The sequence below is a fragment of the Rutilus rutilus genome, assembly GCF_951802725.1.
Source record: "Rutilus rutilus genome assembly, chromosome: 15".
NCBI lineage: Eukaryota > Metazoa > Chordata > Actinopteri > Cypriniformes > Leuciscidae > Rutilus > Rutilus rutilus.
In genome coordinates this window covers 32,558,516-32,680,411 of record NC_140220.1, presented here as the reverse complement: position 1 = coordinate 32,680,411, position 121,896 = coordinate 32,558,516, and the positions used below count along the sequence as shown (strand labels likewise).

The following is a 121,896-nucleotide window of genomic DNA, read 5'->3' as shown; positions in this document are numbered from 1 at the left end:
AACATCTCCCTTTGCAGATGTTGTTTATGCTCAAACAGCAATATTACACATTAACTGAAGTTACAAAAGTGAAATCATAATCAAGGACCCTTTTAAAAGATTCTAGCAATAATCTATTTTGCTCTATTAAAAAAAAATAAAAAAATAAAATAAAATAAAAGATATATTTGTATAACATGTTTTGCTCAATCTCTCAAGAATCAGTGAATGGGTATTTTGCAACACACCGTATGAGTATGTTAACAATGCACATGAATAGACAGGCATCAGAAAAGAACCAGGCAGTTCATACAGAGGAACACAAGTTTAATCAAAGATACGCTTCAGGACACTCATCCTCGAATGCATACAGTTCAGATCACACTAGCAGAACCGATACAAAAACACTTCTTCATGCCTTTATGGTCAGAAAATCCCTGGAGGTTCCACTTTAAATATGAAGACAATCTTTTATATCAATAACCCTATTGCTCGTGGTCTTTTTCCCCAAAAGCAGTACTTTGAATACCATGCCCAAATGTTACATTTCACTATACAAAGGCCTGAAGTCAGCATTAAAAAAGTGAAAAAGAAAAATACAAGGAAAGGATAAACACAGGAACTATTGTAACCGATCTACTGTACACGTGACAATGTAGTCTTTGGACAGCTTTAGCATGACGTTACCAACGAACACCGAATCATCACAGCTCTTCACACTCGAACACACTGCGCCTCCTTTATTCATCGTGTGAAAACAGTGTAACAGCATCTGTATCTGTATGTTTGATCACAGTTGGACAGCAGTGATCTGCATTACACAGGCATCTTTGACATACAATCATGAAAGCGAAAACATTTCACTCGCCAATGCAGTCAGTCACGAACTCAGAGTGGCTAGAGCAGATATCTGAAGCAAAAAAAAAAAAAGTCTCAGCAACTTCACTGTGATAATCTTCAATGCACTGAACAGTCGAATAAATAACAGTAAATGTTAATCAGCAATGCTGCTTTTGATGGTTAGTCTCATCAGCTATACAAACACTTCATTATTATTAGAAAGGACAGTGAGAGATGCTTGTTACTTTCTGTTATAGAGAACAAAGTATAAGTGTGACACGTAGAAATTTAAATCAACATACATTAAGTTTTAAGTTCTGACATAGCTGTCTGTAACTACATGCATAAAACAAAAATGACCAAACTGAAAGGCAAGAATATTTTGAACTACTAGTAGCTGTGCCACATTAAAAGAACACTGATAAATCTCACAAATGATGATAAAGAGGGAAAAATACAAAAGAAAGAACACAATAAATCTGGGGCTCTGTGGAAGCAAAGAAGCGAATGATGGAGAGAGATGATAAATGTTAGAGAACGTACAGACACATACATGACCCTACTCTACCACAGAGATTAATAAATATTCAATGTTTTAGACACAATCCATCCGGTTTAGAAAATGCTGCAAAATCTTCTTTCGTAAAGGCCTTCAGATCCATCTTTGCATCGTTAGGAAAGTCCTGTCCGTTCGTTTTATCTCGCACTCGGGTCCTGTGTGCTGATAGGGGGAGAAACACGAGTATAGACACGCGTTACCGCTTGATTTACTCAGTGTTGACCTAAATAAGGAAGTTCTCCAAGAGAAAGGCGTTCGCTCCATTGTTTATTACCTAAACATGACGTTTGTAGGCCGTTTTAATTAGGATACACACATTTTATCCTGCACCTCTTTGGATGAAATTAGAAGACAGAGGCTGAAATTAGTCACATTGGGTATAGAGGACAGTGACATCAAGCACAGATTCCTAGAGTATATCTTTAAGAGTGCAAAACAGAGGAGCCATGTACATGGCCCATTCTTCCTGGACTCAAACAGCATGACGGACACACTCATGAAGTTTGCATACACATCGAAACACGCACACACACACACTCAATATTAAATCTCTTTGTCCCTCTCCCAGTAGTAGACATTTCCTTGTTTTGATCGATCTTCCTTTCCAACTAACGCACATGTTCCTGTCCCACAGTCTTGACTCCAGGCTTATCTGGTGTAGTATACTCTGTAGTAGACGGTTTTAGACCTCCAGAGCGAGTAGGAGTTGTCGAACTTGAGCAAGTATATACCACGGCCGGGATACTGGTGACTCCCAGCGTACACCTCCTCGTGACAGTCCCGCCGGTACACCGGCACTATCTCATCCACCTGTGGTTTCCCAGCCTCCTTCTTGGCTTTCTCTTCCTCAGACTGCCCTTCACCTGAGAGAAAGAGAGCAGGACTTCATTTACAGAAAATGGGTAACACTTTATTTTACAGTCCTGTTCCGCATGTATATACTCTGCACTTATTATAGCAATTACAATAACTATTTAGTACAAGGTACTAAACGTGAGCCTACACCTAAAACTAACCTTAACCCATGTAGTTACCTTATATTAACCAGTACTTTCTTAGGTTAGTACACTGTAATTACACGTACTGTAAAATAAAGTGCAACCAGAAAATGTAACAACAGAATCACAAAACAAACAATCTAGGCCTTCATATCAAAAGGAGCCTTTTGATTTCAAAATGCACCAATATTAAAATTATGGCTGATAAGCTGATATAAAAATTCTATACAATTTTGCCAAAAGAAATAAGATTCTACAAACTAAAATACCTAATAGGGACGTCACAATACCAAAATTCCAGTAGTCGGTACCGATACCATTAACAGTTTACGTTTCTCAGTACCAATTTCGGTACCACAGCAAAATCTGTTGGAACTATTTTTCTATTTTATTAACTATTTGAAAAAAATTTATGAAGGTCATCAGAAGTAAATAATACATAAGCATTAAAGGCTACATGCTGTTTAAACGTAAATATTGGTAAAAAAAAACAAAAAAAACGCTCGTGTGTGTGAGGTAAATGAAACCACGCGTCTGCGCCATTCATTCACACAGAGACAAGCAGAACATGCAGGGTTAATATTTAAATAGTCTTTTCGCAGTTTAATATACACAGACACTATATATATCGTGGTATATATCGGCTACAGACAGTGCTCCAAGTAAAAAAAGTTAGTCTGGAGGCCCGCGCTTAGATAAAAACATGGAAGCGACTTAAAGCAGCTGCCTATTAGTGGGAACCTAATATACCCGGTACTACAGAAATGCTGGGATCGTCACATTTTCAGTACCGACTTGGTACCGAAGTACCGGTACTTTGACAACACTAATACCTAAATAGCAATATACAGGGGGGTTGGACAAAATAATATGAACACCCATTATAGGGGTTAATTTGACTTAATTTCTTCACTTGCAAAGGTTAGAGCTTTGAGCTTTTATTTTGGCAGAAAACTGCAAATAAAAAAAATGAGCGCAATTAAATATCGGCCGATGACTGCATTATTATTATGCTGCAGACGTATGCGTAGGTTCCTCACCTTCTTCATCCTCATCTTCGTCACTAGACTCGCTGACGTGCACGCTGACCGACGCGTTAGTAGAGTCAGTCCATTCAAAGAAGACTCCAAAGCCAACGTCGTAGTAGTCGGTGGCAAACTCCCAGAAGAGATAGGAGCCCTCCTCATGGGTGGGGACCCGGACGGTCACCACTTCCCCCCGGCCCACCGTGATCACAGAGTCCACGTCCTGACGGATCTTCTCTTTAAAGTCTTTTATCTGTGGCCGGGTCCACATTGAAGGGGCTGCTATTACAGGGGGAGAGTCTGAGAACCAGGAATATGGGATATGGGTAAATAATGGATGGTTTTACTTGTATTTTAAATTAGGACTGGGTCTTGACACAGATGACGTGCCAGTGTGTCAACTTCATGATTTGATTTCAATTCACAATCTTGATTCAATTTAATATTGATTCATTTGGATATATCAGGTACAGTTAAGATAAACAATAAAATGAACTTATTGTTACAATTTTCAACCCAGCCCTATTTTAAATTGAAATGCATCAAATTATGAAACAGCATGAAAAGTGAATTTCAGACACAAGTTCACAAATTCCTCATAATTAACCATAATTCTTAACAGCATTTGAAACTCATTTGCTTCCATAACCGGACATTCACAAGTAAAACTGGATATTCAGCATGACAAAAATGTTAGGCATGACTTGATTTTATCTATTGGTAATTGACTGCTTCGTAATTAGTACATAGATTTTTTTCTAAAATGATGCAAATTGATGAATGATTCACAATACACATATTAACAGCGATTTGAACATTTTGGCCGATACCGATAATTCTTTACATTTGAAAGCAGATGACCGATATATTGGCCGATAAATCTAAATCCAAATTTTTATATCATATTTGAGATCCTGATTAAAAAACAAAAGTCCATGTCCCAAGCACACAATTATAATGATGTTCTCATTATAATTTTATGTAGCCTATATGCACATGTTGCACTTAACTGTATTTTTCTTTTTAAAGTGATTCCAATCATATTTCAAGCAATTCAAAACCATCATGGTGAACAAGCTGAAGGAAATAATCCATTATTTACCTGCTTTAATATATCGGCCAAATAACGATAACATTAAAAATGAACATAATACCAATATGGAGGCCGATATATCGTGCATCTCAAACAAAGTTCAACTTTCAACAACTCACCGGTGGGTCCATTCTCAGTGACCTCGTCTGCAGGCTCCAGGTCTGGCTCTCGCTCTAAGCTGTCAGCAGTGGACTCTGCCTGTCCGTTCAGTGTGGGAACGTCCTCTCCAGCAAAAGGCACTGACACCTCACTGGCCTCTAATGTAGACAGCACTATAGCATCCTCCTGTTGTTTCTGCAAAGCAGCCTGAAGAAAACAGCACAATATGACATTGGTACGAGACAACAGAATCCAAAATAAATTGCATCAGTGAGTCAAAGTCCATCACATGACAATAAAACCCGTTAAGCTTGCAGTGACAGGTGCGTAAAACACATTAAACAGTATACCATGATAACTGTACACCTGCAAAACAAATGCTACCACTGCAATTTTGTACTTTATACCAGTCGTTCTTAACTGGTGGATTGCAGGTCTGTTGTTCTGAATGTGAATAAAATGCAACTAATTACATAGTAGTGCACAGTGGCGTAACTTTGTTTTAAAAAGTGGGTGGGACAGGTTGCTAATACAAAGCTAAATCAGATATATGTAGGCTACAATAACATTACGATGTCCAGCAATCGATTTAAATAGTAGGCTACATGGGGTTTAATGAGATGTAGGCTAATATATGTTGTCAGTGCCGAGAATTTTCGTGTGAATAAATACATAGATCTGCTTATTTGACCAATGTGTATCTCAGTGGTCCAGTGGTAGAACTTTCGCCAAACGTGTCAGAGGTTTTGGGTTCTAATTAGGGATGTCCCGATACCACTTTTTCACTTCCGATACCGATACCGATGCCGCAGCTTTGGCTATTTGCCGATACCGATATCAATCCGATATTTTTATTTTATTCTTGAACTAATACTAATAATAATAAAATATAATGGAAGCACTTTGCTCAAATAGCCACATAAAAACATCTCACTCAAATGGAGAACAAATACTTCTCCAGTATATAGTCCACAACAACAGTTGATAATGAAAGACTGCCACCCTTTATTCAAAAGACCTTGAGATATGTTTGGTAACCTGAATGAATTTAAAATTAATTTGCTATATTTCAGATCAATATATTTGTTTCCTTAAAATTTTAATTAACTTTAACTTTATTCTTATCTGAATTATAAATAATTTATTTCTGTATAAAATAATACTAGCCTACTTTTAAAAACACATTTGATTTTCTTTTTTATTCAATGTAGAATGTGTAACTTAAAAATAAACAGATTAGTGCCCTGTTTTAGGACAAGAAATGAAAACCAATGCAATGATGAATGTCCAAAAGATGAGATCATTTTTGCTTTTAAACAGCGTGTGTGTGTGTGATGGGTGACAGTTACAGTTTGACAAGAGTTTACAGTTTGACAAAAGCACAATGTTGTGTTTTACACAAATATAAGTAGGCTAAACACTTTTTGCAGTTTTAATGATGTCCTGTATGAAAATGACGGAGTATGTTTTTATGTTTCCACTGTTTGATCGCGCCCGTGCCTCTCTCTCTCTGACACACACACACACACACACTCCAGCATGAGCATTGCAATCTTGACATCGCAGCCTGTTCATTTTGCTGCGTTCACACCAAACACGAATAGAGCATCAAATTTGCGTCTATCGCGTCTAGTTCGATGCTTGAACAGTTTGAATCCATTCGCGCGTCCAAAGCGAATAGGACGCGCCGCGCGCATATAATGATAAAGTGAGCGTTTGAAGCGATATAGACGCGCGTTCAGAGCTAAGGCGGGCTACAGATTAGGTGTCCCTAAAGATCCCGCATATGCGCGTATCTAACAGTAACGTTAGTTCCGTATTACATTAATTAATGTGCACGCGAGATTTATTTATTTTTATACCGTGTATTCTCTGTGTAAATCCATGCACCGAACGTACGTTCAGTACGAATACGTACCGTTCCACCCCTAATGGGTATCGGATCATAGGTATCGGATAATTTTTTTTCTCCCCTCCGATATCCGATCTAGCATTTTTGGCCAGTATCGGCACGATACCGATGCCGTGGATCGGATCGGGACATCCCTAGTTCTAATCCGCACTCGTATAGTGTTTTTTTCCTCATCAAAACCGATTATGTTCATCAGTGGTTGTATATTAAGCAGGGACACGTTTGTGTGCATTGTGTTTTGTGATTTCACCAGAACGAATAGAGAGTATCCGCAACGGATTGAAGTGCGCGTCCGAGTGAAGACTGTGCGCGAGCCACACGAGAAAACACTATCTGCGCCACTGATCGCAGCAGCAACAAGCACTTTTGATTTAAAAAACACATTTCAGCGCTAGATCATCTCTTATTTAAAAAACGAATGAAATGAAAGCTCTGCCAGTTAACTGGAGATGTTTTATTTATTTGTAGAATTGGTACATTCGTGCAGCGAGATGCTTTAAAAAGTGGTGGGGACAATATCGACCCTGGCAAAAAGTGATGGGGACACGTCCCACGTCCCACGCCTATGGTAGTGCACAGCAAAATAAACAGGCTTATCGATTTTTAAAACTTTTCATATTGAATGAAAATCAGCACATACACACTACCACTCAAAAGTTTGGGATCAGTAAGAAGTCAATGCTCACTAAGGATGCATTCATTTGATTAAAAAAAATACAGTAAAATCAGTAATACTGTGAAATAGTATTACAATTTAAACCAATTGTTTTCTATTTGAATATATATTTTAAAATGTACTTTATTCCCGTGGCAAAAAAGATTTTCAGCAGTCATTACTTCAGCCATCAGTCACATGATCCTTCAGAAATCACTCTCAAATGTTTGAGAAACATTTCTTGTTATTACATGTTGAAAACAGTTGTGCTAATTAATATTTTTGTGGAAAACATGATAATTTAGTAATTTTTTTTTTTTTTTACGAACCACAAACTTTTGAACGGTAGTGTGGATTTTCAAAACGTAATCATGGATCACAAAAGCAGTGTGATGTCTGGGACTGGGAGAATGAGTGCTGGGCCGTCACCTGCTGCTGAGCGAGCTGCACCTGATACAGCTGCTGCATGTACTGCTGATAGTGCTGCTCCTGCAGCTGCCGGATGAGGATGAGCTGCTGTTCGGGACTGTCGGGGTACTGCTGCGCTGCATACTGCTGGAACTGCACCGCTGTCTGCGCATTGAGCGCAGCCATGATCTGCTGCCTAACACACCAGAGAAAGTGAGAAAAAAAAATGCGCACAATAAAGTATGTGGCACCTCACTAGGGTCACATAGCACAGCGGTACTAAAAAAGTCCCACAAACGTTTTTCACCCCATTTAATTTTATTTGTATTTTAAATCATGTAAATGTCAGTTGAAATCAAGACCCATTACTTCAGATGGTTGAAAGATTGTGGTGGTGATCCTACCAAGAAGGTGGTGCTAAAGACTTTCTCGCCTATTCATCGGTCATGAGTTAGCGGATTCTATTAAAAATGGTGTTGTCAGACTACACCTACAACTAAATGCCATAGGGATGCCATGCTCCCTCATAGACTATTGGCATTAGGAATGTACATATTTACCATTAAGAGCACATCAAAATATCATCATCATCTGAAATAAATTAATAAATAAATCTGGTTTTGTATGAACGAGATTGGTGGCCAGATTTTCACTCTTTTCAGTAATGCCCTTCCTAAACATGATGCCCAAGACCATTTATTTGTTGCCTATGGTCTCGATTTAGTATCAAAGAGAAAATACCAATGGCAAAACTGGGCTTTACTCTAAAGGCTGGAATAAACGACATGACTACAAACACTAGGCATCACACACTTGCCGACTTTGTAAATGGTTACTGAGAAAAACTGGGCATCATACACTAAACAACTGAGGATCACACACTACCAGACTTTCAAATCATTCCAAACACAACAAACTCATGCAGAATCACACGCCTCGCTACTAAGAGACGCATGAGAAATGAAAACAATATTCCAAAATCGATACCGTTTGATATTCTCAGACTGAATGGAATCATAGTTGAAGTGGGCTTGCTGCGATAGTCGGTGTTAGTGATGTTCAGCCGCACGCCGATCACATGACTTGCCCACCGCAACTCCTCCAGACTGCGAATCGGGGGGAAAACTCTTGGCAAAAGTGGGGTAGTGTACTGAACTATGGCGTTTTAGTTCAGTTCTGGAATAATTAAACTGGTGTGACTCACTTCTGCTGCTCTACACGGAGTCGTTCTTCCTCAACTTGTCTTCTTTCCTCTTCTTCTCTCCTCAGCCTCTCTTCTTCCTCACGCCTGCGCCTCTCCTCCTCTTGCCGCAGTCGCTCACGCTCTTCTTCCTCTCTGCGCCGCTGCTCCTCTTCCTCCTGCCTTCTCGGCAAAAACAAGACAACATGCACACTGTGAGAGACATCCGTGAGGTTACAGAGTGTTCAGGTTTTAAACATGTTGTTTAGGGTGATCAGTTCTTTATTGGAGACCAATTACTTTTTGTGGACACGGTGGATCTCTCTGAGAGAAGCCTATATCTCAAGAGACCCACCTGGTTAAAGTGTAAAACTGTAAACAAGTCCAAAATAAAAGTGTGTGACAGCAGAAAGAAAATCAATTATCTTTATCTGCAAGTCTGACCTCTTTCTCTCTTGCTCCTCCTTTTCAATCTTGTGTGATGCGACGAAAGGTGCAAATAAATTGCAACATTTATTCAGCAGCTTCACAAACTCAAGCATGGCCTCGTCCTTCTCCATGTTGCCCAGAGATGCCCATTCTCTTCTGAAAAATTGATTTAAAATAAAGCACGTTCATTAAAAATGCTAATGCGACTAACAGCAGGGAGGCACATTAAGGTCAAAGTTCAAAATCACCACTCTTACCTGCGGTCATTTCCCAGCACGTCGAAGAAGCCCACCTCAGGGGAAGCATCTGGGTTGTAAGGGCCCTGCAACACCTGCTTGTGGAGGGCCACCAGACGAAGCTTATCCTCATAGGTCGGGTGGAAGGCTTTCCCATCTTTCTCTGAGGAAAAAAACATTAAAATATGTGGCTTTAAAAGTGCAAATGGTTCTCATTACATCAGAACAGGGATTTCCAAACTTTTTTGACAGCCTTGGATAAAAAAAATATTTACTTTGGAAGTACTCATTTGCATGTTCACTGTTCTCTGACGTCGGTTGTCGGTCACACGATTTGCTAAAAAAAATAATATATTTTATGTTTACCTGCGAGTGTTTCATTTCGATTGCTTTTACACTAAATGATTCAATTCAGTTTTAAATTTTTTACGATCTAATTAATTATTAGCTATACACGAAGCCCAGTTTAGAATGTCAGCTAATGCACATTTAATACCGATCATGTCAAAATCATGAAAAGATTATCATGATTTTTCTGTAAACTGTGTAAAAGACTTTTTAGTCAAGTGCAAGATACATTAGTGGCATTAGTCCTCAGCTGGAAACTGCAACATCTTGATTGGGAACATCAGTTGTGCATTAATGTGCATAATTAGAGAGCTGCAGCACTTAAGAGACTTATACAGCTGATGGACACATCCATACTTCATTCATCATCAGCCCACAGACAAGAAATGGGTGTAGAACTGCAAAACGTTTTAATGGACAAAACCTAAAAGTGCTGAACAAACACACCTCGCTGACAAAGAGATCCACCAAGTTCAGCACTTGTAGTTCACTTGTCTATTTCTTTCATAGTCTTTATGAGTTTGAGCCATCAGTCAGGCACATGACACAGACACACAGTGGTGCTGTCACCGGTTAGGGCAGTTCCTCCAGAGGACCTCAACCTTTGAACACTGCGATAGAAGTGAACTACAAGACCTGTGTAAGCAGAACTTTCTTTTCTTTTTTTCAAACCAAATACTAAGAATGAAAAGGACCCTAATAAGAAAACCACGACCTCACTAGATCTAAACAAATGAGCGAATTCAATCTGTAGCACAGAGATGACCGTGCTAACGAATGTTTGTGTTCAATCAATGTCCATGTTAGTGTATATTATAGTGACATAGAATACCTTTAAAGAACCTGAGCGCCAGCCCGTAGAGCTCGACTAAATCAAAGCCCCATTTCTTCTCGATGGGAGGTTCGCCCTCCTCTCCATCGACACTCACAGGGTTGTCAGCGCTCTGGTCCGCCGAGCGGGCGGCGGGCGTCTCGGCCTGTTCCTGCTCGCCCTCGGAATCCGGGCTTAGAGTCAAACCGTCGATAGAAACTTCGAGCCGGCTTGAATTTGCACTGTTGAGGTCGCCGCTCTGAACCTCTGTCGCCATCGTGCAGAATGTCAGCTGAAGCAGCCACGTACCTACTTCCGCCCTGCTCCGCCGGAACTTCCGGCAGCATGACGTAGAAATGTTCGACTACAAGAGCTTCAAAACCTTAACAAATTATTCTGCATTTATTAATATTAAGAATTACATAAAATAAAAAGGTTGTTTCGCTTTATACGGGACTTAACAATATTGTAGTGTTTTGCATAAAAGTAAATGGAAAAGAGCTATTCGAGAACGTAATGTATAGGCCTACCACATATTTATATGTAACAGTTAGGCTATTTAATCAGTTAAAGTGTATGGAATTGTATATTATGAATATACACTTTGTTTTGTCAATATACATATGTTAATGGGAAAAGAACCACATCATTATAATACGAGGAAGTAAATAAATAAACATTAAACAAACAAAAACAAATAAATAAATAAACATTGGTTAATAATGTTGAACCATTTAAGATGTAGCCTACTTGTAATTTAATATTTGACTGTCTGAGGCACTAAAGAGACGACAAAATACACTTAAAATTAATTAAATAATTAAATAAATAAAAATAAAAATAAATAAAATGATAAATGATTTAGAAGAACATCATGTAACATACTACTAGTAACTGTCATGACAATGGAGGCCTGAGGTACATTATATATTTATGAAGGGATGTGTGGTATTTTGGTAGGATATGAGGTATTATGGTTATTTTGATAAGAATAGGTTCAAAAAAGTATGTGAATGAACAATGTTTTTGTTTGTTTGGTAGGCCTTTTTTTTTATTTTTTTATTATGTTTATTTTTATTTTTTTTATTTTTTTATTGGGGAGGGGGATAGGTGCGCAATTTGTCTGGGGAATTTGGCTAATAACATTTAACATTTAAATTATATTCTGCTGAAATTAACGAAATTACTTAACGAGATTAAAAGATCCCATTCAGTAAGATGATCCGAACTTCCCATTACTATGGCTGAAAACATTTACCTGAAAACGTTTAATGGGTATAAAGAATGTCTAACGTTAAACTATAACTTCACCGCCGTGAAGTAGCGAATGCTAACGCCTAGTTAAAGTAGCTTATTTGTATAACTATCTCTGTCTGGACTTTGGACTAAAGAACAAGAAGGATTCATAATTAATTTACGCTAACTGTTTGAGTTGATGAGTCGACGCTTTATTCATCTGCAGTTTTAAGTGGATTAATTAGCTTACATGTAAGAATAGCTTATTTTTCTTTCGCATATGTAATTTTTTTGCGCTTTTAATAATGTTTATAATGTAAATGTAAACAAATTTACCGTGTAAATGTAATTATAATGCACCATTACCGGGTATAAAATATCACAGAGATATCAACGTTGCTCAGCGGTAAGCATCAGTCCTTTAAGGACAATAACCATTATCTTTACGACAAGCGTTGTAATACTCTATAAATATCTTCATGCATTGTTTTGAACTTAGTTTTGCAAGCCAACTAAAATGGGCTGTAAAATCCCATACTGAGAATAAAGATGTTGATTAATGATCATTTTCACATATCAACAGCTATCTATCTCGGTCACGATAGGATTTTTTTATTTTTATTTTAATAAAATAGCAGCTTCCTTGAAATTTTGGTTATGTTTGTCTCTGTTATGTCTAGTTTTGAGCGGCAATTATATTGGAGCTCTCTGTGCTCTTATGTTCAACATCAATAGGGGGCAACAGAGGATGCTTTTACTCAGCACTCAAATGAAGTTAGACTAGAAAACACACCAGTCTCCCCAGTCTCTCATTTTAACAAGGACAGTGTTACACAGAAAACATTTTGATGATCACAGGATCCTAACTAAGTTTTTAGGATGGTTCACCTAAAAAAAAAAAAAAAAAAGAAATAATTCAGTCATCATTTACTTACCCTCATGCATCGCCAAAGCTTCTTTTTCTGTGAAGGACAGTAAGAGCTGTGTGAGTTCTGTCTATAAATCACACAGACACAAATTAGGACTAAATGGTGGAAAGGTGTTATTCATGCACTTCTAGAAATATAGATTGTAGAAGTGAGCTTTGGGACACGACAAAACAAATAAAAGTACTTCTGTGTTCTTTGCGTAATGGAGAAGTTCATTCTGAAGCAAAGCAGTTAACCTGTAACCCTAAGCTTGGGTAAAAGAGGCAAAAACGTGAAGACACGCAAAGAAAGCATCAACCTGCAATTTTGAGCTTAAGCGAAATAGAGAATCAACACTATCTGTAACTTAAAAATTGGAGAAAAGAGGGGAAAACAATGTGGAAATACATTAAGAAAATATTAACCTGTAACCGGCGTGGGACACATTTTTGTAGAGGACAGTAATGCAAATGAGTATGCAAAGGTGTATCCAGGTAAAAAACAAGGTACCATCTCAAAAGTCATGGCATAATGTGCAAGTCTTTTGTGTGCTGGACTTCTAGTAGAAACAATAACACCCAAACCAATGTGAGTATCAAAAAATGTAAAATGTTAACCAGATCAGAAATAATATTCATGCATTATTGCAGCAGAGACAAACTGAAAAGAAATGGGCTTGGTGAATTATAAAAGCAGCACTTGTTCTCATTTAAGAATGTCACCCTTCAATATATTTGTATTTTAATTCTTTGCCTAATTTATTTAGATAAAAGTGTTTATATCTCAGGTACAAAGATAATGTGTACAACAGGTAAATAGTACAGTACAAATAGAAAAATAAAAATATTCTGCATTAGTACTACATATAGTGCACTTCAACTGAAAAATACAGAGGACTTTACACTTTTACATAGAAGGAACGACCACACTGATCTCATCTGGAAATGGCTTGTATGTGGATGTCACTTTTCCCTCTTTTGCATGTAATTGTAATTTCTCAAAATCAAAAATATCAAAGGAAAAATACATTCCTTGAAAAATGCGGTCATCATTTCCTACTCACCATCATGTTCCAGTCAAACATGAACACAAAAGACAAAATCATACAGGTTTGGAACAACATGGTGATCATTTTTGACTGATGCTAATCAGTCTGTCAGTTAACGATGCTGGGTATACGCCACCCTTAATCAGCACCCAATCACATGGTGAACGAAGTGCCATTGTCATTGGTCGAGCCGTCCATAGAGCGGCGCGTGGAAAGGTACATTTCGGTGGTGACGCGTGAGGACCGTCTCGCTGACATGTAGTTCTTCCCCAAGCACCAGATGTCCCGTAGGATCTTACGGAAGTGGTTTCTGAAATTCACTCCAATGAAGGCGTACAGCAGGGGGTTGAGACAAGAGTGCAGGTACGCCAGGCTTCTCGTGATGGACATGGTCAATGAGACGGCCTCCTCGTGGCTGCATTCCTGCTGTTCAAACATGTTGATGGTGTAATACAACAGCGCTATATTGTAAGGCATATGGCAGACCACAAACACAAAGACCACGGTGAGGACCACACGCACTGCCTTGTGTCTCTGAAAGTTCTTGGCCCGAAGGAGAGTGACGATGACGCTGGAGTAACAGAATCCCATGATCAGCAGCGGCAAGAAGAAACCCACCGCCACCTGAGAGCTGGGCACCACGGTTTTCATCGCACGCGCCGTCTCGTTCGACTTAAACCAGAAGAAGCACACGTACTGCATGTCGTCGCTGTCTGTTCTGTTCTCAATGCTGGTTTCGCTTGGGCCAGGTAGGTAACGCTCATAAAACACAAAGGTGGGAAGGGAGAGGAGCAAGGCCAGGATCCAGACGGCTGCACAGACCAGGTGGCTGTAAAGGAGAGTGCTTGAACGCAGCCGGTAAGAGCGGCGGGCTTGCACGATGGCAAGGTAGCGGTCTCCGCTGATGCAAGCCAGGAGCAGTATGCCGCTGTACAGGTTCACGCTGTAGATGCCACGCAGCAGCTTGCAGGACAAGTTCCCCATGGTCCACCCGTACTGCTCGCTGTAGATAATCAAAGGCAGGGCCACCACAAACAGGATGTCAGCGATGGCCACGTTCAGCAGGTACACGTCAGTCATGGACTTGGTTCGCTTGTAGAAGGCATACGTCAAGATCACGAGGGTGTTGCCGATGAAACCGGCGAAACAAATGATGGGGTGAATAAACAACTGGAGGAAGTTGTCAAGGTAGACACTGCGCTCTGTCGTACACGGCTCCACGATCCCATCATACATGCCTGGATAATCAGTGTCGTTGGCGCCTTCAAAGTCGTAAAAATAATCCATTTCTATCTTTTGAGACTGTGAGGAAAGAAAAGAATAAGAACATCAGTCGAAATTGAGCTCATGTGTCAAGATAAAACCACTTGACTGAAATCTAAAGTGGAACTAAGTTTAAAGATGGCATATTCAACCAGATTTTTGCATATAACTGAATAAGATGCTTGTTTAATAGCTTAATAAAAATATTGGACGTCCAAGCTGATGGCAGCGATCAGACATGTAGCGCATGGGTATATGGGTATATTTATCAATCCTGTCCCCCTCGCTCTCTCACTTCACTTACTGTCAGGTCTCTATACTATCCTATCTCAAAAAAAAAAAAAAGGCAAATAATAAACAATAATATTAGACTAGAATATGAGTGATATGATATTAAAAAAAATAAAATAGTTTTGTTCTTAAATTGTTTTTCTAAGAATGCAGAGGCAGAAGTTTGTCATCGGTTTGTCGCTGTCATATACATTTTTAATATGCGAGTGTGAATTATATGACAGATTATGTTAAATCCAACAATTCCCTCTAGACCACGAAAAAGCTCATGTGCAAACACGGCTTTGTAGTTTGACATTTTATCTTTGCAGAAAGAGGATATCTGCATAAAAATCAGGTCACGTACACAGCAAGAGACTCAATGCATACGACCTATTTAGTGGCCATTAGTCCTGGAGAGGATGTTCGTCTAGAAAAAGCGTAGCACCAAATTACTACTTTCCACGCATTCATAAGTTTTACAGCAAGCATCAAACACGGAAAGCCGGACATCTGATACCCGTCATGTCACGCAGGTTCCAGGAAACATAAAAAGCTAAAAGAAATTGAAAAAACCCTGCGCTTATAGATCCAAACAATAAGCATAAAAGCGTCTTTTTATGTTTGCATGTCATAGTTGTTTAACAGGGGCAATGTTATTTCAAGAACACATACAGAGAAAGCTTTGTGCACATTAGAGGAACTACGGCATACAAATATTTTAAATCTTTACAGGGTTGCTGTTTTTTTTTTAGAATGTTGTTTAAGTAGTTACTGGCATACAGAATTATGCAGATCTATTCATTGCGTGGAAAAAAGTATTTCAAAAGACAAATTTAAAAAAAAAAATCAATTTATATATATATTTTCAGACAAAAGCCTTTCAAAAGTCTTTCCCCTAATGGGCCAATAAAGTTAAGTGTCTCACTTGAATACACATACTGCACACTAAAACCTTCCAATTTAAATATAAATTGATTCTAATTTGTTGCCCGCAACTCAAGACTAACATAAATCTCCAGTCTGCATAATTAAATATGTAGGTAAATAAAACAAAAAAGGCACTGACTTGCATTTCCAAATAAAAATTTAGCATGTGACTGAAACAAACTAAAAAAAGAAACGACTTACCCGCATCTACGCCAAGTCTAAAGGAATGCAGAACGAGTTTTCAGACTTCTGTTCCTTCTGGTTTCTGATGAGGAAAGACAACTTGGGCAGGGCCACGCTACATAATAAGAATGACAATTATCTGACCTGTAAGCAGGAGGCGGCGCTTCACTGCTGCTTTACAGGAACATGTTGGTGTAGGTGTGAATGTCAGACCATCAAAGCTACCTGACACTTGTGTAGTACTAAAGATCATGCTTTCAAAAAAGAGCCATCCAACAGACATTTGCTTTCAATGTTTTATGCACAGTTCAAAGTCTTATTTCAGTGCCGATTCTACGGCGCTCTCAGACTTTAAAACAGTTACACAACTTAATGATCAGGGGCCGGTTTCACAAAGATAGACTTTGACTATGGCTTAGATATAGTAGATAGTCAGACTTCAGCTGTTGTTGTTGTTTTTTAAATGAGAACTACATTTTCTATCCTTTCATTTCTGTCCTTCCATAGTTTTTTTTTGTAATGGCAAAAAAACCACAAAAAAAAAAAAAAACAGGAAGAGGCAACAGTCAGACGGTAATTAATCATTTATTGTCAACTAAATACATAAATACATAAAGTACAAAATAAGGAACTGATTAGTTAGATGTCAAGCAACATCTTCCATGTAGTCTGCACCCAAACTTATCTGTGAAACGCTCACATCCTGAGTGGTTTCGTCAAGCTACAAGAAAAAAAAAGTGAGAGAAACCAAATCAATAAGATGCTCAATCACAGTCAAGGTCAAACTGTTCCAAAGTCACTTCCTCATTGGGCCTCTTTAACCACCCGTCTTTTCCATTTACAAAACATCCCACTCTCACTTCTTGCCTTTTACACAATGCACGCTTATCAATAAGGCCACTGTTAACATTTGTCCAGAATTGTGAAGTGTGACCATAATTAAATGACATTCTTTATTAATGGAATAGTTTACCTCAAAAACAATCAAGATCCATAGTCATTTAAAATCCTTTTGAAACAAGGTTTAAGATGCAGTGTCAACACAAATATTGAGGACGGAGACAACGATACCTTATCACTGATGTCAGGCCCCTCTATCGAGACCTCCTCTATTTCCTCATCGATGCTCACTTCACTCTTAGAGTTTTCAGAACGATGACTGAAGAGAAACGAGAGAGATCAGAACACGGAGCAAAATAACATGTGACCAGTAAAACACCTCACGGGCACAGTCTTTACCTGTTGAAGTCATCGTCATAGTCAAGATCTTCATCTGCAAAGCACGGTTTTTCAAAAAGAAACGAGATGTGACATTTAGACGGTGTTGTTTGATGTTTAAGTCATTGAAAAAGAGATATAATGATATTTCCTACCCTGCAAAAGGGATCTGGTTTTCTCATTCGGTGTGGGAAAGTCTTTGATGCCCTTATCTTTAGAACTAGATGTACCTAAGACAACAATCAAAGAGAAAAGATATTACTGTCAAAATAGTTTCAGTCAGGGGAATCTTTATGCACTTTTTGTGAGTTGATTCAATGTCAATTCAGAGAGTTTCTGACTCAGATGATTCATGAATTTTGGACGGGGTAAATTCTGTGTAAAGATTAAATGGCATTCTAAAATATGTCAGCTCCGCCCACAAATAGAAATGGTGGGTTTAACAATCAGAAGCAGCTCTGCAGCTTTCATTTTGTGTAATGGAAACGGTTCAGACTGACCTAATTTCTGTGCAAATACGTTCATTCCCTTTACATATTTAGTTCAAGACTGAACTTTTCATCCTTTCTTTTCATATTGTTTTTTTTTAAGATGTAAAATAAAGCATATTGCCACAGTATTTATATGCACGGTGGATGTTGCTGCAGAGCACAACTTCGTTTGCACTTTTAAAATAATCATATTTAGAAGGAGAAGGAATCGTGATCGATTTCATCACTGGCTTGCTACCATTCTTGTCAGATGAATGATCTTTTTGGCTGCTCTCGGCAGAGATGGATCCTCCCACGCTCTTTAGCTGCGCGTCTGTGGTGAAAGCTTTTCCTAAACTGCTGCCCGAGCCCTCTCTCCTGAAAAAAACAGACAGGATGAGACTGCATGCACTTTGTAAAAGCGAGCTGACATCCATATGAGAAGTGGACGAAGAGGGAAGTTATATGGCAGGAGACAGACAGGAATTATCCCAGCTCACCTGGGTTTAAAGTCAGGTCTCGGCCTGTTATCACAGTCAGAGAGCATGTCCTCTCCATCTCCCTCTTTATCACTGCCTATAGCAGACAGGCTGAGGCCAGACAGAGCAACATTGTATGTTCATCCACACATACACATACACATGACAGCCAGAAGAACAAGGTCAGGGATATTAAGAGAGAGAGATACATAGGAAACATGCAGAACAAATGCAGACAAGGAAAGAAACGAAAAGGATAAAAGGTTTTTAAAAAAACAATTATGACGCCATTAAGTTTGGTACCAGTTATTGGAGTTTCTTTTTGACAGTATCGGGTAATGGCGTTGTGGTATGAACTATATCACAAAATTGTGATAGCCGCAAACAACACTTCAAAAAGAAATCAAAAGGTGGCAATTTTATAATATTGGAAAGTCTTATCACAGTTAACATGATGTTATTTAATAAACGAGACATTAATTAGTAAAACATATTTTAGAGCTGGCGGTTCAGTTATTGAATGCAATTGTTACTCTGTGTGTAAGCTTATTTAGCTCTCTAAAACTGTATTCTGCTGCTTTAAGATCAAACTTAACAGACACACAACCCCAGTGGGGGTAAACAGCCTGATTTTGCACCCATGGGTTAAGATGGATGCAGTGGGCTTGAATGGCAGTGTGATCACACCATGCACACTCACTCATTGAGGCTAGTGCCCCTCCTCATTTGGGATAAGGATCGCCCTGACAGGCTTCCTTCCCTCTGCCAGGGCTGACTTCTCAGGAGGGGGAAAACACAGACACGGTTACAGAAAGAGGGCGAGAGAAAGAGCGACAGGAACAAAAAGCAAAAGAGGGAAAAGGTGCAACATACAACAAAGCTCCAAGATCTACCCGTTACGTGTCAGTCAAAATCATAGTAAAAATGCAAATACACTCAGAAAACAGGAAGTACTTACTCTTTTTGACTATAGCTTTTTTCAGAATGTCTCTGTCCCGAATAAGGCTTATCTGCCGAAGATAAACCACTGTTTTCACGGTCAGGATTAAGAGGCAAGAGTGAAAAGGAGAAGATACAGGTCAGAAAAACAAAAACAGTTCTCTGTATCTTATCTGCGAGCAGTTATTTGAGGTCTTTGTTTATAATTGTAACTGATGGGTGAGGGCCCCATCATATTTAAGCAGTAAAACATGAACTACAGTTATGTGCTTCAAAAACAAAAAGAACCCAGATGAATGTTTCTGAAATTACAATCAAAGGTGTCAGTGGTTTAGATCATTTCAATTTTATTTGCTTTTTCAGTCAAAGTAGAACATGTGGGCACTGAAACAGTCCTTGTTCAAAGCTCTGAGTGGAAACCTGCTCCCACAATGACACTCAAACCAGGATTAAATGGCTTGAGGATGCTGTACTGTTGGTTGCTAGTAGGCATTTCTACCTACACGCAGTATTCAAATGTCTTACACTGAACGCGAGTGGCTATAGCAGACAAAAGCAAACAGATCCATTATAATAAGTGATGCGGTCTACACTAGATTCAATGCGACACGACAAATTCCCAACAGTTAACTGATGCCCCGCTCTATTTCTGACGTACTTCAAGTGCTCGTGCCACTTCTGACATAAAGCACAATTGGATTTGCAAATGAAGTTTCCAACATGTAGAGGATTAGTAGGGTAATTAATGTATTTGTTAAATAAAAAATAAAAAAATAAATCAGTTTTCAAACTGACAATTAAATATGTATTTGAAACGGTTAATTTAATTAATGTTTTTTTTTAAATGCAGTTGTATGTAACAATAAACATATAAACATATTAATTTAAATTTTATATATAGTATTTACAAATTGCTCTTCTTTATGCCTTTGCCAAATGCTTTTCTTTCTGCCATCTGAACAAAATAACTGGACATTTTACACTTGGGAACTTGGGAATATTTCTCTTTTACATTTATTTTATTGTTACATTTAACTAACATTTTAACTATGACTTAAATAAACAGTTTGTTTATTATTTGTCAATTTGAACAGAGATTTATATATTTACATTTACATTGACATTTCTGAATTAAACAATTTATGTCTTCATTTTATTTTAAGTTGCAGTCAATGCCAACAGTTGAATGAATGACTTCTTGATACTTTGTCAGTGTGAATGGTCTACATGAGAAGCCATGATTGTTGATTTCTCCTAGTGAAGGTATCCTTACCAGCCATAGGTCTTCTGAGGTTTAGGAAGAGGATCATCGAAGAATGAGTCTCCTTCCTCATCATCATCCTCCAGTCCAAATTCCATTGCTCTCCTCAGTGGGGTGGGAAGGTTTTTCCCATTCCCTAACTCCTCCTCCGACCCTTCAAACACTTGAACAGACCCTCTGTTCTTCTGAGACCCCAGTGTTTCACCAGGTCTTCTTTCTCCAGCCTATGGCAAAGACGCAATATAATCAACATACTGTAATAATAACTTCATCAAAAAGCCACAAGCTACAGATTTCATCTGATCAACATGAACGATGAGCATCATCTGCTATGCTCATGTAAAGTAACTACAGGTTTGGAACCAACGGTATCCCATAATTAATTTGAGTGTTATTTTTACAAGTGGTGTATTATGAGCAAAAAAATAAAAAAAATAAATCAAAGAAGAAAAAGTCCCCATTCACCCGCGTAGTTTTAAAACATGACATTCTCAAGTAAAATTGCCTGGAACTTCCTGTTAATAGAAGATTAAAAGATTAAAATGAAAGAATATTTGACTTAAGTTACAAGAATTGTGGGTTGTCAAAATGCCCATTCTGAAACTGGCCCACATCAATGCTAACCTTCAACTTATGCTGAAAAAAATGCAGCGTCATTCAACCCACTCACAAATTGATCAATTAGTTTGTATAGGACAACTTCAAAAGAGGGTTTTTACTTGAGATGAAATGTTTCAGAATTAGTGTACATTATCCAAAAGTAAGTGATTAGACGAGTCGACGACACATGCAGATAATCTGGTAAATAATCTGTGTTAGTAAGTGTTAAAATATTTTCACACTAGTACTGGGTGACTAGCAGAAGCCTGGTCAGTACCTTTGCCCTTAAGTTTTTTTTTTTAAAGACTGATCTTGTTTTTATTGTGCATGAGCTTAAATCTGCTCTGCAATAGCCAGTTTACTATATCAAGTGCTAAGATGGTTTCAATTCAACCATGGGCTATACGTTTAGCACCATTACACATTATAAGCGCTTTCTGCATCTCCATCTTGACTACTAAGCAGTAATTGTGTCTTGGGACGTGAATTTCACTTGAACATGTGATAACAATAATGGAAAGAGGCACAAATCTACCTGGTTACTTCTACCAAGTAACAGCTAAATGTGTGCAGACACCATCCATTTATGAATCATTTATGTGACCTAAAGAAAGCCACATGGTTGAGCTGATCAAAAAGCTCCTGGTATCGGAGTTGACGCGCGTGTGCTTTACCTTTGGGCCAGCATTTTCTTCCTGCGCTGAACTGTGTTTAACAAATCCTTTATACCTGGGTATCTGAGCACCAGAATACAACCGTCAGCTTCCCTTATACAACAATGACATGCTAGCCTCACTAAATCATACACAGATGTGGAAGGAGACGAGTTAAAAAACAAAACAAAAAAAACAGGATGACCTGCTACAGAATTACAAATGCACAGAAAACTGAACATGCACAGATGACTGCACAGCAACAAACAAATGCAGGCAAAAGTTGATCACACAAGACCTATATCTATTCACAGAACTTCCACTGACATGAAATTTGGGAAGAAGTAATTCATTTCTAACAAAAGGCTTTTTTGTATTTGTTTTCATTTTCTTTCATTTAGGGCCAAAATAAACACAATTTGAATTATAAAAACAAAACAAAAAAAACCTATACAGACACACAGTACCTGTCAAAATTTTGGGAAAAAAAATTAAAAAAATAATGTTTTTGAAAGAAGTCTCTTATGCACATCAAGCCTGCATTTATTCAATCAAAAATACAGATATATTTTTTTCTATTTTAATATACTTTAAAACATAATTTATTTCTGTGATGCAAAGCTGAATTTTCATCAGCCATCACTCCAGTCTTCAATGTCACATGATCCTTCAGAAATCATTCTAATATGCTGAATTATTATTAATGTTGGAAACAGTTGTGCTGCTTAATATATATATATATTTTTTTTTTATAACCTCTGATACTTTTTTCAGGATTCTTTGATGAATTTAAAGTTAAAAAAGAAAAGCGATTATTTAAAATATCTTTTGTAAGAATATACACTACTGCTCAAAAGTTTGGGGTCTGTACTTTATTTTTATTTATTTATTTTTTAGCAAGGAAAAAAGTGATAGTAACGATTTATTTTGTTAGAAAAGATTTATATTTTAAATAAATGCTGTTCTTTTTAACTTTTTATTTATCAATGAATCCTGAAAAAAGCATCACAGCTTCCAAAAAAATATTAAGCCGCACAACTGTTCCCAACATTGATAATAAATCAGCATATTAGCATGATTTCGGAAGAGAAGGATCACGTGACACTGAAGACTGGAGTGATGGCTGATGAAAATTCAGCTTTGCATCACAGAAATAAATGATATTTTAAAGTATATTAAAATAGAAAACCATTATTTTAAATTGTAATAATATTTCACACTATTACTGTTTTTTTTTACTGTATTTTTGATCAAATAAATGCTTCCCCGGCACTGTATACGCAGATATATATTTTTTGATTATGGTCCAAAAAGAATAAAAATAAATAAATCTAGCGAGGGCATATGTGTGTATAAATCTTAATTTGAAACAATCACCTTGTTGTGTGAGACTACATTCTGTGCAGGTCACAAGTGCTTGCCTGCGCTGTGGTAAAACCCCTTTCCCCTTTGTGAGTCAAAATACAATCACTGCATGAAATTACTATTGTCCATCACCCACCATCTAGATGAACGATATAAAATATGCTGATGAATCACACACAGGAAACACTGCTACCTATCACTACACGCATCTTCTATTCATAAAACAAATGATGTTTTAGGGTTAAGCTTAATGGGCTGGATGAAATGAAAATGAAAAAGAGATGAAAATTGTGCATGCTATAAAACAGAAATGTTTGATAACACATTGCGGGGACAGCAGCCTACCAAAAGCGATATCAGACGCGACAAAAAGCAACTCGTATTTAATATTCAACAAAGATCAGAGATTATAACCTAGTCAGAAGGTGAGAAGAAAGTGTGTGAGAGAAAGATAAGCAGAGACAGGAAAACAAACACAGAAGGACAGGAAGTCAGTTTACCTTGCTGGCAGAAGATGAAGTGATTCTGTCTTCAGCAGTTTTACTTGAGGAGTGAAGTGCATCGCTACTGTCACTGGTAACCTATAAAGGACATTACTGACCTCATTATATTGGTACACAACAGACATCACAAAAAAAGAATGCATTTAAGGTTGCTTACCACACTTCGACATTGTATGAAGAAGCATTTGTACATTCCTAGGAAGTCCTGAAAGTCTATAGCTATGTAAAGTTAGAGAAAACAGAAAGAAGTGGAAGACAAAACTCCATTAGCAACTATTACAATGATTGACAAAATTTGCAACCCTAAAATGGTGGACAAATAAACACGATCATAAAAACTTACTATCGTTTGTGTCCTTGCCTTTGGCTCGGAGTTCCTCAGTGACGTAACTGTCCAGCATGTTTCTTTTTATATGCAAATGTGAAAAGAATCAAATTAGTGAAATAAGTGGCAATTTATAGCAATCGCAACAGAAATGCACTAGGCTAAAACTACAGAACAAAAAATACTATCAATTGATCTTTTATAATGCCTTCACATTAAAGGAATAGTCCACTTAAAAATTAAAAAATTTTACCCTCAAGTTGTTTCAAACCTGTATGAATTTCTTTCTTCTGTTGAACACAAAAGAAGATATTTTGAAGAATGTCGGTAACCGGACAGCAGATGGACCTCCATAGTATTTTTTTTTCCTACTGTGGAAGTCAATGGGGTGCATCAACTGTCCGGTTACGACATTCTTCAAAATATCTTCTTTTGTGTTCAGCAGAAGAAAGAAATTTACACGAGTAAATGATGAACTTTCATTTTTGATAATAGGAAATTAAAGTGACAGAGATTGTTTTGGCTTTACAACAGCTCTAGAATAAAGTTATTGTACAGCTAAAGTTAGTCACTTCCGTTGCAAAGATCATTGGTTATTAACTTAGGGGCCGCTAACACGACACCGTTCTAACAGGAAACCCTTAACGGAGTTCTGAAATACACTCTGTTCCAAAGTCATGAGAAAGGCCATGACCACAATGACAAGAACCTCAGTCAGACATGATTACAGAAGAGCAAACCAACAATGTGGGAAGATGTCAACACTCTCAGTCGTTATATAAATGATGGTTTCAGTACCAGTAAGTTCAGATATTTCCTAGAGTTCGTGGCATTCAGAGTCCACAATGCTGAAACAAACCTGCCGAATTGTGGGAAAAGATCAGCGAAAATGCCAATAACTGCATCTCTGTTGATCTCCCCACTTCTGTTCTGTAAAATCAAATCAAAAGATTAAAAATAAAATCACTATTTATTTAATCCTATGGTGATTAATTACCAAATTATAATTATAATTATTATTACTATATAAATTATAATGCTTTCTTATTACCAAATGAATAATAAAAATAACTAAAAAGTAATGAATACTTATTATTTTATAAATAAATAATAATTATATACTATAAGGGTACATTGTATTAATTATAAAGTAATAAAAAATTTTTTTTTTACCTTGTCATGACTGTCAAATTTCTTGCGGGCATCAGCAATTTGACGTGGCAATAATTCCTAAACACCATCCACAAACATTAATACAATCATTGCAGATTGCACTCTAAAGAATATGTAGATTATCTATTAAACATTATTTCAAATTTATATATAAATATATAAAATTGTATATTTGTTATTTTCATACACATTTTTCGCATAAATCACATGTTTGGGGTAATCACATTGAGCACCTAAAAACAAGACACAATATCATAATGTATAATCATGAGACTATAGTATCTGAAGTCTCGTCTGACATGACAGAAGTCACGCAGCGCAAGTGGCATGATTAAACAAACGCACGTAAAGCGCCCGCAAAACAAGACAAAAAGTCTAGAAGTAGGACAAGCTTGTTTTGCACAAGTATCTTAACAGGAAAACCTTTTCTTGCAGCACCACCTAAAGATGTTCATTTACATCATGCTTCCCTTGTGTGACCTGAATAAATCGCCTGGGGTTTGTGATGTGGGGGTAAACCGGTGATATGAATCAACCCAAGATGTGCTTCTCCAACCACAAGTGAAATAAGTGGGTTAGCACTATTACTAGTCTGAGACTGGAGTCTTCTCCTGCGAGTGCATCAACCCTACCTGTGCTTACTGTACGTGTGGGTGCAAAAACAGGTTACAAAGAGATCGAGAGAGATAGCGTATGGACTGGACCAGATAGCGGTGGTAAAGTACCTTGGGAAAAGTTCTCTCAGTCACCCGATCTCCCTGAGTAAAGAAGACGGGAGGGAAAGTGAGAGAGTCACTCAATCTGAAAGGCATGGATTGATCAGACCGGCTGAAATGAAGAGCATCAAAAAATCACCTCTGTGAAAATGGAGGTCTTGTCCTTGTGCCGACCCCTCTTCACCAACTCTAGCAGGAGAGGGGTGTTTTTATTCACCTCCGATTCGGAGATGCCAAGCTCTTTAGACAGAGTTTCACGACTGTCGAGCCCATTCAGCTAAACAACACATAATAGGGTACGTTAGTTTTAGATGAAAGAGATGTGGGATCACAGAGGATACAGTATATCACATTCAAATCAATCATAACACATGCATGCATGAATTTCTGAAAGACAACTCAAACCTTGCCGCGTATATATGACAGTGCTGCGTATTATGTGACACTGACGTACCGTGCTGATTTCAGGTTGAAACACAGCGAGAGTGAAGTCTAAATTGAAGACTTGCAGGAAGTCAGTGATAAGACCTGCTACCAAGCGCCCTGCAAGAAGAGTAAGACAAGCTGAAAATGCAGAATTTGCAAATAAAAGATAATGTTAAATATTGTTAAAAGATATTGTTAAATATGGTTAAAATCGTGTAATGCCTTGCCTACAGTTTAGACAAGCACTAGATTATTTATTCATTTTTCTGCTTATTTTTCTGAATTTATTCTGTTTTCTCATCATTTTATAAACACAGTTCATCCCGGGCCTTTAATTGTCTGGCAATCAAACACCATAAGATAAGTAGATACATTTAAGTAGAAAAAAAATTTGTTGGACACTGACTTTACAGTATATACTGTAAAGAAGTCTCTTCTGCCCACCAAGGCTGCATTTATTTGACCCAAAATACAGCATCTGAAATAGAAAACTTTTGTGACATTATAAATGTCTTTACTGTCACTTTTGATCAATTTAATGCATCCTTGTAGAAGTATTAATTTCTTTAAAAACAAAATAGAAATCTTACTGATTCAAAACTTTTGAACGGTAGTGTATAATGTTACAAAAGACTTCTATTTCAGATAAATGCTGTTCTTTTGAACTTTATATTCATCAAAAGTTTTGACTATTTTTTACACAACTGTTTTCAACATCGAGGATAATAATAAACGTTTCTTGAGCATAAAATCAACATATGAGAATGATTTCTGAAGGGTCATGTGACACTGGAGACTGGAGTAATGATGCTGAAAAGTCAACTTTGCCAATACAGGAATAAATTACATTTTAAAATATATTTAAAGAGAAAACAGTTATTTTAAATTGTAAAAATATTTCACAATAATTTTTTTTTTTATCAAATAAATGCAGTCTTGGTGAGCAGAAACATTAACATTTAAAAACATTTAAAAAAATCTTACCAATCTAAAACTTTAGAATGGTAGTATATATATATATATATATATATATATATATATATATGTGTGTATAATAGCAAGTCTATAATATATATATATATATATGCAAGTCTAAAAAACTCCACACCAGACTCCTTTTCTTTCAGTTTCATACTATGATTCCATCCAGTTAGAGGATATCAAACATGTTTGACATCGTTTTCATTTGTCATGCGTCTCATAACAATGAGGTGCTGTGCATGTTTCTGCGTGAGTTGAGAAAAACTCTAGTAGTGTGTGATCCTCAGTCGTTTAGAGTTTGATTGATGCCCAATTTTTCTCTCTAACGATTTACAAAGTCGGCAAGTGTATGATGCAGAGTGTTTCCTGTTCAGATCCTAAAAGTATGAAGGTAAAAGAGTAGCAAAACTCAAGAGCATGTCGTAGATGTGAATTTGAGAACTTGTACAATTAATATTCATACTTTTACATGAACACTTAAACTCACAGCTCCAATGTGAAAACCTGTAAAATTAAAATCTGAAGTTGAATGTTGAAATTTGCACTCGCAGACAACAGTTACAACCCTGTATTCTGAATTTGAAGCTGAAGACAAGTAGTCACAAATGTGTAAAATGCCATTCACAGACACAAACTTGTAATATATATTTGCATTTATTCTTACATTCACATTCGCAGACCAACCTCAATTAGGCACTTGCAACTTCTCAAATCTGTCACTGCAATTTCAAATTTCACACCTTGACTTTTGCTACTCTTTTCGCAATATATCAGGTGCAAAACTAACTTATTCTTATTATATCTTATTCATATTCTGTGCTCAATTGCTTTTCTGTAATATGCATTATTAGTATGGTGTTTACTGAGATTGATAATATCATTTATTTCTTTTAATATCAGTCTAATGCATTGAGCCATTTTAGCGTTTCAGAGCGTCCCAGAGGACGCTGATTTCGTGACATCATCGCGTACAATAGAAGTCCCATTTCATTGGCTAGGCGCCAACCAATAAAACAGCTCCTTTGAACACCCCCGCTCCCGCCCCCCTTTCTCTCTCGCCGTCACTGAGTTTCAAGTGCACAAGTTAGTGTTGCACCTGATATATTGTGAAAAGAGTAGCAAAAGTCAAGGCGCGAAACTTGAAATTGCAGTGACAGATTTGAGAAGTTGCAAGTGCCTAATTAAGGTTGTTCTGCGAATGTGAATGTAAGAATAAATGCAAATATATATTACAAGTTCGTGTCTGTCATTGTATTTCTGTGAATGGCATTTTACACATTTGTGACTACTTGTCTGCAGCTTCAAATTCAGAATACAGGGTTGTGACTGTTGTCTGCGAGTGCAAATTTCAACATTCAACTTCAGATTTTTATTTTACAGGTTTTCACATTGGAGCTGTGAGAGTAAATGTTCACGTACAAGTACGAATATTTATTGTACAAGTTCTCAAAGTCACATCTACGACGTGCTCTCGAGTTTTGCTACTCTTTTATCTTCATATATAAGTTGTATAACGTATGTATTCCACCTGTAAGTAATCTCATCAAAAGAAAAACTTTTTGGAATCCAAACTTACCATCCTTCGTGTTGAGGGACTTTTTCAGGTTTTCATTCACAAGAGGGGTTTTATTCTATTTAAAAGAGTTGACATCTAAATGACACATTGAATCTTGCAGATCACTCATGCAAAAAAAATTTTCAATGAATGAAACAGCATTTAATCAGCAAGATAATCTACTTATAATTACCTCAACTTTGTCCTGCTCCTCCAAGGCAAGAAAAACAGCTGCACGCAGCTCAGCCTGTAAACCAGAGAGACCTATCATCAGTCCATATGTCCTTTAGTCAGACATATAAAAGTACAGCACCAAACAGACCCGGGATCAGTACAGCTCAAACTGCAGAGATGTTACTGTAGCTGCAGAGTCAATAAAGAAACACTATCATGTACAAATACGGTATAATTACAAGATCTAAAAAGGTGGTTTTATCCATAGCGGGGTAAAGGAATTATAATACAGGTTAAACAAGATTATTTATTTCAGATGACTTCCTCACCTTGGCCAAATAAGATAAATCAAGAGACTTTAGCAGACTTGCCGGTTACATAAGAATCATGATTAACTTTAACAGCCAAGAAAAACAATGACACTGTAGGTCTCATCTTTAGTGATATGAGGGGAAATTAAACAAGGGCGCACTGCCATAACTCAATGTTATCAAAACAGTGGCTGTTGTCCATTTGATCCCATAACAACTTTAGCATCCCTATGCTATGCTGCTAACAAACATTGTGCTTAGAAAACGAAATATGTCCCGTATGAGACCGGGATTGTTCCGGCCTCATAAAGACTTTAAGCATGTTTCGAAATAGACAGAAAAAGTACCTTGATTTTATTCAAAACACCACTGTTTTCCAAGTTTTGGATCAGTAGATCTCTGAGTTCCGTGTCCTCTTCCGTCGCAGACATCTTTAGTTTGCGTCATGTGACAGACTGGCTCATGCTGGAAACCTGCGCACCCTGGCGGCTGTCGACGGTATTGCAAATGGGTTCATAGTGGACATGTGTGCAGTCAAAGTGCTGCTGTGTATGTTCCAACCAGGTTTTCAAGGATTGTTTTAGAGTCAGCAGTTCTATACATCAGCTGCCATTGAAATGGGATGGATGGAATCATAGCTCTCTGCAGATATAAATATGACCTCATTGGCTGGGACTCGCCGTAGCTCATGAATATTAACAAGGTGCTTGAGCTGGTAAGTCCCGCCCATCCGTAAAACCCCAAGTGGACCTCTAGGTTGAAAAATCGTCAATGCAAGTGAATGTGAGAAAATAATTATTTTCTGGTCCCGTTTGAATTGTGCCATGAATGTGAACATATGTTGTCTGTGAATTTTGTATATAATTTTTCATGTTACGAGTTTGACAGTATATTGTATGATTCTTTGGCTAGCAGTTGTGGAAAAGACATAACGAGAAAGACTACATGTCGCCTATGTGACGTCACCCCATAACACATTTTCCCTCCACTTGTCAAATCACGGTGCTAATGCTGCGATAATCTATGGAGACAGATCGAGATGCCTGTGTGTTTTGTACCCAAATGTCACCATTCAAACAAAATGGCCTGTTCTTTCTTCAGATTCCTGTCTGATGTAATCGAAAGCAGCGAAGAGTTGTAGTCCACAAAGTGCTCTCACACAAAGTCTAACCGTATCAAACTGGTCCGCTAAATTGTAGCATTCTTCACACGAAAAATTATATAAAAAATTCACAGACAACATATGTTCACATTCATGGCAAAATTCAAACGGGACCAGAAAATAATTATTTTCTCACATTCACTTGGATTGACGATTTTTCAACCTAGAGGTCCAGTGGGGTTAGCGGAAGGGAAACAAGGAGAAACAAGGGCGCCGCCATCTTTAGAATATTGTCTTTTAACTTCCGTTTTTGCGGTCGCTCTATCTATTTCTATGGCATTGCTGTCCAGGAGTAATTAGCTTTTGAAGTTGATTTACTTAAAGTAAAGTTACCGAAAGTTATCATGAGGATTGTGATGTTTAAATCAGATGTCTTACCAAATGTCAGTAGACCGGGAAGATTTTAAAACGAGACTTTCATTCATAAATACGCTATGAAAATACAGACCGGAAGTCAAAAGACAACGAGCACAGCGCTGAAAAGGGGCGGGGCTACATAAGGTTAGCCTTATGAATCCTTATGTTAGCCTTATGATACGTTCTCCAATTAATATTCAAACCCGCAACAAGTATGGCAAGCCGTTTTAACATTTAATTAATCCTTAAAACCTACTAGTATCTATTTTCATGCTACTAGTACTTATTTTTTAGATACTAGTATCTTTTCCATTAAGTAGCCTACTAGTACTTATTCATTAGCTACTAGTGCTTATTCTTTAGGTACTAGTGCCTATTTGTTAGATAGGCTACTAGTGCTTAGGTACTAGTGCCTATTTGTTAGATACTAGTGCTTATTCTTTAGGCATGAAAATAGAGACTAGTAGGTTTTAAGGATTAAATGTTAAAACGGCTTGCCATACAACATGGTTGTAATTCACCTCCAGGTTCTTCCAACTGCTAGTTTTATATAATTACTTGTGTCAAGCGTATTCAGACTGCTTGTGCAGTCACACTTTGTGCTGTGTATGCTCCAACCAGGAGTTTAAGGATTGTTTTAGAGGCAGCAGTTCTATATACATCAGCAGCTGCCATAGAAATGGAAGTGAAATTGCTGACTTTTTTTGTCATGACAAAAATCGGAAGTTACTGAACACGTTTGACACACTAGTATTTACCATTACACAACAAATTAGGGATGTATGGGTTATTCCTTTTATTTCCTGCATGGGTCATTCTCATAGGTCTCTCTGTAACTGAAAACGAATATTACAATGTTGTCATTTATGTATAAATAAATATTTATAAATAAAAAAAGGTATAAAAGTTATGCTAGAAATACGTTTTGCTTAAGCTCTGGCACGGTGACTATTAATGATATAGCTTATTTACACAATGGTAATAAGTAAGCCTACTTTTGGGGGATCGAGATGAATGCTAACGGATTGTTTACTCTATATATTATAGAGCTCCTTGACGCAAACTAAGTAATGATTTAAATAACATAATTCAAAAAAGTCATTACAAACTTATGTTGAATAAAAGGGACATGTAATGTGGCAACACAATTTTTATTGAGTAAGAGATGTCAACACCAGCATGATAAAAATTGTACAAAGTTCACAATTTCAAAATGAAATATCACTGCAACTTGTGATCTTAAACACTTAGAGCAAAAAAAGTATCATACCAACAGAAATCATGCCATGTGGTTGAAAATTAAAATAAGAGAGAAAAAGATAGCTAAAGAGCTGGATAGAGGAAGAGAGCAAGAGACATTAAGAAAGCTATGCTTCTTTATTTTTTAATAGAAAAATCCTGGTTTAAAATGGTTAATTAAAATCCATTTGAAATGGAAACTTGTAACCTGATGATTTCACAATTATTAATAAGAAAAGTATTCTGCATTCAAGCATGTGACACCATAGATAGTTTCTATTTAAATAGTCACAGAGATAACCTTTTGAAGTAGATAGTACAATATGTGCCAACTGAAAATGAGCAGCGGAATTGTGCTTAAAATCCCTTTTCCTGTCAAATCAGTTATGATAGTGGATGAGAGGATATTGTATTTTGCTATCAGTGTGTTAAAAGCGTTACTATCTTGGAAATTAGCTGCATACACAAAGCTTTCGGAGAGAGAAATGTGCTGTTGTTGGGGGGAGGAGATGTCTGGATATTACAGAATGATAAATAAGAAAGACTAGCACCTTTTGCATGAGCTCTCGGAAAACACAATGCTAGTCTTACTAATAGAAAATAATAGATTTTCCAGCATCAACCAGAGTCATTTCACACTAAAAATCACTGTGACAGCTTTGACTCATGCTCGATAAATACAAATAACTTTAAAATCCACCACTGAAAATCATCTCTATTTCTGGCTTTGCTTGATGCTTTCGATGGGCTTTGACTAAATGAAGACGAACGTGGGGTTCCCAGACTATAACTGTACATGTCCTTAAGATATGACGGAGTAATATGAACCGGTCGTGTCAGTAAACGAGTAAACGACCCTCACACGCTACTGTTATCTAGACACGTGCCACGTCGCCTCATAGTTTAGTTATCAAAAATGAAAAGCATCCTGCTTCAATTTCCTTGATTCGTAGAGCTTAAAGTGCCGCTGATTTCTCATGAACGTAAAAAAAAAAGACAAAAAAGAAGAAGAAGAATCAATGAAAGTGAATCGCAGGTAACCACAGAAGGCAAGCTGACCTCTCTTAATACTGTGTACAACTGATTGGAGTTCATTAATTGTTTGCATTGCTGATATAGTTGTATTTGTTGTGCACTGGTGACCAGATGAATCTCTACATGATTGCTTGGACAAAATCTACAAGACGAGTGCTCCATTACTATGACACAATGACGTATGGATGGTGACATTAACCCTGTATATCCAGCACACTGGTAAACTAACATTCACACACAGATTTACTTTCTCCAAAGAAAAAACGAAACAAAACCAAAAAACTTCCCACAATTCAAACGTCTGGGCACCTCCTTGGTCTCCTGAAACAAATAAAAACACCAAAACATGGAAACAAAGGTGTCCCTGTGCAAAATCGAACATGAGAAATGTTAAATCATAATGCATTCATCCTTTTGGACTTGATCACCCATGTTTAAACCCTAAAACATGACTGTATTAAAAGATTTATATAAAACTTAATACTTTACATTTAGTAAAAAGATTCATCAGCTTTCTACTATGGTAAGAATAAGAAATTGCATATACCCAAACTTTTGCATCCCATATCTAAATAAATGATTGATTCGTTGTCATATATTGCTGATATTCTATCGTACTACCACTAACATTTTACGCTCATTAAATTAATAATTAATGTTGGATTGTCTCCTTGAAATTTTCTGTAGTTATTGGCCTCAAGCAGCCCGGGCGTTACATTTAGAGAGCAGACTTTGAAAATATTTGAGAAGTTATGAAATATTTCTTGGGATTTACACCAGTGAGTTTCCGTGTCATGATGTTTGCTTTCACAAGTTTTTTTTCTTCTTTTTTTTCCCTATTTTTCCATCTATTTTGGGAATAAAAATAAATAAATAAAAAAAAGAAGCAAAAAATTAAACAATACACATACTGCATTAGAGTGCCCACACTGACCACTATAAATATGATTCCGAAACCAAAAGACGTTTCTCAAGATTGTTACAAAATGTACCCAAAATCGAACCACAAAAATGTACCACTGTACACCCATTGAACAGCCTGCACAGCACATTAGTTCCCATTAGTTCCATAAAGAGAAGCTCAGATCGAAGCTGATTGCCCTTACATTCCCTCAGTGTATCCCCTCTGCACCTCTTTAGATTTAAAATAATGGATGGTTTTTGTTTACAATTAATAAATACATATACACTATAAAATGTGCATACATTAGCAGCTATAAACAGTACATCACATTATGTCAGGTCATATGAAAAATGTACAAAACATGAATGTTCCTCAAAACATTTGCCATTGGTAGTCGTCATCTTAAAGCAAGGCAACAAATAAGTTATGTATTTTTTTTTTTTTTGTCAAAAGCATAACAGAATCATAAATAATGCCAAATAATACAATAAATTACAGCAGCAAAAAAATCATACTAGTTATCCATACTTTTTTACATAATGGGTTTCTTTTGTTTCTTATCGATTCTTAACGCTCTTATCACATGACCCCATGACTCGGCCGATAGCCAATCGCAAAGCTACACTTGGATGCCTTGAACCGCTTGCTTTATGTTCTCCAAAAGGGCCTTGTTCTCCGGACTCTGGTACTGGTCCTGGTGAGTATACATATCTGTCAAAGTGCTCACATAAGTGTCAAAGTTTTGCTCGTTCATCGGCTCCTGCGGAACAGATCGGGATCATTGGAGGTTGAAGACAAAATCAATCATAAAATGTTCAATCAAACACACAATTAAGACAGAAAGGGAAGGGAAAAGAGGATATTTTAGGGAGGAATGAACCCACAACTCCTCGTTTAAAACTAAAAATCAGCTAGGGTTTTATAGAAAATACATCTCTGGAAATGCAGGGCTTGACCAGTCACATTAAAACGGTCACTGTTTGTTGGTCAAAATCAAACGTAGAACTACTGCAATGTCTCTAAAGAAATATATATCTGATGGATAACAAAAGAATTAATGCACATACATTATGTATGCATGCACTGGTGTGAGATTCATGCTCATGAGTATGTAAGTAATAGTGATATCAAACAGATCGCCATGAGTAGCAGACAGATATCGATGAGCATCACTGTGCCTGATAAAAATAATGTGTTTTACATGAGTTTACTACCAAAAAATAAATATGGCTCATATTGCAACCCCAGCTTTCTTATCGCTATACCCTGAAGTGTGTGTGGCACTGATACACTCTGGTAATATGCATGGACCTTCATGATGCATACACGTCGTAGTGTGTGCTACAAAAGGGGGAGGACTAGGGGGAGGAAAATGATAGTGAGGAGAAGGATAAAGTTAGACTATGGAAAATGAATCTCTTACTCTGTGGGGCATCTGTAAACAGCAGTAATTTTTAACAGGGGCCTCTTTCAGTGGCATCGGTTTCTACAGAAGGGAGAGGTGTAGAGAAAAGACTATTAGCCTGGCTGAAAGCCAGAGGTCAGTGGTCTCAATAAAACTGACATACTCGACTTTACATGTGGAAGTACAGAACACCGCACCGCAAAACATTTGCTATTCCTCAGCTTTTTTTTGTCTTGTTTTCCAGCACAAATATCTAAAAATACATTTACTTAAGAAGCTAAATGTTTTCAAAAAAAAAAAAAAAATCTAAATGAAGTGAATTTAAGCATAAAATAAGACAAATGTCTGCCAATGGGGTGAGAAAAGCAAACTTAGTTCATAGTTCACCCAAAAATAAATATTGTCTGTCATCATTTACTCACCCATATGTTGTTCCAAACACGCGAGACTTTCATGCATCGTCAAAACACAAATGAAGATCTGAGAGATTTCTGTCCGTCCACTGAAAGTCCATGAAACTACCACTTATATGCTTTTAAAAATTATATAAAGAGATCGTAAAAGTAACCATATGAATTGAGCGGTTAAGTCCAAATTTTCTTACATATAAACGTTCATCCACGCACACATCAGTTATGATAAACAGAAGCTCAAGCATGTTCGCTTGACTTCCAAGAACCAACGAGGTTCATTCTCCTGTTACGCAGCACACTTGAGCTTCTATAAGAGGTTTGTTCCAGTGCGTTATGCACGTACGGTTGAGCTTCTGTTCATGTTCGCTGATCAATGTTTATTATAGCCGTGGCTTTCACACAGCGCGATGATCCCGGGAAACTGCCAGAACGCCTTCTGTGTGAACGCAAACACGACTCGGGATTGATGCCGGCATCGATGCCGGGTTGGGGACCTAGTAACATTGCCGTGTTCAGTCCCGGAACGCGCGCTGTGTGAACAAAAGCCTTGTCGTAGTGATGACGCTGAAGCCGGGATCGCCTAAAAAGCCTAAAAGCCTAGCATGTCTCTTTTCAGAAAATTTTAACAAAATTCATATGATTTAGTTTTACGATCTCTTTATGAACTTTTAGAAGCGACAAAGTGGTAGTTGTGTAGCTGTCAATGGAGGGACAGAAATCTCTCAGATTTCATTTAAAAGATCATTTGTGTTTCGAAGTCTTACGGGTTTGGAATGACATGAGTAACTCATGACAATTTTTATTTTTATTTTGGGTGAACGAACCCTTTAATTCAAAGGGGAAACGAGATTGTTTTTTATTACTCTTTTGGCGTAAAAACTACTGTCAGGATTTACTAAAGACACGCAGTAAAAAATGAGCGCTGAAAAGGCGTGGACAGGGTTATTTTTGCGGATGACCTTATTACATATACATTTATAGGATTTCCTTTTCAGATGCAAAATTTATGGGAGGAGAGTATTTAAATGAATCATGCAAGGTGATTTAATAAGGTTTGCGCTAGTCAATTTACTGGTATTTGAGCCATTATTTACCGCCCAAAAACCAGATGCTAATTTGGGCTGCTCTTGGTATTGCGTTGGTCATTATGGAAATGATCAGGTTGCGTCTGAGGTCTTTAATTTGCGTGTCATCAGTAGATCATGCGCAGAACTTTCCACTCCCATCGGCACTCTTTTGGAATTGCGCTCTCACGCTAACTTGCCCCGTTTCGTAAATCTGTCCCTTAATACCTTAATTTTGCAAGGTATCACTTCAATTAAGTCATTTTGCTTCTCAAGTAAATGTAGCTTGATTTAAGAAAGTTTAGATATTTGTGCAAGAAAAGACAAAAATGCTTGGGAAGAACATTATTTTTTGCAGTGCAAGTGGTGCAAGCGGCATGACACATGAATAGGCAACAGTCGTCTGATGTTTGTGCAGCTTGAGGACCCCTCGTGCGCACTCTAAATAGCATCCATCAACAGTGGGGGTGGAGAATTCAGGAGCCATATTCAAGAAGACACGTTTCAGTTGTTTACTAACATGGCTGCCACATTTGAACAAGGCTTTTCCAATCGCGCCCCGTCTCAATGCGTATATGAAGGCTCTATCATGCTGGACCACCTGATCCACAGCGGCCATGTTGTTACTCAACTGAAAAGCAGTCGCTGGAGTGGAGGTTGTTTTTCTACAATGGTCAGTAAAGGGGAGTGACCTCAGCACAGAAGCATATGGAACTGCGAGGAACTCAACAACAGACATAAAGAAGCAGATGGGAGAAACAATAGAAACCGGAATTTCATCCCTACTGGTAGCGTCTGAAATGCAGACTCAGGCCCTGGCTTTCAACAAGAGGCATGATCTAAAAGACTATTCTATGCAGATATAACATTTATTGTAGGTCATACATGAACAAACTTTAATAACTCATTTGAATTTATTCAGATTCACAGGACTTCCTTCCTGTGAATAATTATCAAACATTTGAATCCTGACTTTGTAGTCCCTTGATCACTGATAGTTTCTTACCCCTAGTTGAGGACACATGTCCGTTGGCTCTTACCATATGAGGGAGCTGGATGTTAGCGAGACTGTTGATGAGGGACTGGCTGAGGTTGGCGAGCTCATGCAACAGTGAGTCATTCTGCTGCTCTATAACCTTGTTTTCCTCCTCGATGGACTTCAGGTTAGTCTCCATGGTGGTGATCTGGCGGGAGAGAGAGAGAGAGAGAGAGAGAGAGAGAGAGAGAGAGAGAGAGAGAGAGACAAAGGCATCTCTGTGACTGAACACATGGCCAATGCCCGTTTTGAGAGATGGCAAATGTTCTTACTTGAGTTCTTAATTTGATCATGTCTGACTCTACTTGATTGTTTGATTCGTTCAGGTCTTTGATTTCCTCATCCAGTTGTTTTATCTCTTCATCATTTTCTATGCCTGGAAGGGAACATGGAGACATTCACTGTGAAAAATGCCACTGATGGCGTGTAAAATTAATTTAATTCCATTGTTAATTATATAATAAAAGAAAAACGATGTACCTTTACTTGCTCTCTGCTTGATTGTGAGCATTTCAACCCCTGTCATCCTAGCTTTCTTCATAGCAGATGTGGCACGAGGACAGCCAGACAGACTACAGACGTTAAACAAAGATTAAACACTATGATGAACAAATGTTACATTATTTTCCAAGGCTAAGAAAACCATTAACTGATTCACATACATTTACTGCCACATCTTTGTCTTGTCTTTATCTAAACATCCTTAAAACGAGATAAATTTACTTATACAAATTATTGTATGATAATATGAAATTGATATGTTTTTAGTGAATATATCTTAAATGAACAGCATTTTTCTTAAACCACTGGCAATTTTTGTTCTTGTTTTAAGCATAAACATGCAAAATCCCTTAAACTTAAAAAACTTTTTTTATTATTTATAATAAAAATAAGAAAAAAGAATGTCAATGTGGTATTAGAAAAACAAACATTAATTGTCTTAATATCCATGGTTATTTGAGTACTATTTATATACTATTATAGTAATATTTTTAATTAGCTTTTATTTTTAAGGTTTCAAATTAAAATGTTTATTTTTATTTTTTATTAGTTAAAAAATCTATTAAGTTTTAATAAATTTAAGTTTTAAATTGACTAATTTTAGCACTTCAACTTTATCTTATTTATTTTAGTTAGTTGCGAAACCAACATTTCTAATGTTTTTTAAGTTAATCTAATATTTATATTTTACTTTATTTCAGTTATCGAAAGCAATTTGAATAGTTAACGAAGTTAAGGAAGTTTAGATATTTTTATTGAAAAACAATGCAAAAATACTGATTAAGGAAAAGATTTCTTGCAATATGATGGCCTTGTTGAGAAACAGTCCCACACTGGTGTACCTCCGGTGGGTGAGGAAGCTGCCACTGACGTGGCCAGAGCCATCGCAGCCTGGGGTGGGGCAGGTCATGCCGTCTGTCTTGCCAGACTTCCAGGAGAAAGGCGCTCCGTTCACATAACCGTCTTTCTGACGCTTGGCAGCCAGCGGGCAGCCGGATGCACTGCGGTGGGATGCATACTTCCCAGTCACATGACCCTGGCCATCACAGCCTGGCACAGGACACCTACAGACATTGGGCACAGCAGGGACGAGTTCACACACACACAAGCAAGAGCGAGTAGCCATGCACACACAGACACACATAGTGAAGTTCCAACTGCTTTACAACTGTAAATTACCGCAAGTAACATTCAACTTCACGTTACTTTGGACAGATGAGGGAATTTAAAGAAAATGCACCTGATTGGCTCCTGGTCATCCTTGTCCTCCTTACTGTGCATTATTTTAATACCACTCTTCTTTGCCCGGGGACAACCTGACAGACTTCAGAGCAAGAAAAACTGTTTTTAATCAACTGGTGGTCAAATAAATTTTTAATGTGCATATATGCGAGTCTTCACCTTCTATGTGAGGCATAGTTGCCTGTGATATGCCCAGAGCCATCACAGCCAGGAGTAGGACACCTGCAAGCAATGAAAACATGAAAAAGATTAGTGGAACCTCAGATAGACCTCATTTTTGAAGGTCAGCTGAGGTGGCGTGTAAACATGAGAGCGTGAGGGCTTACTTCAGATCCTGGGAGTTAGATGTCATCATACCACGCATGCCCTTGTCAGCCAGTTGGCAGCTTGATAGCCTTGAGAGAGGATTTGGTATGAGACATGGTATACTTGCACAGCTGCTACTAACGTGCACTCAGGGTCATATTTATCATCAAAAAGATTTACATTCAAATAAATAAAAATATGTAAAAAAAAAATTCAATTTTTAGTAGTAGTTTTATTGTACATGAATGCTGAGGTCACATGACCAGTTGAACACTACTAACTTGATCTTGAATAAATTATCATCACTGACTGCGAATAGTATATATATATCATGTATATTAGTCATGATGGCACCAGTTGTTTTAGGTTGTAGACACTATAGTTTAAAAGTCTGGAGTCTGTAAGATTTTTTTATATATATATTTTTTAAGAAGCCTTTTATGCTCATCAAAGCTGCATTTATTTGATAAAAAATACAGTAAAATTGTGAAGTTTTGTTTTTAAATATGTTTTTAAATGTAATGTAATGTAATGTGTGTCACATGATCCTTCAGAAATCCTTCTAATATGCTTATTTGGTGCTTTAAGAAACATTTTGTATTATTATCAATGCTGTAAACAGTTGTGCTGCTGAATATTTTTGTGGAGAAAGTTTTTCAGCATTTATTTAAAATCGAAATCTTTAGTTTAGTTTTCACACATTTATTTCATCCTAGCTGATTAAAAGTATAAAATTCTTTAAAAACCATTGGTAGTGCACACTAAATGTTATATTAAAAAAAATCATGCTACAGCATCGCACGTAAACAACAGGGAATAGTCCTTATCCAGTGCAGATGTTATGCTTACGTGAGGAGCTCCTTCTTGCTTTCCTTGCAGGGAGCAAATTTGTGTTTGGGGCTGGGGAGGGACACGTCTCCTGAATACTGCTGCTCTTCTAATAGATCCTGAAAGGGGTCCAGGTCATCCTGAAAATGAGGAAGAGAGATTTCAATGCTTGTGATGATGCAGAATAAGAAGGAAGAATAATACAGTGGCCTGATAGTAATTTCACAATATACGATACAGTTTACATGTATAAAAAACACTGCACAAAAAAAAAAAGATTACACTCTCATACAGCCAAATTCAAATTCCCCAACAATTTAGCAAAAACATCAAATCCCTTTTGAAATAATAATAATTCCAATTCCTATTTCAAGGCATGCAGTACCAGTACTGTACACTAGATGTCCTTACAGTCCTACCGTCCTTCAAATCACTACAATAGGAGGAAATACAGCATTCTTAAAGGACTAGTTCAACCAAAAATGAAAATTATCCCATAATTTGCTCACCCTCAAGCCATCCTAGGTGTATATGACTTTCTTCTTTCAGCAGAACACAATCAGAGTTATATTAAACAATATCCAGGCTCTTCCCAGCTTTGTAATGCCATTGAATCGTGCCCGAATTTTTGATGGTGAAAAGTACATCCATCCATCATAAAAATAATCCATACGACTCCAGTGGGTTAATAAATGCCTTCCGGAGCAACACAAAGGGTTTTTGTAAGAAAATATTTTTGAAAATATTATTACTTTTAACATATTTAAAACTTTATAAACTATAATCACTGGCTCCCGTCAACGTGCGTATGCGCATTCATTCACGAGAGAGGAATTCCAGTGGAAGGGTGACCTCTGACCCGACGCATGACGTAGGCGTAGCGTAAGCCGAAGAACGCGGAAACACGGAGGATAGAGCAAAACAAAACACAGGTCACGAATTAGAATTAAAAAATGAGAAATTTAAAAGAAAAATATCAGAGGATTTTAATAAAAGAGGAGCTAAGTCCTACATCATACGTCGGGTCAGAGGTCACTCTTCCGCCGGAACTTGACTCTCTCGTGATCGTGAGCACGGACATTCACGGAAGCCAGTGATTATAGCTTATAAAGTTTTAGATATGGATATTTTTCTTAATACAAAAACCCATTGCGTCGCTCCAGAAGGCATTTATGAACCCCCTGGGGTCGTATGGATTACTGTTATGATGGATGGATGCACTTTTTGGAGCTTCAAAAACTCGGGCACAATTCAGCGCCATTATAAAGCAGGGAAAAGCCTGGATATTACTGAATTTAATATAACTCCGATTGTGTTCGGCTGAAAGAAGAAAGTCATATACACCTAGGATGGCTTAAGGGTGAGTAAATTATGGGATAATTTAAATTTTTGGGTGAAAAATCCCAAAAATCCCATACCAAGCAAGTTAGTTGCTAACAAAAAGCAAATGCCTGGTGAAAAAAGATGTGAACAACCAAAGAGAAGTCTCCTCTTAAGAATTTTAAGTCATAGTTTTATAGTAATTGTAATATTAGTTGTTGCAACAATATTGTATTAAACTTTCAAATGTGACTGACATTTAGAAAGTTTCTTTTTTAAATGTGAAGTGTGTAATTTCTTACTTTTGCTACTAACAGAACTTCACAAATAATGATTGCTTTCAAACAGGTTTCCTGAACACTCTTCCTCATCAGCTATTGGTTAGAGAAACAGAGACTGTAGCTCCACCCTAAGCTTACGCCATTGGTTAAGACAACGTTGCTGTGTCGGGATGCGCAAACACACAATAATGTTTAGTTAGTTCCATAGTATTTACACTATGTTACACAATCAACCATCAACCAAATTGCAGGAACTTGCCAAAAATTGCGAAAAGAAAAAAGTGATTCCCCCAACACCCTGTTCTCACTAGGCTATACCTTAAAGGAGCTGTATGTAAGAAATGTATTTCAATTAATCATAAAATGGCCCTGATATGTCACTAGACATTAAGAAATCATGTTCATTTCAAATACTTATATCACTGACAACAGTAGTCCGGCCAGGATATTGTCATTTAAAAAGTGAAGTTGCAGCCCTCAACTGATGTTGATGTTGTTATCTTGTGTTTTGGCCTGAAGCTCCACCCTACACCTATCTACTAATCACAATGTCAGTAGTGTTTCGGCATCCGGGTTGCCAGCTCTTCTCTAGTTACCACAGCTACGTAGCAGCCTACGTTCCTGCTGGATCTGGCAACCTCGAGTCAGGGGGGAGGGGGAGGGGATACACCGCTCTACAGTAATTTGAAAGTGATTGCAGTACCAGTTTTGGCCACAATCTTACATACAGCTCCTTTAATGTAAAGAGTAATTTCTTATTACTTCCTATGATAAGCAAGCATACTACATTACAGAGAGTGCTGGGAATATTTAAGTCCTCATCTTGTTCAAACAAGTTCTGTAGCTTTACAAAAGGAATATGCTACAACTTCTGTAAAAATTAATAAATAAAAAAAAAATATAAAAAAAATGTACAAAGTACAATCTCTTACTGTAACGTAAATTTACATACTATTAATATACTTACAAATGTAATAACGTCACTTCATAACGTTCCCATGGCAACAGGGGAAAATGGCTGCTCTTGTGTGAAGTAAACGCAACATTTTTCAACTTTCTGCTAAGATATATGTGACTTTTTTGCAACGAAAATGCGAGAATTAAGAAAATGTGCAAGCCCTGCATATTTCGCGATCGGAAATCGGCAATTTATGCGGCGAAAGTGCGGCGTATTTGAAAAAATGCGGCCTCCGCATAAATATGCGGACTTTGGCTGATTAACTTATGCGTTGAATTATGCGATCGCATAATCGCGTTTTTCTGGAAGGACTGATAAAAATAACTTCTAGTTATTTATTCACATTTGGATGATCTTCTATTTAATAATACAAATTGGTAATTGATATTGCCAAACTCTCATATATTGATCTATTTAAATACTGATCACATTCTACAGTGCAACAAAGACAGTGGGCAACAAAGTTCTGCCAGAGAATGTCTAATACGGGGAGAACTTCCACTCTCAGTACACTTCCGGCTTCTGAACTGGTTGCAGTTCCACTCTGGTTCCATATGAGGGCGCTCACAGGACGAGTGCAGAATGAATGGAGGTCTATGGAGCTATACCCCTCAAAATCCACTTTTCTCAGGATATAATTTTTTGTCTAGTAATTTGAATGTTGTATTCGAAAGGAGATGCAAAGAAATTACACATTGCTGGGTGTTAGATTTGTTAGAGTCACTTATTTGCTTTAAAAAGTCTTTTAAAATGTCAATGACATCATATGACCAGAGATACTGCTTTACGGCAATCCTTCAGTCACTTTGGTGCTTTCGCGCTCTGCACTTTCTTTTCTCTCGAGGCATCGACAACACAGCTGACACACGTGCTAGAAGAGTTTTTGTTTTGTTTGTTTCTGGTCCCGCTTCGGATGCCACGATGCCATCAAGCGGTATCTCTGGTCGTAATCAGTCCTTCACTGACCGATCAGCGTTCATTAGCAGAATGCTAGCGTGTTATGGGCAACAACAACTCAACCTGTAAGAAATCGAAAGGACATAAGTACTCGTTCATTCAACTTTCGACCTATAACCCATGTTGAACTTGCAAAACCTACAATCAAATCTGAGATTTCTCAACGGCAATCGGGTGAAAGAGACAAATTTAGCCGTCTAGCACCATAGACTCCCATTCATTTTGCACTCAGGGGAGATCGCCCCCCAGTGGAACTCTGGTGGAACTACAACCAAAATTTCGGTACAATAGGACTAAATAGGGAGTGGCCAGGCTCTCCGTAGACGGGCTCTGGTTCTGCTGACAATGATCTAAATTCACTATGTAAAGCGAGTGCTGCGGTCCGTCTCCAGCCAGACTCGAGGGCTGTCGGGGGGGGGGCAGTACCTCCTTGTGGTCCTCGTCCAGGCGTTTGATCTTGGTGTAGTCCACAGGCAGGTCCCAGCACTCTGCTGTGCTCATCTGGTAGCAGTGGCTGTTGAGCAAGGCCTGCCGCTGGGGCGACATGGGCTGCAGGGGGGTCAGCACTGTACCCCCACTGCCCTCCCCCATCCCTCCAGCCCGGCTAAGATCCAGGGTTCCGTTCTCATCCCCATCTCTGTCATCAGGGCTCTGCCATGGAAAAGAGAAGAAGGAGGAGGAGGATTGATAAGAGAATAAAGAGTAAAGGGAATAATTAAGAGGTAAAAGGATGAGAAAGAAGCAGAGTAAGATATGGAAGGGAAGAATGACAGATGAGGATGGGTACATGGTTTATACGCGCTGTTAAATCGATTATTTCATCAAGTAAAAAATGCATTCTTTTATTTATTATTAATATTTTAAGTACTATTTGTAAAAAATAAACATTATTTGTAAATTGTATTTTTTTTAAATTGTTTTTAGTCTACTTATGAAATCATAAAAATCATAGAAATTATTTATTAGTAAACATCGTTTTTCTCGTTCGAGAAGTCATTTCACTCAGATATACATCACAATAGGGAAGAAAAGACGAGATGTTTTATGCCGACTTTAAACAGTTGTTAAACAACTTACAGGAACACAAGCAAAGGATCTCGAAGGTGATTTTCTGTTATAATATACTTAGTTGAACCGACAAATGTAGCTTTTATTGTGTGTTTAAATATGCACAAGTTTCTCGCTTCTTTCCCCTTCCCTGCATTGGGGATGAATAATTAATATGGTTGCATTGTTTGACCATTTGCCAGTTTTATTTACACTGTTGTAACGGATTTTGTGTTGATGTCAAGCTGTGTTTGTACCTCTCCTTAAAATGATTAGTTAGTTGTTAGCTACCCTTGTCATGTATAATGTCTGTATGTGGCATATTCTGGACAACAAACACTTTGTTCGGTATGTACACTAAATTAATACTTGTATTCAGCAAGGATACATTAAATTGATCAAAAGTGACAAAGATATTTATCATGTTACAAAAAAATATATATTTAAAATAAACTATGTATGCATCATATGCATCAAAGAATCCTGAAAAAAACAACAATATTAAGAAGCACAACTGGTTTCAACATAGATGATCTTTTTTTTTTTTCTTGAACAGCAAATCATCATATTAGAATGACTTTTGAAGGCTAATGTGACACTGGAGACTGAAAATTCAGCTTTTCCATTAAAGGCTATTAATAAAAATATTAAACTAATTAAAAAAAAAACTATTTTAAATTGTAATGATATTTCTCAAAATTACTGTCATTTAAATGAGTAGAGTATTAGAGACTTCTTTTAAAAACATTGATAAGTCTCACCGACCTCAAACTATTATATGGTATTGTATAGTCCATTACTCATTCATGAAGAATGTAGATGAATAAAAAAAAATAAAAAAAATAAAAAACCTTGAAACAGTAGCCTTCATTTTTCTTCATTTTTTATAAATTCTACAACCACCATTTTTTACAGTGTGGGAAAGGATTGGAGGAAAGAAGAGAGTGCGAGCATCTTCTTTGCGCTGCCCTACATCTCCATGTACAGCTGCTTATTAGTGAATATATAGAGCCCAGCAGCTCACTACCTCTGTCCCTCTTTCTCTTTCTCTCCCTCTCTCTCTCTCTCCCTCTCTCTCTTTCATTTTCAGCCTGCTGCCTCACTGTCCTTAAAGAGAGGTCATTGTCTTTCCTATGTACCCAGAGGGATGCTGGGAGAGCTGGCTTGGACCACAGCTGAAATCGACATTACTTCTACTTGCCTCTGTGAGAAAGGGTATGGGCACCACCACTCCAGCGTTCCTGCAGCTGCCAGCTTCCTCTGGTCCTCTCCATCCCCTTGCTCTCTTTATCCCCATACAGATTATGTCTGAAATCGATGCGTCACTAAAGCAATCATGGCTCGCTCAGACCATTAGGCTCATATGATGACCCTGACTGTAGCAGAGAGGACCCGCAGGAGCTTACAGAGGTGCTGCTTGTCATTCAATGCATTAAATCACACCCTGTGCAAATGAGCTCGGTCGCTCGGACGAGAGGACCAGGGGGTTTGCCCAGAATGACTCTAAATGGGCATGCCCTCATTTCGCCGCACTACCTGGCTTTACCGGCACAAAGCACAGTCATACAGGAAGGCAGTGCAGAGAAACTAAGAAATCCCCAGTGAGAGAAAGAAAAATATATTAGCAGTACAAGTGGGTGAGCATGAGAGAGAGGAACTGGCAGGAAAAAGTTGTCGACCCTCACCTGTGCCAGGAGCTCCGGGCCTTTCCCAGTGAGGCTCTGGGGCATCTCTCTGCAGCGCGTGGACAGGTTGAGGATGGCGGTGGCAGCCATGTGGGCGGCTTCCATGTCGTGTGTGTAGTCGAAGCTGCTCTTGCTGCAGGTGCTGCTGGCGCTGCTTCCTCCTCCCCCTCCTCCTCCTCCTCCTCCCCCTCCTCCACAGCTCAGACTGCTGCTGCTGCTGGGAGCGTAGCTGCTCGTGGTGCTGCTGGCCGGGCTGGAGGTCTTACAGTAGCGCTTGGCTGCACACACACACACAAATATACCAGGTCAGACGGGCTGCTTGCACTTGGATGGATTGATGGATGGATGGATGGAGCAATAGACAGATAGACAGACAGAGAGAGAGAGAGAGAGAGAGAGAGAGATGGAATACTAGAATGAGATAGATAGATAGATAGATAGGATAGATAGACAGACAAAACGATGTCAGAAAGACATGACACACACACACAGGCTTATTAGATGAGCTGATGTTTCATGATGAATGCTGTGAGAAATTGAGTGCGAGTGAGTGAGTGTGAGAGAGAGAGAGAGAGAGAGAGAGAGAGGAGAGGAGGAGAAATGGTTTGACAGTGTATCTAGGTTTCATGCAGAGGGCTACACATTGTTAACATGAAATCTAAGACCTGCACGGAAAGCATTTAAACAGCATTTCTTTTTTTTTTATATAAATCCACATTCATAGACAAACTCTGGTCTGCATCCAGACAAAATATATGTGAGAAAAAAAAATCAGTTACTGATTAAGAAACTGAGTATCCTCAAATACTGGAAGCGGACAAATCAGCTGCTAAAATGCAGTTATAATCACTCCACTCTCCCATTTGATCTTATTCTTCATCTCATTTTGCATTGAGACAAATAGCAATGCTGCCATTACAACTAAACTGGGTGTAACTAATTGATGTTGCCAACTGAGTCTAAATGAAGTGCCGTTAATTCCTAACATTAATTGAACGTTATTCTCATTATTCTTTTTTCCCAAGGTTTAATTTTCTTCATTTGTCTCATTTATCAAAAACAGAATTTCTACGATAAAGCACGCAGGCAAGAAACATCACTTGCAAGAATGCTCTTTAATTTCCGAGATGTGGTATGTGTTCTGATTTCAATAACATTGTCTATATTATCACTGCAGGGCATGCTGTAATGCTCCTTATGGGCAATCAAGACTGTCCTGATGTAATAACCATGAGTTATAATGAAAATGAGTTATTTTAAGCACAGCTAATGAAACCGTACCAAAATATCCAGCCGAATTCTGTTGACAGGAAATCTCTACGATTTCTGGCTTGGGCGTGAAATCAACTGCTACCATTTTGAACAAAATCGTTCCAGTTAATTTGATTCCTTCACAAATGTAAGTGCACTCATTTATCAAGACCAGGGCTGCAGTTGAGAGCTATGGCGCTGAACGTTACCAAACAAACCCCCACCCCCCCCCCAAAAAAAATTAAAGCTTGAACTAAAGACAGAGAAACAAAATGTTTGAGGAAACTGAAAAACATACACCCAGACATTAGGCATCATGCAAACTGCCTTCAATATCAATATGCATTAATACAGTATGCATAATATAGAATATCATGAAAAATGATCAACTATATTAACATATCGATGCATTTTTTACATTCTTCACAGACATGCATTTGGTGATCAAAAATATCCATCCAGCCATAATTCTATTAATAAAGGATCTGCATGCAAATTGGAAATCTCCTCACTGGGTTTGTGTACCTAGGTTATTAATCATTTCAGAAGCCAATAAGTAAAGTAGGATTTCCAATAAAGGAGCCCTGAACTCGACGAATGCATGTAAAAAATCCAAACTAATGCGTTTATTAAGAGAAGGCCTTTACTTCAAAATAGAATACAGAAAGTAATCTTTTTAATGGAAAATACCACAAGGATGTAAGGATGTTCAATCTGATCCCCTAAAGAAAAGGCCAGTTTATCAATTCTGACTCTTGCTACCTTGCCAACTTCAATGACAGAGGAAAGAATAAAGACAGGCTTGCCATCATATCCTTTGGGTGAAGTGTCCCGCCCATGGCTCTTTGGGGTGAGGGACCTCTTGCCGTATGCATGAGGTTGGTTGTCATAACTGCTGCTGTAGTCGAAGCTGGCCTTGGAGTACTTCTCCAGCTCCTTGGCCAGGTTGGATCGTGGAGTGCTGGTTGGGACGTTATTTTTGAACCCATACTGTGGGATCTCCAGCTGTTTCACGAAGCACATGGGCCTGAAACAAGTAAAAAGACAGGGAATCGACATATTGTACTTAAAGTTTGCTTGCAACCTGTTTTGTATTAATTGTATTAACATTGTATTGACAGATTCGTCTTAAATGGATTGTTCCCCCCATTTGGTTTTCCCAAATTTTTTATTTTTAATTCTTCAAATTACTTTTAGGATTTAAAAATGATAAGAAAGATAGATAGATAGATAGATAGTTAGATAGTTAGATAGATAGATAGATAGATAGATAGATAGATAGATAGATAGATAGATAGATAGATAGATAGATAGATAGATAGATAGATTTTCAATCATTTTCAAAGGAAGAGGATAAGAATAAATAAATAAATAAATAATATTGTTTTTAAAGCTGCACTGGAACAACTTTGCTCTACTACAAATACAGTTAAATGTGAATTGATTTATAACAGACTTATTGCATTATATCTTTATTAAACATATGTCACGGAGGGTCACCCAGTACCTCAAGACTCGGTCTGATGCCTGGTTGGACTTGGAGCTGTCGCAGGGGAGATGTTTCTCCTGAACCTTTGCCATCTTCTCGGCGGCGGCTATGGGACATCCCGAGAGACTGCAACAGCAGCAGAGCAATTTATGTAGTGTTAACATGACGTTACGAGCAGCATTTAAGGGCACACACACACACACACACACACACACACACACACACGCACACACACACACACACACACACACGTGCACACACTCTCAAACGCACACACATGCCCTAGCAGATAGCAGAAGTTGAAGAACAAAGTGAGATATGAGGGAATGTATAATACCAGCATATGGAGACGAGTCTGTCAGAGAGAATAGTCCGCTTTTTATGACATTCTCTGAATACAGACTTCCAACGTGTTTGCAAAATCCTGGTATGCGTGTGTGGGGTACATGGGGATATTTATGTATGAATTATGCATTTCATGTGGCCTAGTTCTATAGTATGAAGGCAAAGCTTTGCAGATATCTGCTGGGCATTTCTGGCTGGCTGGCTTCAGAAAGCTCCTCACAGCGAGATACCGCAGTCATTTCAGAGAGACACACTACAGCAAACTGAGCTTCAGAACATCCAGCTACGCTCCCTTGCTCTCCTTTTTACTCCTTTCTCACTCGCACTCTTTCTCCCTTGTTGTTTCTTCCTCTCATTACTCTCTCTATCTCCCTCTCCGTTTGTTTTTTTCTCACACTTTTCTGTCATCTCTCTCTCTGTAATCCTTTGTATGGTTGGAAACTGTCTTCTTATCGTCTGCAATTTTCTTATTGTCTTCGGGTAATACGGAAACCATTCAGTCACTCTCAAAATATAAAAAATAAACAAATGAGACAAAAAAAAAAAAAAAAAAAACACACGCTCTGCAATTTCAGAAACACATAAAGCTTATAAGCACAGGGTACTTGTGCATTTACAGGAATGGAATTTTAAGGGGGAAAAAAAGTGAGTGAGTGGTGACTGACAGATAGAAGGACGGCTGTCACTATGCTGAGTTGCCATGGCAACCATGCAATGAGGAATGTGTAGACAAACCATATATAAATGTACAAGGTTGTTATATTCCCCTATTATACATTTTGTTTTCTTCAGTTCAACCCTTCTAATAATGTGTGTGTGTGTGTCCCATAGGAGCTGTTCCATATAACATGGCCTGCAGCGACTTCGGGTGGAGACTGCATCTGTCTGAATGTACACCATGTGCACATGGAGGCACATCTTAACTGCATAAGTGTTGTACTGTATGTGTGGAGCTCTTATTCTTAAGTAAATTCTTAAGATTTGGAAAGGCCAAATTCTCTGTATCATCTTGTAATTGTAAAAACATTATAACATTACAGTTTTATAACAAAAACCAGTATCAATAAATTATTTATTTTATAAATTTTTAGAAGCATTCAAATTTACATTTAATCATTTAGCAAACGCTTTTATCCAAAGTGACTCACAAATGAAGAGAGCATAAATGTGATGCTAAATTCTGTTTCATCTTGTAACAAACAGCTTCTTATAGGCTATATACATAATTGTATATTAGAATTATGTACAGTGTCAGTTAAATATAATTAAATAAATATTAAATATTAAAACTTATTTTATTAATTGTAGAGGCTTTTTTGTAGGTTTCAAAAGGTCACCATGCCCCTCCTTCCAGATGGGAATTTCAATCCTGAATCTCCAGTCAAAATTGGCAATGTGCAAATAAAATATTTGAGCCTGGAGCTATGTGTTTCTATCATCCAGTCGAGCTCAGCACAACACAAACAAGTCAGTCCCTCTTCTCCTTCCTGAAAGCAAGTCTCCATCTAAATCCCTGTATAAAATGTGTAAAAAGACTGGAGCATCAGTCCCCACAGTGCCGCCAGTTCCTTCTCTCCACGTCCCTTCCAGCCACTCACCTGCGGTGGGAGTTCCTGTTGCTATTTACATGGCCGCGTCCCGAGCAGCCAGGCGTGGGGCACTTTAGAACATTCTCATACATAGCAAGAACTTGGACAAACAGAGAGGAGAGGGCGAGAGAAGGTTAGGAGGATCCAGAGTGAGTATGAAAGCCTTGTGTTCCATTAAGCTGAACGGGCTCAGTGACAACAGCATGCACATGCTCCTAAGAAACGTTCCAGCTGATATCAGTTAATCATAAAGTTAATCACCATATGGTGAAAGAAGATTCTAGGCATGCAATGTGTTAATGGCATGCACGTTGTGTGAAAGCATTGGCATTAGAGGAAAATAAATCTCTCTTCAATAATAGCGGATTTATTTTTGGTGAACTGAATGAGTCTAGCCATTAGGTTGTCTATGACACATCCTGCAGCTCTACGTCTCTGGGCCTGCAGTAAACTGACTGTGACATGATCCTCATCCAATTAGAGGTGTGACTAAAGGTAGTGATGAAAAATCTGCTTTGCGTCCAAGAGATCAGTGCAGCCATATTGAGAAAACAGGCTAAAATCACACAATCAGCACATTCAGAAAAGCAAAGGTTGTTTGTATGAGAAAGAGCGCCACCGCTTTGGGTGGAGGAGGAAATGCACTCGTATGCATTACAGAAATGCTAGAAAAGAGAGGTAAAACATGCCCACAGCACAGACAGCACGTAGCAAACACGCATGGGGACATTTATCAAGTGCAAACGGCCATCTGAATTCGGCTTACTTTCCGGTGGCACGCGGTCTTTGTGGGGGCAGCCGGACAAGCTTCGATGGTGTGGATACAGCCCCGTGACATGGCCCGTGCCGTCGCAGCCTGGGGTCGGACACTTGCTTTCTTTTTTCTCTCCCCTTGAGTCTGCAAGCAAAGACAGATATTGGCATATCCTGTTACAGGCACAGTAAGCAAATCCCATTAACCTGCTGGATTCCTTGTGATAACAGTTATGCTCCTGTTACAGCTATGTTCAAACATCACTGTCTGTTTGCTGTTTGCTTTGAAATTGGACACTGGAAGGATACAGCCTGAATGAGACTTGTGGCTGAGAGGAGGGACAGTGATGCACGAGACCAGTGTTCTCGAAAAAAATCTACATTTATGAATTGACTGGCCTGATTTGAATCAGAATGACAGAATTTACTGGATTGTAATTAAACCTGTCACAACACAGAGGAATTTCTTAAGTCAGACAATAAAACAAAGAGTTACATCATTAATTTCAATGAATTTTGTCTATTTATTCTCAGCAGATTTTTTTTTTTTGAACTGAAGCAATACTTCGCTAAACTAAGTTCAATATTGTCAAAATAGATAACATTTAACATTATTATTTTGCTGTACAGCAGGACAAAATATCCACATTATTACAGATAACTTAATAGAAAATATTCTCTTTAAAGCTGCACTGTGTAATTTTTTAAGTTGATTCTTAGCAAAAAACACTTTGTTCTTTCAAAATGATATGTGCTCATTAATGTGTAATTACTTCTACCAACTAATCAAGTATTCTCGTAAGCGTAGAATCTGCCATTTAGAATACATACGAGCGAGTGGCTCGAATGGCGGCAGCCATGTTGCGCCTCCATCTTGAAAACACATTAGCCAAAGAGGGACATACCTGGAAATTCAAGCTTCGCCTTTCGCGTTTTTACACTCAGTGGCACCGTGACGAATGCGAGGGGGAGATTACTCGCGACTGCCGGCAGATTTGAAATAATACGGCCACCGTAGGAGTTAAAACGCCCTCGGAATGGGAGGGGCTAGAAAATAATATTCAGTTGGTAGTCATAAACAATTTCACCGCTAGATGGGAGAAAATCCTACACAGTGTAGCTTTAAAATCTGAATGTATTAACAAATTTCTAGATATATTTGCAACTAATTATATGTAATATAATATAATATAATATATCAGCCCTTACAACATGCATATATACAGTATGTGTGGGTGATTATCATAACAATCTCTACCATCCTAAATGGTTATATACTGTAAATATGGAATATACAATTGTGCACACTGAGAAAAAAAGAGCTGATTTTACACTCATTATTTGACCCCATTATTAGCATGCCAGTTGCAAGTGAAAACCTGTTCATCTTTCACTGGTTCTGGTTCGCGGTGTGCGTAGTCTCTACCATGAGACCAAAAAAGGGAAAACCAGCAAATGATAGCAGAGAACCATCATAGCACCCATTGGCTGATCAATAAAGTTGTGAATACAATACATGCATTCTCTGTTATTCAAATCGGTTTAGCTAAGAGAACACATTTGTAATATACTTCACTCTTTTATTAGACAAAAATAACTGCTGTAAAACTCCACAAGCATGCAATAATAACGCACCCTGTCAGTCAGAACAGTGAGATCACTCGACGTGTTTAATAACGACGCTCCAATAATTAGAGCCAAGAATAGTTTCTGGAGACGAGGTGTGAAATCGTGGTGTAATTCTATAATTACACGACCCTCTGACTTGCTGTGGTCGTGCACTGAAAACAACAGCAAACTGCGATAGGAAGCACAGAGACACTGTCTTTAATGGAAAACACAGAGCAAATTGAGCAAATGGAAGGTAATGAAACATATGAAGGAGCGCCTTCAGAGCAGAGACAAATGATGAACCTTTTGAAATACTAGATAGGAGCAGTTAGGTTGGGTAACTACGGGTAATCTGAGGATCCTCAATAAAATAACCACTGTTTGTTATATGCCTCTGTAGTTTCTGATTGCTAATATCTGCATATATCAGAGAAGATGGCTCACTCCCAAAAGTAGTGGGTGTGAATTGGGAAGGATTTGTGGTAATAAACCATGTATGAAATCCAAGGGATGAGATTTGCTTTCCAAACAGGCCATGCAGATTGCCATTACTCATGCCTGACAAGGTAAGTCTCTGATGTTACCATGTCAACCTATTTTAGCAACATAAGCTGTTGTCATTATGGAAGTTGCTACCAGGGAGACCTGGATGTTTAAAACAAGCCCCAAAAATGTTTCTGTCTCACCAAAGTGACCCCATAGTCATCAATGTCATTGGCGCAGTGTGTGACGGAATGTTAAGTGACCCAAGACACTGGAGAACAAATGCTGCAACAGCTTTCAGTTGAAAAATTATTTTCATATTCAAAAGATCACTGTTTGTGCAAATGCGCTCATTTATGGAAACAAATACACTCGTTTGATTTCAATCAGAATAAAAAATAAATCTGTAAAGTGTGCAATTTAAAAAAAATAATAATACAAATTCACAATGGAATATATCTCACATTTATGAGAAATAAACTTGCATTGTGAGATTATATCACAAATAGGAAAAATATTGTGAGATTGTGAGATATGAACCTGGTTCCACAGACAGGGCTTAGATTAAGACAGGATTTAGTTCAATTAGGACATTTAAATAGCCTTAGAAAAAAACATTACTGGTGTGCATCTTGAGTCAAAACAATGGTACACATATTTTAAAATAAGTCAGTGTAAGTTGCCTTCAGTTTAAACAGTTAAAATATGCCTTTTAGTCTGGGACTAGGTTTAAGCCTTGTCTGTGAAAATGAGGGATGAAGTCGCATTGTGAGATATATCACAATTAGGAGATATAAAGTTGTAAATATGAGATATAAGGTCACATTGTGAGAGTTAAAGTCACAATTACCAGGAATGAAGAAATAAAAAAAGGAAATACTGACTTTATATCTAACAATTGTGAGAAAATGTTTACAATAAGAAATAAAACGTCACACTGGAATATATAAAGTCACACCAAGAAGTATAATATCACAATTAGGAGAAATAAAGGCGCAATCGTGAGATATGAAGCCACATTGTGAGATGTATAGTCGCAATTGTGAGATATAATGTCATATTGTGAGATTTAAAGTCACAATTACCAGGAATAAAGAAATAAAAAAAGGAAATACTGACTTTATATCTAACAATTGTGAGAAAATGTTTACAATAAGAAATAAAACGTCACACTGGAATATATAAAGTCACATCAAGAAGTATAATATCACATTTAGGAGAAATAAAGCCACAATTAGGAGAAATAAAGGCACAATCATGAGATATGAAGCCACATTGTGAGATGTATAGTCGCAATTGTGAGATATAATGTCATATTGTGAGATTTAAAGGTACAATTACCAGAAAAAATCGTACAGTTGTGACTTTATTTCTCACAGTTATTTGCCAGAAATTACCAGAATAACCATTTTTATTTGTTTCCTCAGTAGCAGAACATGGCTTCCATATTAATGAAGGGGACCTAGCTACTGAAATCTCTGCAGAAATGCAAAAATCTCATTAGAAGTTTTATTTTTACCTTTAGGGTAATATGCTCTTTTTGCGCCATCGTGATGGAGTCGGGCCTTGCGTTCTTCTGCACTGCTGCTCTGCCTTGGGCTGTGCTCTCCATGAAGACGCTGATTGTCCCTCCGAGCCACCATCTGTTCTGATGCCATTCTGTCTCGCATAACCTTGGCACGCTCGGATTCCAGAGCAATGGCCTTTTCCAGCAGGGACAGGTTGCCTTTAGTCATGTCGAAAGCTTCATCTGATCGTTCGGAAGCCACTGATGTAGTGTCCTCATCCCCTTCCTGAGCGCAGCTAGATGGGTAGCCTCTTGAAGCGGGGCTGAGCTGCTCCTCCAGTTTCATCAGATTGACCATGTCTGAGTAGTTCCTCTCAAGGGGTCTGTGCTGGTCCATCTGGCAACTGTCATACCTGGGCATGTGATGCATTGGAGGCTGATGTGGATGCAGATGCTGATGCTGATGCTGCTGCTCAACATGGTGCAGCATTGCCTGGTGACCTTGGTGCTCCATCATGGGCCGCTCGGACGTTTGGGTCTCGCTAAGTTTACGAGCCAAGTCGAAGCACTGGTTTCGTAGACACTCCAGGCTACTGAGACACACTTCCTCCTCGCTCTCCTCCGGGTGGCCCCGTCCGTTAGCGTGGCCAGCTGGGCAAGTATCCCCAGACCCGCCGTCCGCGTATCCCTCGTCGGGAAGCACGGCCCCGTGTCCCTGGGCCAGAAGCTTCAGGGAGTCCACGGTCTCACGTACCACGTCGCTATTCACGTCGACACTCAACTCTCCCTTATGGCCTCCTTGTTCGCTCCCATCATCCTCGTCCTCGTCGTCATCCTCGCCCGCACTGTTGGAGGAATTGCTGTTCATCTCTGACTCAGTCATGGCCTGGTAGGCGGCATCCTCTGCGATTTTACCCAGGTTGAGGAGGGACTTGGCCACAAGCTCATCATAGTTCTCATACTCCTCATTGTTCATGCTGTTGTTATTGTTATTGTCCTTCTCAACTATTTGATTGGATTTTGATTGTCCACCACAGGAATAATTGTCGTCTGTAGAGAAAGGAGAACAATACATGGAATTTGCTTGAAGATTTGCAGACATTTTCTAAACCGCTCCAAAAACACACCCTCGAATACGTCGCGCACTAGGGCCTTTCGATTTATTTCAGAAGCAAGCGGCTTGTGCAGCAAGATAAATTCACAAACGAAATGTCAGTCCTCTCTATAATCTGAAGCCGCCTGAACACTATCATTATGAAAATGTAACGTCTCATGAGTGATAGCATTGATGCAGCAAATCTAAGACAAATGTCATGCCAGGGTTTCACGTATAGCTCGATGACACAGGTGCAAATTGATTTAAATAATCAAATGCAGTTTAGTAAGATGGTAACTGGCACTATGCCGCAATATATTTGAGTGTTCCGGAAAAGAAACGGATGAATTTCAGAGAAGCTGCAATATGGTAAGCTGTACTGTACATGAATCATCAGGCAGCCTTTTAAATGCTTCACAAGACATATGTATGTTTCATAACATGTAAGCAGCACAGGCTGCTCTGAAAGCCTCTCAATTGTACTGAAAAGATTTCAGTGTTGCTAGTATTTGGGACAGAGGCGGATGAGACTGCAGGGATAAGCAGAGGATGAGGTGCTCTGTTTCTAGAGCCAGAAATATCCTCAGGAGGAGCCCATTTTCACCGGGGAGGGGTGGGGGGGGGGTGGGTTGAGTGTATTTGACACCTCCGGGACGGCGGCGTGCATGTGTGGAGGGGGGCCAAAGTTAATAACTCAGAGAGCCTCTTCTCTCTATTACTCTGGAAGCACTGTCACAAGCGATTGAGGACACCAGAGAATGAGGGTGAGACGCATACTAAGGAAGCAGTCACATCTGCTTTCCCTCAATTTCGTAAGGGGAGTTGGATTGTTCCTTGCTGTAAAATCCACATTAATTAGGATGGCGAGGGCCGGCCATTCTCTGCAGGGTGTATCTAGATTTCATTGTGATTCCGCAAATTACATATGCTACATGACTTGAAACCAAAACAGGCAATTTAGGAAATAAAACATTGACTTTAATGACTGCATACTCTGTCAATTATACTTTGAAATGTTGGTTGACCTACAATAAGCTGCCCTTGATTCATATTTCATGCAGCATTCTGTGTGCCAGAGCAACTACATGTCTTTCTGTAGATTCTAAACATTACATTTCCTAACGTTTTCCAGAATGTTCATACAACAAAGAAAAAACATTTTGAACTTTTATGGAATTTTAAAACACATTTTCATAACATAATGGGAACACTAGCAAACATTCTTAGAACATAAATGTGTTCCCTGGTCCTAGCTGGCAGGGAACATTCTTAGAACTTTGGCTAATATTGTGCAAAGATTCTCTTTTGATTCTCTTTAAGTCATCAAAACTCTTTAAGTTTCAATTCATGTTTTTCCTACCCTGGTAATCCAGAGTTCTCGCGAGAGCACAAGTTGAATTTGCTCAGCGAGTTACTCTGGTGTCGAATAATGATGCTCATTAAATATGCCCCTCGATCTGAGCTGCACCAATCACATCGGGTTATCTGATATAGGCGGGCCAGAGGCGAGATGACGACAGAGCTGTGACGTCGAAGTCATTGGTAAACATTGCAAGATGGCTATGGATGAACACCAGTTGTTTGAAACGGCTTTGGCCGCTACAATGAACGAGTTAGACTTGGCTTTTTATCTAAAACAGGAACAGAAGACGCCGCTCGAATCGTTCCTTTGCAAGAAGGACGTTTTTGCTGTTTCGCCGACCGGATACGGTAAGAATATAATCAGAGAATGTCTAATAAGGTTAGCTCCGCTGGTAGCTAAGCGTATGGGGTTTATTGTTGTGATTGGTCGTAGTGTTATCCAATTGCGTGCAGTGAGATTTTCAAATGCACGCTTGGTGCCGCCCCTCGAGCTGGCAGATTTTCATTAGTCGATGCCAGACCATTAATCTTTTAGATTTAGGTCTGGATTTCCAGGCTATGTTTTTCCATGGTTATACGACATTCAGGATACGCAATAAATCAGACAGCATTGGCTTACCTTGCTGATGACTCTGATTTTCATAGTATTCCTCTTCCTCTTCCTCGTGCTCATCTTCATCGTCCTCATCTTCGTCGTCTTCCTGCTCTTCGTCATCCCCATCCTCCTCCACCACTTCCTCATCCTCTTCTACCTCTTCCTCCATTTGCTCTATCTCCTCTGCCTCCCCTCTCTCCACCTCTCCATCTTCCTCGTCCTCTTCTTCCTCTCCCGGTTCGTCATTGTCATCCGAGCATTCTTCTTCATCATCCCCGTCCTCATCCCCTTCCTCCTCCTCTTCTTCCACTTCCTCTACTTCCTGTTCCCTCTCTTCTCCCTCCTCCATGGCCTCTGGCTCATAGCTTTCATACATGGCGGGCTCACCATCAGCCATAGTTAGAAACGGACGGCGTTTGGAAGCTGGCTCCTGCAGAGGTTTCTCTTGGGTTTTCCTTTTCTTAGCCAAGGGGCATCCATACACACTGCACAACAAAAAGAAAACAAAAACCCAGAGAATTATGCGCAACAGTTCTGAAAAATTACCTTGAATGTGTGAAGAGTGTCTGTGCCAAAGCTCAGCCCTCAGAGATAAGAAGTATTAGAATTGTTTAAGACATAACAAAGCATTAATAACCACTGGCACATTTATTCATGTAAATGCGTGTGCTGCTTGAACTCTGGTCCCACAAGACAGTGCTATTCCTAAACCGCCAAGACTCGTTTATGAGACTCATCCTCCAAAATATAAACAAGGCAAAGCTCATTCTAGCCTTAGCCCTCAATTATACAAATCCCATAATAATCATTGGGTTTTTGAGAAATTCAATTTTAATTGCACTAAAACAGCATGTGCAACCATATGTGGTTTGAATGTGGCATCCAATTAATCAATTATTTAGTCTTCATACAAAAAAGGTTTATATGTGGTTTCATTTGTATTTTTACCAATATTGTGAGCTTTTGACTTATTCAATGATGTGATGATAATTATCTCTGATAATGTGTAAGTGCTGTAAACACTGTGTTGCTAAAGATAATCTGGCTTCTGGCCTCTGCTAAAGCAAAAAAGCAAAAAAAAATTTTGAACAGAGAGTCTATTTTCAAAGAATATTTCTTGCTAATACTTTTATTCATTTAACCTTATCCTCGAGCTTCCTTTAAGTCATAACCTCAAACCTTCAGCTCAGTTAACAACTGGGAGTTGAGATTCACATCAGAGTGAGGCTTTGTAGATATAAACTGGGTTGCCTAGCACGTCATCACACACACTCTCACACATTCTGAATGACGAGAGGACAATAAAAAACGTGAGCTGTGTTTTTATAACCTGTTTTTGTGGCTCTTGCGCTTGGTCAGGGCTCAACGGACTGTGAAACGTCTGTTAGATTTAAATCCCTTTTGCAGGCAGTTATCTTCCTCATCCTCAGATTCTGCCTTAACGTGCACAAATCAGCACCAGCAGACCAAGGACTTCTGGCAATATGGATCTGTGCGTGACTTATAATATAATTGAAGAGGGCTGTGCCTTAAAAGAAGACATGGAAGCCAACCAATGTTTAAAACAATAATATAGGCTACCATACTTGTTACGCTTATTCACACTACAACAAAACATGTGGTTGGTATCAGTAACCATTAATGTGTTTTTTTTACCTTCATTTATATAGCGCTTTTTGCAATACAGATCATTTCAAAGCAGCTTTACAGTGATAATAGGAAATGTATGTAAATATTGTTTTGGCTGTACAGCATATCTAGAAGAAAGTCATTGTCTAGCTTAAGTAAGTATTTGATTGATTCATTCCCGTTGTAAAATTCATTAGTTATTACCTTAGGGGCCGCTTACACAACACCGTTTTCAACTGTTCTGGCCGTTTATTTACATGACAACGGTGTTTTGGTGGCCTAAGAACACAAACTTTGAAATAGGTTTCAAAGTGCAAATTTTGCAAAACGAGTTTTGAAACCGATACCGTTATGATCTCCGTGTAAACTTCAAAAACGTGAATTTGTAAAAACGGTGACGGCATGCACATGCTCATTACGTGTTTAGGGAGGCGCGTAGTCTTTCTTTACAAAGTGACATCGCCAAATTACGTGTCTGGCATGCATAATACAGCGTTTTTAGTCGTTTCTGCGGATCCGCGAGAACAGGAACCATTTTGATAACGTTTTCATCTGTGCAGAGGATGAAAAAATGGATGATTTGTAAAAAATCAGTGTAAAAAAAAAAACGAAGTAATAAATAATATTTGACACTTTGATAATTTCCAAGTCAAACCCTAAATGTCAATAATTTAATAGCAATACACTTATAAGTAAAAGGTAAAAAAATTATAAAACATAAAAAAATTTACATTAAAAGCTATTTTTACAAAGTGTACACCTATAATGGCCACAACTAAAGCACAACAAAACAAAATAACCAAACAAAATGACCTTAAAAAATCCTTAAAATCTGTTCTTTTAAAGTCATAATCATTAATTATGATTTCACAGTGCTAACAACAACTGTGGTAGGCACATTGTGTCCTAAAAAATACGCGCACCATAAAAATATATTTTTTTAACCTCATAACCCTACAATGCATCAGTCGGCCTGTTGGTGTGAGGTGCCCATTTTCTCTTTATTGTTTTATTGTTAAAGCAGGTGCTGGTTCTAGAGCCTGCGCTTCTATGTGATGCCGTGTTGTGCGGGCAGGCAGCCAGCGTCGTCTGTGTGGGTGAGAGCATTTCGCGAACGACTTGGAATGACCTTGGACACCTTCGCGTTTCCCACTGGCAGGCCACGCCAATTAAAATTCCACAGGTAATTAAACCATATTTGAATACGGGAGCTGTGGAGGCAGGCTTTGAGTGGGACTAAGGTAATTACGGCCGAGAGAGAGAGAGAGAGAGAGAGAGGGAGAGAGAGAGGGAGAGAGAGATATCTGCGAGCCTTTCAGAACTGCCGGGAGAAATAATGACTTCAGTCAGACAGCTCCTGGTGGACAAATCCTCTGATGAACTTGACTAATACCAGCAATGGCCAGAATATTAGCCCGGACCAGCTCCGTTTGATCATTACCACAGCAACCGTCATAATAATGGAGCAAATATTAGTCTCAAAGTGGCGGAAAGATGAACGAAAATAATTTCTCCGTCTGTTTCTAAAAACAAGAGATTATTTTTTAATTAAAAGACTTCAAATAGCCGTTCTGTTACAATTAGCGACCGCAGATTAGCCAATAGAAATGCTCTTTGATTTAAATTGGCCTGAATACCAAGAATCCACACGTGCCGTTCAGGCTGTGGTCTATTAGCCGCCTCGGCAACCAGGTGTGTTGTTGCGGAGCAGAAACTTTTGGGCCGAATTCAGCAGCTACAGCTGGCTGTTCGTGTTGGACTCGCCATAGGAGCATGCGGCTGCTCTACGCTCCTACACTGCAGCATCCACAGGCATGCGTGGCAAGGCGCTGTCACCATGGTGATCTCCCCCTCAGGAGCAGACAGACAGAGTGAGAGAGAGAGAGAGATCAGTGATTCTGTGCCTGACAGACATCTCCCAGCTAACCTCCCTTCATTCTGCGCCCTCCCAAAAAGCAGAACAAAGGAGGTGCTGGTGTTGTGCATTCTGCAGGGCTCTTTCTGTCTCTGCAGCTCAGTTGCCTTCTCTGTCACTGCGGAGCCCGGTTCCCCCTCTGCCTAAAAACACAGCGCACAATCACACTACCACACATGCTGAGAGGCTGTTTGCGGTGATTATGTCCTTGGCGGTTCAATTTACCGGAGAGACTCGTGAAGTCTGACCCTGGAGTGAGGCTTTACATCTCGCCATGTTGTTCGGAGGCATAATGCTGCCATTCACACAGGTTCAGATCTACATGAGATATCATATGGATGATAAAGAGGCACAGTAAGGCGAGATTGGAAATTTACTGGGTGTTGACTGCAGGATTCATCCAGCGGGAAAAGCAGCTCGCTTAGTAATTATCAAGAGATCCTTTTTGTCATAAGGCGTGTTACACGGGTTAAGATCGCATAGATGCACATCAGAAACTTGTATAGCAATGAGGTCTGTCACAAATAGCCAAGGGAAACGTCTGAATATGTGAGCGAAAATTGCACTGAAAATCTTCAAAGAGTTATTTTATATTCAAAACACAAAATATTTATAAATCTGACAAAAAAAGAAAAGACACAACAGAAGTACACAGCAAGTAAACAGCTATTCACTATGAATCGCTCATAAAGGTCAGGGTTTTTTTTTCCTGAATGAATCAGTGTTTTTAATGAATCAAATTAGTGAATTTACTTTAGAATAGAATAGAAACATATTATTCGTACTTTTTCTCCCACTTAAAGGCAAAAATCGTAAAGTAGTATGCTAGTATGCTTATCCGAGTTCAGTCAATCACTTGTTTTGCTCCTGAATGAATCAGTGTTACCGAAAAAATAGTTTGAATGAATGATTCAATGATGGAAGGAGACAGACTCAATGACTGATAATGACAGAAAGTTGCTGAATTTGGAACCGTGTTCAAGTGTACTAATTTTACTATATTTCAATAACATTGTTATTGAACGAATCATTTGAATCAATGAATGAATGATTCAAGGACTCGCTCATAAAGACAGCCGCTGAATTCAGAACCGCATTCTAGTACTTCCATTACTATTTTTATCATATCTTTCTATGGCAGACATAGTGAGCAGCATGCTAGTGCATGGTTCCGAATACAACAAGCCACTTGATTTGTTCCTGAATGAATTAGTGTTATTGATCGAATCATTTGAATGAATGATTAAATGACTCACACACAAAGACAGTTACTTGGCGCCACCTACTGGTCTATCGATGTAACCTGCAGAAAGAGTCACTAGCTGTGTTCGAAATTGCCCCTATACCGTCATTCACCGTTCCCTACTTTACTTTAATAATATAGTCCACTACATTATGTAGTGAATGAAAACGAGTGAGTGAATTCGGACACTAAGTGTGCTGGAAGGTCTGCCGCTTTTGCATAGTATGTGCTTGCCGTTTAATAATAATTTGAAACTTAGCAAACTGGTAGCTCCAGTAGTAATGAAAAGATTTATCTTGAACTCTGTCATGGAAACTAGCATGTATAAACCTTTAATAATACATTAAAAAGGAAATTATACCTGTATTATATTACACTGTACCCACATTGGACCAGATGTTTGGAAAATGAATGGATGGATGATTCAGCTGCGGGCGCCATCTTCAGGAATTCATTTAGCACAGCCCTCACAGTGCATTATGGGTATTCTCTAGCCGTTGGGTGTACATTAGTTGTACACTTGTTTTTGTGGTGCATTATGGGATTGAATGAGTGCACTCGATAACATCCATTATGGTTTAGGACGCCACTACAAATAGCTGTCCTCTCAAATAATGCCCTATATAAGGGTCTAGGGAGGCGATTTCGGACACAGCCACTGAAAAAATAAATTCACAGACTGACTGTCTGTCTGAAACGTGCAAAAATAAGCAAGCGGATTGAAAAAAAAACACAAAAAAAACAATGAAAAGTCCCAGAGTGGACTATGTATCAAAATTCTTGGAACGCTCAGCCCTTCAAATTTCGAGAATTAGACCTGACTATTATATAAAATGAATTTTACAAAATATTCCAAAAATCTGTATTTAAGAATACAGTATTGCCAAGTTGATCGAAAATCTGAGACACATTGTATATATCACAAAGAGACTGCACACAAAAGATTCAATTATACCATTTGTAATGCTTGCAAGTGAACACTTTGGGGTTATGAAATGGATCCTTGGTTCAAAAAAGTTTGAAATATCCTGTTGTATAATGTTTACGCCGTCCTGACTACAGTAAATGAAAAAGACATCTGGCTCAGCCTCACAGTTGAATTAACAGTTTGGGCGAATTACAAATCCCTCACAGATAACAAACAAGCCCTCGGCATGTATAGAACAGATCATTTAGAATGACTTGACGAGCACGAAGCCAACAGACCGCATAGACTGCATTCCGAAGACCCATCAAAAAAAGCGAGTGAGTGAGAAGAGAAGACAGAGGACAAAACTGCATGTGCCGCCCACACAGTCCAGAGCCCATCTGCTTGCATGCTGCTGGTGAGTTACCGGCACACAAATATGATTTCTCCCTGCTACATAGAATGAAGGTGTAAATTATGGCCTAAGGCTATAAATGAATGCCGTCTGTAAGCGTCCATCATGCAAAATCTCAATAAATTCTCCAGAAAGGAAAAGACAATGGGATCCATCAGCAGCTCTGGCTCAACAATCTCAACGTCTGTGGTCATCGTTCCATTGACTTCCATTCAACCCAAAAGACATTAATGTTGATAAAAAACTCCATTAGTGCAAATAGCATATTACATGAGTGGTTCTTAAGTAACCGATGCACAGACTTTTTTTTGTTTTATACCTCAGAACACAACATTTAAAAAAATTGCATTATTACCTATTCTTAAAAAAAAAACTAAAAACGGAGATGCAAGCGTTAAACGTGTGCTATGGTATGTTCAGAAATGCAGACATTTAATGTTTTCCAATCATTTTCAAGCCATTAAGGCTTGAAGCCTGTTTGGTCTCTCTTCGATTCAAACATATTTTGACATTTAAACACATCAGTTTTATTTTAACCAATGTGAATTTCTATGAATGGCAATTTGTGACGCAACCAAACTGCTGTTTGTTGAACGGCGTAACTCATAAATGTTACTTTCTCAATAGTCATTCAGATCATTTCACAATGAAAACAACGTGTCCCAAAAGAATCAAACCTTACACTTTAAGAGCTGATTTGTCTCCATTTCATCTCATTTCTAACAAAGAATGAACAGACTTGTCATGTCAAGGTCTGAAAACTGTGTTTATTATCAGAAATTATGCTTATCCATCTTTTAAGTGTCTCTCCCACAAGCTTTAGTACAACTTGTTTTTTCTTTCTTTAGCCCATGTATTGGCCTTTCACACTTGACATATTCCCTTATAAAACTCTGCATCTACATGGTTTCTTTGTTTTTTGGTTGGGAGAAAATACAATGCTGGATAAAAGAGGCTGGCATTAAAATCTATGCACCGTGGCTACCACAAAAGAGGAGAGGCCAGACTTGTGTAGAACGAGCCAGGTGTTATATTGATGGAAAAAATGAGACAGAGAGAGAGAGAGAGAGAGAGAGAGAGCATACAGCTATACCAATCTCTGGCCACTGCCACCAACTCTTGGCTCAGTTCCTATTCTTTTAGTGAGTGCTACCTGTCAAGCCCTGAATTATACAGCCCTGGGCTTTAGCCTATGTGAGTCATCCATCAGAAAGGGAGAGAAGGAGGGAGGAGGAGAAATAAGACTGGAAAGAGGGATGGAAAAAGAGCCGCAGAAGAAGTGAGGGAAAGGTAGAGGAACAAAGAGCCAGGATGTGGTGAAGATAAAAAGGATGAAGAGAAAATAGGAAAAAAGGAAAAAATAGGAAAGTGGAACGAGAGAGAGAGAGTCACAGATGGAGAGGAGGAGGAGAGAAAGAAAGAAAGAAAAAAAGAGAGAGAAAGAAAAAGAGAGAAGGGGTACTGAACATGATTTGCACAAAGCAATTACTAAACCCTGTTAAAATCATAGCAGTCACACCTGTACTGACACATCCTCTTATTACAAGCCTCTACATTTGCTAAAAGGGCTATATTAAAATGGAGAATATGCAGATGACGCGTTTTCAGGAAGGGTATGCATCACGGAGGGTGTAAAGGTGGGTATTTTTAGATGACGAGAAAATGGCACATTAAAGGGTCCCTCACACATGTTATTTCTAACATTTTAACATGAATGCAACACCATTGGTCCAGGGGCATAATTATAACTAGGAGAGACATGACATTTCTAAATTTGTCTCACTACTTTTTGGACTCAATAATTATACAAAACTTAATTTGCCTACTTTGCTTTTCAAATCAGGTATGTCTATTGGGTGAACGTTATGTCATCTAATTAATATTTATTGATCGTTCCAATGAAATAATGATGTCTTCATTAATTGCAATAAACGAGTTAAGGTGCAGACACATTTTCCGTCGGAATCAATAGTGAATTACGTGAATTTCGCGTGACGGTGAAAACGTTCTGCAAATTTGAAGCATTGATCAACAGAAAGCTGCTTGGTTTCTGACTTCAGTGTGAGCTGTGCATGAAGCCAAGAGCGCATGAAGCATCTCTACACTATAGACAATAGGCCTTTTTGCAGACAAAATTTTGATAATGTGACTTCAGTTCACCATTAGCAGTCCACTCGGTTTATTCATATTTTTGTGGACCTCTCGTGTACATCGATCGTGACATTCGGCGGTCAGATTGTTCCTGATATCCATATTCTTACAATCGACTGCAAGCTCACATTCTGATCTGCCTCCATCCAATCAACAACCGATAGATAGATAGATAGATAACACTATACACTATAACTTAATTACACTATAACTTAATGTAGTCAGCCAGTCATTATCACAAAATAAATCCCTTACACTGCCAGAAAAATTATTATGCAAAATTGCAACTTTAAGGGTACAACAGCTTGGCACAGTACACTTAAAGGGGCAACTTTGTATGTTATCTACCCCTAAAAGGTGCATATTAGTACCTTATAGTAGTAATATGCACCCCGCCATGAACCTTTTCAGGGTAATCAGGTGCAAAGTTGTCCCTCTAAGGGTACTGCCCCAGTGACAAGCTGTTGTACCTACGAAGGTGCAATTTTTCCACATTTTATGTGTGTGTACATTATGAACTGGAAAAGTCTGATGTACGCATCATTTTTTCAATGATATTTTGCCCTGAGAGGCCATTACAATACATGAACCTACAATGTATACATTAGATCAGTTCATACCCCCTTCAGAGCCGCTATACATTAGGGGTGCGAACCTCTGCTGCGATATAACCCAGTGTATGCCGCAGGAGACAAACACTGTTGTTGTTTTGTCATTATTACTTTTTAATGGAGTGGTAAAGGGTGGCAGACACTGCATAGCCAGCACAGGTTACACAGTGTCCTCATTACAACCCTGCCATTCCCACAATGTTCCCACAAATGCCCCCCAAATGTTAGCGTGCTCTGACAGCACAGTCGGAGCGCCTTTTCTCTCCCCACCCTCTCATTTGGGGGTAATTCATCACTCTCTCGCCCTCTCCCTGCCTTTTCAGTGAGGTCTGCTGGAGGTACCATTTGTCTGTAGCAGAAATGCAATTCTGGTTGGTGGTTCACAGGGCTTGGCTGATGGGGTGACACAGTAGATGTATCCATCAATCTTTTCTGTTGTGCCTTTCTTGTTTCGTATCTTTCTTCTGAGGTACAGTAAATAGCATCAAGAGGATTGAGACTGTTAAACATGGAAGTGGAACAGACTGAGAGTGACTTTGACAACAGTTGTCAAATCAGATGCTATTAGCTTCCTAGTGAAGAATATTTTCTTAACGAAAACCTATATTTCAAACCCTGGACTTATACCAGTATTAAAGTATAAACATTAATTATCTCAAGTTGCCTGTTAGTGTAACGGTGCCCTTTGTATTCCTTCCACAATTCGTCCTCAAAAAGGCTTTTTTTCAAAAGAGGAAACAAACAGCACAATCCTGCTAAGACGTTTGACAAGCTGATTAGAATATTAATATAAAGTTAGATATTGCAGTGTGGCTCATTGTCCATTTTAGTCTATTTTTAAAGGGATACTTTACACAAAAAGAAAAATTCTATCATCATTTTTTCATCCTCATGTCTCTCTTGGTCATCTTCAAAACACAAATGAAAATATTTTTTAATGAAACCTGATAGATTTCTGTCCATCCATTGAAAATCTATTCCACCAAAACTTTGATGCTTCAAGAAGTTCATAAAGAGATTGTAAAAGTCTTCTGAAGAGACACAATTGTTTTATATGATGAACAACATATAATACATACTGTACATGCTTGACATGTGAGAACAAACCTTATTGGTTCTTGTGCTCCAAGCAACCATGTTTGAGCTTCAGTTTACCATATTTGATGAGCTCTAAGTATGTTGTGCGTTGATCACTGTTAACTGAATAAAAGGCTACATTAAATCTGTTCATCATATAAAACGATCTCGTCTCGTTACACGTGGACCGCTTGAATCATATGGATTAATTTTTGAGCGAACTAACCCAATAACAGCCATGCTTAAAGAGGTAAGGTTGTGTTGCAAGCTAACAGTCCAGTTACAAGTTTTTAGGCTACAAAGCAAAAACTGCTAATGCTGAAGGCTAATGCTAATGCTAAGTACTCTGAAGTAAGCCATTCCATTACAATATTGTTCAATCCTTTACCGCTACAATCCAGAAAACATATCATACTTTGTTAAAATGCTCCACTTTAGTAAATGCCAGCTCTAATTCATTGCAGTCTCTTCATTTCAATCTTTTGACTGCACTTTCACAACTTTTTGCTGGTAAAAGGATGTATGTAAAGGGAAGAAAAAAGGCCTAATTCAAATTCAATTGACATAATCTTGCTATTGGTATTGAGCTTTTCTGTGAGCGGTCAAAAGCCTTCATTCTTGCAGCTGTAAAGAGACTTTTAGATGGATGAGCACACATTCATATGAATGAGAGGTCAGTTCTTACCTCCTGTGTCTGGCGTATTTGCCGCTGACATGTCCACTACCATCACACCCAGGTGTGGGACAGCTGCGGACAAGAGAAATAATTAATACAAGGCTGACGTCACACACACGCACACGGACACACACATACGCTCGTTCTTGCTGACTATGTTCGAACCGTGGCACATCAGCCTTCATTATAGATTTAGAGAGCTCCTGGTGTCCTCCAGGCCGATGACTCACCAGGCTCCATATTTCATATTGTATATCGCTCTCTGGCTGCTCCATTTAGGTCCACAGCCAGTTAAAAGCCATGAGGGAAAACATCCAAGTTTAGAACTTCTGCTCCGCTTGAGCAAAGGATCAGACCAGCAAACCAGTATCCAAGACACTGATATAAAACTAGCCAGATTAGTTACAGTGTCACTGATTGCCTTAAGTATTCATTAAGCACTTACTTGACTGGCAGTGGTAATTGTGTGTCTATCAGTTCTACCAGTACTGGAGAGTGAAGCCTGCTTTCACGCCACACGCATAACTGTAACAGCGTGCTTGTATTGTGCATTCACATTAGAAAACCCACACATTTTTTATTATTTATATTGATGAACAACTGCATACATACATACATTCCTGTTCAAATGTTTGGGGTCAGTAACATTGTTTAAAATATTTTCATTCAGCAAGGACGCATAAAAAATGACAGTAAAGACTTTTATATTATTACAAAAGATGTCTATTTCAATTAAATGCTTTTCTTTTAAACTTAATATTGGATATTCATCAAAGAATCTTGAGATAAAAAAATATTTCCACAAAAAAATTGAGCAGCACAACTGTTTTTAACATTGATTATAATAAGAAAAGCTTTCTTGAGCACCAGATCAGCATATTAGATTGATTTCTGAAGGATCATGTGACACCGCCAGGAATAAATTACCTGTGATGGTAACATGTATAAAAATAGCAAATATTTATTTAAAATAGTTTTTTAAACAATTATTTTAAATAATATTGTTCACAATATTACTGTATTCCTGTAGCTCAAACACACGCAGCCTTGATGAGCACTAAATACTTTCCAACCGCAAAATTAACATGTAAGCAATAAGTTATGCCATCCATCCGCTAAAAAAAATAGTCCTTAACAGTAAAAAGCAACCGAATGTTCATCTGAGGGAGATCAAATAAAAACAGAGAATATGAATGGCTCCAATGCACTGTGTCATGTATTAATTTTAACACATATATGATGCATGTTCCTCACACACATACATCAGCTTCTCTCTCAGCAGTATGTGAGAGACCAGCATGTTAGTTTAAACCAGACCGGTTTGCGGCACAGTGATCGCCTAAGAAGCATCATTAGACAGTATAACTAGATGAACATACACACCTGAAACACTATACTTTTAAATATTATTCCCTCTGCACATTGGCAACTGTGGCCTTCTACACGCACACAATGTTAGAAATGCATTTGAACATTTTCCAAAAACATTACTTAGAATGATGAGCTGTTTTCCCTCATTTGGACCAATTTTTTTTACATTTTGTCCCCATAAAGTAGGGTTTACACACACACACACACACATTCTTGTACATCTATCTTTATGAGGACATTCATTGACACAATGCAATCTCTAGCCGCTTACCCTAACCTTACCCGTCACAACTAAGTGCCTAACCCGAACCCTGACCCTAAACCTACCATTAACCTAATTATAACCTTATCCCTAAAACCAAGTCTTGACCCTCAAACAGGCCTTTAAAGGGGTCTCAGAAAATGAGGACCGGCCAAAATGTCCTCACTTTACTCTCTTTGTCCTCACTCCAATGGTCTAAAACTCAAACTGGTCCTCACAAAGATAGTTGTACAAGTACACACACACACACACACACACACACACACACACACGCGTATCTCCCTGCTGCCACATGAGACTTTATATAAATATAAAACTAAATATGATATAATATACACTATAATATAATATACATTATAATTTAATATTCAATATAAATTAGGCTGTATTTTAGTTTTTGTAAATATGTCTATAAATAATATAATCGGAAGTTATATATATTGAAAAATATGTTGCCCTTTAAGTAGCTTCAGTGTACAACAGATAACAAGTAACTAACTACTTTCTGCAAATGATGGCATGAGAGAAGTTTAACTACTTTTAACTAATTTGGAGCTACAGTTTCAAAGCAGATTCCCCACACCACGTTTAGTCTTGAAATTGGACTGTGCGTATTTAACAATACATGTTTAAACCTGAAGCTATTTTAAACTTAAAATGTAGCAAAAGAGTAGGAAATTGAGTGGGAACATGTCTAGCCTAACACATGAGTTGCATCTACCCTTGGTAATGTTGGCTAGGGATCTGTGTCTGATCAAGCTGGTGACCCATCAGCGAGTGTAACTGGTGTTAAAGATGCCTGCAGCTACAGGCCTGGACCTGCTGATCAAGCAGATTGCCCTGATGATTGGGAAGGAGAGAGAGGGAATTTCACTTCTCTGCTTGGTCTGATACCATAATACAGATGACATGGTAGAGGTGCCTCTGGAAAACCGGTCATAACACACTCACACAGTCGCACACCCTTGTGTCCTTGCCGCTGTCATTGTAATTGGACACGTAGCCAGAATATATAAAAAAAGAATCTTTTTTAACAACAGCGTGGGTGTTAAACCATTCTTAATGAGGAAAATGCTGCGATTTAGGAGGCCTGTAAATTGTGCTTAAGGGAAAGATATGCAGGGGGAAAAGTGACAGGCAGACATGAGTAAAACGACTCACTGCCCTGGAGGAAAAACAGACCATTCACTCTCATCATGATGCACGATTTCATTAGGAGTGCAGGGATATTTACTAATACTAATTGGGAGATCATATGTTTTCACTTATGGCAGTTTCACTGAAAGGTCTATTTATAGGTTCTGCCTGTTGTACTTGCCATTTTGTATAAATTACATCAAAAACTATCCATTAGCAAAATTATACTATGATGCCACCTTGAACGGAAATGCATATTGCGTCATGCAACTGTTTTAGGGACAGATTTACAAACAGCTTGACTAAAGACACGCAGCGAAAAATTTGCACTGAAAAGGCGTGAACAGGGTTATTTTTGCGGCTGACCTTATTGTATACGCATCTGTAGGAGTTTCCCTTTCAGAAGCAAAACGTATGGGTGGAAAGTATTTAAATGAATCATGCAAGGTGATTTAATAAGGTTTGCGCTATTTGAGCCATTATTTACCAGCCAAAAAAAGCATGTCTTAAACCAGATGCTAATTTGGGCTGCTCTTGGTATTGCGTTGGTCATAATGGAAATGATCAGGTTACGTCTGTGTTCTTTAGTTTGCGTGTCATCAGTAGATCATGCGCAGAACTATTGGCGCTTTTTTGGAATTGCGCTCTCACGCTAATTTACCCTGTTTAGTAAATCTGGCCCTTGGTCTTTAAAGACAGAAACTGCTAGGCAAGATACAACAAATCAACTGTATTTACTTTCGTATATACGCATTTCTGGTCTTAAAATGATCTAATTATAAGGTATCTAATCAAAGGTTTGGAGTAAGTAAGATAATTATAATAAATTATACTTTTATTCAACAAGGATGCATTACATTGATCAAAAGTGACAGTAAAGACATTAATAAAGGTACCACAGATATTTATGTAAAATAAATGCTGTTCTATTAATCAAAGACTAAAATATTAGGCAGCACAACCATTTTTAAATTTAGCACCAAATCAGGATATTAGAATGATTTCTGAAGGATCATGTGACAATTAATGATGCTGAAAATTCAGCTTTGCCATCACAGGAATAAATAACATTTTATAACTATATTCAAATAGAAAACAGTTAATGTAATGATTTTTTCACAGTTTTATTTCTACGGTAGTTTTACTGTATTTTTACACAAATAAATGCAGCCTTGGTGACCATAGAATACTTTTTTCAAAAGACATAAAACATTTTTACTGTTCCCAAACTTTTGAACAGCAGCGTATACCAAAATGCAATATCTTGCTTCACCTTGAATATCCTGTTCTGCTCAGAAATCCCATTATGAAAGTAAAGGTTGAGGACTGATTTGAATAGTGAGTTTAATTGAATGACTCCCATACTGTATGCAGACTGACCTGAACAGCTCTTGTGCAGCCTCCACGGCAACTGCAGAAAAAAAAGAAGACGAGAACAATTAGTGAGGAAACATCTCAACATGAGATTCATCACATAATAGAACCATATTATTATGAGCAGACTAATTTTCCGGCCTCACGCATCCTGCTTCACCTGTCCAATCAATAGTCCATGTTAATCACTACTGACTGACGTCAGTGATAATTCATGAAAGGCAATAAAGACACAGTTATGGATTGAAAATGGGGAAATGGATTTGACCGTAGGTTGAGACTGCAGCTAATACCATGTGAGTGCGCTGTACCTCGCACACCTTTAGATCGTGTTCGATGACGCTTCTCGGCCGCATCCACCTCCATCTGGAGAAAAGAAGCAGCAATTAGCCTGACCTTCGTCAACTCTCTGAGCAACTGTAAAACCAAGAGTAAAAGGGCAATGATGTCTGTAGAAGGGATGGTTATGAACTGCATGAGAAATAGATCATAGATGATAAAAGAATATGTTTATTATGAAAAATACAGACTGTGAACCATGGATAACTACACTGGTCATGTGGTACATGTGGCCATAAATCTATGCTGTGCATAATTTTGCACTCTAGTTGCCAACAATGTGAATCACTTTATAATGATCACAAATTTGGGCACTTGAACACTAAACATAAGGAAACATCACTGTATAGCAATGCCATGAACAATATTATCGTGCCTCTTTGTTGTAGTTGTTAAAAAGTACAGTATCATTCCGAAACATGCACTTATCCGGCATTTTTTATTATACATAACGGTATTTAGCCATTAAAAATATAAACAGTAAAAAAAAAATATTTTATCTACTATAATTCTTGTGTAATATTGTGCAAGATTGCTTTAAAAAAAAAAGAAGAGGATTCAATGTACACTACCATTCAAAAGTTGATGGTCGATAAGATTTTTCAATGTTAAAATAAAAATAATATTGTGAAACATTGTTACAATTTAGCATAATTGTTTTCTATTTTAATGGTATCATTCTATTTTAAAACGTAATTTATTCCTGTGATGGCAAAAAAAAGAAAAGAAAATCGTACTGATACCAGACTTTTGAACAGTAGTGTAACAATTCAACTTTACTGCCAAGAACAAACGAAATGCAAAGCACATTACCTGAGATTTACTGGTTGATGGTGGGACAGATGTGTTTTCTGAGGAGCGCCTCCTGTGTGGTGTGATTAGGCAGAATTGTCCGCTGTGTGTCCCTCAAAGCTGTTCCTCAAAACTCATTTTCTGTTAAAGGAAAATAATCATTTATCATGAACTGCAGTTGTATTAGCCTAAATCTGCAGACTGAAATGAGGTGCACTTATAAGGAAAGACATACAGATGCACATAATATAATATAATATAATATAATATAATATAATATAATATAATATAATATAATATAATATAATAAAAACAACTTTTCTTTCAGAAAACCATATGTTTTCAGACAAACACACACACTAACATATTGAGTGCTCTAGTCCTCTATCTGTCAACAAGCTAACACTTCTATCTCATGCTCCTTGCAAATCTTGTTAATGTGTGCTGTTGGTGCATTTGGGGTGTGTGTGTGTGTGTGTGAGACAGAGAGAGAGAGAGAGAGAGAGAGAGAGAGAGAGAGAGAAACAGACACAGATTTGCATGTGCATGGAAGAATTTGTCAGCGCCAAGGCCAGTGACACAAAGGGTGCTCTCCAAATGCTGGAGATGTCTATTGAAAGCCTTTCAATGACAGAAATACAGACTTGAACGAATTTCCTTAGAAAGACGGATCTTTGTACGTAACACCTTCTCAGGTCTCCATCGCACGACAACATATGCGCTCACTCTCACGCCGCCCCTCTTTCCACTGATAGAACGCAGAATCACTCATACTGGGGCAATATGGGAAGCTCTCATCTGAACTTCACTTGGTCAAATCAAAGCATATGAGCTCCAGCTGTCCCCCAGTGGCAGCGAACTGGCCCAGCTTGCTTGTAATTGGGGGAAAACACTGTTTAGTATTCATGCCCAACACCCTTCTGTCTCACATAAAGTGAGACATACAGCTCTAAAATCTAATTCTCTCTCTCTTTCGAGAGGAGAAGTATGGGCTGTTTTAGAAGAGTCTGCAGTCTCAGAGCTCTGCACGGCACGTCCTATCCGAAAGCAACGTTTCCCCATGCGAATCCTGCATACCTGCGGGCTGCGTTGCACACATTATAGCCTCAGGTTTATCTAAGATTGCCAAGGTTTTGATTTTTAAGGAATACTTCACTCAAAGATTCTGACATCATTTACTAACCCTCAGGTTGTGACATTTTTTTTCTTCTGAGGTACATTAACGGAGCTGCTATTTACTTCATTTACTTAGCTATCTGCCCTAGCTTTTCTTAAGTAGTTATGCCTGGAAAAACATTCTGTTTCTTAATTCTAAGAAGGCAAGGAACTGACTGTGTTCTCATGGAAGTGGCCTAGCCAGGCTACCTGGAAAGAACAAACTCGGAAGAAAACGAGGACACAGAACGCATCTTTGTGAGAATTGAGATGTGCTGTAATGTCGTTGCTCAACTGACAGCACCACCCAACAGAGTTAAGAGTTTTCAGAAGGAATCTGTTGTGTGAGGCATTGGCGGTCGATGATGACGTAGTACGAGAACACAAGGACGCGAGATCACTTAAGAACGCATATTGAGAAACGGCTTCTTTTTTGAGTCAGATCTTTTTCAATGAATTATTTAATGCGTTTCACAAAACCAGTTTAAATGTTCACGAATTAGACTGATTCGGTTTGTGAGTTCAGCTCATTGACTGGTCACAGCATTAAAAGCTCACTGAAGAGGAAAATTGGCAATAAATTACAACTTAAATAGCCGGGGGGGTGGGCACAATAGCTTTGTTCACACAAATCTATTATATATAGCAAGCCCAGACGTATGGACCACTTTTTGATACTCTATCGTACTTTCGCATCTTTCTGAAGCATCTTATTTCATGGAAAAGAGTGACTAGTATAATTCTTTACAATTTTGTCTTTTATTTTCCACAGAATAAAGAGAGGTACACTGGTTTGTAATGACACTCTGGAGGTAATGAAAGATATAAGGATTTTCAATAGCAACCTTTGTATTTGTTGCTTCAAAAGAGTGACCATACATCTGTGTTGTGTTTTATTTAGTTTCTTTTTGTATTTCATTTATAATCATCATAATCATATAATTCCATTTAATCATAGAATAATTTGTTAATTTCATTATAATATTTATTATTTATCTTGCTCTTGCAATGTTGTCGTTTAATCTTGATTTTAAATGATTGTGTGGTTTCAAGAGATATTATGTTTTTAGCGTCACAGGGCGATGCTGTGAAGCAATAATTAATACAGTTTTGGGTACCAGACTGAAATAGTTTTGTTAACTGGTTTTTGGGTATCAGACCATATTTGCTGTTAACTGCATGGTTTTTGGGTATCAGACAAAATTCCGCTGACAGTATTGGATATCCGGCATTTTAATTGGGGGAAAACTACTTCTTTAATAAATGATCAGGATATCAAAATAAGTTTTACAGACTACAGTCACTGTGCATCAAGATGGTATTCAAATGATCCAGCTAGAGAATTTTCACTATTTTAGCATCAGTTCAAAATCTTCAAAAAAACACACACAAAAAACACACTCTTGCCCAGGCATTCGCCTGGCAGTTCTGTTGTCACATCCCATTCATCTAAAAACTGCTCCAGATGCACAGCACCACTGTGAGCCTCTCCGCCCCCACGAGAGTGTGTGCATGTGTGTTTGTGTGAGTGTGCATCACGCTCAGTCATCAGGAACAGAGTGACCCAGTCAAAGAGACATGACCCTACAACCCTCAAGGCTCGGCATGCAATCTCTTCAGCTAATTTCCCCTCAACCCTGCCTAACATCACCCCACCGGACAGTCCAAAAAAAACAATGCCACGTATAAATCCAAAATCATATTTACTGTTGATTCAAGACACATGTTTGTCCATGTTACGTTAGTGTGCTGGTGTCAGTGACCCTGAGATTGGTCTGGATTTATGTGGTGTGACCGGTCAGATTTGCTTGGTTGGTGGTTGCTTGGCCCCAATTCAGATGGCATCATGTCTACAAGAGCCCTGAAACAATCACGTCATGAGACATTATTCATTTCATATACTCTCTGGTTAAAAAGATGTCAGCTATGTTCGGTATGGAATACTTGCTTACTACACACTGAACACGGCACAGTATATAGTCTATACTTTCCATTATTATTATTATAAATAGTACGCAAAACTGTAAACATTATTCTGGTGTACATATATGACCTGGTGTCCAGTTATCAGCTCTTAAACAAAAACATTTTGAATTGTAAAATCAATTTTGTATGTAAAAATTCTGTACATTTGTCAGCCTGATCAAATAACGAGTAAAGAAAAGATATTAAAAACTGTGACATACACTAAGGTTCAAAAGTTTGGTCTGAAAAAAATATTTTTAATGTCTTTTAAAAGATGCATTTATTTCAATACAGTAAAAACAGCAATAATGTGAAATATTATTACAATTTAAAATAACTGTAATCTATTTATAATATATTATTTAAAATATAATGTATTCCTGTGATGGCATAGCTGAATTTTTAGCAGCATCTTCAATGTCACATGATCCTTCAGTAATCACTCAAGAAGCATTTCTTATTATTATCAATGTTGAAAACAGTTGTACTGCTTAATATTTTTCTCTGGATTTTTCGATGAACAGAATGTGAAATAAACAACAAACATTAGTTTGAAATCTTTTGGAACAATCAAAAAATCTTTACTATCACTTTTAATCAATTTACTGCATCCTTGCTGAATAAAACCATTCATTTATTAAAAAAAATAACCTCAAACTTTTGAATGGTAGTGTATATTTCTTCCCGTTCCTCTATCACAATGGCATTGCATTGCATGATACTGTATTTCAAACAGTATGTACTGTATACAACACATTTGGGCAAATCAGTGTTGGAAAATGTTTGGCCACCCAATACTTCAAATAGCTTTAAAGAGTCTAGACTTCTGCTCTACCTTATCAGTCGGTGTGACTCACTCGGTGTGAATGCGACGGTAATGCAAATTTGAGTGTGTATGTGTGTGCACATGTAATGCAGATGCCTGCAAAGAGTCTAGCCAGAATTGCAATCTCCACACAGTAGAGAGTGTGGGCTGCTCACATTTTCCAGCCCTCATTTAGAATCAGAGCACATGCACAGTAGAGCTCTTCATTCTTAGCAACATGACTAGCCATGAAGCCATAGGTTATAAGCAGAATGCGAGCGAGAAAACTAGATCAGCCTGAAATTACAATTACATCAGAGGCCCGCAATTGCAGGTATTTTGAAAAGAAAGCTCCCTTTCCTTCAGGACATATGCTGGCACATCTCCCGTTTTGAGATGGCACCAGAGCTCTGAGGATATTTATCGTAAGTTTCCTAATTTAAGTACTAATGGAAATGGTCTCGATATTCCAGATGCAGTTAATCTACAAATGGCCCTTGCATGGAGGGCTCTCAGAGCTTGGAGTCTGACTCAAGCAAATACAGTGCATGGCATGGATGCAATCCACGAAGGCACTCTGCGCTAAACAATGAAACAAACCCATCTTCCACCCTGATGCACTCTAACGCATCCTCATCAAAGGTAAGGTTGGAGAACAATGCCTCCCTCTCCATCTCATTTCTCTCTCTCTCTCTCTCTCTCTCTCTCTCTCTCTCTCTCTCTCTCTCTCTCTCTCTCTCTCTCTCCTGAGGCCTCATTCTATTCCATCAGGCAGAGAAGAGCTTTAATTGCCCCTGCCATTCTCGAGGCTTGCTTATGGAGAGAGAAACCCGTGCCATCAGGTCTTAATGATGCCTGGCAACCGCGTGGGATCCAACCAACACGTCGTCAATAGCAACGGAGGCACCAGAAGTCCTCTCTCCCAGCGACGGGAAAGGCGAAGGCTTCCTGAGACTTCACGTCCTCAGAGAGAGAGAGGAGCAGTTCAGCGGAAAATAGCTTTTGGCCCCTCATTCGACAACCTAAGTTGGTGCCAGGCCCGGAGGAGACGTGGGCACCCAAACTGCCAGAATCGTCTGACAGGAAGAAATCGCATGTTACCCATCAAATTATACCAGCAATGACTGGCTGAGAGCTAATGGCTGCATTCAAATGTGATCACCTTTTTTCCCCCAGTAACTCTTATTCCTGGATTTGTGGAATCCAAATTTCACTTGCACAATTTTCCTATTTTCCTAATACTGTTGCCTAACCATTAACAAAAACATAAAAGCAAACTGTAAAAGTGAGCGATTAACTTGAAGTCCCCCTGTTGTCAATAATTTTACCAATTATAAAATAATCACCAAAATGACATATTTTAAAAGTTGTTTCCTTGAAAAAAATTATTCATGCCTATAAAATAGCTTGAATGCAACTCTACACCCATTCCTCATTTAATAAACGCGGTTCTATGAATATGCAAATGTCCCCGCCTCCACACACTCACACTTGTTGACAATCACACGTTGACGTGATTGGTTACCAGGTAGATTGTGACGTCAGAAACACCAGCGATTTCAAACCGTCTTTGGTTCACTGCAGTTTTAAAGAGAAAATACTCAACAATGGTATTGACTTGCACATGGTTTGTCTTAAAGCATATTAAAAACACCACATAGACATATAAACAACAATAAAAGCTTGATTTTCATCACAGGGGGACTTTAAAATTTGTGAGCTATAAGCTCTATTATACATAAACTTTGCAAAAATTATTCATCAGCATTCACAACCGACTTCTGCCAGCAACTCCAGTATCATCTCAAATTCTGAGTTTCACCACTCGTAAAACACAACTTCCCTTAGTCAAGTGCAGATAACTCATAAATCAGATATTTCCGACTCACTTAAATGCCAAGTTGAAAGCGGTTGAGGCAACAGTGAGAATTTTTTCTTTTTAGAATAATTTATTCAATACTAAAAAGGCCGTTCACATCAAGACCGAGATCTATAAAGATAACTACAGTATAACGATCTATATTAGCGTCTACACCAACGCACAAAAAATTTCTGTTTATTAAATGCATGCGCAGCAGTTTTGTCGTCTGTTGCTTTAAATGCTCAAGCTCTTTAAAGCAGAGTGGATTCTAATTGGCTGTCAATGTTTTTATCATTCATCAGTTGGAAAAAATCAATTTGAACTGGTTTTAATTCCAGAATTTGTGGAAGAATCTCTGTCGCTTTTATTTATGTCCTATTTAATGATTATATCACAACAAAAAAGGCAACTCAGAACAAAACAACAGAAAAATCCAACAAAGTACACCAAGCAATTTTCCAAATTAAAGCACACACAGAAAAACACACAAAACATCTATTATATACAGCACAAATGCCATCCCATGACACATAATGGAGGTGAAAATGTCATAATGAACTTGTTCTCAATGCGGGGCACCTTGCAGCTTGATCTGGCCACTTTCACACCATACCTGTTAATTACATCTCCTCCTCTACACTACAGTATCCTGCTGGCCTCACCCTTGCAGCTGCAGAGCCGATGTGCTCTTGTGTGCATTTGGGATAGCACAAAGCTCGGCCAGTTCTTGCACATAGACGTGTATTTCACACACTAACACGCGTAGTCGTGCAAGAGAGCCTGGAATCTCAAATTCTGTTAACAATTCCAAAGAGCGTCAAAGAGGTTGTTTAGATTTGCGAAGGTAAAAGTGCCATTCGATTGTTAAAGCAATTCAAGGCAAACGCTTCTAGAACCTATTGAGCTGCTTACGGAGGCTGCATTTTAAGATGTCCTAGGATATGTTCCAAAAAGTAGACATTTTACAGAAGCAATCCAAAGATGCATTGCGACAAGCTCATGCTGTGTTCAAGCCAAGTGGGAAATTAGTTACTTTCTAAAAGCAAAGACTTCTGAATCTCGTGACGTATTAAATACTGAGTGTGTATAAGCGCCATTTGTTGTTTGCTTCATGGGATCTGGTACCCGAAAACTGTGATGTTTGACGCTGATTGGGACCGTGTCAATTACGGCATAAGAAAAATGTTATCGCGATAAGATGAAATTGTGAACGTTGACTGTACAATTTAGTTCGTAGGCATTTTATGTACTGTTGATGAAGGAAAATAGCAAATACATTTTTTCATAAGGTTTATGAGGAGACTTGACCGACCAAACTAAATTCCCCATCATTTTCTAGGGATAATCATTTTCAAGAATAACTCCATTTACTTCAACAAAAATCACCTGAACGCACACCATGTCATAAGTGCGATTTCCGAAGTGAGCATAAGAGTTTCCCATGAGGACCTTCAAAAGGAAGTGAAACTATCTCTGAGATATTACAGCATGCATGGGCTATAAGCTCTGTCGTACATAAACTTTGCAAAATCGTTCATTACCATTCACAACTGACTTGTTTGAGGCCATGAAGCCAATTTCATATTGACACGCAACTCTGCTACCCTGGTAATCCAGAGTTCTCGCGAGAGCACAAGTTGAATTTGCTCAGCGAGTTTACTCTGGCGTCGAGTAATGACGCTCATTAAATATACCCTTGTATCCGAGCTGCACCAATCACATCGGGTTATCTGATATAGGTGGGCCAGAGGCGAGATGACGACAGTGCTGCGACGTCGACGTCATTAGTAAACATTGCAAGATGGCTATGGATGAACACCAGTTGTTTGAAACGGCTTTGGCCGCTACAATGAACGAGTTAGACTTGGCTTTTTATCTAAAACAGGAACAGAAGACGCCGCTCGAATCGTTCCTTTGCAAGAAGGGCGTTTTTGCTGTTTTGCCGACCAGGATACGGTAAGAGTCTAATCTACCAGTTAGCTCCGCTGGTAGCTAAGCGTATGGGGTTTATTGTTGTGATTGGTCGTAGTGTTATCCAATTGCATGCAGTGAGATTTTCAAATGCACGCTTGGTGCCGCCCCTCGAGCTGGCCGAGTTTCATTAGTCGACGCCAGACCATTAATCTTTCAGATTTAGGTCTGGATTTCCAGGCTACAACTCTGCAACAATTCTGAGTTTCCCAATACGACTTCCCTTGATAATTCAAATGTAGGAAACTCATAAATACTGTATTTCCAACTCTAGAAATGTATTAGAAATATAATGAATTCAATACATGATAACATGATAATGTGACATAATGAAAGAGTCACTTTTGCCTCAAATTCATGCTGTTATTATTAGTATGAGTATTGTGCTGTTCCGTTGGTGTCACATGAATTGAAATCAATTGTGAGTTGAGTCTCTTGTGCGCTTTTGCGTGTAGAGCGTCATCTACATGGTGCATACCGTTTCTTCCCACATAGCATTTCAGATCATTCACTTACAGTTAGGACGCCTATCCAGGCAGTAGGCAGCGAGTCAGCTTGCTAGGTTTCGGAACAGAGCTTGAGCTTTTATCTGCTTAAAACCAACCGAACCACACGAGAGCCTGACATCTATAACCAAACCCATACGGCTGTCCAAAGCGCTCTTTGTCAACTAATGAGTCATTGCAGGCACGGTTCAGCGCACATCTGTCCAAAAGCGTAAGAGTGCTAATTCTCCCCATCTTTATGAGCTCGGTGCAGCGCTGGAATGTGATTAGTTATATGTTGCATTGGGCTCTGTCTCCAGCTTTGTCACCAGCGAATTCTAATCAGTGAGGCAAATCAGCGCGGATTGAGCAGAGATGGAGAGGAAATATGATTTTAATCAGCATGCAGCGCTCGTGCTCATGTCTGTCTCATTCACAACGCATTCAGAGACGGAGAAACCATGGAGCAATCAGCCAGACCTCCGCTGCGTCCTATCGAGAAGGACGTGCTTTAATTACCACCAGCCAAGACTCCCTCTCTCACTCTCTGTTTCTCCCGCTCTCTCTCGCTTCCCCAAAATGAATAATTGCAATAATGAGCCATTTTCATCTAGCTCTCCTTCACCAAAGGATGACAAAAATTACTCATCTTGTTAAAAACCCATATCTACCACAATGTGTATGTGGGATAAGGGAATCTGATGTTGTTCAGTGTGCTTAGAGCTGTACTCAGGCTGTGTACTGTGGGCACATTTGGTCTTAATGAATAATTAGCAGTGTGTTTTAGCTGAGTCACTGTGCTGGAGGGCCTGCACTGGACTCTAATGGAGGTGTTGCCTCACGTCTTCCATCACAGGACTGTCCCCAGTGAACCAATTGCATAGCAGCCTGTGTGAGGCACGGCGGAGTGCGTGCGTGAGCGCGCGTGTTAAAAATAACAGCTCTCCCACTTCATGACTCATTCTATGAGCTCTCTGTCCGACACTCCCAAACAGTGTCTGGAAAGAAACCCTAGAGCCAACTCCTTAATTTACTGACTGGTCATTCCTTACCATCTATGTGTGTGTGTGTGTGCTGCTATACATTTTATATAAATATCCCCATAGCTAGTTGGTACAGGCAAGATGTGATGCTCTACTGAAGCATCATGCCAGCCCTGTTATACAGTATGATGTTGTTATGTAACTTTTCACAGGGCTGGTCGACAATGACAACCGAAGGTGAGAACGACAGATGGAACACAGATGCCACCAGTGCGCACATGATTTAGTCAGACTAGAGACCGGACTTACTGTGACAGACTAGAAAAACAGCTAAAATCCATAATTGTAGGTTGGGGACTTTTTTTTTTTTTTTTGGGTGGGGACTTGGTTCTATCCATTGATTGTCGATTGGATGAGGAAGATGTGAATGCAAGCTTGCAGTCAATTATAAGAAAGGGCAGAGTGTAGACGAAATGTTTGGAGAAGTCTGTCGAGTTATGACGTTTTGGCTAAAAATTACAAGGTGCATGGATGAATTTACCATAAGATCAATAGCATGCATTTAAAAAAAAAATATAGAAGATAGATATTTTCATTTCATGTCAACTTTAATTACCACACTGGCAAATTGTTTTCAGCATAAATTTGACAAAACAAGTGAGGTTTATTGCAACGGATTTTCAAATAGAGAAAGAAAAATAAACTAAACATCTTAATATCCTATGCAATTTTGTTTCTAAAGTAATTTGATCTTGTTTAAAGGATGTTTAGATGCTTTTCTTGGAAAACAAGACAAAAATACTGATTGATTGATTAATCACAATGATTTTTTGCAGTGCACAATAGGAAGCGTGACTGATTATATAAACATTAAAAAGCAATTAAGACAGCACTTCCACACACACACACACACACACACACACACAAAACATCCTTCTGTCATCTTCTAAGAATTCGAGAGCCATATCTTCTTCCTATGCCAAGGCAGCAGAACCTGTTCACCTCTTTAAAATGCTTTGTATTCTGTTAACACACTCCTGCAACAACAACCCCAGCAACCCGTGTCCATGTCTGCAGACACAAAATACTCATGCCCATTTGAGCTCTCTAATGTACTCCATCCTACCTTCTTTTTAGAACAACACAAAGTAAAGAGTGAGCAGAAACCAGATGATCTCTTAAGAGCTGAACTCGTGTAATCACCTCAGATTAGTTATTAAGGAAAATGCCCCCGCTGTACAAACACACATACAAAAGGAATCCTTTTCACATTCAAAAAGAAAGATGATGAGGCCCCTCCATTTACTCCCCCCCTCCCTTCCACGGGTCTGCAAATGCAACAGGAAATAGGCCTCCATATGTGGCCCCAGCTCATGTTGTGAGATGCTCTCACCGATGGGAGTGAATCATCGCCATTATCGGATAGCCGTGTGTATGCGTTGCGCTTTCAACACAGACTCGATAGCTTTCCTGAGTCACTGTGCATATATGGGAAAATCAGGTCAGTACTGATTTGGAGAGTGTATGCGGTCTATGGGGAACGGGAGGGTCTATGGGAGTCTATGGGGAGTTTATATACCAATGCTCGTTTTCAAAGGCTGCCACCAACTTTACAATGTCCCGATGATCAGACTCGTGGATATGGCTGGAGGACGATTGACTCTGTATTTGTGAGAGCAAAGGTAAATCCCAGCTTGTCTACTTGTGCTCGATTTCAGGGGTTTTCAAAGTCTGGGGCACGTCAGGGGAGGCACATCACGAATGAGTAAAGCTCTACATCCTGGCTACAAGTGTCAATTGATGGCTGTATGTAAACGTGTCCACACAGCGCAGGACTGCTTAAAGTTACTGACACACTAGATTTATAAAGAAAGAAAATAAAAAGAAAGAAAATAAAAAGAAAGAAAATAAAAAGCAGAACGTGCTTGATAAGTTATTAAAAGCGCAATAAACTGCGCAAGAGAACTGAATTTGGTGCTTACATCTGAAGCGAGCACAAAGAAAGCTGCCTCTCAGCATCATGTACTTTGTGTCCAAAGGGACAACTGTGTTTGAAAAGTACAAGATTTTACATTCAAATGGCCAAATTATGCACTTATTTAAATGACAAATAAAGTTTGTCCAAAAAAAAAAAAAAAAAGGAACATTGGACACTTGCACAACTTTACTTTACTAACTACTGTATAAGTAACTTTGCAACAAAATTAATTAATTAATTTTAATGTAATTAAAACATTAACTAACATGTCAACTAACTCTCATTAATTTGCAACTACATGTCAGCTGACTCTCATTAGTATATTAGTAGACTGTTAGATTAGGGTTAGGGTTAAGGTTAGGTAGTCGAATAAGTTGACATGTAGGTACTTACAAAGTTTTTACAGTCAGAAGAATGTCTGTTTGGGGAACAGTACTAAAGTGTACGTTATGTATATGTGAGTGCATTAGCAGGCAGTTGCTGAATCGCAGGTGTTTCATATATGAGATGAGGACATGCAGCCAGTGATGAGGCGGAAACCAGCACACCAAGTTCTAGGAGGCTTTGACAATTTAATTTCACTTAACATTTTGTTTATTCGTTATATTGAAGAGAATTTTTTATAGGATATTGGTTTACTTATGTTCTTTTTGAGCACTTGAGCTTAACTTGAGTATATATGAAGAGTTCAGATGCAAAAGCCTCTAAATTTCCTTCTGAAATTTTCTTATAGAATGATCATTTTTATCAAGCTCGTATATTTAAGTTCAGTAATTTCACTTAAATGGCAATGAAGATTACCTATTAATTGTCATTTAAGTGAAATTACTTAACTTAAATATACAAGCTTGATAAAAATGATCATTCTAGAAGAAAATTTCAGTTGGCACTTAGAGGCTTTTGCATCTGAACTCTTCATATGTTGCAATATTGTGGTGTTCAGTTTTATTTCGATTTTAGAAAATAAATGTGATGGCTCTCCTCACAAATCAACTGTTTCTTGTTTTTCACTGACATGTCTCTATAGGTGTTGAGGACTAGTGCATCTTTCAGCCTACGTTTAGTACAAGTAAAATACTTAAGCACTGTTAAAATCAGATACTCTATGACTTTTACTAAAGTTGTATCAGAATTGGTGGATATTTTTGCTGTAAGGTATATGTACTTTCACTCTCAGGTATGGCTTTCAGGTACTCTTTACACTTCTGCTCTAAAGACTGCAAGTTGAAATACAGTTGCAAAGTTACTTATAGTAAGTAGTGGACTAAACCTTCAAAATAAAGTGTTACCCTTCCCATGTCATTCAACTTGTCCATGTTGCCATTTAAGTACTGTAATTTGGCTGCTTCTAGCATGTGACTGAAGAATGTAGGTAAAATACCATTAGATGGACGCAGGGTCTTTGACGATAACAGTTACTTATAGGAAGTATTTTTCACCTTAAAAAAGGTTTATAAGCCTTTAGAATCCATGATACTGGTTAGATATTTCCTAATATTCCCCATTGTCCATGTTTCCCTTTAAAGAAATTACATTTTGAAGTTATATTGTTATTTAAAACTGGCATGGCCCTAATTTAGCCTGAAACACTGTTGGGCTGCAGATGTTTACAAGGGGTAAGAGGTAAAGGCTGGGTTTGTTTACACTGCATTCCTGCTGATCCTGAATTTTTTATTCACCCTCACACAAATCTCTCATTCCGTCTTTAGTTGTCTCACTCTTTCTTTCTTTCTTTCTTTCTTTCTTTCTTTCTTTCTTTCTTTCTTTCTTTCTTTCTTTCTTTCTTTCTTTCTTTCTTTTCCCTCCCTCTACCTCCCTCTCTCCCTCCCTCTACTCAACTAGGTCACAGAAGCATCTAATATAGATCAGGGCTTCCCATGAAAAAGGCAATAGAATAATCTAAAAGAGTGTTATAGCCTTCATATACAATAACATGTTTTGTATGTGATAAAATCTTAGATTCATGGCTTTCCGGAGAACCAAATAACCTCTACACCATGACCCATATATAAATAAAAAGCCACCTTTATTCATAATGCAACTGTTGATTCAGAGCTACATTGGTCTTTTTTCGTTACAGAATTCTACTTTGCATTGTTCACAGAGATAATTTACTAGTGGGAAAGTAAAAAAAAAAATCTCAGAATAAAAGATGTTTTTCAATTCATTTACAAGCATTCAATATAGTGATACTTTGCCATTCACTACTGCAGTCTGTCAAGGATATTTGGCGATGCTAAATCATTCAGAGTGAAAGCAAATTTAAGAGAATCTAATATTTGCTTTGAATAAATATGTAAAGGATTTTTTTTTCTAAAATATTGTATTTTTATATTTGATTCAAAAAATTATTATAATTGTAATTATATTTATTTAAATTCTTTCACATTTTCATGTATTTTTGTTGTAAAATATCCTTAAGAATTATGTTTGATGTACGAACATCATCATCACAAGCTACTGCAGAGTGAATACCTTAGTCATGTAACTCACTAGCACCAAATTCATTGATTCAGCCAAAAATTCCCATATAAATATTCATAAACTGTAAAAAAAAAAGAAAAAAAAAAGCAATTGAGATATTGTGGTTCTTCAGTCTTAATGAGCATGGTGTGAGCACTGAATGGCCCGCTGGGTGTGTATGTGTGTGTCCATGCTCATCAGCCAATAAAAGCCTGTCTGTCAGCCTGACAACATTCCTGTAGCACCACATGATTCAGCAAAACTCCACCATTAATACCACCAGAGCTACTTAAACTTCCTGTAAACTTTTTGGTACCGCACACACAGTAGATTGAGTGACAGCTTTCAACTTCAACACTAAACCATGAATATATTAATAAATGGCTTGCTTAGCACCACGCTAGTACCAAGAAGCCCAGAGTCTCACTCCAGCTTGAAGTAACATCTGCTGGAAACAGGGGGAATTGGACGGGAGTTTGGCAGAGTTTGATAGGTAGGCTGGAATAAGACAATCTCACTCACTTTGACAGCATAAGCGCTGACTAGCACTGTCATAATGCTAGCATTATGTTATCGCCCTATAAGACTGCAGCATAACAATGAGCCAATATAGCCAATTATGCTAACTAATCATTTTACCTCAGTTTCATTCTGAACTTCAGCTTAATGTTCTCACGTCTGTTTACATTTTAACATCCCAAAAAAATGTCATGTTTTCTGGTTTTATAACAAGCGGATTTTTGTGCATATAAATGCACTCAAATGCATTGTTAGCATTGCGATGGCATTATTATGACTAGAATGTGATTCCCGATCTGTGACATTCCAATGAATGTAACAAAAAGGAGTCCCTGTGCTACTGTATCACAATAAAAAAAATCTGAATAATCTGAAAACTAGCCAACCATTTCTCAAAACACAAACTCAGAAAAAAGGCTACAGACAAATGAGCAAAACATACAGGCATAACTAAATGAGGTCAGGATGAGGTGCATGTATATATAATATACACATAAATTAAATCCATCCAATTTTGTTCTTTCCCAAGCTGCCTTCACCAACGATGCTATTTTTGTCTGAGCCAATGCCACACATCAGACAGAGTGGTTAGTGTTTGTGTGTGTGTGTGTGTGTGTGGGGTGGTGGGGGTTGGTTGGCGACTCATTAAACCTGTAAGATTGTGAAATGGGCAAGGTTTCCCTCTGTTTCCCCTCTCCCTCTCCTGCCTTTCTCTTCCTCAGTGTATAAATGTCTCACTGAGGAAAGGAAACCCTCTGGGGTCATGGAGATTCTAGCCAGACAAATCACATCTTCTCCTGAGGACTCTTTCTCCACCTCAAACCCAAGCTTACCCTCAGCCTGCTCAGGTTCTGATCCTAAATGCGGCACTTTTCTGACAGGAAAGCATACAAGTAAGGCCATTTTAAATGGTAATTTCTCTACTGAAGCGTTGCAATAATCTAATGTCATCTGTTGTAGTTAGCCAGTTAGTTCCCCAAACCAAACCAGGAGCTAAAGGAAAAACAAGAATACAAAGAAGTGAAGAAAGAAGCAGAAACGCAGCATATTAGTCATTTTGCAAGTGTAACGACACTGTCACCGTCATATCTGCGTTTCTAAGAATGTTGCCATGGTAAGATTAACTTAACTAACAAGCATCGTTAGGTACCTATAAGAGTAATGAGATCATATGCTGGACTCATGTGAGATCACATACAGTATTCATAAGTGTGACAGCTCTCTCTTGAACTCCTGCTGAGATGTCTCACTGCTGATCCAGGTCCAGAACCTCCCACCTGAACTTCTCCTTAGCTATTATTTGACTAGATTTGACTGTTCTCAGATCAGCTGAAAAGGGCAACCGTCAAAACACCCCCCCCCCCCCCCCCCCCCCCCCCCCCCAGTCAACAATATCACCCATCATTGCATAAACATGTGCTCAGATGGTTGTATGAATAATGCACAAAATCTTTCTCTAGAATTATACTCCATCACTGATGCAGATAGGCACCGGCTTCAATCATTGTGTGTGAGATTTGCACACCCGATAATCTATGCAAACATTTCATTAATATCATTAAGAAATCTTACAACCAACTAACAAGAAGAATGATTATTATTAATATAAATGAATATTATTATTATTTTTAGTTAGTTGATTTTAAGATTTAATTACGTAACATTTTAACTAAATAACTTTATTTTATAAACATTACTTTAATGTAACTATCATTATTTAAATAATAATAAAGTTAATCATTATAAATTACCATAATACTTTTAAATAATTATAGGATTCATAATATAGTTCATTATATAATTTGTTTATACAAATAACAGCTGTGACATCAACAATAGTAATAATAATAAAGTTTATCATTATAAATGATTATAATTATTTATGATATAATAATAATTATTATTAGATAGATAATAAAGGAAACAGAAAAAATATGAATTGTCCATGATGGAGGTCCAGTGCATACTAAATCACATCGGCCTGTGTCGTGCCACTGGTTGACATTATATAACACCTCTGTGCAATATATTCACACCTATGACTGCATTATCAGTGGCTGTTTAATGAGCCCCAGTTGTACAAGCAACTCTTCTCTGCTCTTTGTTCCACAGGTAAATCAACAACAGCCCCATCCAGCAAAGCCCTGCCAGAACTCACATTCAACTTCAAATCACTCAACTTTCAGAGTCACAGTCATTCTCCTGAGGTGAAGATGTTTAAGACAGACGTTTCATTTTGCCCCCGAAACATGCACGATTAGCCCAAAAAGATGAGTGTTCAAAATCACGATTTGCTTAAAAGTATTACATAAGATTCAGCCGTCAGACTAAGGCAAAAAAAAATCAATTTTATGGTCGCTAATTATTGAGTGTCATGCGTATATGTAGTTGGGAACCACCATTAGTCGGTCAGATAGCCATAGCATTGCAGTTTGAAAGGCAAAGAGGTAGCGGAGCTTACTTTGTCAGACAGCTACTCTGCAGCTCTGTGTGTTGGAATGCAAAAGTGATGTCTTCATGAACGCATTAGAACGTCTTCCTCTCTTAAAAACACACGCACACAGACAAACATGCACGCTCCTTGTTCATAAACGAACATAGATTATGAGGCCACGACATGCCAGCATGGCTAAACAAGTAGAACAAGAAGTAAACAAAGTGAAACCTACTGAAATGGCGACACTGTCTTTCTCTCTCCCTCCCTCTGTCTCCTCACAAACCGTAGGTCTGAAACTCTGCACCCGTCTTTCTCTGTTTCTCTTTAAAATGCTTTTTCTGTCCCTCAAAGCACACTCTTTCACTTCTCTCGTCTGTTCTCCTGAGCTTTCTTTGTCTGAGCTCGGTATTCCGCCAGCACTTAGAGAGATGGAGGGAGAGAGAGTGGAGGAGCAGGGAACTGCAGCCGCTCTGGAGAGGCAGTAGAAAGAGCGGGAGAGAGAGAGAGAGAGAGAGAGAGAGAGAGAGAGGAAGGGAGGGAGGGAGAGACACAGACAGACAGGGAGGAGGGGAGTGAGAGAGTTGGAGCGTTGGGAGGGAGCTGTGAGCAGAATGTGTGAGGTGGTAGAGAGAGAAGCGTGTGAGCCAGTCTCCAGAAGCGACGCGACACTGCAGCAGCAGCGAGTGTGGAGCATGCAGAGCCAGACTTACCCACCTCATCTGACCGACAGACAGACAGCACAGACCCTCGGCTTTGGAGACGCAGGGGCTGCCAGGCTAAAAAACTAAAAAGAAATAGGAATTGCATTGCAAAATAAACAAACCCAGTCTGCCCGAAGCCAGAGAACAAAGGGCAGGCTGGAAATGTATAACCTTAATCAGTCTCTCCCATATTAATTCAGCTGTAGACAGTCTGTTTCTAGTCACTCTCTGCTCTGCTCTCCCCACAGACTACAGAGTCTACAAAGCCATATGAGTGCGCTAGCGTGTGCAGTTGTGTGGGAGTCTGTATTTGATATAGAATATGAATTATGTGCCAGTAAAATGTGCCTCATTGAAAATTAAGCAAACACCGTGGTATACAACGGCCACGTCTGCGTTAAATCCCTGCTGACAATGGCTTCATTTACAAACTCTTCCAATAAAATCTCAACTGATTTAGTCAGGTTCTATTTTTAATCAAAAGCCAAGATGCAAAAGGATGAGCATACAAAATTCCAGTGCTTTTCGAAATGTTGAACCCGTTTGACACGATTTGAAAAGCATTTTAGGACGACTACCATTGTTAAGTCTCTTTTTTTTGCACAATCTGGAGATCCCCAAGTGCTGAAACACTAACAGACAGCTCTTGGTGCTGAAACAAGGGGGAGCACTGGACAGCTCCCGGTGCTGAAACAACGAACATATTGGACAGCTCTTGGTGCTGAATCAAATCAGTCCAGTCTTTTCTCTACCCATGCAAGTAAACCCCAGAAAAACAAGGCAGCCTAGTTGCCTCTCAACGGCGTGACACATATAATGGCAGCTGTCTTGGAAATGCCTCCCTAATCACGTTAATAGGTTTAATCAGTGAATTAGCAGCAGGAAAATGTCAGAGTGGCCAACAGAAAATGGAGAAGCTAATTAATGGAAAGGGAGAGTGTCTAAAATGCCGGTGCTGGGGACAGGCGTTAAGGGTGCTGTTCCTCATGGGCATTGCTCTTGTGGGGCCGCAGTGAAACGCAACCCTGTGGCAATTACGCACACGAGAGCAGACTCCCATTAGACGAAATGCATATGTACTTGGCTGATATCCCAGAACCCATGTCTCTCGCATTCAGTATTCACAAGCAAGGCTAACCATTGTGACTATGAATGCATGACGCCGGCTTTCTCTAAAGCGAGGAACATGCGACACGCGTCGTTCAATGTGCACGTGCCATAGTGGGTTTCTTAGAATGGCCTACGCCTTGTCTGCCTGGAAAAACAGACCGATCGATAGACTCCGAACGCAGTCGTGAGCGTACACACAAACTCGCACACACACGCGCACGTTCAAATCACACCAATAACGAGGCTCTCGTAGCCGCAGTGCTCGGAGGAGCCTGTCTGGACCCACCGATCCAACAGATCTCGACGTTCTGCAAGACATGGTGTGGGATCTGAAATCAAATTCTTAATCCTAAACCCGAGAAAATGAAAAACACTGCTCTAGGACCAGCAGGAACAGGCTTTGTGGTGGGAAGTGAGGAGACAGGCGGAAAGAGGCAGGGGGAACGAGAGCAGCCTCTGCCATGGAGAGCAAGGGATTTGGGGGTGTGGGGGGGTGGGTGGAGGGAGGAAAGAGCGGTAATTAAAGGAGAAAGGCAGGGGAGGCTGGGAGGAGAGGAGACTGGAGGAGACATGTACACACACACACACACACACACATACACGCTAAGGGAAAGAGCTGAGGCAGCGAGGGAGAGGAGCGGAGGGGTGCAGACATGTCTTCCCTAGTGAAAGAGACAAATGCATTGTGATAGGCTGGGAAGCCTCATAGGAGCTGATTTATTTCCACAGACGCCTCGTAGGGCTGTGACACACTCACACACAGACACACACATTCACATGGGCCTACTCGCAGTGTCACATGCATAAAAATACATATATGAAGTATGGAAAGCAACACTTGTATATTAGCAGAGGCATGTTAAAAAATGATATATTTCAAAGACGTTTTCAGTCACGATTCTTTCTCTTTCCTCTCGTCTTCTCCATCATTAATCTCTCTGTAGGTCTTTGCCTCGCTTTCTCTCTCCCTCTCTTTTTTCGCTGCCAAAATTTGCTGTTGCAGAAGCGACAGAACGCGACCTTCCGTTCAGGCTGCGCCAAACGAGGAGCGCTCATCAGCCATGCAAATGAGTGTGCATTCATTAGCGCTGACAGATGGCCTGCTGGAGAGATGATGATGGAGGAGAGAGGAGGGAGCGTTTCTCACACTCATTTGCTGCAGGGAGGTGGAGAGAAAGGGTAGAGTGTGTCAGAGGTGTGAGGGGTTGGCTGAGGCAGGGTGGTTCAGATCCATTCACCCAACTGCCATCATCAGCTTTGGGTTTGGATGCCATGTGACAGTGACAGGTGCTGGTCTTAGCATTCCATTGTATGTGTGCGTGTTTGGATGTGTGTGTGAGTGAGTGTCTTCCTATGTCTGTTTCATCCACCATATTGCGTTTTTCTTATGATTATAGCTTGTGTTGGCTCGGTCCTACTGTGAATGGTATTGGAGAAAGCATATGAAGCTTTGTAAACAGGAAGTGAACGTTAGACGGAACAAAATTGTTGTCTTCTTTGTGGAAGTATGTAAAGTTTTCTTTTGAGTCTGTGATGTTCTTTATTTGTGTGCACAGAATACATAAGAAATGCACACCCACACACACATAGATTATATATAAATATACTGTATGTATTTATATACACACACATAGTTTTGTGCATATGTATACATTTGTATGCACAGTGACTGATGTAAATACAGATGGATGGATGGATGGATGATTTCATTTTCATCTATCTATCTATCTATCTATCTATCTATCTATCTATCTATCTATCTATCTATCTATCTATCTATCTATCTATCTATCTATCTATCGATCGATCAGTGTTTCCGCAACCTCTCTGTAGTCAAATGAACTTCCTCTATATGCAGCGAACGGTGATTTCACATGCACAAACACACACACCCCCATTCCTGCACTATTGCCCTGTTTTTGTGCGATTGAACTCCACACATCAATCAGTGATTTGGTGAAGATTCAGAACAAGGGAGTTGGAAAAGACACCACCTCTGTGTGTGAGAGAGAACGTGTTGTGTGTGTATATTTGTGTGTGCACATGCCTCTGCTACCTCCCCGATCCAGGCATGTTTGAAGGCTATGGCGGTGTGACCTACTTTAACTGCCTGGCTTGAATAATGTATCTCGTAGAGATGGAGAGAGAGAGAGAGAGAGAGAGAGAGAGAGAGAGGGAGATGGAGATGGAGGGAGAGAGGGAGAGAGAGAGAGAGAGAGAGAGAGGGAGATGGAGGGAGAGAGAGAGAGAGAGAGAGAGAGAGAGAGAGAGAGAGAGAGAGAGAGAGAGAGAGAGAGAGAGAGAGAGAGAGAGAGAGAGAGAGAGAGAGAGAGAGAGAGAGATGAGGGGGCTAAGAGGCGTGAGAGAAAGAGAGTGAAATGAGTGCGAGAAAGAGGGAGAAAAGGAGCGCGAAAAAGAGAGGAGGAGGAAAGCAGAGAAACCCACAGCACGGTTTGTCATTCACACATCTCTGTCGATATGCCTCAGTGTCAACAAACAGTCTCCACCAGCGTGGAGTTAAAAGCAAAGCTGGATAGAGCGAGAAAGAGAGAATGAGGCAGGGAGAGAAAGAAAGGGCGTTAGAGCAGGGTTCAGATATGAGAAGAAAGCCCGGGTCTTTAATAGGGGTGGGAATCTCTAGGCACCTCACGATTCGATTCGATTATGATTCAGAGGGCTGCGATGCGATGCTAGAACGATTATCGATGCATCTTTTTTTGGGACTAATTGGTACTTTTAAAGCAAAGTATTTATGACCTATAAAGAATTTCCTTCCAATATATTTTATTAATAAAACAAATTGAAGTGATTTGGCAAGTCAACTGTAAGGTTACATTTGCCAGCATATGTTCCAACATCGCAAAGAACCAACAGGAAAAGAAATGTGTGCCTGAACTAGCAGTATACTTGTGGTAAATTAATACAAACGTCAGCATATTCTGAATCTCTAACATAAAATAATAGACTTCTAACCAACATTCTCCTGTTATGTGCAATGAGCAATACAATCCTTCAGACAAAAAATAAATAAACATTTTGTTGTAGCAAAATCTTTCATGCAAAAATATAGAATTATGTACCAACAGCTCTCATACAAAAACAATGCTTGTGGACTTACGCATATTCTGAAAAATTAGTAACATACAAAGCTGCTCTTATACACAAATAAATAATAAAGAGTCTAAGACGTATGACTTGAAATTGTTGCTGTATACCACAATAAAAAAAAAAAAAAAAAAAATTATTGCACTGATCCGCGCTTCAGAGGTCCGTCAATATTACGTTATTAGAAAGATTTTTTTTTTTTTGAAAATCAATTTTTGACATTTGTGAATCGATTCAGAATCGTCCGCATCGCGATGCATCTAAGAATCGAATCCCCCCCCCCCCCCCCCCCCCCACGTCTTTAACAGTCTGCAGTGCAGGAGAGGAGGGGAGGGGGTGCAAGCATCCACACAAATGCTGCTTTACACAGCACCTCCTTGTCACCTCTGCTAACACGAGTCCCTCTTTAAGTTCCCTGCTGAAAAGACCAGACTAGTATGAATTTCAAGACTGGTAGGACAAGCCTTGCTGTTCACTTTGTTGGTGAAACATGTCCGTTCTTTCGGATGAAGATGATTGAGTGAGGCACATATTAATCCTATAGCCATCTTGGAACCTTATAAGTGATATTTTGGGAATTTTCTACAAAAAGGCAGCAACTTCGCCCTCCTTACAAATAGCATGGGAGGCTTGATGCGCTATTGATCTCAATAGAATCTGCTGTTATGATGTTGTTAACCCCATTAAGCCTAATATCATGTTTGATACGCATAATACGAAAGCCTCTAAATTATCAACATGATTAAAACTGTCTTGAAAAACCTGTTATACACAATCTTCTACTAGCCTTCTGCTCTCTAATAGTAAAGGACCTCTTCAGGTCATGGTACACTGTGAAATCTTTAATGATTTTTATAAACTCAGCGTAAGAGTAACTTTTATATTGTTAGTGATATTTCAAGATAAACACTTACTGGATTGAAGCAACTTAGGTTTACTTAAATATCCATACATCATTTTTCATGTTAGAATTCAAGTATCAAATATATTTTTCCTCCTCGGGTGTGAGCTCCATATTCTCCTACACTATATATGAGCCATAAAAGCCTGATATGATCCTCAAAAAAAAAAAAAAAAAAAGACAACATGGAGAAAGAAAGCCAGTCTTTTATCACTTGTGATAGTTGTACATTCAAGCTGTTTAGCACGATTTTAAAGAAGGAAAGTGTTTTGCATAAAGCTTGGAGAATATATTTAATTTAACCCTAAGCTCTCGAGCCCCACCCTGTGTCTGTCTGCAATGTGTGAAGAAGGTTTAAGCAGCACCATGGAGTCTCATTCAACAGCCATATGTGCTCAAGAGGTGTAGGTCCACACTGACTAATACATATGGTGGCTAATTGGATAATTGCAGTAATGCCACTGACTCAGTCTGTTCTCTGTGTGAGATTCTTGCCCATGGTGTTTAGAGGCGCCTGGCTGCAAGACTAACGTGCTCAAAATGACCCACATCATCAGTCTGAAACCAGGGGTGCTAAAGGGGTCTGTCTGTTTACCTGCTGTATATGATGACGTGTATGATCATAAGATAATGTAAGCAGATTGAACGCAGTGTTTCAAAGTATAAATTAAATTTCAAGTTTTTTTTTTTTTTTTTTAAATCAAATATTATTTCTTCTTATATTATACACTGTAACATGCATAGACAACTAGAAGTAAGCCATTTGGACTACCTGTTTGTTTCTGTGCACTGGAAGACAGGGCCAGGGCGAAAGGCATTTGGAGTGTTTGGGAAACCTGTTTGGAAACAGACAAATAATTGTGTTGAAAAATCTATTAATAAAACAAAAACAAAAAAACATATAAGGGTTTCCACAAAAATATTAAAAATGAAACTGTTTTCAACATTGATAATAATCAGAATGTTTCTTGAGTGCCAAATCAGCATATTAGAATTCTGCTCTCTGATTGATAGTTCATACTTTTTTAGCAAGTAAAGGACCTCTTCAGGTCATGGTACACTGTGAAATCTTTAATGATTTTTATAAACTCAGCGTAAGAGTAACTTTTATATTGTTAGTGATATTTCAAGATAAACACTTACTGGATTGAAGCAACTTAGGTTTACTTAAATATCCTTTTTCATGTTAGAATTCAAGTATCAAATATATTTTTCCTCCTCGGGTGTGAGCTCCATATTCTCCTACACTATATATGTGCCATAAAAGCCTGCTATAACAAAATATGATACTCAACAAAAAAAAAAAACTATTAAAAAAAATAATATTTCTGCAGAATCATGTGACACTGAAGACTGGAAGCTTTGCCATCACAGGAATAAAATTACATTTTAAAATATATTATTAAGTTTGAAAACAGTTATTTTAAATAGTAATATGTCAAAATATTAGTTATACTGTATTTTTGATCAAATACATGCATCCTCGGTGAGCATAAGAGACTTCTTTCAAAAACATGTTTGTTCGTGTTCTCCGTGTTACCTGGACAGAGAAATTCACATTTATTTCTCAGTAAATGTCTGCCACTTTTTTGTGAAAACTACAGATTAAACTTCCGCGATTTTGTATCCCTGTCTACAGATGTTCGGATCGACAGAGGACAGAACAGTTATTGTAAGAATAGGTTTATCACTAACATTTTTATTGTAGGCTACTTCTCTTTAAAATGCATATGGTAAAAATGTAAAGCTATGGCAACAGGTTTATTACCTGAGAAGTATTTCCTACATAAAGCGAGGTGTTTTTTGACTGGTGGGGGTGGTCTTGAACGGGAACATGCCCAGTGCATTATGGGTGATGAAGGTTTATTGAAAAAGTTTTATTGAAAGCCCATTTTGTCAACGAAGTACCCCTTTAAGCTAAGACAGACATGAATCTTCTGAACCAAAACGCATTATGGTCACTCTTTCGGTGGTAATGCAGCTTTTCAGCTGAAAACTCTTGTATGTAAACATCAGTGCAAGGTAATGTCAGTGGATTTATATTTGTATATTTCCCATCATGGCAGTGACATGGATCACATGGTTCAGCAAAGCACGTCTCCAGTGCTTCCATGCTGTGTGTGTGTGTGTCACTCACTCTTAGAGTATCCACAATGCTCTGGGCCAAGGCATCTCTCAAAGCCACAGCTGAGGTCACCATCCCCAGCAAAGGTAGACAAGAGGACACGCTTCATCAGACGACCGTAAAACTTCCCTCCCTCCCTAGTCGGTAGTACCGGAGGAGGCTGAAGGGGAAGGTTGTTTTAAAGTGAAGAGGATTTTGGTGCATATGCATTCTACTGTGTGGGAGATGAGAGTATGGCCTTTCCCAGCAGGCTTTAAATACAGACAGAGCCCTCTGTCTCACACCCCCTCTGCACTCGTCTGAAATGGAAAGGCAAGAGGAGAGAGTACAGGCTTGTCCTGACCCACCTGGCTGTGCCAGTTGTGTGTTTGTGTACAATTTTGTTATATAGGCTATATAAATAGCCTTGTTCCAAAACCTAGCTAGTTGCCTCATTGTCTACTACCTAGTTGAGAAGCGACACAAAGCACTCTGAACGGGAGAATCAGCAGTTCACAACAACACAAAAGAAGATATTGTGAAGAATGTTGGTAACCAAACAGTTTTGGTTCCCATAGGCTTCCATTGTATTTTGTCTACACGATGCAAGTCGTTGGGAACCAAAACCGCTTTGTTACCAACATTCTTCAAAATATATTTTTGTGTGTGTGTGTGTGTGTTCAGCAGAAGAAAGAATATCTTTGGCATAATTACGATGACCTTATGAAAAGACTTGGTGTCAGGAGACCGCCGATGAAGTTTTAAAATGCCGGCTCCGTAGGCGGCTTGCTAGGTTTTGCAGTAAATATTTTTTAAAGAATCATATGGACACAAATACACAAAACCAACAACACACAGAATACAACAAACACACGTTGTTGCGCCACCACGGCTCCGGTCCTTCATAATACCGGAGATCACAGGGCTGAAGGTCTTGTCAGTCAACCTTCGATCAAAGCAAAGCAGGCTCTCTACACGGCGCACTCTCCCCTGGATCGATTTCCCTCTTTTTCATCTCGGCTGTGTGATGTTCGCTCAAGATAGGGCTGAGGTTTGGGACGGAGCCGCCTGCAGCAAAGCAGAGCTCGCGCTGGATAACACTGCGCTCTGCTGAGGAAGAATGGAAGAATGTTTAATAAAAGAAACATATTGAGTAATTGCTTTGTCTGTCCTCAAGGGGGCAGTAATGTTAGAATTCCTTTCTGTGAAATAGGAATCAACCGAGTGAAAGAGGCTTGAATATTTATACAGGCATGAACACACACAGGCACACACACACCACGATGGATGTGGAGGTTTAGAACAATGGGAACAGAAAGAGAGGATATTTGGGAGAGAGAGAGAGAGAGAGAGAGAGAGATTGCTGGTTGAGTGAGCTGATAAATGAGAAGCCAGGCTGAATGAGGGATGTGCATGGCTGGCTGGCTGCTACTGCTGCTGTGAGAGACTCAGCCTACACCGGCAGAATGTAAAGCAGCAGCAGACACACTGGGGTGCAGCGGCTGTCCCAGCCCCCTACAGGCATGAACACAAACACATAGCGCGCACACACACACACACACACACACACCATTTTCCCTCATATTATCGCCTTCCTCCTCTCTTTTACTCATTGAAACAGGATTGTAAAAGTAAAATGATCAAAAACAGTGCAAGCTAAATCATTGTGCAAAATGTCGTAGAACTACAAAATCGAAAGATGGCAAGCCATTAAGTCATTTTCCCTTTGCAGACTTTTCACATCTCGGACAGTCAGTTGGGCTGAGAACTGGTATGAGCGCGGTGGCATGTAAACACTGGAAAACTGTTAGAAGGGTTCCTAATGTGTGGATGGAAATAAACACAAACAACATCACAAAGCTCAGCTAGATCTGTTTTTATGTTGTAAATGAAACAAAGATTATTGGAGTATGTTTTAAAAGAAAATACTATTTTAGTCTTTCTATTTCAAAATTTGAATATTTTAACAGAAAGATAGATAGATGATACATTTCAATGACACACACACACACACACACAAATACATATATACACATACATAGTTTTGTGAAATATTATTGAAATATTATTGCAATGCAAAATTGTAAAATTGTAAAACTGTTTTCTATTTTAATATATTTGGAATTATAACCACTTATTTTTATGATGGCAAAGCTGAGTGTTACATGGTCCCATTAGAAATCATTCTAAAATGCTGATTTGGTGCTCAAGAAATTATTATTATTATCACAATGGAAAACAGTTGTGCTGCTTAGTATTTTTTTCCAGGATTTTTTGATGAATACAAAGTTTAAATGAAAATAATTTGATTATTTTTTTTTTTTTTAAGGGTAACTAAACCCTAAACCAACTTTTTTTAGTTAATGATCTGAAAGAATCGGGCTTTATTAGTGCTGTTCATTGATTTGAGTAACTTTTTTGACATTTGGGTATAAAGTGTTTTAATTTTACAATATATGGTGTAAAAACGTCTGAGTGCTGCCCTCTTCAGGTTGAACGGTGGCTACTGCAGTGGAATTTTCCTATTGGATGTTTGCGGTGGCAGGTGACGTAAGCAGGTTCCAGCTCACCACGCCCTTGGCAGTATAAAAACCATCATGTTTCGTCAAAACCACTGTAGCGAGTCAGGAGTTGGAATTGTGAGTATTGAAAACGATCAGGATAGAGTATTTTAGCATCTGTTTAGCATAGCATTTATATAGTTATTTAGATTATTTCGTGTAGGTAGTTAATTAGCATAGTTGTTAGTGTAGAAAATTTAAAATGTAAAAGTTTGTGCGCCCCTTACTGAATAAAAGTACTAATTAAAAACAAGATGTCTTGATTTTAGACCAAGCCCATGTTTTTTTGCAGTGTGTGCACATGCACTGCAAAGTAGTTCACAAATAGACAATTATTAGGCTGTCAGCTGAGCATCCAAACATTTAGGCCTCAGGATACCCTGGATATCAAGACATCGAACAATTCCCCGCTAAAACAATAACAACTTAGATCAGCATAAATGTCCTTGCTAGTTCAAGCAGGTTCATGCTAGATAACAAGCTAGACCAGTTAGCAACTATATGATTAATAGCTATAGACCTTATGCGCCAGAGAAACGAGGGCGCCGCCATCTTTAGAATATTGTCTTTGAATTTCCGTTTTTGCGGTCGCTCTGTATATTCCTATGGCGTCGCTGTCCAGGAGTAATTAGCTTTTGAAGTGGATTTACTTCATGTAAAGTTAACGAAAGTTATCATGAGGATTGCAATGTGTAAAGCAGATGTCTTAACAGATGTCAGTAGACCGGGAAGATTTTAAAACGAGCCGTTCATTCATAAATACGCAATATCACTGTGAAACTACAGACCGGAAGTCAAAAGACAACGAGCGCAGCGCTGAAAAGGGGCGGGGCTACATAAGGTCTATAAGAATGATTGCAATCCTTGTATGAAAATGATGCATCTAGCATCTAGCTAATGTCTTTACTTAAATTACAATGATCAGAATCATCCTTTGAGAGTGATATAGCAACTAGCTACTAGTTTAAAAGAATAGTTCACCCAATTTTTTCAAAAACTATGTTGGGTTACACTATTTCGATAGTCCACTTCAGGCATTCTACTAACTATAGGCTAAATAACTTTGCGACTACATGTGAACCAACTCTCATTAGAGTATTAGTAGACTGTTAGGATATAGGGTTAGGGTTAGTGGGATAAGTTGATACTTGCAAAGTGACTTATGTGAACGCAGTTGTCTGGTGTACTTTCTACAAGGAAATGTTCTCTCTGAGCCTGCAGTATTCCAGAGAGTGTACAAAAACCACTATCAGTTGACCACGAGGAAAGAAAGCACAAGAAATGGGGAATTAGCTGGAGGGTCTCATTTGCCTTTACTGCTCTTCCAGTGCTGTGGGCTTCATTAAAAGCACTGAGCAGGCTCTGAAGACGAGCACATTAAAGCCCGTGGAGGAACATTCCAACACTGTGAAGCAGACAAAGTAGAACAAGGCAAACCAGATTTATAGTAATGTAGATTTTTAACTAGTTATGCGGCATTGAGAGTCTTTTTTACTGCCGAATAAAACCAAGGGGTGATAACTGGAATAAAACAAAGGTAAGCACAGAGAGAGGAAGGGAGGGAAAGAGAGAACAATATGAAGGTACGGCAGTATTCTTGAAACCGCCTTTGGCCACACGCACAAATTCTAGTGTACAAGCGTCATTAAAAAAGTTAATTAATCTTAATTAACTTCTCCTTTGTCTCAGAGTTCTTTATTGCAGGCGGAATGATTTGCCTCACAAGGGGAAGAATTGGGCTCAGCCTAATGCCATAATCAGCGGTCTGCAGGAGGCGAGGCACTCACGCTGCTGATTGCTTTTTGACAGACTCACGCTCTGACATGCTGCTTTTCTTTTCTCCGCTTCCCTCGCTCTCTCTCTCCCTGTTTTCTGTTGTAGGAGCAATCTACATCAGGCACAGTATGAAATGGAAGAAGGCTAATCCAAAGCACTGAAGAACTTATGGTTTTGCAGAAGAGGGAATTTTGGTTAAGCCCCCCCGCGCCACTTTGTTCACTGTGCCAACGGGCAGCTCTCGGTGTCCGTTTAACAGGGATAAGTGTGTGGACTTGAACGGGTTTGCATCCATGTGTGTATGAGAGAGAGAGAGAGAGAGAGAATATAACTCATCTCATCCTCTCTCCTCATAATTGTTTGAGAGCTGGCTATGATGAGACGTGCAGTGAATCGTAACTCACGTCTATCACCCACAAACAAACAAGAAAGCAAAGAAGAACAAAGACCTTCTCCTCGGTTACACAATGCAGCAAATGGTTTCTAAGCCGATAAGTGCTAAAGCTACTGAAAGTCGCAATTATTATAAGACTGTCAGCTGAGCATCCAAACATTTAGGCCTCAGGATACCAAGACATTGAATAATTCCATGCAAAACAACAACAGCAACAACTTAGATCAGCATAAATGTCCTTGCTAGTTTAAGCCGTTTTATGCAGGATAACTAGCTAGACCAGTTAGCAACTATATACCAGCTATAAGAATGATTGCAATCACTGTATGAGAATGATGCATCTAGCAACTAGCTACTAGCTTAACTTAAATTAGAATGATCAAAATCATCCTTTGGGAGTGATGTAGCAACTAGCAACTTTAAAAGGAGAGTTCATCCAATTTCTTTTCAAAAACTATTTTGGGTTACACTATTTCGATAGTCCACCTTAGACATTCTACTAACTATACGTAGTTGTACTACAATCTCAGAGTATTAGTAGACTGTTAGGATAGGGTTAGGGTTTCATTTTTGGGTGAATCAGCACTTTAATAACTACATCAGAAAGATCTGAATCATTGATGTGGCTAGCTACTAGATTTACTAACTATCTGAATGATCAGAATCCTGTCGTGAATTAGGAATCGCATACTTGCATACTACTCCTGCTAATTCTGTCATAGAAAGATATTGTAAAAGTAGTAAGATTAGTATACGGTTCCGAATTCAGTAATTGTCTGGCAATAATGTAGCAACTAGTTACAAGTTTAAAAGGATAATTAACCCAAAAATACAACTTCCGTCTATGTAATAAACATTTGTGTGTGTGTGTGTGTTCCACAGAGGAAAGAAAGTTATTCAGGTTTCAGACATGAACATGATGATGAGTAAATGATGACATGATTAAAAAATTAAACTAACTACATCAGAATGATCAGAATCATTTTATGAGAGTGATGTGGCAATTATTTACTAGTTAAAAGGGACAGGTCACCCCAAAATAAAAATTCTGTCTTTTTTCCCTTATGTTTCCAAAAACATATGTTGTGTTCCACAGAAGAAAGAGAGCTATTGATGTTTGGAATGAAATGAGTAAATGATTAAAAGATTATTTTTTTTGAATGAACTATTTCTTTAAATAACTACATCAAAATGATAAAAATAATTGAATGGGAAATGATGTAGCTATCAGTTAGCTTAACTGGCTACATTCCAATGATCATAATCATTTGATGTCTATGTTAGTAACTAGCTAGCTTCGCTACATCAGAAGCTGTGATGATTGATGATTTTTTTCCAACAGCAGAGTCATGTTAGTAACACTAGCATTCAATAAATAATATAGGCTACTGGTGATGAGCTCAATGAGGGGGGGGAGGATAAAATGTATCCTCCCTTCATCTTTTAAAGGGATACTCCACTTTTTTTGGAAATAGGCTCATTTTACAACTCCCCCAGAGTTAAACAATTGAGTTTTACCGTTTTCGAATCCATTCAGCCGAACTCCGGGTCTGGCGGTACCACTTTTAGCATAGCTTAGCATAGATCATTGAATCGGACAAGACCATTAGCATCTCTCTCAAAAAAATCTCTCATTCAGCAGGCGTAATGATATGACGCAGCGCCTGAAAATAGTCCCCAGCTCAGTAACTTCCAACGTGACCGGGACTAAGTTTGTCTAACCTATTAAACCTATTTTCAGGCGCAGCGTCATATCATTACGCCTGCTGGACTCATGGTACGGCAGCAAAGTCTCTTGATTATTACGCAGGAATGAGGGTATAGTTCCTAGCCATATCAGCCTAGAAAATCACACCTTTTAATTTTCCGTCGGTCTTAGTACACGATGTAACTACAGAAGAGTCAAGTTTTAAATAGGAAAAATATCGAAACTCTTTGGTCATTTTTTTGAGAGAAATGCTAATGGTCTTGTCCGATTCAATGATCTATGCTAAGCTATGCTAAAAGTGGTACCGCCAGACCCGGAGATCGGCTGAATGGATTCGAAAACGGTAAAACCCAACTGTTTAACTCTGGGGGAGTTGTAAAATGAGCCTATTTCCAAAAAAAAGTGGAGTATCCCTTTAAGGTCCAACTTTAATGGTGCAGTGTGTGATTTTTAGCGGCATCTAGTGGTGAGGTTACGAATGGCAAACAACAAAAGTTACGGTGGCCGACAGGAAAAGATTTCATCATCTGAGACAGCAGAGAGTTAAGCATTGAGGTTTCTTTACAAAGATAAATTAAGAGATGATGTAAAACAATATGTTAATAAGTGTTTTATTCGCTAGCTTCTTTACACAAATAACAACATAGTGACGAAACGCGCTCTGCAGTAGTTGGTCCGATTAGGGCCACTGTAGAAACATTTCAATGTAAGGGGACCCGCGGTGCATGTAGATAGAAATGGCTCATTCTAAGGTGATAAAAACATAACAGTTCAGTATGTAAGGTTTTTATACACCACTGAAAACATAGTTATATTATATTGCATTTCACACTGATCCTCCTAAATACGACACAATGCACCTTTAAACCAAATAAATACCTAAAAAGTGGCTTTTCTACGAATTTGTATTTTTTGTTCAACAGTCTCCAGATGGTCTTTGTTTGGTGCTGCGGTGTGAGGTAAATATGGAGGAGGGCAGAGAGCGGCACGTGACACTTGGGCACCGGGGGCTGCTGGGAGTGTGTAGCGGCCATCTTGCCTGCGTTATCTCTCTCCCATATGTTCACCCCGGGCTGGCTCATCCTGCCGTAATTGACTTTCTCCCATGGAGCCCAGCCATAGCTGCAGGCTGGAGTGAACTTGTGTGCCTGTGCTCACCCTGATAAAACTATTACACACTCCCCCAGCGATTCAGTGTGTGCGCGGCGCATGACACGAGTGTGTGCGCGTGTTTGTTTCCGAATCAGAAACTGTGAAACCACTCCAGAAACTCCAACCACTGCAGTATAATTGGAATCCAGCGAGGCAGTGGGCTGTGGTGACACTGGCACAGATCCTTGACTTCAGTTGAACTCCAACCGGAAAGCGCAGTTAAAATTTATATCCCTTACCGAGGAACCTGATAATGTTCCTCAAGGCCGGAGTCATGCGAATGCACAAACACGAGCAGAAACAAACAAGGCTCGCTAAAGCAGACTGTAATTCTCCAGTAGCTGCGCTATAAAAGTGTTTACTCCTCTCTAGCTGGCGTTGTGTTGAATAGTAAAAACCTTTCTGATGTTTGTGTGCTGCACAGCCCCATTGAGCTTCCTGTGAGCTGCTCCCAATAAAGTCTCACCTGTGGCACTGTTATTTTCTCTCTCTCTCTCTCTCTTTTCCAATGATGTGCCTCGGGCTCTTGGATCCAAGCCTCTATCCGGGTCCTTTGAGTGGCAGTGCACTGATTGTCACCGGGGCTTGTTAAATTCGTTAATTGTATTGAAGGCTGTCACGTTTTCACAGGAGGGAGAGGAGCTGTAAATTATTCATTATCCCTTGAAATGCAAAAGACAGCCGAGGCGAGGGAACGGTGCTATGTAGGTCACTTCCTTCTCTCCCACCCCCCCAAACCGACAGTCACAGGGAGAGAGAAAGAGAAAGCGACAGACAGTGTGAGAGAGTGCTTAACTGCAGCATAACCATGGAACTGCGGCTAGGAAGCCCCACAGGAGGAATACTGATGACAGGAAGCTCTCGCCAAGACTGCTGCACTTTCAGTTTGTATATACTTCAGTTTGGAGCCGGCTGCAACTTTTAAAGCTCAAATCAAGCTCCGTTCCACCGGAGTGGAAATACCTCTCCGTTTCCCTGATATAGTCATGCTCAGGTCTGGTTTCTGATGCAGCAGTGCATGCGATGGAACCCAGGAGCCCTGTATGTACCAAAACAGATTTACACTAGAGCTGCACGATTAATCGAAATAAAACGGAAATTGCGATGATAATCAAACCGCAAAGGCAGCAATTTAATTAAATAAATATATGTGCTGCGTGTTTCTCAGTGAAGCGCGGCACTGGGTGTTTTTATTTTGTTATGTTTTTTTACATGCCAGCGGTTCTTGATCTTGTGGTTTCAATGTCTCAGAGCGACTCGGTTTACAACAATGCAGCTCCATATGAACTCATCTCTACATCTACTGTGAGTTTGGGTCACTTATAAAGAGCACTCAGTAACGCAACATGCTTCAATCATCTTACCAAACTTGTAATGAGAAGCACTTATAAATCAGCAACAAAAGAGAAGCTTTAAGGGCTCTCTGGTGTGAAAGCTTAATGTTTAACGCTTGAAAAGCAAATGAATATTAGATATTATTATTATTAGAAGCAGTAGTCGTTGTAGTAGTTTTATTTTACAAATTTTAAAATAGTAATATTTCTTATTTTGTTGAATATTTTTTATTTAGCAACAATAATAATCATTATTTTATGATGATATTATTACAAAATTGAATCGCAGGGCTGCACAAAATTTTGCGATTATACAGTATAGCGATATAACGCTCACAACAGTAATAATATTAGTAATAATAACCTTAAAAAGCTTTCATTATGCCTACATTTCCTGATGGCACCTACAAACCTGCGTGAAATTACGACAAATTCCCCCTGCTTCTCGCGGTTTAAAATGTGAGTTTTGCTCATATTTCTCTTTCATTATGGTTCTAAGTCAGCGTGCTTTTTAGCTTGCTGCGGCAGCGGGGGGCGCCTGTACTCATGGTGGGAACAGGCAGCCATTTTGGCTCCACACAGGGAACCTGATGGCATAAATACGGCTGCCATCAATCAATCCCAGGAGCCCTGCAGCGACACCATCCCTGATCTTTCTCTCTCGCCCTTTATTTCTCTCTGTATCATTTAAAGACACACACACACATCTTTAAGATAACACAACTGCCATTTAATACAATTCAAAGCAGGGTAAAAAAAAAAATCTTCCTAAGAAAAACAACTCTTAATAGATTTGAATATCTGCTTTGCAACTTTATCCACTGCAATGCATGTCAATTACAACTGTGTGTCAAAATTAGGATAATCACTTGTGAAATAATCAAGATCTTCTATAGGAATTAGTCGGTGTAATCAACACCATTACTGGTACATGAGAGAAATCATTAGTGGAGGTGTTAAAGTAGAATAGTGCTGATGGGTGAGTGGGTGTACGGCACGCACGCACTGAAATAACTCTGGCGGTCATCTGAACGAGAATGAAACAATCGCCCTTGGAGGTGGTTCAGAATACACCAGGAAGTTACTGTGAGGGGAGCCGTGGAGCAGAGAGTTGCTGCAACAAAAGCTGTGAATGAGAGTGACGTAAATGGTATTTATGCCAACTGGCTGGTAAGAGAGCTCAAGAAAGACCTAAAACCTTCATACTTCACTGACGAAAAGACCAAAGTAATGATCGGCAGCATATGTCGTGTTTGGATGCTGGTGTGCTGGCGTCTGTGCCAGGCTGCTTCAGTAGCTCAGCCAGCAGGAACTAAAATTAATATAAAATCAAGAATAAAGTACACTGCATTAAATGGGAGTTAATGAAGATGTTTGCAAACGTATCTGTCAAAACTCCAAGTTTCGTTGCTTTTTTTTCAGCTTCACTATCACCACCTAGAGACAAGGTAGATTTGTATTTAGCTGTAGTATAATGGTTTAGTCACATTTTTTGGCCAATTTTCTTTTTTTGACTTTTTGGCCATGTGCAGACTGTAAAGATTCAGGAGTGAGTCCTATAAATTATAGTTCCATGTGTGTACGGAACACAACTCACTCTCGAAAACTGCGATGATTGACACTCTGGTAACCATAGCAACGTTCTGGCATCTTGTGTGTTTGGTATCCACTATACTGATCAAAGAAATATTATAGCGACAAAAAACTTATGTTCAGCAGTATTAACTAAAGCACAGTCAAAGGAGTCATCATGTTTTGCTTATTCTTGAAAACAGAGCACGCTCTAGCAGTGTTGCCATGTACACTTATAATAAAGTTTATGAAGTTATTAACACTGATCTATATAGATCAGTGGTTATTAAAGTGAGCAGGTGCAGGTCGCGATATTTTGGTCTTTTTTGCAGCATAAATCATTTGTTTGTTGTTTTTCTAGGAATATCTGCCAATTCTTTATAATTTGTCATAGTTATAGTTCTTAATGAGGCTAATCTGATCTCATTCAGTAATTACTGTGAACCTAAAAATGAATTCCTAAATGTAATATTACTTACTGATTAGTTAATCTTGTTTCCATATTAGTTAATAGTAACTTAAGTGTTAATTAGTACTACTCTTTTGTCCTGCATTACTTCCTGCATACAGTAGTTACCTATTAATGACGGGCCATTGTTCTAAAGTTTTACCCAATACTGATAAGCCGATATTTGATGTTACACCCATATTAACCAATACATAGCCAATAGTCTAAACCAGTGTTTCTAAACCAATCCTCAGAAAGCTTACAACAGGGCCTAAGGTGACTTAAAAAAAATATAAAGCTAAAGCAGTGAATATTTTAAATTTTGTTTGTTTGTTTGAAGAACCAGGGTTCAAATTGTATTTACATTAGGGAAATTTCAAAAGTCTTAATTGTAGAAAATTCATCGGTCCTCTGTCATTTCTGACCGAAGAATTTTCTGTTTTGAATTTCTAAAAATCACAGCTTCATTGGAATGTTACGAAACTTGGTGACTTTAATGCATTAGGTATGTGAACACACACAAAAAAACATTAGGTCATGATCCGAGCATTCTAAGTCGTCGTGAAAAAAATAGTCACACTTGTGGTCTTCGGTCAAAAATGACCCCCATAGGAAATGAATGGGAAATTGACAAAAAATTTAAAATTTAAAAAAAAAACTTTTTTTTTAAGTATTATTTTACATAAAGTGTTATAATTGAATGAATTGCATTTTTTGTTACAAATTCTGTAAAAAAAAAAAAAAAAGTAAATGTGTCCATAAACAGCTGGGGAATTCACATGCCTCTCCATAGAGAGCTGTACATGCCATCTAGTGGTTACACCATGGTTCTACGCTTTCTCTCCATACTCTCAACAGATGGTGCTAATCTGCTTAAAAAAAAAAAAATTTGAAGGCCTAGACTCTATATTAAACTAAAATACTGCATTAAAAAAAAAATAATAATAATACATATATATATATATATATATATATAATTTTTTTTTTTTTTTTCAATGGTAAAAATAGACCATAAATATTGCATAAATATTAATAAATTCATTAAAATTCTCTCAAAATACAAAATTAAAAAGAAAAAATATTATAGAACAAAAATAAATTGCATTGGTTTTACTGGGATGGAGGAAGTTTCATTTTTAGGTGTCCGGTCACTTCTGATCGGGAAGGCCCAGGATGTGACTCCGAAACGAAGACCGTCTGAGGGTTAAGGATAAAATTTGTATCTGCCATGGAGAGTTATATAATGAAGTTCTAGTTATGCCAAGCTCTAACACAAACAGAACGGTACTGCCATACTAACAACAAGTCAATCCCTAACCGCTTGACTCCAACAGCTCGATCAAAACCAGAAAAGCACTAACCAGCCTGGACCAGCATGAAAACTTTTGCCAGTTTGAGTTGGTTCTTTCAGTGCATGTAGAGTTAGCAGGTCATCTGTGCAGTTACAGATAAACATCTCTCCTGTGAAAAAGACAAAAATAATCAATCTGGCATCTTTACAATGAACAAAATAAATTCCAATGCTCTCAAACTGATGCAAAAGGATGAGAGCTGGGTGAAGGAGAGCAAGCCCACAGAAGAGAGAGGGAGTGAGAGTAAAAATCTTGTAGGGTGAGGCTGTAGGAGGCTGATTAACATTTAATAAAGATCCATGAGCCAGGCTGGATGACACTGGAGCAGTGGGCAGCCCAGACGGCTGCTGTTCAGGCGAAGGGGAGATGGGCGCTCAATACTAACGAAAGAGGAAAAGGTCATTAAGCAAGGGCACAGCTTTACACTCTTCCCTTTAACAGTCTCCCTTCTCTCTGTTCCCAGACCTGGACAAGGGTGTGCTGTTGCATTTCACCAACAGTGGTATGTTTCTCACATGTTACACAGATGTAAATCAATGCCACTGTGACAAAAGCAAACGTACATTAACCTTTAACACTCTGAGCTCAACGCACTACGGCAAGGGCGCGCCTGCTGCCGACAAGTCACATATTGATTTGTACGCCCACAAAGCCGGTAGTCATGTGACCAAACGTAACCTTCAGCTCAGCGCATCTCAATACATCAGCAGGGCTAAGCTTAGAAAAGAGCAGAGAGTGAAATGTGAAAGCTACAGTTGTTCGTTTGCAATGCAAATTCATTGCTTTTAGGATAAAAGGATTCTTGAGTTTTAAATCTAGAATGAAAGAAAATGGCGAACAGTAAATAGACTGTCAGATAGATCTGATGCATATTGCACACAATGTTAATGCAGTCAAAGAAATTACTGATATAAACTACCGTACAAAATTTGGGGTGAGTATTTTTAAAAGAAATTAACACTTTTATTCAGCAAGGATGCCTTAAATTGTTCAGAAGTGACAGAGAAGACATTGATAATGTTACAAAGGATTTCTATTTCAAATTCTATTCGTCAAAGTATCCGGAAGAAAAAAAAAATATGTCATGATTTGCACCAAAATATTAAGCAGCACAACTGTTTTTATCATTTACTATTTTCTGAAGGATCATGTGACTGAAGACTGGTTGCTGAAATTCAGCTTTGCCATCACTGCAATAAATTACATTTTAAAATATATATCAAAATTGAAAACAGTCATTTAAATTGAAATAATATTAATTCGACAATATTACTGAATAACTTTTATTTTAATCAAATAAAGGCAGCTAAGGTATGCATAAGAGACATTTTTCAAATACTTTTCAAAAATATTCCAGACCACAAACTTTTGAACGGAAGTGTAAAGGTTTGATTTCACCACCAAAACTGAAGATGAGCCAAAAAATAATAATTATGACGATAAAAATATTGAGTAAACATCTGGGTGAGTAATCATCGGCATCAATATAAGAGAAATGAAAAAGAATTAATTTATAATTCCTGCACAGGAGAGACTTGTCATGAGTTGAAAAATATCTGCAAAAATCCAATATTCTAAATCGCTAATAAAAACTGATAGCACAAATATCTGTAAAGCACTTCTTCAGTCTGACAACTTCCATTAAGTTCCATTGAGTAAAGGAACACAGGGATTTTTAACAGTCTACAAAGTCGTTTACAATGAATGATATGCAAACGTTTACAAGTTTAGAGACAAAAAAGAGGCTCTAAGTAGCATTCGACATCCATGAACTGTATATTTTATGTCTATGAAAATCAATTATTACTATGTTCAAAATCCTGTTCTGAGTCTATTTTTCCAGTATTTTCTGTACAGCCGCACACTAATTTAAAGGCATTTTTGTTTGTTTGTCTATTATTGTAGTAGTAGCCTGTCTATTTAAGATTGGCCACAATATGCTGCAATATGGACCAGATTTTTAGCTGTTTAGTCAAATCTGGCAACACGAGACTAGGTACGTGTGCACTGCTGCATGTGATCCCATGTATCCCATCCCATTAGTAGGAAATCTTTCAAGTACTGGCCTCCCACTCTTTCTCCCTTAGTGACTTTCCATCTGAAATGCCGCAGTGCCCTCAGTTGGTAATGGCACTTCCTAGTGCTCTCCTGCCTTTCGTGTCAGACTGACTTCAGACCTGAAGCCAAACTAAGAGAACGAGCTTTTCCGATCCTGAATCTCTCCTCTGGTTCTTAATTGAAACTGATCCCAAATCAACAAAGAGAATGCTCGCTTATATGTTGGTGGTAGTATACAGAGCTGGAAACACGAAAAGGGACATTGTGGTGAGGAGAGGAAAGAGAATGAGGGAGAGAAATAACGAACGGCTGAACACAGAGCGAGAACGAGCGAGAGAAATCAATAGCTAGGTTTCATGCAGGGCAGGTTGCTGTGGGCTGTGTTGTCAAGGTGACAGAGGAGCTATGGGGCTTGGTGGCGCAGGCTGATGAATGGGCAGCGGTTGAATGACCTCATGCTACCCATACTGCTCTGCTCCTCTTCAGCCTGAGTGAACCTGCGGCGCACACCTTCTACCACTGTATCAACACCAGCTCGGTTCGTGCCAGCCGCTTTTCGCCATGCCAGGGCCAGAAGTGGGCACAGATGCTTACACAAGCCTGACTGTGTCTGGCAGCGATCGGCGCGTAAATCTAATCAGCATAGGAATATGGTTGTTAAGGCTACATAGAGATGATAATTGAGTCAATGTCTGCAAATAGCTGCATATACAGTTGCAGGTAAAAGTATGTGAACCTTGGCATGCATTTCTGTATAAAATTATGCACGAATCTTCACTTAAAGGTACAATTTGTAAGAATTTTGTATCAAAATATCCAAAAACCACTTGCATAATGTTATATATTTCTTTCAATTATGTACTTACTTTATGCTAAATGTTTCCAAGAATTTGTAAATTCTGAGAAATGCACAATTTTAAATAGTGCCCGTCCCATGTCACTTGTCGCCTGTCAATGACGTAATATCCGCGTTATCCCTAGTAACCATGGCGACAGATGTGGACAACTGCAAAATGTTTAGCGGCACGCTGTTGTTGTTTCGTTCAAACATTATGGATCATTGCAAGCAGACTTTGGGACAAAAGGAGAACTAAAATCGTTTTCGAGATGCCGAGAGCTTCGCGACAAGCTTGATAGAGACGCCGCTCTTGCATGTACTTTATTAGACAGGTGAGCAAATGTACATAAAACAAATCAATGTTAAATAGCTCAACGACATGATGAAATGTTAGAATATGATCAGTATGTTATTCTAATTTTGATCTAGCTTACTGCTTGTCTCATATAGCCAACAAACTAACACATAGAATAACGTTATAACTTTCAACACACTCAAATGCTGCTTAGTATGACAGTGTAATGTTAGACCAAGTGAAACAGCGTTGTGTTACCTCACAAGTTTAATTCGTCAAATAAACTGACCTGTGTGAGTAGTAATTCAGCACTTGTGGGTAGTTCGGTAGAATGAAATGTCTTTATTTCTATCCGATGGGATGGCCATTTTTCAAAAATATTGTATTCGAATATTTGGGCTCATAAAATTCGAAATTTAGTTTATTTAAAGCTGCAGTCCGTAGTTTTTTTTGGGTTAAAAATGATCAGAAATAAATTTATAACCAGCCAGTGTTCAAAACGACTCTGCTTGCCTTAGCTCGATTCAAAACGGTAAGCTTGAAATAATGTTTTTAATTTCAGTGGTACTGGTGGATTTCCACGGGAAATTTGAGCATGTCTTTGCGTCATTATGTCACATCTGTGCAAATAAAGAAGGAGTCTTGGCTAGTAGGCTGTATTGCCTTTGAGGATGTTGGAGGTGGAGATTTATAGCCTTTTCTCACAGCACTTGATATAATTAAACGTAACAATTTGATGGCGGATCCAGAAAGGTTCAAACGACAATCACCAGTGACAACTGGAGATTCACCCGAACAAACGCGAAAGACTTCGGACTTCGGAGAAAAAAAGAGACTGCAACCGGCCCATGCGGATAAATATTGGAAGGGCATTAAATGTAGTCACGCAATGCTGATGTTGTTAACATTAACAATTTGAGAACAAAGTATAATTTGCACGGTTTGACGTGATATGATAAGCGATCGTTAGATTTAATCGGCGTGATTTACTGCAATGCTTTTTCCCCTTAGTTGGTCAGAACAAAAGTGGATGTTACTTACTTGTTTAGACGACATTTTCCGGTGAAAATTCTTATGATGGTCATACTTCCAAAAAGTAGAATCTTTGATTGCGAATGACAGTATCCACACGAGCGCGGTGATTGACAGCCGCACATTCTCCTCAAAACATTGGATTCATCCGCGCTGTGCCAGCAGCGCGAACGGGAAAAAAACGCTAATAAAGCAGACTGCGCAGTTATCGTACAGAACCTGTACATGCACTCGAGTCAGCATATGGTTATCGTGTTGTATTTTTTCACGTTCATGTTGAGAAAAACAATAATATCCACATGCTCGAGTAAGAAAACGCGCTGCGCTGACAGACGTTGCAGAGACGGACAGCAGTGATGGACAGCTGTCTTTCCTCATTCGACTGTCATGCTGTTTGGATTTCATGTGATTTCTCATTGTGGTGGTGATATTATGATAACTCAGTTTCATTCATTAATTTGATTAAAAGTAATTCCATTTTGTAATATCATTTTCATTTAAGTAATTCCAAACTTCGCGAGGCAGACAACGACGACATTATGTGATCAAATACAATCAACTTGTTAAACACGCTCCACAGCGCCACCCAGTGCATTTAATTATAACTGTGAGTTAATGTTTGGGATTTATCATGAACTCACTGCATTAACGGCCAGCAAAGCAACGTAGTAAAATTCGAATAGTATTTTATTATTCGATTAATAATTACAGATCGAATATTCGAAAATTCTAATATTCGTGCTCATCCCTAATATCTGCGAGACTCGCGTGTGGTGCTGATATCTGTCACTCATCAGCAATCTCGCTCTGCTTCATACCACAGTCATGTAAAAGAACATGAATGTTTTCACTCATCCATAAACATTATTAGATCCATCTGCATGACGGCAAGTTCCATGATTCCGCTTATCACTGTCATCAATCTATGCCTTGTTATTCGTCAAAACTTAACACGTGTTACCACGGAAAAAGTAAGTGAACTCTACCTCCACAAACTTAATATATTTTTGCAACATTAGATTTAACAACTTAGTTTGCCCAAAACTGAAAACTCTGTTATTACTTACCTTCACGTTGTGTCAAACTTGTATGCCTGTGGAACACAATAGAAGCTTTTCTGAAATCCAAATTGCTACAAATTATTATAAATGATTAAGTAGATATAGATTATTTTTGTGAACTTAAAATATATATATATATATATATATATTATACAAATTTGGCTAAAAGTCCAATCTCCAAGTTTTACCAATGCTGCATTTATTTGATCAAACTATATTAAAACAGTAATATTGTAAAATATTATTACAATTTAAAATAACTGTTTTTAAAATATATTTTAAAATGTAATGTTTTCTAGTGATGGCAAAGTTGAATTTAAAGCAGCCATTACTTCAGTCTGAAAATATTTATTGTACTTAAGTATGATTTTTTTTTTTTTTTACTTAAATATTGAAAGTAAAAGTACATATAAATGCAAAATACAAAAGAAGCAAAACAATATTATTAAAAATAGTTATATACACAGTTTGAGCAGAAAGATTGTGTCTTCCATTTTGTTTTCTTTTAATAAAAAAAATAGCAAAATGTTTATTGTAAGTTTAAAAACTATTCATATATTAATTATACCTTGATCATTCATGCTAATTCATAGTGCATTATCTAATGTAAGAGACAACTTTAAAATGTGAAAATGTTTTAGTAAATGTTGAAATTAACAATACTTGTTAATACCTTAGTTAATGTTACAAATGGACTCTTATTGTAAAGTGCTACCATTTATTTAACAGTCATGCTTTAAGATGGGCATCTTCAAATATCTACACAAAGGCCATAGCGTTGAAATTAGACACATACACATTATTTGCTTCTATTTTAGAACACTTGATTATCTAATCAACACATGTGTTACAGTGTCCATAAAAAAAAGAACGGAAAGTATGCATTTCTGACTTGTAATGTTTCTGTCGGCTGCATGAGGATACAGTCATTAGCTTTAAATATGCAACTTTGCTGCATATCGAATGCATAAAAGCGAACAAATATAAACTAATCTAATGCAAATAGATGATAACAATCGTGACATTAAACTTTTGGGTCAGCCGTGTATCTTTGTTATTGTTTTAACAGTTTGAGGAAGGCTAATGTTAGCCTCGATGGCTGTTCTCCGCTAATGCAGCATCTAGTCAATAAACTAATTACTTTATAATGATATGAAAACATATACTGTAGTGTAGACTGTATAAAACATACCATTTGGTTGTCTGTGTTTTAAATCCGTTTTTGAAGTGTCTGCTGGGTGCAGCGCAGTCTCATGTCCCGTGTCAAAACAAACACCACGAAGTGATCGTTTTTATTTCGCCTCTAGAGGCCGCTCTTGTACTGTAGCCTGACAGCGCAGTGACCCAACGGACTACGGACGCAACCGAGGTTCTGCGAGACATGCTTGCTTGCAGTCCGTGTTCTTCCGAGCTTTTTGTAGTAAGTAACGAATATGCTTTGGGGAAATGTATCGGAGTAAAAGTATACATTTTATTTTGGAAATGTAGTGGAGTAAACTAGTAAAAGTTGAGAGAAATATAAAAACTCAAGTAAAGTAGGGGAGAGCGGGGCACAAAGTAACGCTTTTTGACTTTCTCAGTTTGTGTAAATCTGCTTATGGTTTAGAGTATTTATTTTTCCCACATTCATTTCACACGTCTAGTACAATTATGTGGTTTTGTTTTATTAATACATACTTTTTTCTTGATATAGCCTACCCCTGAAAGAATGGAAGTGAAATGTGACAACATACCCCATAGATTGTAACATGTGAGGGGCACATTGTAAAATGACCATATGACAGCTTAAAATGTTATCTGATCTAATAAAAAAATCTATACAAGACAAACTAAAATATTTTCTAAATAAAATACAATTATTAACTTTTTCATATAAAAGAATGGCATTTTCTAATAATTAAATATAAACTCATTTTTGAGTTTTGACTACGAACACAGGAAAACACAGCTATACAACATAGTTCAAAACAAATAAATAATTAGTAATTTCTGAACATTGACTCTTACATTTTTCTCATGTTTTCTCAATAGACTTAATAAAAGTATAGGATATAATAGCATATTTCTAATAGGGGCACATTGTAACGCAGTGTGACAACATGCCCCACCTGCACAACTGGGATTTAAACCCGGCTAGTGTCTTCTGCTAGTTAGCGAAGCATTAAAGAACTATCTCAACTGTTAAATAACATATTGGAGATTCAAATAATATCAGATTTGTCTAATTTTAAACAAAAAATAGAGATCAAAAATTAACTTAAGAAATTTACTTTTGCTATGGTTTAATAAATGTCTATGGATATCTTCCAATTCTTTTTTAAAATTTTGGCGCATTTTTTTCTCTACATAGTGTTGATATGGCAACTAGTAAATACACCAAGTTTCGTCATGCTAGCATGTGTGGAAGTATTTAAAACAAGTGTGTTACAATTAGCCCCGTGTTACGTTGTGCCCCGCGCTCCCCTACAGATTCTCCCAAGTACTGTAACAAAGTATTATTATTTACTTGGTTACAATACACCACTGATATATATATATATATATATATATATACTGTACATACACTATAGCATTTTAGCTAATAGAGGTGAATGTTCTTAGAGTTTGAAAGCATGCAAAATTACAACATGTAGTAAACAAGAGTACTGCTTTACCCCATAATGCCCTTTATAATCTTTGCTGATAGAGAGAGAGAGAGAGAGAGAGAGAGAGAGAGAGAATTGACGCATACTCATGCACTGAGTTGTGCCATCTGCTCAACTTGGCAGCCTAACATTATATATGGGTGGAATGCCCCTCCCTCACTCTCTCGTTCTTTCTCTCTGATGATCAATCAGCAGTGGTTGCGGTCACTGCAAAGTTATCCATGGGGTCACAGCAGGCACAGCGGGCACAGCGGGCACAGCGGGCACATCAGACACCGTGGGCACTGGTAGACCAGCAGGGGTGGTGGAGCATTCATTCAGGCAGAGAGTGCAGGACAACACAATGCTCATAGAGCCGCAGCTCTGTTATGCAGCAGAAACACTGTTTAGTGTGAAAACAATATGAGACTGATGTTGCTTTGCTTTTGTGAGGAATTTTGTCTTTTGGCACCCATAGCATTTATATTTGTATTCTGTAAATGTATAATAATGTGATAAATTACGACAGCACTAACATTCCGATGCTTACAATGGAAAGCACTCAAGCAGTGTACTGTTACTATGGTTACAATCGGCTAATTAGCGCATTCTAACTTGTAATTTATACATTGTGTGTATGTGTGTGTATAGGCTATATATGAATTAAGCAACCAACCATGGTGCGTTTGATCATATATAACCATTAACTATATGCTTTAAATACACCTATGGCCAACAAGAATCAATGAATATGTTCTATTTAGCAAATCACAGTCATCTCTTTTTCATTTAAGAGTTATGGAAATATGGGAGTGCATATCTAAAAAAGAAAATAATGGTGTGCTATACTGCCTGCTTGTTTGGTGCAGTTGTGCTGCAGAAGGCCATGCTCCAGCGAGACAGAAAATGAGGCACAACAAACCCTCTGACTCATCTCATGAGAAACAGAGACAATATTCCTTCCCTCTCTTTGCATCTTCCCCGCTGCACAGCTAGATGTGGGCCAAGATCAACCTCCCTCTCTCGCTTTCCTCCCTCCATCCATCTATCGTTGCATGTCAGGACCACTCTGAGACCCAGCCCCACAGCGGGGAGACATTCCTTCACATCTGATGGGCTGATAATGGTGCCCCTCTCTCCGTTCACTTGACCGGACATGGTCTGCACACTCTGTCGCTCTCTCTCCCTCTTTCTGTCGCTTGCACACACACACACACACACACGGATATGCTCGTGTTCATTCAGGTTGATGCCGTCAGACGGGGATCTCAGGGGAAGCTAATTAAGTTGAAGGCAGGCCCTGCTGTCTGCTGATGAGCTGCAGAGACTCAGACTATAGCCAGCATCTGAGTTCTCATAACTTGCCTGTATTATCTACAGCACCGCCTTCATATAGTTCGGTTCTGTCTGTCAGAAGATTACTGTCTGTCGTTTATGCATAACTGGCTAGGAGTGGATGATTAGGAAGAAAGAGAGACTGAAAGAGAGTGTGAAGATGGATAAATCAGAGCGAGAGCTTGTTGTGAGAAGTCAGAGGGTAGATAGGGGGCGCTGTTGAGTATTTCATGCTATTTTATCAGTAGGGAAGTAATGCACACTTATAGAGTATCTGGGCTGCGTCTGAAATTGCCCCATATGCTTATATACTGCACTATTTAAGGTGACAGCCATTTGTAATGATGTTTGAAACCATAGCGGACATTATCGAGTGCACTCCTTCAGTTCCATAATGCACCTTGATGTACTCAATGGCTTACCGCTAAAGAATATACACATGCACTGTTAATGTTGGTCTGAATTTATTCCCCGTGTCTCGCCAGAAGATGTCCGCAGCACTTCCGATGCACTCAGTGTCCGAATTCGGTCATT

The 121,896-nt window shown here is 38.6% G+C and overlaps 4 protein-coding genes across 18 annotated transcripts; all 4 read right to left on the bottom strand.

The window, feature by feature from the left end:
- Positions 1–289: 289 nt before the first annotated feature.
- acbd3 (acyl-Coenzyme A binding domain containing 3) lies at positions 290–10,908 on the bottom strand. 3 transcript variants are annotated; one of them, XM_084431965.1, is made up of 8 exons: positions 10,594–10,908; positions 9,435–9,576; positions 9,193–9,333; positions 8,773–8,931; positions 7,590–7,764; positions 4,614–4,800; positions 3,417–3,683; positions 290–2,241 (listed from the first exon to the last, which is right to left on the bottom strand). In XM_084431965.1, the coding sequence occupies exons 1-8, from the start codon at positions 10,847–10,849 to the stop codon at positions 2,027–2,029; spliced, it is 1,542 nt and encodes a 513-aa protein (XP_084288091.1). In that variant the 5' UTR covers positions 10,850–10,908; the 3' UTR covers positions 290–2,026. The 3 variants fall into 3 exon arrangements, with proteins under 3 accessions (XP_084288091.1, XP_084288092.1, XP_084288093.1); XM_084431966.1 differs by having other exon boundaries at positions 3,417–3,680; XM_084431967.1 differs by having other exon boundaries at positions 3,417–3,701; positions 10,594–10,886.
- Positions 10,909–13,459: 2,551 nt separating this feature from the next.
- On the bottom strand, positions 13,460–16,713 carry ccr6a (chemokine (C-C motif) receptor 6a). Its single transcript, XM_084431827.1, has 2 exons — positions 16,429–16,713; positions 13,460–15,066 (listed from the first exon to the last, which is right to left on the bottom strand). The coding sequence occupies exons 1-2, from the start codon at positions 16,432–16,434 to the stop codon at positions 13,918–13,920; spliced, it is 1,155 nt and encodes a 384-aa protein (XP_084287953.1). The 5' UTR covers positions 16,435–16,713; the 3' UTR covers positions 13,460–13,917.
- A 263-nt stretch (positions 16,714–16,976) lies between these two features.
- cep43 (centrosomal protein 43) lies at positions 16,977–30,048 on the bottom strand. 6 transcript variants are annotated; one of them, XM_084431820.1, is made up of 21 exons: positions 29,907–30,048; positions 29,268–29,321; positions 29,096–29,150; positions 26,567–26,655; positions 26,252–26,389; positions 26,122–26,154; positions 25,397–25,453; positions 25,083–25,153; positions 24,242–24,303; positions 24,056–24,117; positions 23,896–23,976; positions 22,052–22,114; positions 20,790–21,001; positions 19,536–19,604; positions 19,278–19,352; positions 18,599–18,688; positions 18,358–18,476; positions 17,784–17,858; positions 17,650–17,683; positions 17,482–17,569; positions 16,977–17,131 (listed from the first exon to the last, which is right to left on the bottom strand). In XM_084431820.1, the coding sequence occupies exons 1-21, from the start codon at positions 29,988–29,990 to the stop codon at positions 17,057–17,059; spliced, it is 1,686 nt and encodes a 561-aa protein (XP_084287946.1). In that variant the 5' UTR covers positions 29,991–30,048; the 3' UTR covers positions 16,977–17,056. The 6 variants fall into 6 exon arrangements, with proteins under 6 accessions (XP_084287946.1, XP_084287948.1, XP_084287947.1 ...); XM_084431822.1 differs by lacking the exon at positions 19,278–19,352; XM_084431821.1 differs by lacking the exon at positions 22,052–22,114.
- Positions 30,049–34,701: 4,653 nt separating this feature from the next.
- Positions 34,702–92,373, bottom strand: myt1la (myelin transcription factor 1-like, a). 8 transcript variants are annotated; one of them, XM_084431636.1, is made up of 24 exons: positions 92,134–92,299; positions 91,926–92,007; positions 75,301–75,420; positions 74,469–74,514; positions 74,155–74,185; positions 70,014–70,076; positions 59,405–59,865; positions 56,340–57,377; positions 52,740–52,871; positions 51,983–52,073; positions 50,058–50,165; positions 49,357–49,577; positions 47,300–47,577; positions 44,994–45,218; positions 41,073–41,191; positions 40,244–40,312; positions 40,077–40,139; positions 39,916–39,999; positions 39,518–39,739; positions 38,655–38,746; positions 38,447–38,550; positions 38,179–38,322; positions 35,680–35,742; positions 34,702–35,016 (listed from the first exon to the last, which is right to left on the bottom strand). In XM_084431636.1, exons 4-24 carry the CDS (start codon positions 74,512–74,514, stop codon positions 34,876–34,878), a joined length of 3,795 nt encoding a protein of 1,264 aa, XP_084287762.1. In that variant the 5' UTR covers positions 75,301–75,420; positions 91,926–92,007; positions 92,134–92,299; the 3' UTR covers positions 34,702–34,875. The 8 variants fall into 8 exon arrangements, with proteins under 8 accessions (XP_084287762.1, XP_084287761.1, XP_084287758.1 ...); XM_084431635.1 differs by lacking the exon at positions 91,926–92,007 and having other exon boundaries at positions 92,134–92,373; XM_084431632.1 differs by lacking the exons at positions 91,926–92,007; positions 92,134–92,299 and having other exon boundaries at positions 74,442–74,514; positions 75,301–75,413.
- Positions 92,374–121,896: the final 29,523 nt, after the last annotated feature.

Excerpts from the sequence above, each read along its gene's own strand:
- acbd3 (XM_084431967.1), bottom strand. The coding sequence starts at position 10,849 with ATGGCGACAGAGGTTCAGAGCGGCGACCTCAACAGTGCAAATTCAAGC. Across the intron at positions 9,577-10,593 it reads GGCGCTCAGGTTCTTTAAAG|AGAAAGATGGGAAAGCCTTC; the intron begins GTATTCTATGTC and ends TTTTTTCCTCAG. Across the intron at positions 7,765-8,772 it reads CTCCGTGTAGAGCAGCAGAA|GCAGCAGATCATGGCTGCGC; the intron begins GTGAGTCACACC and ends CTGGTGTGTTAG.
- cep43 (XM_084431820.1), bottom strand. The coding sequence starts at position 29,990 with ATGTCTGCGACGGAAGAGGACACGGAACTCAGAGATCTACTGATCCAA. Across the intron at positions 23,977-24,055 it reads TCATACAATGTCGAAGTGTG|GTTACCAGTGACAGTAGCGA; the intron begins GTAAGCAACCTT and ends TGTCCTTTATAG. Across the intron at positions 17,684-17,783 it reads AACCAGATCCCTTTTGCAGG|ATGAAGATCTTGACTATGAC; the intron begins GTAGGAAATATC and ends CGTGCTTTGCAG.
- myt1la (XM_084431632.1), bottom strand. The coding sequence starts at position 74,514 with ATGGAGGTGGATGCGGCCGAGAAGCGTCATCGAACACGATCTAAAGGT. Across the intron at positions 38,747-39,517 it reads AGCTTCCTCACCCACCGGAG|TCTGTCTGGCTGTCCTCGTG; the intron begins GTACACCAGTGT and ends TAACGTCTGTAG. Across the intron at positions 35,017-35,679 it reads GTTTACAGATGCCCCACAGA|GAGCCGATGAACGAGCAAAA; the intron begins GTAAGAGATTCA and ends TCTGTTCCGCAG.